We start from the raw sequence: 144,179 nt of genomic DNA on the forward strand, positions 1-144,179 counted from the left end.
GGCTCGCTGGGTTGAAAAGGCTGACCTAGCTTAGGTTATCTGACAATACTTCCCCAAGATAATTATCTGGACTTTAGTAATAGGGATCCCATCTATGGTATGTGGACATGAGCAGGGCTTTTTAAGGCCACATATCATTATGTGTGACTTCTGATAATTTATTTTTTAATTTAACTACCTCAAACCATCAAGGAGAAGCTGCTTGCCCTTTGCCGTAAGGGCAATTTAAACCACATCATCCATATAAAGTAAAACAGGAACTGGGCTGTTCCCAACTCTAGGGAAATCTTGCTTTTAATTACCAGCTCCAACTCACAGGCGTTTATATAAAAGAGAAATAAAAAAGGGGCTAAAATGCAACGTTGTCTCACGCTGTTACTTGAGTGAAAAGGCGGGATACAGCCGGCATTTATGTTAAAACAGACTTGGGCCTTTGCGTGTCTATGCAAGCATATTAAGAGGTCTATCAAGGTGGGGTGAATCCCTGCTTTGTCCATCATGGACCATAGCTTATCCCTGTCCACTAGGTCGAACGCGCTGGAGGGGGCCATAAAGGCCTTTATGGAGGGCTTCTCCTCTGGCTTGAACATATTTCCCTGATTTCAGAAGGACTTTAATACTTGCTCTACTGTGCCCACCTCTTGGCAAAAGCCATATTGTGCCTCAGAGAAAACCTTTTTTCATAAGCACAATCTTTCAGGGTTTGTAAAAGAACCCGCCTGAGGATCTTTACAGAGGGGCCCAAATGGGAAATACGTCGATAACAGGAGGGTAGACTTCTATTTCCTTTTTTGTATATGAAAACAATAATAGACTCCTTCCAAGAGTTGGGGATATCACCTGGAGAACCTGACCTTACGGGCCAGGCGGCGCAGGGCACGCCTAAGATCTCCGGGTTCACCTGCTTTGGTAGACAAAGACACGTGACACTCTGTTAGGCGTAGAAAAGCAGATTTATTAGCTGCAGCTAAGCACAGTGGTCCTGTAAGTACACCAACGGGTATGTTATTAGGAGACTGCCACTTCATTCCATGGCGCACAGACTATTATAGTACACAAGTTTACAATGCCAACTCCCAAAACATACAAAACTGACAAATAGGAATAGTTTGAAAACAAGCTGTCGAATGTCTAAAACACTCCCTCCTTTCAGACCATGTGTGCTCTCCTCCATTCAGGTTAATCAACACTAGTGCCCGTAATTCAATTTGCAGGTGGTAGAACATGTTGAATGCTTCAAAGGACAGTCTATGTAACAGGAGAACACACAAAGAGAATAGCGAAGGCCAGTTAAACAAGATAAAGTCAAGAAGAATGGTGGGACCCAAACAGTGGAGTAAGACATGGATTTAATCAGTCTAGACATGGATTTACGAAACTCAGGAGACCCTGACATCGGTTTCATGAACATAGGCAGAAGTTACTCTTTAACAGGCAGGAAGGACACGTAGCAGCTGAAAAAGCAAAAACATTGCGTTCACCACGTCCGCCGTGCTGCCTGAGTGAGGCAACACAAAATGGCGGTTAAATACAAAATGGCGGCTAGATACGAAGCGAAGTCGAAAACCACGTAACCTCACACTTCTTTCTAATGCTCGGAACACGGTTAGTAAGGGTGCGTCAAAACAAGACTCTGTCTGTAGATGTCAATGAGAATCCCATCTGACCTTTGCACCTTTCTAACTGCTGATTGTAAAATTACTCTGGAAACTAAGTTTACATCAACCGAATTTCTTAAAGCTAAGATATCTGTCTGAGAGGGAGTCGGTATCTCCACAGTGGTCTGTATGGAGAAATCATGGCGAAAAAGTTTTGAAGTTACAGACTCAGCAGGGATATGAAATCTTATTCAGGGTTGGTTGTCGTCTTTAAAATATGGACTATTTATTACTTCACAGAAGACCCTGGAGCCCCTGAGCGCGGAGGTGATTAACAAACCATCCCCAATCCGCTTTCTAACCTCCTGTTTTACAATAGGGATTTATATATTGATCTGTCTTTTCTTATCTCCTCAATGTTACGGGCTGTGTTTAGGGTCTCTTTTAGCTGTTTACGGGTGGCTGAACATTCCAAATTGAACCATTTGTAGGGACGGGGTTCCTTTTGTTTAGGCTTTACAACGAGCAAGCTAGAAGCACATTTGCAGAGGTCTTCAAAGTTTTCCAACACAGCCTCAACCATTGCCTCCTCAGGTAAACAAGTAATAACTTAATTTAGTTTTGAGGAAATTAGGTTTTCCCCAAAATGTTTGGTACATTTTTCTTTATTTAAGGCGAATACCATTGCTTTTGGAAAACTGGACATCAGGGAGGAAGCTGCATGTTTCTAGTTTATCTGGAGGGACGTTTTAGACTAACAACTATTGGGTTGAGGTAGCTCATATTAGAGGAAAGATTGTATGAGTCCTGTATATGTGGCACTATGTGGAGGGAAATCAGAATAAAATTGATGGAAAAGTCCTTTCCTCTAGGAAGAAAAGTTGGTGGAGTAAAATCAGCTCCCTTGAAAGAAATCTGAATTAAAAGATAGGTTATGTTACTCTGATTCAATACAACCCTCTAGGGAGTGTGAATAAAGTGCACTAGATTTTCCTCATGTCAGTCAGTGATCCCACAAGCTTATCACCTCAAAGCAGGCAGGTAGTAAAGTTAAAATCACATATCCATGCAAGGATCCCCTATCTGGGTATCTCATACAATAAATAGTCTGTTATAAACTAATCGAGGTCGTTGATGAGGTCAGTCGAATGATCAGTAAAATATTAAATATAATAATTAATTAATAAGACATCCAGAAGCCCTGGGAGTGTCAGGTGCAAAATTGGAGATCATGGGGTATATATGAGCTTTTCAACTTTCAGGTTACTATTACTTAAAGAAATATGTACACCTAAGCCCCCTTTGATATGCTTGAGGTAGATAGCGTCGGAGGTGCACAGAATGTTTGAAAACCATCTACATGGAAATCCTCTATTTCCCAGGTCTCTTGACCACAAACTACTTCACACTCTTGATTTAGTGTCAGCCAGTCACTATTAGCCAGCTTTTTGCTGATTCCTGCAATCTTTCATACAAAAATTGAAAACAATCTATTCCAGCAAAACTTCCTATGTTCAAGGGGTAAGTTGGAATACTAACCTTGTGGGACTCAGGACCCTCGGTAAGGGGAAGAATGACCGAAGGATCATGCAGTCATTTAACATCTGACATGTTCACTAGGGTTGCAAAACGGTTTTGTGGGCAAAGGGGAAGATAGGTTGGGCAACCAAATTGGGGCCTACTCCCAGGGAGTAGTGAGCCATTGATGCTGTTAGTATGGGGTGATAAAAAAAACAATGGCCGTCCAGCCTGTGTAATAGCTGGCTGACCAGATGAGGCTTTCTAAAGTTTATTACAACACAATCATCCCTTGAAGCTTTTGGTGTGTATCCCAGCCAACCCCCATTCCAGACCATAACAATTTAGTCGGCAAGATTTGTTGGCCATCCTGAGCTCACTTTACACCAATGAGCAACTTTGTTTTTAGACCATGCCAGTCCTCGTATACATCTATAGGTACAGAGTGAATGCACTCGAGGATAATCACATATGACATACATTTGGGCAGGAATTGTAAAAGATCCTCACAGTTCTTGCAACTGCATGGGTCTTTGAGCTTGGTTTGGGAGGGAGAGGTTCCTGCCTCTTCAAGAGGTTTGGGGGGATGCAAGTGACTGGCTGTAGTGTGCGAGCATTGACGCCCAATATCATTGCTACCTTTCTTGGCAAAAGGGTTGGAGGACCATGTGGCACAATGTCTCTTTTCCTTCCTTGAAGATCTAAATTCTCAGACTCTTGCCAAGCTGGCTTCCGGCTAGAACATTCTTCGGAATTAGTAATTCTTTCTGAGGTTGATCATATGCGTCAGAAATATATCAAAGACACTACACTCGCCTTAGTTCTCTTCAATCTCTCAGCGGTCTTCAACATGGTTGACCATACCTTTTTAATGGAACATGTTGAGGTCGCAGGTTTGCATGGGCTGGCTCTTGATAGGATCAAAAATATCCGAAAGGAATGTTCCCAATCAGTATTTCTTACTCCTTTTAGTGCATCAAATGCCAATCTGAATTGCAGAGTACAGCAGGGCTCCTCACTTTCACCACAACTCTTCAATATATACATATGTCCCCGTATCCTTGTGCTTAAAAATATGGAGTGCATAATCTAAGCTTGATGACTCCAATATGTTGAAGGAAAACTTTTGTTTAAATGATGCCTTTTATCCACAGTTGAATGAACAGCAGCCATCTCAAATGCCACGGGAACAAAACCGTGTTCGCCATCACGAAAAGCAAAATTAAATACTGAAATGCCTCCTTCTGGCCATCTGACATATGGTGGACCCTACTTTCCCTAGGAAATTCATGAAAAGTCTCAGAGTTTCCATCGATGGCGAGTTATCAATGAAACCCCAACTAGGTGCAGTGATCCCTTCCTGTTCCCTTCTGCTCCATACGATAAGAAAAATCTCTAAGTTTCTTACCTTTGATGCTCTTATCCAAGTTGTCATTGCCTTGGTCATATCTCCGCTAGACTATTCCGATTCCTTCTACACTGGACTTCTCAAGACCCTCCTTCATAGGCTCCAAGTAGTCCAAAATCAGGCAGCTCATCTGATATTTCGACAGCCTAAACATTGTCATATCACCCCTTTATTGAGGAATCACCACTGGCTCCCTATGGAGCAAAGAATTGTCTTTAAAATGGGGTGTATCATTTTTAAAACTCTTGAAGGTAAAAGTCCTGCCTTTATTACCTCTCGACTTTTGAAACTCATACCTAACAGGAAACTGCGTTCCTCCTTCAAGAATCTTTGTCAGTATCCACCGTATCTGGAATTCCATTACTCTGGCGCTATGGATAGACCCAAACTACAATAAGTCCAGACACTCGCTTAAGTCCTGGCTTTTTTTACAAGCATATAATTAGAGCATCTCCTTCTTTTTAAGTTCAGAAAAAAATGTATTGAGCAAGTAAAAGGTGTCAATACAATAAATAAAAAAATAACACAGAAGAGTAATAATAATAATCAGATAAAGCAGTGCATTAGTATTATTAAATCAAATAAACTTCAGAAAAACAAGTGGGTTTGGGCAATCTGTATGAAGCAATTATACACAATAATAGAACATAATGAGAGGCAAAGAAAAAAGTAACGCTAAGGTCAATTAAGGGGGTTTTGGAACTTCTTGTTGAGTTGGGTTTAATCTAAATGAACGTTTAGCACACACGTCAAGATATAACGTAATTGGAAGCCATAAATCCAAACGTTTCATTGCCAAATGAATAGGAAATACAAAAGCAGTGTCTAGTCTGTGATTATGACGAACATTGTACCACCATGCTCTAAAAGAAATATTTGAAAACATTTTCCAGTTAGCTGTGATCTGTTGGAATGCAACAGCTATCAATAAATCAACAATCTTAACATTCAGGTCAACATCATCCCAACACGAAGAGAGACTTCCCCGAAAAATATGAGTAAAGGAAAAGGGGATGTAAGTATGAAAAATTGCATTGATTTGGGACCAAACTTGTTTCCAAAAACCATGAACTACCATACAGGAAAATAACATATGAAATAAAGTGGCATGTGGTGAATAGCAAGACCAACAGAGATCTGGAACAGTAGAAAACTGTTTGCAAAAAGTGTGTGGAGTGAAGAGAAGTCTGTTATAAATAAAGAAAAGGGTTTGAGTTATATTAGCTGCTCTGGATTATTGGTCCATATTTTATCCCAGATAGATGTGGGCCAGGAAGTGACAAAATCAGATTCCCATTGTACTTCACCTTAGATTTAGGATGAGTGGAGTCTGTAGTGTGGAGATACTTATAAATAGAAGATGCTTTGGGTGTGGTGAGCAAAAAAGAGTGGCGCTGTGAAATGGGATTGGGAGAAGGAGGGTGGGCTATGGAGTGTGTAAGGATGGTATGCTGCAACAATACCGCCTCCCGGAGGAGAAGGTATTTGCAAGCAAAAGAGAGAGGTAGGTTGAAAGAATGACTCAGAGTTGAGAAGGGTCGAATAGTGGAATTAGAAAAAAGCTGAGAAATCCAAATTAAGCCCTTCTGCCTCAAAGATTTCCAATAAAAGGGTTTATTATTGATTGACAAAGATTTATTATGCCAAATGGTAGAGTTAAGAAAATCAGCGACAGTATTAGGGAGATTTGGAGAGGAAGATAGAAGCAACCTAGTAGTAAACTTGTGTATAGGAGTAGATAATGTGTGTGGTTTACGGGAAAAAGAAAGATATTCAGTGAAGGAGAAGGGGGAAAGGGAGAAACGTTCAAGCATCACCCAAATAGGACAGGTGTCGTCAGGGTCTTGTAACCATAAGGAACCCTGTCGCAGGAGGAATGCCTTGTGATATGTTGGAAAATCCGGAAAGTGGACACCTCCTTCTGATTTAGGACATATTAGACTGAGAAGGGACATGCGAGATTTCTTACCCCCCAGAGAAAGGTAGAAAGAAGTGAGTTAATATTCCTAAAAAAGTTCGTGGGAATAAGGACAGGGATATTAGAGATCGTGTAGAGAACTATAGGAGACAACATCATTTTAATCGTTTCCAGGCGACCCCACCAGGAAAGGTATAAAGGATGCCATCTAGTAGTCAAATCAGAAAGTTTCTGGATGCACTTATTGAGACAGAGCGAGACTGTATCCGTTACTGTGGGAGTAATATGCATCCCTAAGTATTTAATATGAGAAGGACTCCAAGTATAATTTGAAGCAGCGAAATCAGATTTAAAGGTAAATTTTGTTAAGGGAAGGATTTTGCATTTATCATTGTTCAATTTATAACCGGAAATCTGAGAATAGTCACGTACCTCTGCAAGGAAAGCAGGTATGGAATCCGTAGCATTGGACAAAAAAGTAAGATGCCATCTGCATACGCAGCAAGTTTAATATGGCAATGCGGTGTCTGAAAACCAGATATGGTAGGGTTTTGGCGCAGCTTGGAAAGGAAGAGTTCTAAAGATAAATTAAAAAGAAACGGGGAAAGAGGGCAACCCTGACAAACTCCTCTGCCCACATTAAACAAGCATTTACAATGCAATGGTCTCGGCAATATTATAGGTAGAGCTATTGGAATTGCTCATTTTTTAAATCTTTTTTGTATCCCTAAATAAATGGCATTGTCATTTGTATTGGCATTAGCTTTGTATTTTGCATATGTCATACCTATTGCATTAGCAGAGAGAGAGTGAGATAGAGAGAGCGAGTGAGGTATTGAAATAGAGAGAGAGTGAGGTAGTGAGAGAGAGTGAGGCAGATAGAGAGTGAGGTAGTAAAGAGTGAGGTAGTGAGGGAGAGGGATGTTGTGAGGTAGTGAGATATAAGCATAGAGTGATTTTGTGATGTAGTGAGATAGAGAAAGAGGTAGTGAAAGAGAGTGAAAGTGAGTTAGTGAGATAGAAAGAGTGAGGTAGTGAGATAGAGAGTGATTGAGGTAGTGAGATAGAGAAAGAGAGTGACGTTGTGAGGTTGTGAGCTAGAGAGTGAGGTAGTGAGAGAGTGAGGTAGTGAGGTAGTGAGAGAGTGAGGTAGTGAGAGAGTGAGGTAGTGATGTTTTGAGAGAGAGAAGTTGTGAGATAGTGAGATAGAGTGGAATAGTGAGGTAGAGAGTTATGTAGTAAGAGATAGGTAGATAGAGAGTGAGAGACAGAGAAAGTGAGGTAGTGAAAGAGTGAGGTAGAGGGATGTTCTGAGGTTGTGAGATAGAAACAGTGAGTGAGTTTGTGAAGTAGTGAGATAGAGAGAGAGAGAGAGTGAGGTAGTGAAAGAGAGTGAAAGTGACTTAGTGAGATAGAAAGAGAGGGAGTGAGGTAGTGAGAGAGCGTGAGGTAGATAGAGTGAGGTAGTGAGAGAGAGAGTGAGGTAGTGAAAGAGTGAGTTAGTGATGGAGTGATTTTTGGTGGTAGGGAGATAGAAACAATGAGTGATGTTGTGACGTAGTGAGATAGAGAAGGATTGAGGTAGTGTAAGAGAGTGAAAGTGACTTAGTGAGATAGAAAGAGAGAGTTAGTGAGATAGAGAGTGACGTAGTGAGTTGGAGAGAGAGAGTGAACTTGTGAGATAGAGTGAGTCAGCGAGAGAGTGTTGTAGTTATTTTTTGAGTGATGACTTGTGTTATAGTTAGGTAGTGAGAGTGATATCGAAATAGAGTGATGTTATGGAGAGAGTTAGTGAGAGAGAGAGTGAGATAGTTTTATAGATATAATTTGAGTAGTGATGTAGTTATTTTTGTTTTGTGGGAGAGTGAAGTAGATTTAGAGTGAGGTAGTGAGAGATAGAGAGAGTAAGGTAGTGAAAGAATGAGGTAGTGAGGGTGAGAGTTGTTGTGCTGTATTGAGATAGAAACAGAGCGATGTTGTGAAGTAGTGAGCTAGAGAGAGAGTGAGGTAGTGTATGAGAGAGTGAAAGTGAGTTAGTGTATTTGAGAGAGAGAGAGTGCGGTACTGAGATAGAGAGAGTGAAGTAGTGAGTTAGAGAGAGTGAAGTTGTGGGGTAGTGAGAGTGATGTAGTGAACTTTAGAGAGTGTGTCGTGATATAGTGAGTTTCAAGAAAAATACTACTTTTTCAAGAAATGAGTACTCAGGTGCCAGAGACGCCTTAAAGGATTAAAGGATTTCTGATCAATTATTCGAGAAAAAAACAAGTCTTAAATACACTTGACATCAGGCACAGACAGACAACTAACATCCTTCCAGAAAAGAGAGGTTATGTTTTGTTATACTGAAATACAACTAGTTTGATAGGGCAGATATAGTTAAGGTCCTTGAACTTGAAGGCTATATGAAAGAGAAAGCCATGTCTAAATGGAAGTTTGTCAAGGACACACACAGATTCAACTGGAAAATATAGCACTCTTTTGAATAGTATTACCCTGCTCGTTGTTTATCAGAAATAACATCTTCTTTGAAACAAATAAAGATATAACCAACTATTTTATTCCTTCACACTCTAAGCCAAAGAAACAGGTTACCCATGTAGGCAAAAAGTTAAACCTTTATGTTATTATTGCCACGTTCCTAATATTATCAGGCACATTTTCTTGAACATTACATTAGAAAAATCCCCAACCCTGAATTAGTTAGACTGCATTCAAGTACTGAAAATAAATCCTTTGATTGTGCTCCGGGCAAAAGAAAATAAGTTAGATTTAAAGCAAAAAGAATTGAACACTTAGCTCATCATGGAGCCTATGTGGTAAATTAAACAAAGAAAAGCAAAATTCTTAGCAACAGAGTCGGCCCTCAACCCTGTGAGCAGCGCCATGAAACCAATACCAAACCAACATGGGATTTCATTAACACCATACGGGGAGCAGATCAAATCAGAAAGTGATCCACATGACATGACAAAAGATGACACGGTATCTTCAATATTCCCATTGAATGGCAACAATGAGTCTAACAGCACAAACAGCCCTTCCTATTCAGAAAACATTTGGTTTTGCACCTCAGGTTAGAGAGTAGGAAAAAGTTCAACAAGACAGTTCAGTTGCCCCAATGATTGTCAATAGTACAGCATTATATCAATTTCAATGAAGCAGGGGTGGTTTGCTCTTGTAGAATCCAATTTTTATAATGTCGTGATTTCCATCAATCACTCAAAATAACCCGTTAAATACATCAACTGAAACTAGATTTTCCAGGTATAAGGGCACTTTAGAAAAATTCATGATGGAACATTGAGAAAAAAGGTTTTGGTTCTTCGCTATTTCAGAGAGTAAATGAACACCTGAATGCCTTTAATTGCAAACATGACCAATTTATTAATTTATCGCTCCACCATTCATTCCAACTTTCAACGGATTTAAAAAAATGGGCCCCCAACTAATTCCTGGAGTTGCAACAGAACAGTAAGTAGAATATTGAGTGGATGTTCAGAATGCTCTAGAATAATCAATGCCACAATGTTCTTGAGTTATTTTAAAGCGAACAGTCATTTGTTGGGAACAAACTAAAGACTTAAAAGAAGACTTTGATACTACCTGAGGATCAGGTAGATAATGGTTTTCTCATTCTGGAAACTATTATTATATTGCCTTAACTGCGAATATTAGCAGAATTCACCCAAGAAAAAAATCAGACATGAGCTGGCTAGAAATCAGAGCTACATTAGTTCACTATATAAAAATGGTTTTAAGAACACAGCTGTTGAATATATTAAACACAGCCATCTTTGCACTCACTATGCGACGCATGCAGTGGCAAATTTTAAATTGCAGGTAAAGAATTCCAAATCATTCCACTGCTACCACTAAATGGAATAAATGCGACTGCTTTCTGCATCTGTAATTTATATTGCATGTCAGTATAAATGGACAAACCAAGGCATCAAAGCCGTAGCATTAATGTGAGACAGGAAGATTTGGTAAATTTTAAACTCAGAGATTTTACCTGTAATAATGTTTTAGCATTTACTTAGTCAAATGCATTTAAACGATCATGCCACAGAGTTATGAAGGAAGAGTCTTTATTGCTGATGGCCAGATGCGCTTATGGTGGATTGGGTGGTTTAAAACATTTCTCGTGTTGAATGAAACGTCATTATTGAGAATATTTCAGTCTCTTTTTATTGGCTCAGTACTCTGGAAATGCCTGCATGCATAATCGTGCATGCATGATAAGGAATGCAATTACATGATCAGTGCAGAACAGATGTCAGAGGAATTGTAGGCAGCAAGACACATTCTGTAACACACAAACCTGCCAAATCACCTATATCACCAACAAGAAATGTACTTGCTAGTTGCGGAAAGAAGAAGTGAGCCTCTCTTATCTCTAAACAAGCCTCAAGGAGACCGTGGCTACATAGAAAATAACATATGTTTTCCAAATACATGCTTATGCTTATTTCTTTTCCAATAGACAAATCCTGAATTAATGGGAACATTGTAACCTTTTCCAAGCAAGACCCTGACTCTCGATCAATTCACTGCTCTCTAATGTTTTGTTGATTTACGCATTTAATAACTTCATAGTTTGAGACAAAAGTAGAAAAATATGAAAGAGACTCGTGAGCAGAGAACACTAAAATGATGACGTCTTAGACAAGCATTATCATAACTCCTACCATGATGCGGGTATCTGCTCTGAAATGCACACACGAGCGGGAGGGGGTCGGGAAACAGACAGGGGGCGGGAAAGACACACACGGACAGCGAAAATACACGGAGAGCGGGAGGGGGGCGGGAAACAGACAGGGGACGGGAAACACACACACGGACAGCGAAAATACACGGAGAGCGGGAGGGGGGCGGGAAACAGACGGGGAAGAAGTTTGAGACAAAAGTAGAAAAATATGAAAGAGACTCGTGAGCAGAGAACACTAAAATGATGACGTGTTAGACAAGCATTATCATAACTCCTACCATGATGCGGGTATCTGCTCTGAAATGCACACACGAGCGGGAGGGGGGCGGGAAACACACACACGGACAGCGAAAATACACGGAGAGCGGGAGGGGGGCGGGAAACAAACAGGGGCGGGAAACACACACACGGACAGCGAAAATACACGGAGAGCGGGAGGGGGGCGGGAAACAGACGGGGAAGAAGTTTGAGACAAAAGTAGAAAAATATGAAAGAGACTCGTGAGCAGAGAACACTAAAATGATGACGTGTTAGACAAGCATTATCATAACTCCTACCATGATGCGGGTATCTGCTCTGAAATGCACACACGAGCGGGAGGGGGGCGGGAAACACACACACGGACAGCGAAAATACACGGAGAGCGGGAGGGGGGCGGGAAACAAACAGGGGGCGGGAAACACACACACGGACAGCGAAAATACACGGAGAGCGGGTGGGAGGCGGGAAACAGACAGGGGGAAGAAGGCACGGAGGGAAACAAACACAGTCTTACCTTCACTGCGAAGGATAGAAAATGGCGGACACAAGCTTCCGGATTTTGAGGATTTGGGGGCGTGGTTTTGCTGTCCTGAGTGACGGACGACGTCACAGGGCTAAAGAATGCAAAAAATCACGCCCCCAAATCCGAAAAAGACGGGGCTTGTTTGAAGTGACGCATCTCTCCTCCAATGGCTGGCCTCCGTTTAGGAAGCCAGCCAATGAAGGAGAGAGAGGGCAGGGAGGCGGGACCTTCTGCGCTACTAAGAATCATTAAATCTCATGCCTAAGTCTGCGCAAGCGCAGCCTTTTAGGCCTTCGACCTAAAAAGGAGGAGATTAAACCATTAGCACAAACAGCCGCCCTCGGATTAATATAAAGGGAGGAAATTAAAGAGATGAATTTAGGGCCAAAACCAAACCATTTAAGGGTACCCTGTCAAAAGCTTTTTCAGCATCTAATGCAATTGCTGCTAGGGAATGTTGGAAATGTGGAGATTTAGATAGAACATTAAATAAAAGCCTAGTGTTGTCAGTGATAAAACGCCCTTTGACAAATCCAGATTGTTCCGGACCTAATAAGTCAGGTAAAAAGGGATCCAGTCTCGCCGCAATTGCCTTAGCAAATAATTTATAGTCTATGTTAACCAATGAGATGGGCCTATAATTTTTACAATATCTGGCATCCTTCCCCTCTTTGGGTATGAGACATATGTAGGCGTCAGAAAAATTACCTGACGATCTACCATAGTGACAAATGAATCTATAAGGGAGTGTAACTTAGGCAGGAGGAGGTTAGAGAATTGGAGATAAAATTCAACCGTGAAACCATCTGGTCCAGGGGCCTTGTCTTTTTTAAGACGTTGCAGTGCCGTGAATAGTTCTTGTTGGGAAATGTCAGATTCCAAAGAGGTGAGGTCGAGAGGAAAATTGTGAGGTGTTTGTATATCAGCAAAGAAAGTGGATAGGGACTGAGCAGTGGGATGAGTATCAGAGGAATAGAGAGTGGTGTAGAAACACGAAAATTCAGTTAAAATGTCATCATCCTTATGCCTGAGATCAGAATTATCATCAAAAACAGCTTCAATGTTTAACTTATTGTGTTTAACCTTCAGGTAGTTAGCCAGAATTTTCCCCGCTTTATTTTTACTCCCATAAAACTTGGCACTGGATTTTAACAAATATAAAGAAGCATCTTCCGTGCATTGTTTGTTAAATTGTAACTTAGCGTTGATGAGAGCTGTCAAACTGTCTTGTGAGTGACAAGTATAATAGGAGTGTTCCAGTCTCTAAATGTTTTGAAGGAGATCCCCAGTAAATTTCCAAGCATTTTTCCGCTTTTTGGCAACCAAACCAATCATAAAGTCCTTGCTGCCGATTTGAAAGCGTCCCAAATAGTGTGTTTAGGGATAGTAGGGGTATCGTTAATCTCAAAAAATGTATTAAAAAAAGGAGAGAATGATGCATTAAATTTGGGATCTAACAGAAGGGCGTTATTAAAGCGCCATCTTCGAAGTCCCACAATTTTTGGTAGAATTTCAATATTGATGGAGACGGGAGCGTGATCAGATAACAAAATAGGGCCAATGTCTACGCCATTGAGGTTTTGGGATATATGATGGGAAACAAAAATGTAATCGATCCGGGGCTGCGAGCGATGAGAAGGGGAATAAAAATTAAACTCTCTAGTCGCCGGATTACACAAGCGCCAAGCATCAATAGGCTTATGCTGTGAAATTGCCTGAGCAAAAAGCTTGTTAGGCTTGTTAGGGACAAAAGAGACTTTGGAATGTCTGTCTAGAAAGGGATCCAGAGGCTGGTTACAGTCGCCTGCCAATATGAAATTGTCATCCATAAGTCCAGTGATGCGGGAGGCCAACCTGTGCCAAAAAAGAGGGTCACCCCCTGTAGGGGCATAAACATTAAAGAGGGAGAGTGGAACGCCCCTTAAAGAGAGTTGACATATAACCATCTAGCTTCACCATCTGATTCAGTAGCAAATAAGGAATAAGAAAGAGATTTGCGACACAAAATTACAGCACCATTACGTTTGCCATCACCAGGAGCATAAAAAACCTCACCCACCCAGCCCCTTTTGAGTTTAGCAGACTCTATCCCAGATAAATGAGTTTCCTGTAAAAAAGCAAAATCGACCTTCAATTTGGCAAGGCGGGACAAAATCCTTTGTCTCTTGATAGGAGAATGAAGACCTTTAACGTTCCATGTAACTATTCGAACAGACATCAGACATGATAAGAAAAATGACAAGCACAAACCAGATCAAATGTGAGGACAAGAGAGAGCACAGAAACCAAAACTAAGAAAAATTAAGACTGAAAAAGTAATACAAGACGAAAAGATGAAAGGACGCACCACGAATTGAGAAAAAATATGTAGGAGAACAAGTAAGATAGAAAAAAAGTCAGAATTATGAAATTTAAAAGAAAACCCAAACAAAGACCATGACATCAATAAAAACATCAGATGACAAGTGAAAGATAGTAGTGAAGATAAGAAAAGGATGAAATACAAAGTGACACCTAGTAAGAAGAAGAAATGAAGTGAAAAAGAAGAGGAAGGGGTAACAACTAACGGAAGAAAGAAATAGATCATGGAAAGAAAAAACATACCTAAAAACGAGGGAAGGTGAGGAGGGGCAACCAGGAACAAAACCAGGAATGGAGGGAGGGAGGTGTGGAGCCACATCCAGCAGGCAAGACCTCCAAGGTCAGCGAAGCGCACAACTGAGGAAACGACAGGAGTTAGAAATCCAACATGGGAAAAGAGAGATAACAACAACTTAGTAAATAAATAAGTGAAGAAAAAACATGAAAAACCACAATGAAACAGTAGTAAATGCAACGATAGAAGATTAAAGGACAAGCAAGAGGAGAGAAGGGAAAAAGAAAGTCATGAGAATATTGAAGTAGGAGGAAACAGTTCAGGGAGGATTGGAGGAAGAAGATTCAGAAAGATCCATAGCCATAGATCTGCACCAGTTCAGGAAGCTGCGAAGACAAACTGGATCATCATAAGTTGTCGTTTTGTTGTTATACGTGACTTTAAAAAGACACGGGTGAAAGAGGCCGTATCTAGCCCCAATGGAACGAAGATCAGCTGGCATATCCAGTAATGCCTTGCTTCGGGTTGCTGTAGCCTTGGCATAGTCTGCGCAAAGGAGAGAGAAGAGGCAGACCAAGTAAGCCTAGGAGAAGCTCTAGCAGCAGAAAGGACTTTCAAAAGGTCCGTGTACTCTAGGAAATACATGATGACTCCTCTGGGTCTTGAAGTAGTTGATGATGAAGAAGGAGGTCTACCAAGTCTGTGGGCACGTTGAATATTGAGCAAAGTACCTTCTGGCAGATGAAGCAGCTTTGGAAGGAAAGACTTGAAGAAGGCAATTGGGTCAGTCCCCTCACAACCCTCCACCAGGCCGTAAATACGCAAATGATTACGGTTTTCAAGCTCCTCCACTTGCCGTTGAAGGGAGGAAACCTGCGAAGACAAGTGAGAGACTTTGGTGGAAGATTCTTGAAGAGAGGAAACACTTTGCTCCACGGAAGTAACCCTAGCCTCCATTTGCGACCAGTTATCGGTTAGCACTTGTAATTTAGCGTTGGTTTCCTCCATGAATGGGCGGAGAGCCCTGATTTCCTCCAATAAAAGGCCAAGTTTCAAGTTTCAAGTTTATTTATTTATTATATCGGAACTCAATTGAGGTCCACATAAAAATTCAAACAAGCAATAAACAAAAAAATATCATAGAAAAGTATAATATCAGTTTGTCAATATAACGGTAGGAAGCATTTAAAAAAATGAAACAATTTAAAACAAAACATTTCATTTGGAGGGTTAAACATTGCTTCAATAAAATCAGAGGCTGTAATGATACCCATTTGCAAACACATAGGTCTTAACCATTTGCGTCTAAATACCATAAGTGCCGGACATACAAAAATGACATGATACACATCCTGGGAATTGGTATTACAAAAGTCGCATATGACGGAACGGCCATACTATTTAGATAAAAGACAATTCAAAGGGAGTAAGTTTTGCCTTAACAGAAGGATGAAACGCCGAACTCCATGGGGGAGATTCCAAGATATGTATAGCTGAGGTTTTTTCATTAGAGAAAAACCACTGGAATGGAACATTCCTCTCTTCATTTTACTCTTCCCTCTGTCTATTCTATACCCTAGCTCCCAGGAAGCCAATTTTAATATTGATTGTAATTGGACCGTGGAAAATGAAAAAAGATCTGATTCCTCTAACTGTAATAATGCAACAGCTTGTCGAAAATTCCTTACAATTAGGGAATAAGCATTAAAAGTACCCAACAGTTCATTTTTTATGAGATGCCTCAACGTACCCGGCATTCCTTTAGCTAAGTTAAATACCCAACGCACCACACTCGCAACTGCTTGGGCCCAGGAACTACGCAATACGAATTCCAGTCTCAAAGAAGACGTGGAATTTGCGGTGCTTACTGAGGAGAGGATGCGTAATATTTTTCCTTCAATGGAATCCAGAAACTCCCATCTTGTCATATCCACTATTTCTAGTCCATACATAAGGGATGCGGGGATTTTTGCTCGGAATACCTCGAGCAATATGGAGAAGTGCCTTGTAGAGAGAAATACGGCTCTTCCCTTGAGTAAGAGCTTTCCTGCTATTATTCTCAATATGTGCTATGTCACTTAGATTACTCGTGACAACCTTTCCAAGGAAAGGATAGGATATGACTACTTCTAGTCTTTCACCCCCAACAGACCAGAGATAATTGTCATAATTGGATCTTTTCCTTCCCCGGAAACACATTATTTTACTTTTTGAAATATTTATTTTTAGAAAATGAGCCTCAGCATAGGTATTCAGGGCATGGAGTCGATCATTCAAACCTTTTGGGGTGAGGTCCAAAATTAAAATATCATCGGCGTACATAAGGCATACTATTGGGATTCCCCCTAAAACTGGGGAAATGCCATATTTATCTTACTCTATTATAGTTTCCAGTTCTAAGACCACCAATGAGGAACTAAGGGCTAGATGTATCAAGATACACTTTTGCGATTCTCAAATAGCGATTTTTAAGGAATCGCTATTTGAGCATTGCAAATTGGTATGTATGTAGGAATTCGCTATTTTTTAGCGATTTCTTAAAATTCCTTAATTGCAATTAGCAAATTGCTAATTCCAAATAAGGAATAATTTCCCAATCATTTCCATGGGCCAGGAGGCCCATAGGAATGAATGTGAAATTATTCTCAATTTGCGATTCGCAATTTGCTAATCGCAAATTGAGAATAATTTCAAGGGTGCAAGGGACAAAAGACACCCTGTTGCACCCCTGAAATAAGCATGGGTGCACATGTGGTGCACATACATGCCCTAAGGGCATGTATGAGCATCACATGGCACTTTGAAAAATGCAAAAATTGGCATTTTTCAAGAAATTCGCAAATTACCACCAACTTGAAGTTGGTGGTAATTTGCGATTCCTTAGGCACAATTAGCAATTTTTTTTGCATCATACATTGCATTTAAGGTATCGCAAATTTTTCGATTCCTTACATGCAATTCCAAAATAAGGAATGACAAATTTGCAATTCCTTATTTTGCACTAAAATTTGCTACATACATACCATTTTGCTCAAATGAGTTCGCAAACGCCGAAATTCTGTGAATTTTTTTGCCTTTTGTTCCCTGGAGCATTTATCTTTCTTATAATATTTGTCACATTATTCTGTATTGGTTTGCGCAGTATTTAACCGAGCCACACCTCGCAGTTTGTTCCATAACTGCATTAAGACAGTCATGGAACCGGGTCTTTGTGAGTCTTTATAGAAAGCTAGGGTTCAATATCTACTACTCTACTACAAAAGAAAAGTAATGTGCATAAGTGTTTCAGATGTTACATAGGCAGCTTCTGGTTTAGTCGAGACAAGAGGTGGATTTATCATCGACGTTTCGGTCTCCGTCGCAGTACATATACAATACCTTCCTCAAGACTATTATGCCTTTAGCAAAATGGCTGACTCAAATGCTGGTAAGAACACCAATGACTAATGTACATCTCTAACATGTTGGAAAGTATCAAAGTGCACTTATAGTAAAAGCAAAATTATATATGAAAAACCATGCAAATCCCTCCTAAGCCCTGTGATTATCATGCTAAAAGTGATAATAAATAGAGGTGCATGTAATAAAGCAGTTTGAATGTGTCAGACAAAGTGCAAAATCCAAAACTGTACACAGAACATAAAAATAATGCAGAATACTGAAAGCCATAAAGGCCATCAATGCAAACACTGCAAACAAATGAAAGTATCCTGATATTTATAGAATTAAATGTTACAATTTGACCACAAGCCCTCACTTTGAATGCTTTCCATACATGAGAAATCGTGCCGTACCAATGTTTTCTTTAGAATGCACTCTTATACTAGCATGCATGCTATTCACAAACACCTGAGAAAATAACATTCATTTGTCCACCTGCCAGTTCCGTGGTGACCATGCCAGCACTTGACCCAGTTTCATGTCTATCATGACTCAAGCATTTTCCAAAAAAACAAGCTGTAAAACAGGTTGCAGTTTAATTTGTAATCCAAATGACAACAAATAATAGTCTCACCTCAATTCATGGAAGTGCCATCTGGGGTAACACGAGGAGTGCTTATACAAGGATTGTCTTTAAGACATGTAACAACCAACACATTTTTAAAGAAAAATGCAGTGTTATAGCATTGTTCTGGAATTGATTAAAGTTGGACGCCACTAACCTATTGAGAGGAATATCTTAAAATCACCCCACATTATGAACTGACTATGGATTTCTGAAAGTTGTCAAGATGTATGTGCAGGAGGATTCTGAAGGCACCCCATGCTTTCAATTCTATCTGGACAAAATTGAACTGCAATTCGCTGATAAAGCTTAGATTGGGTTTCTTACAATGAGAAACTTGTACAAATACATTAACACTAAACCTGTTTTTGTCTAAAATGTTTTCTCATTGTGATCAAAGGAACAAACTATAAGTGCATTTTTTTATTCTTGTCTATCTTACCACATATATCGAAAGAGACCTTTTACAATTCTCTTGCAGCCTCCATACCTGACGCACAACATTATATTGACTCGTCTGAAAAGGAGCTATCTGCCTTGTTGCTCACAGCCAGAAATGTCTAGGCTCCTTATGCAAGTCAAAATTAACCAGATGTCATGACTCATTTAAATGGTTGTCAGATGATCTAAAGTCATCAAAATTAGAATCGCAACGCTTCAAACACAAATGGTGGAAAGACTACTCTCCTGGAAAGAAGTGTATAAAACCTATCATAGAGATTATAAGGCCCACCTCTTGCAAGCAAAGTTTCCTATGCACAAAATTCCCTTCTACATGGATAAATCTAAGAAGATTTTTAAAACTGTATCGGAACTATCCAACCCTGATAGAATCACACTAAATTGTTTCCATTCTCATAACTTCTGTGACTCACTCAACACCTTTTTATCAATAAGATTAGGAGTATCAAAGATAGTATACCAGTCAGCACGTATTTAAATTGCACTACACATGAAGATAGAAACTCTTCCACCTTAGCAAATTAACAGGGGGTTGATTCTGTTTAGGGAATCAGAGGCAGGAATCAAAATAGAAATAGTTAAATGCACAAAGCCTCTGACACCATAGATCACACAAAATATTTACTATTCACGTCCTATTTATTGACAGTGAATGCTCATATTTTTTCGCACATTATTTAGAAATTCAATTAAGTACACATTGGGTGTGAACAACTCGATTTTGATTATCTCCTTACATCAAAAAGAATACATTCGATAACGACAAGAAATAGCTTACTGGCTATTGGATTTGATCAACGTGAGACAAACATAATGGCAAAATAGGTGGAAACACTTAATAAATACAAATACAAATAATCCACACAAGAAAAATGAAAAAGTGAATTCATATATCAAGAGTATCTTATTTACAAATGGTATACTTAGGTCCTACTGTAAATCTCAAGGAGATAGTAATACTCTCCCGGGGGATGTTATTAATTTGTCCCTCAGGCGGGAAAGTTAATTGTCCTGTACTGTGCCAGGGAAAGTTATGTGTTCAAAGAATTTTTTAATGCCTAATGGTGAGATGCGTCTCTCACAATATGTCCCAATAACTTAGTTGGATCATATGGCATATATTCCTCATGGCACCAAAGATGAGCCTACGCGTTTCGACCTTATGGGAATTCTTGACAGGAAGGAAACTTTGTGAAGGTCTTCATCAGGGCTCTTAGTAGGTGATGAGGAGCATCATGTTGCACCTACAGAAAAAATTGTAGGGGCATGTTTTAGTTATGGAGTGTAGGGGGTATAGGACCATATACAGTGCTTATAAGTGATGGATAGCTCAAATTTTCCATGTATTACGTACCCAAGTTTGAGGATAGTCAATGCTGCATTGAATGGATACAGTTGGCTTGCAGGAGACGGGAAGTTGGTTCCTCACACAGCAATATGGTTAAGCTGATTGACTGCAGTCTTTTGTTTAATGCTGTGGGGAAAAGCAGGGAGAAAAGATTCAAATCTCCGTATGCGTGCACCAGGTTCGTTAAGTTGCACAAGAAAGGGGGTGTTGTGCCTGACTGGAGCTGCTATAGGGACAGGTGGTGTTAATTGGGCAGCTTGCAAGAGCTTTGTGCGCTCGTTATTGATGTTATACGGTGCAGTTTTTGCCTCGTTCACTTGATCGTGGCTGGCAGTGTCTCATACCTGCGTGTGTTTGAAGGATTATTCTTCAGCGCCACGGCGTCTTCATAACGGGAGACATTCTCCGAAGTCTGGAGGTGCAGGGGGACTGAAGCGATCCCGGCGTTATCTTCCTCTGACGTGTGGCTACTTGCTCGGCTCTTGCTCGAATGGTTTTGCAAGGGTTCGCCAAGCGGGAGTTTTTTTCTTTTCTCCGTGTCCTGGGCAGAGATCAAAGCGGAGCTGTCATTGGTGCGTTCCACGGCAGCGTTGTTTGGAGGCTTCCGATAGGGCTGGATGTCATTTCAACGGGAGCGTGATTCTGTTGCTAGGTGATGTGAACGCTATAGGCTGCAGTCACGGAGAGCGGACTTCATTATGGTTGTGAGTTGTGTTTAGCACGGAAAACTGGAGGTTTCAGCTAATTCGTTGTGTCCATGATTTACTGTGTCTAAATACACGGCAGCGTTGTTTTGAGGCTTCCGATAGGGCTGGATGTCATTTCAATGGGAGCGTGATTCTGTTGCTAGGTAATGTAGACGCTATAGGCTGCAGTCACGCAAACCGGACTTCATTATGGTTATGAGTTCTGTTTAGCACAGAAAACTGGAGATTTCAGTTAATTCGTTGAGTCCATGATTTACTGTGTCTAAATACATGATAGTCTTGGCTTCCTGCTTGGACAGATTGTTGTCTACATTTTGACCTTTTATTTGTCTAACCACAGTCCATTTCAGGTCGTCTGGTCCATGGTGTTTTTCAATGAAGTGGGACACCATGGGTGCATTTTCCTTTTTGCACCTAATTCTTGAGCGGTGCTGGGATATCCTTGTTTTAATTGGTTGACTTGTTTTGCCGACATATGCGAGTCCGCAAGGGCAGATGGCACAGTAAATCACGTTACTGGTGTTACAGTTGGTGAATGTATCGTGTTTGATTTGTTTTTGCCCATAGTGGAAAATGGTTCCTTCAATGGTACTGTTGCATGAAATGCAATTTCCGCATTTATGATGTCCCTTGACGGGCGGAAGGTTCAGGAGTGACTGAATTGAGCTGTCTTGTCTCGGTGATGTTGTATCGGCTCGAACCAGTTTGTTTCTTACACTCTCGTTCTTTTTAAGTGCGAAAATGGGTGGATTTTCAAGTGGTTTCAGGCTCCGTACGGTGTTCCAATTTTTAGTGACTATTTTCTTAATTTCTGTGGTGGCTCCAGAAAATGTTGTCACACATACAATTGGGGTCTCATCTTTAGTCTTGTCTTTTGGAGTCAGAAGGGTGTCTCTCGGTATATACCAAGCTCTCTTCATGCATCTCTTGAGCAGTTTCTTGGGGTACCCTCGGTCCAGCAGTTTGCACGTCAGCTCCTGCGCGTGAAGGAAATAGTCAGATTTCTTAGTGCAATTCCTGCGCAGTCTCAAAAATTGGCTGAGTGGTAGATTTTCTCGGAGGTTGCGTTGATGGAAACTCGAGAAGTGCAGAAAGGTGTTGCGGTCTGTTTCTTTGGTATATAGTGTAGTGTACATAGCGCCCTCTTCATGCTTGATCATGAGGTCCAAGAAGTTTATTTGTTTTTTACTGTATGACAGCGTGAATTGGATGTTAGGATTGCGATCATTGAGCCAGACGGTGAATTCTTTCAATGTGAGCTCGTCACCTCGCCACAGCATGAAGACGTCGTCTATGTAACGTCTCCAAACTTTTATATGTCCATCAAATGGGTTGTTATTGAAGATCCAAGTGGCTTCATATAGTGCCATATACATTATGGCCATTTCCGGCGCAAAGGGACATCCCATGGCCGTCCCCATGATTTGCAGGTATTGTGTGTTGTTGAATTTGAAAAAATTAAATTTCAAACAGGTCTCAGCTAGTTTAAGTAGGAAGTCAGTTGGGACGTTGTGTGGCCGTTCTCTCTTTTCGAGGAAGAATTCAAGTGCTTCCAGGCCATCTTCTTGCGGGATGTTAGAGTATAAACTCACGATGTCCATCGTGACCAGAAATTCCATTGCTTCATCAAAGGGTTGGCCATCTACAAAGTTTATCGCTTCCATGGTATCTTTTATGAAGCTAGCAGTCTGGCCGACAAGCGGTTTGAGAAACGTATCAACATATTTGGCCGGTCGTTCCAGTATTGAGTTGACCCCCGATATAATCGGGCGGCCAGGAGGGTTCCTTGGGTCCTTGTGGACTTTGGGTAGTATATACATTAGGGGTGTGCGAGGATTTTTATTTATTAGATATTCACTCTCTTTTTTAGATAGCCATCCTTCTTTTCTGCCCAGGTTGACCAGTGTTTCTAGACGATTTTTCAATTTGTCATTCCAGTTTTCATTCGTTTTCTTGTAGTATTTTTCGTCCGTGAGTTGACGTAACACCTCAGCTTCATACATTTCACGCGGGAGGATAACAATCCCCCCGCCTTTGTCCGCCGGCTTTATGATGAGGCTCTTGTTGTCTTGAAGTCCCTGTAGTGCTACTTTCTCTTCTAATGTTAGATTCCATTTGATGTATCTTTTCTTCTTTTTCTCTAACGTGTCTAGATCACGTAGCACGTTCTTCTCGAACGTAAGTAGTTCTACGGGCATCTGGCTGGAATACGGAAAAAAGGTGGAAGGGTTTTTCAGTCCAGAATAGTTTCTGGTGGGTACGTCTTGCTGGTTTTCAAAGAAAATTTTTAATCTCATTTTTCTAAAAAGTTGGATCATCTCCAATTTAGTTTGGCAAATATCTGGACGGACAGTTGGAATGAATGTGAGGCCTTTCTGAAGCACACTTTTTTCACTATCGGACAAGGTATGGTTGGACAAGTTGAAGACTGCGTTTTCATTCGGGTTCACCATCTGTAGACTCGTCTCCTCGTTGTGATCTCCCCTTGGTATTGTTTGTTGGGGCGATTGTACCACCTGTTGCCTCTCGGGCGGCCACGGGATCTGCCTCTGCCTCTGTCGGAAAAAGGTGCCTGGTAGAATTGGCGGGCTTGGTCGTCTCTATTACTGGTGGAGGCGTCAGCGTCACTTGAGTTGGTTGATGCGGAGGAGTCTTCTGAGAAAGTTAGAAATTGTCTTCTACTTCTGCCCCCGTATGTACGTAGGGCACTGGTGTTCTGTTGTTGTTTGTAGTAGTCCTTGTCCAGATAGGGGTAAGTTTTTTTCTCAGAGAAGTTGGTAATGTCTTTCAATAATTTCTGTTTTTTGAAATCTTCTGTTGTCTTCTGGAAGATTTGATTTTCTTTTTCTAGTTTCGTTAGTAGGGCCTGGGCGTTCTCAATTGCTTTGTTGTTCTTAAAGGCTTCTTCCAATTCTTTAATTAGCTCCTGTTCTTTTAGACCTATTCGTTCTGCAGTTTTAATTGAATGAAACATCCAATCTCGTGAGCATTTAGTGCCGATGTGACTGAATCCTTCCAGATATTCGGGATCGTCTGTAAAGATCACCGGCACATTTTTGACTTGTAGTCCTACCGGAGTAGTCCCTGCTCTTAGGTGTTCCAGTAGGACCTCCCCGTGAAGAGATGTTCTGATTTGTTTTTTCTTAAGGCGGGCAATTTTTTCTAGTTCAGTAGATTGCCCGACTTGAAGTGCGGTATTTCCTGGATTTAGTGTTGACGGTCTTTTCAGTAATGTTTCGATATCTTCCTCTCTGATACTCAGAGTCTTCGGTTCTGACATTTGGATATCGACAGAGTGAGATTGGATCGTAGTACTTGGGTACGTGAAAATTGTTTAAGTAGAGCACTGTATGTAAGGGATCAATGTTGTGTGTGTTGGGGTGTCCCACCCGTGTACTTAGGGGAAGTCGCAGCAGAAGTTTGACTTAAGGTTCTGCTAAATGGAGGGTGTCTCACCAGAAGGAAAAAATTAAATTACCAAATGGTCCCTCGTAGACAGCTGTCTACACTAAGATTAGCAAATTAACAGGGGGTTGATTCTGTTTAGGGAATCAGAGGCAGGAATCAAAATAGAAATAGTTAAATGCACAAAGCCTCTGACACCATAGATCACACAAAATATTTACTATTCACGTCCTATTTATTGACAGTGAATGCTCATATTTTTTCGCACATTATTTAGAAATTCAATTAAGTACACATTGGGTGTGAACAACTCGATTTTGATTATCTCCTTACATCAAAAAGAATACATTCGATAACGACAAGAAATAGCTTACTGGCTATTGGATTTGATCAACGTGAGACAAACATAATGGCAAAATAGGTGGAAACACTTAATAAATACAAATACAAATAATCCACACAAGAAAAATGAAAAAGTGAATTCATATATCAAGAGTATCTTATTTACAAATGGTATACTTAGGTCCTACTGTAAATCTCAAGGAGATAGTAATACTCTCCCGGGGGATGTTATTAATTTGTCCCCCAAGAAACTGCTCAAGAGATGCATGAAGAGAGCTTGGTATATACCGAGAGACACCCTTCTGACTCCAAAAGACAAGACTAAAGATGAGACCCCAATTGTATGTGTGACAACATTTTCTGGAGCCACCACAGAAATTAAGAAAATAGTCACTAAAAATTGGAACACCGTACGGAGCCTGAAACCACTTGAAAATCCACCCATTTTCGCACTTAAAAAGAACGAGAGTGTAAGAAACAAACTGGTTCGAGCCGATACAACATCACCGAGACAAGACAGCTCAATTCAGTCACTCCTGAACCTTCCGCCCGTCAAGGGACATCATAAATGCGGAAATTGCATTTCATGCAACAGTACCATTGAAGGAACCATTTTCCACTATGGGCAAAAACAAATCAAACACGATACATTCACCAACTGTAACACCAGTAACGTGATTTACTGTGCCATCTGCCCTTGCGGACTCGCATATGTCGGCAAAACAAGTCAACCAATTAAAACAAGGATATCCCAGCACCGCTCAAGAATTAGGTGCAAAAAGGAAAATGCACCCATGGTGTCCCACTTCATTGAAAAACACCATGGACCAGACGACCTGAAATGGACTGTGGTTAGACAAATAAAAGGTCAAAATGTAGACAACAATCTGTCCAAGCAGGAAGCCAAGACTATCATGTATTTAGACACAGTAAATCATGGACTCAACGAATTAACTGAAATCTCCAGTTTTCTGTGCTAAACAGAACTCATAACCATAATGAAGTCCGGTTTGCGTGACTGCAGCCTATAGCGTCTACATTACCTAGCAACAGAATCACGCTCCCATTGAAATGACATCCAGCCCTATCGGAAGCCTCAAAACAACGCTGCCGTGTATTTAGACACAGTAAATCATGGACACAACGAATTAGCTGAAACCTCCAGTTTTCCGTGCTAAACACAACTCACAACCATAATGAAGTCCGCTCTCCGTGACTGCAGCCTATAGCGTTCACATCACCTAGCAACAGAATCACGCTCCCGTTGAAATGACATCCAGCCCTATCGGAAGCCTCCAAACAACGCTGCCGTGGAACGCACCAATGACAGCTCCGCTTTGATCTCTGCCCAGGACACGGAGAAAAGAAAAAAACTCCCGCTTGGCGAACCCTTGCAAAACCATTCGAGCAAGAGCCGAGCAAGTAGCCACACGTCAGAGGAAGATAACGCCGGGATCGCTTCAGTCCCCCTGCACCTCCAGACTTCGGAGAATGTCTCCCGTTATGAAGACGCCGTGGCGCTGAAGAATAATCCTTCAAACACACGCAGGTATGAGACACTGCCAGCCACGATCAAGTGAACGAGGCAAAAACTGCACCGTATAACATCAATAACGAGCGCACAAAGCTCTTGCAAGCTGCCCAATTAACACCACCTGTCCCTATAGCAGCTCCAGTCAGGCACAACACCCCCTTTCTTGTGCAACTTAACGAACCTGGTGCACGCATACGGAGATTTGAATCTTTTCTCCCTGCTTTTCCCCACAGCATTAAACAAAAGACTGCAGTCAATCAGCTTAACCATATTGCTGTGTGAGGAACCAACTTCCCGTCTCCTGCAAGCCAACTGTATCCATTCAATGCAGCATTGACTATCCTCAAACTTGGGTACGTAATACATGGAAAATTTGAGCTATCCATCACTTATAAGCACTGTATATGGTCCTATACCCCCTACACTCCATAACTAAAACATGCCCCTACAATTTTTTCTGTAGGTGCAACATGATGCTCCTCATCACCTACTAAGAGCCCTGATGAAGACCTTCACAAAGTTTCCTTCCTGTCAAGAATTCCCATAAGGTCGAAACGCGTAGGCTCATCTTTGGTGCCATGAGGAATATATGCCATATGATCCAACTAAGTTATTGGGACATATTGTGAGAGACGCATCTCACCATTAGGCATTAAAAAATTCTTTGAACACATAACTTTCCCTGGCACAGTACAGGACAATTAACTTTCCCGCCTGAGGGACAAATTAATAACATCCCCCGGGAGAGTATTACTATCTCCTTGAGATTTACAGTAGGACCTAAGTATACCATTTGTAAATAAGATACTCTTGATATATGAATTCACTTTTTCATTTTTCTTGTGTGGATTATTTGTATTTGTATTTATTAAGTGTTTCCACCTATTTTGCCATTATGTTTGTCTCACGTTGATCAAATCCAATAGCCAGTAAGCTATTTCTTGTCGTTATCGAATGTATTCTTTTTGATGTAAGGAGATAATCAAAATCGAGTTGTTCACACCCAATGTGTACTTAATTGAATTTCTAAATAATGTGCGAAAAAATATGAGCATTCACTGTCAATAAATAGGACGTGAATAGTAAATATTTTGTGTGATCTATGGTGTCAGAGGCTTTGTGCATTTAACTATTTCTTCCACCTTAGCCATCTTCTCTACTAGTAGTAACAAACATCTTATGGAACTGTTGGCTAAAGTAAAATCGGCTCACCTAACGATCCTTGCCCCCCTAAAATCCCAAATCTTAAAATCAATACTCTCTACTTTCCCTGGTCCAGCTTTATCATTTCTTATGTCTTCCCTTTGTCAAGGCCAAATACCTAGGTCTTTTAAAGATGCTGTAGTGATTCCTCCCCAGAAGAAAGCCGACAAGGATCCTATTACATTGAAAAACTATTGGCCAACATCAGCTAGTCTGTAGATCAAAAGCTTTTATTCGGCTCATGAGACAGAAAAAGATAAAACATTTGTAAATCAGTAATACAGGCATACGGATATAAAACAAAGAAGGCACAACTGACAACAAAGTTCATATTGCAACCATGGAGTTCTGAGGGGACTAACCAGTTGATGGCCACAGTTTTGATCATGGCTTAAACATTTACAAACTAGGCAAATTACATGATTAAAATGTACTGAAAAAGTAACATAAATATAAAATTTGGCACAGAGCAATTCAAGTTCCATCTAAGATAATGTATTTTACTGCTTTTCTAATTCGGACGGCTTGGGAAAATTTACAGATAATGACTGAACAGCAATATTCAGAATACAGAAGCTGAAAATATTTCAAGCATACTTTGTGTGAGCTGGATCCATACTTTTGCAACAGTGGGCGTAAATACTGCATTCTCAGACGTACATAAAAACTGCATACAAAAACATAAAATGTGCAACGGTTTGCTTGGAGGATTTGTAACAGGTACAAGGTGGTAGGATTTGAAATCAAGTGCCATGTTGAGGATAGGGTACCATAAAGTGCAACATGTTAAGTCTAAAATTGGTTAAATAAAATCTGTTTGATATTCGAGACCCATGATAAATATGATTTAGGTCCTTCTATGAGCGTTACATCAGGAAACCGAGAGACTGAACTCATCGATTGGTTTTGAAGAAGTCTGGCTTGGTTTCTGTGCTGGGCAAAAACAGATTTCATGCCATTTTTCGAGTTATTGTCAGTCTCATTCGGGGAATTAAAAAAGTTTGACAGAGCAAGTTGGGAAAAAGCCCCTTTGACATAGGCAAGCCATGGAATAGAAGCCACAAGGTCTTGTCGCAGTCAGTCCTCGATGAGCACTTGTGAAAATGAAGTATACTCAATTCCAAATCTCGACCTAGATTATTAACGGGGCAATCTGGACAAATCCCTCCAAGAAAGGAATTCCAAGTTCTAGATGGCCAATGAAACCGTGGGACTGGTAGAAGCTTACAGAGGAATTTACTTTTACTTTTCTGGAAGCTTCCACCAACTCTATAACACCCCTAGAAAAGGCATTTACTTTGATACAGAGCAATAAGTTCCTTGATGGGCTTTTGTCCCAATTCTTTAGGGAAATGAAAGATTCCATCAACGGACCCCGCTAGTTTTCAGGCTCGCTGGGTTGAAAAGGCTGACCTAGCTTAGGTTATCCGACAATACTTCCCCAAGATAATTATCTGGACTTTAGTAATAGGGATCCCATCTACGGTATGTGGACATGAGCGGGGCTTTTTAAGGCCACATATCATTATGTGTGACTTCTGATAATTTATTTTTTAATTTAACTACCTCAAACCATCAAGGAGAAGCTGCTTGCCCTTTGCCGAAAGGGCAATTTAAACCACATCATCCATATAAAGTAAAACAGGAACTGGGCTGTTCCCAACTCTAGGGAAATCTTGCTTTTAATTACCAGCTCCAACTCACGGGCGTTTATATAAAAGAGAAATAAAAAAGGGGCTAAAATGCAACGTTGTCTCACGCTGTTACTTGAGTGAAAAGGCGGGATACAGCCGGCATTTATGTTAAAACAGACTTGGACCTTTGCGTGTCTATGAAAGCATATTAAGAGGTCTATCAAGGTGGGGTGAATCCCTGCTTTGTTCATCATGGACCATAGCTTATCCCTGTCCACTAGGTCGAACGCGCTGGAGGGGGCCATAAAGGCCTTTATGGAGGGCTTCTCCTCTGGCTTGAACATATTTCCCTGATTTCAGAAGGACTTTAATACTTGCTCTACTGTGCCCACCTCTTGGCAAAAGCCATATTGCGCCTCAGAGAAAACCTTTTTTCATAAGCACAATCTTTCAGGGTTTGTAAAAGAACCCGCCTGAGGATCTTTACAGAGGGGCCCAAATGGGAAATACGTCGATAACAGGAGGGTAGACTTCTATTTCCTTTTTTGTATATGAAAACAATAATAGACTCCTTCCAAGAGTTGGGGATATCACCTGGAGAACCTGAACTTACGGGCCAGGCGGCGCAGGGCACGCCTAAGATCTCCGGGTTCACCTGCTTTGGTAGACAAAGACACGTGACACTCTGTTAGGCGTAGAAAAGCAGATTTATTAGCTGAAGCTAAGCACAGTGGTCCTGTAAGTACACCAACGGGTATGTTATCAGGAGACTGCCACTTCATTCCATGGCGCACAGACTATTATAGTACACAAGTTTACAATGCCAACTCCCAAAACATACAAAACTGACAAATTGGAATAGTTTGAAAACAAGCTATCGAATGTCTAAAACACTCCCTCCTTTCAGACCATGTGTGCTCTCCTCCCTTCAGGTTAATCAACACTAGTGCCCGTAATTCAATTTGCAGGTGGTAGAACATGTTGAATGCTTCAAAGGACAGTCTATGTAACAGGAGAACACACAAAGAGAATAGCGAAGGCCAGTTAAACAAGATAAAGTCAAGAAGAATGGTGGGACCCAAACAGTGGAGTAAGACATGGATTAATCAGTCTAACATGGATTTACGAAACTCAGGAGACCCTGACATCGGTTTCATGAACATAGGCAGAAGTTACTCTTTAACAGGCAGGAAGGACACGTAGCAGCTGAAAAAGCAAAAACATTGCGTTCACCACGTCCGCCGTGCTGCCTGAGTGAGGCAACACAAAATGGCGGTTAAATACAAAATGGCGGCTAGATACGAAGCGAAGTCGAAAACCACGTAACCTCACACCTCTTTCTAATGCTCGGAACACGGTTAGTAAGGGTGCGTCAAAACAAGACTCTGTCTGTAGATGTCAATGAGAATCCCATCTGACCTTTGCACCTTTCTAACTGCTGATTGTAAAATTACTCTGGAAACTAAGTTTACATCAACGGAATTTCTTAAAGCTAAGATATCTGTCTGAGAGGGAGTCGGTATCTCCACAGTGGTCTGTATGGAGAAATCATGGCGAAAAAGTTTTGAAGTTACAGACTCAGCAGGGATATGAAATCTTATTCAGAGTTGGTTGTCGTCTTTAAAATATGGCCTATTTATTACTTCACAGAAGACCCTGGAGCCCCTGAGCGCGGAGGTGATTAACAAACCATCCCCAATCCGCTTTCTAACCTCCTGTTTTACAATAGGGATTTATATATTGATCTGTCTTTTCTTATCTCCTCAATGTTACGGGCTGTGTTTAGGGTCTCTTTTAGCTGTTTACGGGTGGCGGAACATTCCAAATTGAACCATTTGTAGGGACGGGGTTCCTTTTGTTTAGGCTTTACAACGAGCAAGCTAGAAGCACATTTGCAGAGGTCTTCAAAGTTTTCCAACACAGCCTCAACCTTTGCCTCCTCAGGTAAACAAGTAATAACTTAATTTAGTTTTGAGGAAATTAGGTTTTCCCCAAAATGTTTGGTACATTTTTCTTTATTTAAGGCGAATACCATTGCTTTTGGAAAACTGGACATCAGGGAGGAAGATGCATGTTTCTAGTTTATCTGGAGGGACTTTTTAGACTAACAACTATTGGGTTGAGGTAGCTCATATTAGAGGAAAGATTGTATGAGTCCTGTATATGTGGCTCTATGTGGAGGGAAATCAGAATAAAATTGATGGAAAAGTCCTTTCCTCTAGGAAGAAAAGTTGGTGGAGTAAAATCAGCTCCCTTGAAAGAAATCTGAATTAAAAGATAGGTTATGTTACTCTGATTCAATACAACCCTCTAGGGAGTGTGAATAAAGTGCACTAGATTTTCCTTCTGTCAGTCAGTGATCCCACAAGCTTATCACCTCAAAGCAGGCAGGTAGTAAAGTTAAAATCACATATCCATGCAAGGATCCCCTATCTGGGTATCTCATACAATAAATAGTCTGTTATAAACTAATCGAGGTCGTTGATGAGGTCAGTCGAATGATCAGTAAAATATTAAATATAATAATTAATTAATAAGACATCCAGAAGCCCTGGGAGTGTCAGGTGCAAAATTGGAGATCATGGGGTATATATGAGCTTTTCAACTTTCAGGTTACTATTACTTAAAGAAATATGTACACCTAAGCCCCCTTTGATATGCTTGAGGTAGATAGCGTCGGAGGTGCACAGAATGTTTGAAAACCATCTACATGGAAATCCTCTATTTCCCAGGTCTCTTGACCACAAACTACTTCACACTCTTGATTTAGTGTCAGCCAGTCACTATTAGCCAGCTTTTTGCTGATTCCTGCAATCTTTCATACAAAAATTGAAAACAATCTATTCCAGCAAAACTTCCTATGTTCAAGGGGTAAGTTGGAATACTAACCTTGTGGGACTCAGGACCCTCGGTAAGGGGAAGAATGACCGAAGGATCATGCAGTCATTTAACATCTGACATGTTCACTAGGGTTGCAAAACGGTTTTGTGGGCAAAGGGGAAGATAGGTTGGGCAACCAAATTGGAAACCTACTCCCAGGGAGGAGTGAGCCATTGATGCTGTTAGTATGGGGTGATAAAAAAAACAATGGCCGTCCAGCCTGTGTAATAGCTGGCTGACCAGATGAGGCTTTCTAAAGTTTATTACAACACAATCATCCCTTGAAGCTTTTGGTGTGTATCCCAGCCAACCCCCTGTCCAGACCATAACAATTTAGTCGGCAAGATTTGTTGGCCATCCTGAGCTCACTTTACACCAATGAGCAACTTTGTTTTTAGACCATGCCAGTCCTCGTATACATCTATAGGTACAGAGTGAATGCACTCGAGGATAATCACATATGACATACATTTGGGCAGGAATTGTAAAAGATCCTCACAGTTCTTGCAACTGCATGGGTCTTTGAGCTTGGTTTGTGAGGGAGAGGTTCCTGCCTCTTCAAGAGGTTTGGGGGGATGCAAGTGACTGGCTGTAGTGTGCGAGCATTGACGCCCAATATCATTGCTACCTTTCTTGGCAAAAGGGTTGGAGGACCATGTGGCACAATGTCTCTTTTCCTTCCTTAAAGATCTAAATTCTCAGACTCTTGCCAAGCTGGCTTCCGGCTAGAACATTCTTCGGAATTAGTAATTCTTTCTGAGGTTGATCATATGCGTCAGAAATATATCAAAGACACTACACTCGCCTTAGTTCTCTTCAATCTCTCAGCGGTCTTCAAGATGGTTGACAATACCTTTTTAATGGAACATGTTGAGGTCGCAGGTTTGCATGGGCTGGCTCTTGATAGGATCAAAAATATCAGAAAGGAATGTTCCCAATCAGTATTTCTTACTCCTTTTAGTGCATCAAATGCCAATCTGAATTGCAGAGTACAGCAGGGCTCCTCACTTTCACCACAACTCTTCAATATATACATATGTCCCCTTATCCATGTGCTTAAAAATATGGAGTGCATAATCTAGAATTATGCATATTATATGCCACTACTTTTTAAGCTGGATGACTCCAATATGTTGAAGGAAAACTTTTGTTTAAATGATGCCTTTTATCCACAGTTGAATGAACAGCAGCCATCTCAAACGCCACGGGAACAAAACCGTGTTCGCCATCACGAAAAGCAAAATTAAATACTGAAATGCCTCCTTCTGGCCATCTGACATATGGTGGACCCTACTTCCCTAGGAAATTCATGAAAAGTCTCAGAGTTTCCATCGATGGCGAGTTATCAATGAAACCCCAACTAGGTGCAGTGATCCCTTCCTGTTCCCTTCTGCTCCATACGATAAGAAAAATCTCTAAGTTTCTTAACTTTGATGCTCTTATCCAAGTTGTCATTGCCTTGGTCATATCTCCGCTAGACTATTCCGATTCCTTCTACACTGGACTTCTCAAGACCCTCCTTCATAGGCTCCAAGTAGTCCAAAATCAGGCAGCTCATCTGATATTTCGACAGCCTAAACATTGTCATATCACCCCTTTATTGAGGAATCACCACTGGCTCCCTATGGAGCAAAGAATTGTCTTTAAAATGGGGTGTATCATTTTTAAAACTCTTGAAGGTAAAAGTCCTGCCTTTATTACCTCTCGACTTTTGAAACACATACCTAACAGGAAACTGAGTTCCTCCTTCAAGAATCTTTGTCAGTATCCACCGTATCTGGAATTCCATTACTCTTGCTCTATGGATAGACCCAAACTACAATAAGTCCAGACACTCGCTTAAGTCCTGGCTTTTTTTACAAGCATATAATTAGAGCATCTCCTTCTTTTTAAGTTCAGAAAAAAATGTATTGATCAAGTAAAAGGTGTCAATACAATAAATAAAAAAATAACACAGAGGAGTAATAATAATAATCAGATAAAGCAGTGCATTAGTATTATTAAATCAAATAAACTTCAGAAAAACAAGTAGGTTTGGGCAATCTGTATGAAGCAATTATACACAATAATAGAACATAATGAGAGGCAAAGAAAAAAGTAACGCTAAGGTCAATTAAGGGGGTTTTGGAACTTCTTGTTGAGTTGGGTTTAATCTAAATGAACGTTTAGCACACACGTCAAGATATAACGTAATTGGCAGCCATAAATCAAAACGTTTCATTGCCAAATGAATAGGAAATACAAAAGCAGTGTCTAGTCTGTGATTATGACGAACATTGTACCACCATGCTCTAAAAGAAATATTTGAAAACATTTTCCAGTTAGCTGTGATCTGTTGGAATGCAACAGCTATCAATAAATCAACAATCTTAACATTCAGGTCAACATCATCCCAACACGAAGAGAGACTTCCCCGAAAAATATGAGTAAAGGAAAAGGGGAAGTAAGTATGAAAAATTGCATTGATTTGGGACCAAACTTGTTTCCAAAAATCATGAACTACCATACAGGAAAATAACATATGAAATAAAGTGGCATGTTGTGAAGAGCAAGACCAACAGAGATCTGGAACAGTAGAAAACTGTTTGCAAAAAGTGTGTGGAGTGAAGAGAAGTCTGTTATAAATAAAGAAAAGGGTTTGAGTTATATTAGCTGCTCTGGATTATTGGTCCATATTTTATCCCAGATAGATGTGGGCCAGGAAGTGACAAAATCAGATTCCCATTGTACTTCACCTTAGATTTAGGACGAGTGGAGTTGTGTAGTGTGGAGATACTTATAAATAGAAGATGCTTTGGGTGTGGTGAGCAAAAAAGAGTGGCGCTGTGAAATGGGATTGGGAGAAGGAGGGTGGGCTATGGAGTGTGTAAGGATGGTATGCTGCAACAATACCGCCTCCCGGAGGAGAAGGTATTTGCAAGCAAAAGAGAGAGGTAGGTTAAAAGAATGACTCAGAGTTGAGAAGGGTCGAATAGTGGAATTAGAAAAAAGCTGAGAAATCCAAATTAAGCCCTTCTTCCTCAAAGATTTCCAATAAAAGGGTTTATTATTGATTTACAAAGATTTATTATGCCAAATGGTAGAGTTAAGAAAATCAGCAACAGTATTAGGGAGATTTGGAGAGGAAGATAGAAGCAACCTAGTAGTAAACTTGTGTATAGGAGTAGATAATGTGTGTGGTTTACGGGAAAAAGAAAGATATTCAGTGAAGGAGAAGGGGGAAAGGGAGAAACGTTCAAGCATCACCCAAATAGGACAGGTGTCGTCAGGGTCTTGTAACCATAAGGAACCCTGTCGCAGGAGGAATGCCTTGTGATATGTTGGAAAATCCGGAAAGTGGACACCTCCTTCTGATTTAGGACATATTAGACTGAGAAGGGACATGCGAGATTTCTTACCCCCCAGAGAAAGGTAGAAAGAAGTGAGTTAATCTTCCTAAAAAAGTTCGTGGGAATAAGGACAGGGATATTAGAGATCGTGTAGAGAACTATAGGAGACAACATCATTTTAATCGTTTCCAGGCGACCCCACCAGGAAAGGTATAAAGGATGCCATCTAGTAGTCAAATCAGAAAGTTTCTGGATGCACTTATTGAGACAGAGTGAGACTGTATCCGTTACTGTGGGAGTGATATGCATCTCTAAGTATTTAATATGAGAAGGACTCCAAGTATAATTTGAAGCAGCGAAATCAGATTTAAAGGTAAATTTTGTTAAGGGAAGGATTTCGCATTTATCATTGTTCAATTTATAACCGGAAATCTGAGAATCGTCACGTACCTCTGCAAGGAAAGCAGGTATGGAATCCGTAGCATTGGACAAAAAAAAGTAAGATGCCATCTGCATACGCAGCAAGTTTGATATGGCAATGCGGTGTCTGAAAACCAGATATGGTAGGGTTTTGGCGGAGCTTGGAAAGGAAGAGTTCTAAAGATAAATTAAAAAGAAACGGGGAAAGAGGGCAACCCTGACAAACTCCTCTGCCCACATTAAAAAAGGAGGAGATTAAACCATTAGCACAAACAGCCGCCCTCGGATTAATATAATGGGATGAAATTAAAGAGATGAATTTAGGGCCAAAACCAAACCATTTAAGGGTACCCTGTCAAAAGCTTTTTCAGCATCTAATGCAATTGCTGCTAGGGAATGTTGGAAATGTGGAGATTTAGATAGAACATTAAATAAAAGCCTAGTGTTGTCAGTGATAAAACGCCCTTTGACAAATCCAGATTGTTCCGGACCTAATAAGTCAGGTAAAAAGGGATCCAGTCTCGCCGCAATTGCCTTAGCAAATAATTTATAGTCTATGTTAACCAATGAGATGGGCCTATAATTTTTACAATATCTGGCATCCTTCCCCTCTTTGGGTATGAGACATATGTAGGCGCCAGAAAAATTACCTGACGATCTACCATAGTGACGAATGAATCTATAAGGGAGTGTAACTTAGGCAGGAGGAGGTTAGAGAATTGGAGATAAAATTCAACCGTGAAACCATCCGGTCCAGGGGCCTTGTCTTTTTTAAGACGTTGCAGTGCCGTGAATAGTTCTTGTTGGGAAATGTCAGATTCCAAAGAGGTGAGGTCGAGAGGAAAATTGTGAGGTGTTTGTATATCAGCAAAGAAAGTGGATAGGGACTGAGCAGTGGGATGAGTATCAGAGGAATAGAGAGTGGTGTAGAAACACGAAAATTCAGTTAAAATGTCATCATCCTTATGCCTGAGATCAGAATTATCATCAAAAACAGCTTCAATGTTTAACTTATTGTGTTAAACCTTCAGGTAGTTAGCCAGAATTTTCCCCGCTTTATTTTTACTCCCATAAAACTTGGCACTGGATTTTAACAAATATAAAGAAGCATCTTCCGTGCATTGTTTGTTAAGTTGTAACTTAGCGTTGATGAGAGCTGTCAAACTGTCTTGTGAGTGACAAGTATAATAGGAGTGTTCCAGTCTCTAAATGTTTTGAAGGAGATCCCCAGTAAATTTCCAAGCATTTTTCCGCTTTTTGGCAACCAAACCAATCATAAAGTCCTTGCTGCCGATTTGAAAGCGTCCCAAATAGTGTGTTTAGGGATAGTAGGGGTATCGTTAATCTCAAAAAATGTATTAAAAAAAGGAGAGAATGATGCATTAAATTTGGGATCTAACAGAAGGGCGTTATTAAAGCGCCATCTTCGAAGTCCCACAATTTTTGGTAGAATTTCAATATTGATGGAGACGGGAGCGTGATCAGATAACAAAATAGGGCCAATGTCTACGCCATTGAGCTTTTGGGATATATGATGAGAAACAAAAATTTAATCGATCCGGGGCTGCGAGCGATGAGAAGGGGAATAAAAATTAAACTCTCTAGTCGCCGGATTACACAAGCGCCAAGCATCAATAGGCTTATGCTGTGAAATTGCCTGAGCAAAAAGCTTGTTAGGCTTGTTAGGGACAAAAGAGACTTTGGAATGTCTGTCTAGAAAGGGATCCAGAGGCTGGTTACAGTCGCCTGCCAATATGAAATTGTCATCCATAAGTCCAGTGATGCGGGAGGCCAACCTGTGCCAAAAAAGAGGGTCACCCCCTGTAGGGGCATAAACATTAAAGAGGGAGAGTGGAACGCCCCTTAAAGAGAGTTGACATATAACCATCTAGCTTCACCATCTGATTCAGTAGCAAATAAGGAATAAGAAAGAGATTTGCGACACAAAATTACAGCACCATTACGTTTGCCATTACCAGGAGCATAAAAAACGTCACCCACCCAGCCCCTTTTGAGTTTAGTAGACTCTATCCCAGATAAATGAGTTTCCTGTAAAAAAGCAAAATCGACCTTCAATTTGGCAAGGCGGGACAAAATCCTTTGTCTCTTGATAGGAGAATGAAGACCTTTAACGTTCCATGTAACTATTCGAACAGACATCAGACATGATAAGAAAAATGACAAGCACAAACCAGATCAAATGTGAGGACAAGAGAGAGCACAGAAACCAAAACCAAGAAAAATTAAGACTGAAAAAGTAATACAAGACGAAAAGATGAAAGGACGCACCACGAATTGAGAAAAAATATGTAGGAGAACAAGTAAGATAGAAAAAAAGTCAGAATTATGAAATTTAAAAGAAAACCCAAACAAAGACCATGACATCAATAAAAACATCAGATGACAAGTGAAAGATAGTAGTGAAGATAAGAAAAGGATGAAATACAAAGTGACACCTAGTAAGAAGAAGAAATGAAGTGAAAAAGAAGAGGAAGGGGTAACAACTAACGGAAGAAAGAAATAGATCATGGAAAGAAAAAACATACCTAAAAACGAGGGAAGGTGAGGAGGGGCAACCAGGAACAAAACCAGGAATGGAGGGAGGGAGGTGTGGAGCCACATCCAGCAGGCAAGACCTCCAAGGTCAGCGAAGCGCACAACTGAGGAAACAACAGGAGTTAGAAATCCAACATGGGAAAAGAGAGATAACAACAACTTAGTAAATAAATAAGTGAAGAAAAAACATGAAAAACCACAATGAAACAGTAGTAAATGCAACGATAGAAGATTAAAGGACAAGCAAGAGGAGAGATGGGAAGAAGAAAGTCATGAGAATATTGAAGTAGGAGGAAACAGTTCAGGGAGGATTGGAGGAAGAAGATTCAGAAAGATCCATAGCCATAGATCTGCACCAGTTCAGGAAGCTGCGAAGACAAACTGGATCATCATAAGTTGTCGTTTTGTTGTTATACGTGACTTTAAAAAGACACGGGTGAAAGAGGCCGTATCTAGCCCCAATGGAACGAAGATCAGCTGGCATATCCAGTAATGCCTTGCTTCGGGTTGCTGTAGCCTTGGCATAGTCTGCGCAAAGGAGAGAGAAGAGGCAGACCAAGTAAGCCTAGGAGAAGCTCTAGCAGCAGAAAGGACTTTCAAAAGGTCCGTGTACTCTAGGAAATACATGATGACTCCTCTGGGTCTTGAAGTAGTTGATGATGAAGAAGGAGGTCCACCAAGTCTGTGGGCACGTTGAATATTGAGCAAAGTACCTTCTGGCAGATGAAGCAGCTTTGGAAGGAAAGACTTGAAGAAGGCAATTGGGTCAGTCCCCTCACAACCCTCCACCAGGCCGTAAATACGCAAATGATTGCGTCTATTACGGTTTTCAAGCTCCTCCACTTGCCGTTGAAGGGAGGAAACCTGCGAAGACAAGTGAGAGACTTTGGTGGAAGATTCTTGAAGAGAGGAAACACTTTGCTCCACGGAAGTAACCCTAGCCTCCATTTGCGACCAGTTATCGGTTAGCACTTGTAATTTAGCGTTGGTTTCCTCCATGAATGGGCGGAGAGCCCTGATTTCCTCCAATAAAAGGTCAAGTTTCAAGTTTCAAGTTTATTTATTTATTATATCGGAACTCAATTGAGGTCCACATAAAAATTCAAACAAGCAATAAACAAAAAAATATCATAGAAAAGTATAATATCAGTTTGTCAATATAACGGTAGGAAGCATTTAAAAAAATGAAACAATTTAAAACAAAACATTTCATTTGGAGGGTTAAACATTGCTTCAATAAAATCAGAGGCTGTAATGATACCCATTTGCAAACACATAGGTCTTAACCATTTGCGTCTAAATACCATAAGTGCCGGACATACAAAAATGACATGATACACATCCTGGGAATTGGTATTACAAAAGTCGCATATGACGGAACGGCCATACTATTTAGATAAAAGACAATTCAAAGGGAGTAAGTTTTGCCTTAACAGAAGGATGAAACGCCGAACTCCATGGGGGAGATTCCAAGATATGTATAGCTGAGGTTTTTTCATTAGAGAAAAACCACTGGAATGGAACATTCCTCTCTTCATTTTACTCTTCCCTCTGTCTATTCTATACCCTAGCTCCCAGGAAGCCAATTTTAATATCGATTGTAATTGGACCGTGGAAAATGAAAAAAGATCTGATTCCTCTAACTGTAATAATGCAACAGCTTGTCGAAAATTCCTTACAATTAGGGAATAAGCATTAAAAGTACCCAACAGTTCATTTTTTATGAGATGCCTCAACGTACCCGGCATTCCTTTAGCTAAGTTAAATACCCAACGCACCACACTCGCAACTGCTTGGGCCCAGGAACTACGCAATACGAATTCCAGTCTCAGAGAAGACGTGGAATTTGCGGTGCTTACTGAGGAGAGGATGCGTAATATTTTTCCTTCAATGGAATCCAGAAACTCCCATCTTGTCATATCCACTATTTCTAGTCCATACATAAGGGATGCGGGGATTTTTGCTCGGAATACCTCGAGCAATATGGAGAAGTGCCTTCTACCTGTCGCCTTGTAGAGAGAAACACGGCTCTTCCCTTGAGTAAGAGCTTTCCTGCTATTATTCTCAATATGTGCTATGTCACTTAGATTACTCGTGACAACCTTTCCAAGGAAAGGATCGGATTTGACTACTTCTAGTCTTTCACCCCTAACAGACCAGAGATAATTGTCATAATTGGATTTTTTCCTTCCCCGGAAACACATTATTTTACTTTTTGAAATATTTATTTTTAGAAAATGAGCCTCAGCATAGGTATTCAGGGCATGGAGTCGATCATTCAAACCTTTTGGGGTGAGGTCCAAAATTAAAATATCATCGGCGTACATAAGGCATACTATTGGGATTCCCCCTAAAACTGGGGAAATGCCATTTTTAGATAATAATAAAGCCTGGGGGAGATCTGCTATGTGTAAAGAGAACAACGGAGCCAACAGGCATCCTTGTTTAAGTCCATTAATCGTGGGAATAACCCTGGATAATCCGCTCTCTCCTCCCATTAATACTCTGCAACAAGTATCTGTATGTAGGGCAATAACTAGTCTTAACAAACTAGAGGGCATCCCTAAATCAAATAACTTACTCCACAACAAAGATCTATCCACCTTGTCAAAGGCCGTGGAGAAGTCAATAAAAGCACCATATATATTTCCTCCATGGACTTTGACGTATTTTTCAGCCAGAATCTGGAGAGCCGTGAGATTATCCAGGGTACCATGTTGTTTCCTGAAGCCTGTCTGCTCAAGTGGTAATATTCCTTTAGAAGATACCCAATCATTTAGAGAATTAAGTAAACATTTTGCAAAAACCTTACCAGTGGCGTCTAGGAGGGCTATTTGTTGGTAGTTTTTAGGTAAATCTCTTGCCCCCTTTTTAAAGAGGGGAACCAATAAACTCCCTTTCCAGGAATATGGATTAATGCCACTGGTAAAGCAGAATCTAAAGACTGGGTATAAAATGTTTCCCCACAATGCACTTTGAGATTTTAAAACAGAAATGGGGACTTCGTCAGGGCCCATTGCACCTGATGTGCGCAGGCCCTTGATTGCGGAAACAATTTCCAATTCAGAGGGAGGACCATAAGGTAACAAATTCTCCTGTAGCTTCGCTGGGTCAAACGTCATATTATTGCCACTATACAGATGCTGAATAAAATCAACCCAAGATTGCTCACTAATAGATATCGGCAAGGGTCTAGATCTTTGCCCGCATCCTTCTCCGATTATAGACCAGAAAGTCTTGGCCTGCCCACTTCTAGCTGCCTCACGGAGTTTAACCCAGATAGTATCTTCTTTTTCTCGTTTTAATCTGGCCTTTATCCTATTTCTCCTTCTTCTTAAAAGAGTTATCCTTTTACTACGTTCAGGGATAAAGGAGAGGTATTGATCCCTAACCAATTTATTTATTTTTATATTTAAATAATAAAGGTCAGAGGGGATTTTAGTAGTTATTCTCCTAGGAGGAGGTTTTTTAGCTTTGGATTGTAGGGTACGTAAAAAGGAAGCAAAACACAGTAGTTCATTCCCTTTCCAAAGGTGTAAGTTCTCTGCTGTGTGTTCCAGTATATTAAAAGGTCCATAGATACAGAGGATAAGGGCTTAGGTGGAGAGGGAGGGTTTTTTTTTAACCTCTTAGAAGTCGCTTTCCCCGAAACTGGTAAAGTTGATTGCATTGTCAAATGCACGTCCTGAGCAGGAGATGAATGAGATGCCTCAAACTTAGCAAACCCGGAGAATAACTTTTTTCAATCAAACTGCATTTCGGAGCACTGGAAACCAAATGCAAACTGTTTCTGCCCATAAAAAATACCAGTCAGGAAGTGGCAAAATCACAGGGCTGCAGGAGAGAGCTGAATCAAGAGCAAACTGACAAGCGAAGAAAATAAGCAAAGTCTCGTGCTTTAAGACCACAGAGCTGCTGAAAAATAGTAACACCTTGCACAAGAGGCAGTTAAAACATCAGTATTGAAGGAAACGCCACTTCAGAAATGCTGCTCAAAAGTGAACCGATGAGGTAAAGTGAAGAAAACCATGAGGAATCACAAAATGGCCGCTCATCATTAAAAATCGAAAAAAGAACAAAGCTCCGGCATCAGACGGCATCATATGTGGAGCCAAGTTTGTGAAATGTAAGAAAATGCCGTTAAAATATTGCCCAGAAAAAGGAAAGTCATTATAGGGGCATTTTGCGCCAGTAAACGCTGAAATGAGGCATCAGGAGATGAGGAAGTGCGCAGTTTGGCAGGAAACAAAATGGCGGCCGTTGAAGAGCCGCAGCCGGACTTACTCCGCAAAAAGCAGGGTCAGGGAAGCCTCAGCGACGTCGAGGAAGAGCTCAACACATGCTCGCTACCTTCCGACGTCGAAATTCGGAGTCTGTTGTGCCGAGGCCGAGGCGCACCTTACACCGCGGGTCCCAGCAGCGTCGGCGGAGCGCTTAACTCGAAGCCTCCATGCTCCTCGGGCGCCAAGCCACGGCCTCCCAGCATCTCCTTCTTCAACAGTCTGTTTTGGTCAGTTTTCTTCTGCCCTAGTTCATGAAGCCATTTGGTGTATGTGCGCTTAACAAGTTACTGTTACAGATCAGATGAATTATGGCAGTCATTCGTAATTTTGGACTGCAGAAATATCTGTATGGCTTTCATATCTAAAACTCAGATGCAGCAGAACCTATAGCTATTTCCTTGTCCCAGTTTATATTCTTGGATGATATTTACTGCTTGCACCCTGACTTATTGCTCTATTTTGGCTCCAGTACCATGAGATATTATGGAATTGTGAAACTTATGTGTTTATTGACTGACCCACAGGATGTTTGCTCCTTACTAACTTTTAAATTGCTTTGTGTACGGTATGGACTGTCTATTTTTATATGTCAGAGAGCACAAACTTTGAACCTGAGATCCAATAAAAGCAATGCTCTCTCCATCTTACACTGCTCTTCCGCTAACAATGTACAAAAGAATATTAGGGTTGGTAGTAGGGCAATGAAAATGGGTTAGAAGATAAAATAGAGATACTTGACCCCGCCTCTGACTCATCACTTCTGCTGGACACTGAGGTCTGCAAGATGTTGTTGGAAAAGACAATAAGAGAGGCCATTAGCAAATAGATGTAACAGTTCTGCATTTAATTGTGAATGCTTATACCATAGTTATATATATATGGGTAACCACCACTCTGTGCTGCAGAACTTGTGATTTCAGAAACTAAACATACAATAGATGAGTATCCTAAACATATGTTCCTCCGAACATATCTCTTGGAATAGCATTGCTGCCCGAAGGTTCATCATTATAGGCTTTTGGTAAAAGAGGAATTATATTTTCTGTAGACATCACTTTAAAGTAGCTAGCATACATTAACATCCTAAGTCAACTATTATACACAATATTGAAACTCTGAATACCTTAGGCACTATCATAATTAAATAGCATGTACAACATTGCTTTGACATAAAACTCATTCCTATTCAATCACAGCATAACCTTATGTGTAGATGACAATAAGATAGTCCTAGAAAAATTCACATAACATTTTCAAAATAGTTCAATGGTTGTGTTTTTTACAACATGGCTCAGCCTTCAGAATACTTTCTGTATTCACAATTTCCATAAAAAAAAACCTCTAATGGGGAGCAGCAGTTCTTGCAAACGAAGTTCATGAACTGCTTGTTAATGTAGTTCCTCATCGGGGTACTGCTCCATGCACGCAGAGCCTCTCCCCAAACACCACTTACACACTGCAAGGACTGCCAGCCTTTACTTCATTGACATGTTTTAAGAATTGCTCCCCAATGCTCACCAAGTGGTAAATTATGTCTGCTGGCATTCTTCCTGACTTTATGTTGTATGTTTAGATTCATATACTTTTTTTGTATATTTTATTTATTATTCAAATTTATTTTTTGAAAGGTTTTTGGGCAACATTTCACCAAATAAACTATTTTCTATTGATTGTTTAATTGATTGAATATTGCCTTTTCAAATCGTCCCCTATTGGGCCATAGTAACTCGTTAGATTTAAAGGTGGCTGTTTGAACATAGAGGGAAATATTATCTACCCTCCCTGTGAGCATCTACTGTAGATTTAAGTCTTATCTAGAGGTTTTTATAAAGCCAAACAATCAACCTACTCTGTTTGGTCACACACAGCTTAGGGCCCAACTTAAATATTGGGGGGCAGAGTATCACCCATCGAGATGATGGAGTACTTTACGACCGCAATGCTGAGGGTACTCCACCCGCAGTATTTACATATGTGCATTGGGCCAGCGGACATACGTAGCATTTACAGGAACCACAGTAACAGCAGTTTAAAAAAATGCATTGAAAGTCTAACGGATGGCTCCGTCAAAATGGCCAAGCAGTAGGTCAAACGCTCAAGTTTTTTTTGATTTTTAAAAACAAAACTCCAAAGCAGGATTTTGTTTCTGAAAATTAAAAAGATGCACCTCTCACCATAGGAGTTCTCACTTGGTGAGGGGGGCATTTTGCGGTTTTCGCTGACCTTTACTACCAAGATTTTCTTGGAGATGACAGACAGTGAAAACTGACCTGCATGTCAAACATCCAAATTTGGTAGGAGGAGATACTGGTCACCTACAGGCGGCCTGAGGGGTGTAACCACGGTACTGATGGAGCAGTCTCTGAAGTCATCATTCTATTGTCACCAGCATTTAAATTATGCTGGCAGAAAGGGAACTCTGCCGCCATTACGAGGAAGTAACCTTTCTGACAACATTTAAGTTAGGTCCTAACGTGGGTTTCCTGACCCTTTTGCAGGAGGGTGGGGTGGGGGGGGGGGTAGCCTGGAGTTATACTACAGACAATCGTCGGTCTTGAAGTCAACTTATCACAGATTTATATTTCCAGTGATGATTCGAGACATTTACATTCGAGCTTATAATTTTAAATCTGCCCATTGTATACATAAAAGCTGTTTAAAAGGTTCCAGACCTGTTTACATCAATCACTTTCGTATTTATTTTCAACAGCAATATGCATATTTTTTGCTTAAGGTTCCTGATTTGCATCCTATTGTTAAAACTTGTCCTGCTTTTCAATTCTGAGACACCGATTTTTGGGAATGAAGGTTATTGATGTAGGGAGGAAATTCATGACACAGATACTTACATTCTGATACATTTCCTTGGGCAATTTAAGAATAACAGTTCAAGAATAATCACTTATGCACTCATGGCAAACCTGTAGGGAAAGATTCACATGAATAAAGTGTTTACTGTCTCCTATAAGCAGATAGAGATTTCGGAGGATTTTGGAGCTCACCTTCAAACGATTTGAGACTTTGAATAGCCATGGGTACATCAGATTTGTTTCCCAGGCATTAGGGAAAAAATAAAGAAGCATGTTGATATTTGAAAAATTACTCCATTATTTTTGTGACTATTTCTCTCTGATCCTCGTATTTTGAACCTGCCAATTTTGAAAAATCTGTATTGTCATTAAGTCTTCTTTTTAAAAATGTTTTCTGAATTCAAAGTGCAGGTATATATTTTCCACGCAGAATACCAACTCTGGCAGCAAATTTCGTCTCCCTATTCATACCTACAAATACAATTGTTTTATTGATGCTCAAGGCAAAGACATGGTCAACCTGAAATTGGAGGGGTAGCTGGCTTGTAAGATTGGAAGTAGACTATCGGTGTTCTTTAAAGTGGTGCATCTGCAGATACAAAAAAAAATGGAGCGGGGTTGAGGTAGTCCCAAGGCTTATGTGGATGTTGTTCCAGATCCTGGGAGCATATATGTAGAAGGCCTGGCTCCTTTTTTTGTCTTTCTTGCACTACTGCATCTCCAGGCAGATAGTGTCCATTTTTTGGGACAGGGAGGATGTGGCATAAGGGGATGAGCTGATGACTTCGGAGGCGGAGGGAACCAGGCTCGAGTCTCGTCATCAGCATCAACATCCGGTGATTCTAGGAAACCACCTAATCACTCCGTGCCATTAATTCAGTGCCTTGATGCCCTCCCGAGTGATTTAATATGCTTTACAATTCCTGATTTCTTTTTATTTATTGTGTGTGCCAACACCCAGTGGACAGGATCAGCTTGCCTATCAGATAGTCAGGAGTCGCAGTTATGTTTACACATGATGAAACTGGTTGTGAAGATGGTACTGATCAGCAGGGACAGACAGTGGAGTTCCATCATTGTGGAGGTTATGTGGTCATACTTCTTCAGGCCCTAATAGGTCGCATTGTAGTGTGTAATCTACAACAATCTACAAACGTGGGCATAACCCTGGGATTGCATATTTACAAATGTGAAACCTAATTAACCCATCTAAAATAATTTGTGTGTCTAACACACTGTAAAGTGGCGGTACAAGGGTATTGATACTTCAAAAATTCTAAAGTTACAACATCCACAAAAGCGGCATAGGTAGCCCAAGGCAGTAAATTCTCCAATGTTTACTTGGAACACAAATACATGCCACTTACAAATTGTTCTGAAGAGATCTAAAATAAACGTTCACCTTTAGTTGATGAGTTAGGCCTAAAAGGCTCAAGTCTAGCATATGATACATCGAGGAGATGCTGTAAAGTGAGTGCCACGAGATCTGCGGCCCATCCATTGGTGGGGAGAGACTATGCTCTCACTCACGCCTTTTTCAAGGATCCTGTCTCTCAACAGCTCCTTAGGCTCTCCTTCAGAGGGAAAGAAGAAATAAACATTGAGTTGTTGTCACAGATGCCAGATTATAGTCATATGAACCCAGGATAAATCAGAATTATAAATAAATCCTACTGAGCATGTACAGCCATATTTTCAGCAACAAAGGACATTTGTCAATGAAGACAACATTTATTTATTGGAGACAGTATTTTAATGATGACTTTTGAAATGCCAGACACATAAAAGTAGTAAAATGCATTAGTCAACAAGAAAGGTAGAGATTATTTTCGGCAGGGTTTATGTCATCATTACTTTTTGATTGTCACAAAGAATATCGAATCCTGAATATTTATGGGACAGAACTTTGGGCCTGATTACGATGACGGTGGGACCGCCACTGACAGCCCGTTGGTGGTGGTCCCACCACCATTGTGATACTGTTTACCACCTGCCATATTAGAATGGCAGGGGGATGCCTGGAGGCCAGAGACACCGACCCCCATGCGTCAGTGCGATGAAGGGAGTTGTATCCCTACAACAGTGGTAGTGCCTGCCATGAAAAGGCTGACTGAAAGGGACTTTGGGGGCACGTAGCGGGCCTTCCTTCCCCCCTGGACCTCCAATATGGGCCCTCTACATATCCCTGCAACATCTGGCAGACACCATGAGGTGCCTGCCATATACTGCAGGGATTTGTTCGATGAGTATTCTTTGTATTGCGGCGTGTGCTGCAGGCCACAGCAACCGCTGCAATATCAAGGATACACATTGCGACCACCTTGAAGGTGGTTGCATCATGATTCCAGGTGCGGAACTGCCGACAGCTAGTTGGGCAGTCTCGTTTCCAAACGAATGGCGGTCGGACATAAGTCCCGTCCGTTTGACCGCCCGTCCGGCCGCCATCCTATTCAGGCCCTTTGTTACAAAAATAAGGACAGTGCAGAATAGTGCTGCAAAAATATTGAGGGATATACTGAAAGCGAAGTGCAAAGAGGAGGTAAGGATTTACTATTCTTAACTCAACATCTACATGCCTTGAAGATATAGATAACCAGGGTACGTATATGAAGAATTATGTATAGAAACGAACGGCTCGATATTTTGTGCCTTAATATTGTTTTAATGATATGCTGGCCCATTGATATTCGTGATTCGATATTCCCAGCCTACACCTTCTTGACAAGGATACATTAATAGTTGCCCTTATGTTCTGAACTGAAAAAACTAAAAATTGTGAATTATTAAAGAGTAACTTAATGCCAATAACTCTTTTAGCTCCAGACATGAATTCAGGGTTGGGGGTGTATGTGTGAGATGCAGTAACAGCTGCTGCCAATATGCAGTGGCAAGGGGGCAAGATAGCAGCTGCAGCGGCAGCGAAGGAGGAATTTAAGACGCTGCTCTCATAGTATGAGAGCAGCTCCGGGATTGGTCCGAGTGGACTGGTTTGACGCTCTGCTCAGGCACAGGGAGTCTGTACCATTTCTCCACCCAGCTGTAGAATACAGCTGAGTTAGACAAACCTAGGTGCCCATGTTTGTTTGGCAGGCCTAAGACCGCCGGCCACACAGACATGCGCACTTAGAAATGCACATAGCACTTCATTCCTCATCCCTCCCATGGCCCAGCCGGGCCCCTATCTACACATGTAGGTTCAGCCAGCAGCTGAACAATAAAACGATATTAAAATATTGTTTTATTTTTCAGCTGCTGGCTCTGAGCCAGTGGGGGTAGGCTCCTCCACCATACAGGAGAGGCTGCCAATTGTGAGATGGCGAAGGAAGCTGCAGTTTTGAAGGAAATCATGAAACAAAATAAAGAGCTGAAGCGTGGAATGGGAAAATAAAAACAATTTTATAGAGTTTCCATATCCAAGCCAGAGGAAATTCTGAAATAGCGTTCTGCCAGTCTGATATATGATCCTGCTGAAAGGGGGAAAATAAGTGTACTAAAATTTCACTTGTGTTGGTGGCCTGTAATGAGTAAAGCAAATGGGAAATGCATAAAATCAAGTGAGGTTGGTGCTCAAGTAAAATCTACTAAAAGGTTATTGGTGGCACACTCTAATCCCCAAAAAACACGACACACGTTTCGGCTTAACTTCACCAGTGAAAGACACACAATTGATGGGCGGAATGCAGAACCAATCAATACATTCACCCCAGTCAAGGCTCGGTCTGGACTGTTCCCATGAGGCACAGGGTCAAGACTGATTTGAATATGGGTGGGTCCAAACTGGGGTGGCATAGTGGGCAAAAGAAAGATGGATTTAACCCAGATCTTTTGACTGGGGTAGAATGTTTGCATTGTCAGCATTCCGTCCATCATTTGTTTGCAGTAACACTTTTCGCCCTACGTGGGATGGGTATTCGCAGACGTGGGTCCCTTGCTCACTATGCCACTGGAATCAAGCTAGCCTGGTTGCAGAAGGGTGATATACCCTGAAACCGGTCCTAGGATGCTTGTTTCCGGTCCAGGGAGGACCTGGCCTGGCAGTTCGGTCTGGACTGTTCCCATGAGGCACAGGGTCAAGACTGATTTGCATATGGCTGGGTCCAAACTGGGGTGGCACAGTGGGCAAAAGAAAGATGGATTTAACCCAGATCTTTTGACTGGGAGAGAATGTTTGCATTTTCAGTATTCCGTCCATCATTTGTTTGCTGTAACTTCACCAGTGAACTGACCAAAGAAATGCTCCTATTATTCAAATATTTTTACTAAAATATCAATTTTAGCAACGTATAAATTTTAACATGTCTTAAATGCATATCATGACAAAAAGCTAACAGTTATCTTATGAGATTTACTCAGGTGTGTTTTTATTCAGAACATCTCTACTTATGATTCAAATCCACCTGTGAATTCCCAGCACATACACTTGGTGCTGTGAATCGAGGTGGCATTAGGATGTTTTCCTGAATTGTTGGAAGGAGACTGAAGCCAAAGAACCAGAGGCAGTAATATTAGCCTGCAGTCTATTTGGCAGAGGGCTCTGTTTAGGTATAGTGGCTGTACCACCAGCTTCTGTTTGCCTCTAGCCATGAACAGTTTTCATGGCAAGACTTTCACTGTTGGGTTTTGGAACTGCTGCTATACTGATACCACAGTGGATGGGATGAATGTGTGATGGGCCTCAAGGCCATGCAGTACAAGAAGACATCAGCAAGCACAAAAACAAAAGTAAACAGAAGCAAAAGAAAGCAAACACTGTCATCACAGCATATCTCTGCTAAGACCATATCAGGTAGGAAAGTTTACTAAAGAGGAAGATTGTACATACATAGGACAGTCAGCAAGTTTGTAGTGCACGGAGAGTACAAATTACATTTCACAGCAACCTGTGTCTTTGCAATGCATCTTCTTGCAGAGGACAATGTATTTAGGGGCACACTGTCAGCAGATAATTACTAGGTAACAAGTGTCCAACTTAGGGAGCAGAGCATCCATCCATGCCGGGAGAGACACCTCAAATTAATGTCATATGAAGACCAATGGCAGAGCCTTCCTTAGAGCAAGAGGAAGGGTCAATGCTTTATAGACCAACTTGAAAACTGCTCGGATCATATCCTGATAAGTGTGGACCAGTTGGTGGTATTCTGTAGTTTGCTCAGATGTTAGGTTTGTGGTTTGGGAAGCACCTTAAATTGCTTCCAAGTGGATTTTTGAGAGAGCAAAGACCTGTAGAGAACAAAACTTATATCGCAGGAAACTTAATCATAAAACCTTAGAGCTACAAGTTGCAAAACTGACCTAGGGTCCAGAGGCGTGCATTTTTGGGATTCCAGGTATATGGTTGCTAACAAAAAGGCTTTCTAAAAGATCAATAGATTAATCATGAACTTTGGAAGGTGGAACATAACTCATGCTAGAGCTTTATGATTTTGATAATGAATTTGTTGAATGTAATCGTCGTTCATGCATGAATTGTTAAGTCGTCATCTTTGATTATTATATGAGGGCTCACTACATGTTATCCTTCCCTGAGTGCTTCCTACCCACACCCATTCACATAGTCTGGCTTTCATATTCCTGGCCATGTGTAGTACATGAAGCATGAGAACGGACAGCTGTGGACCATGCATCTGAACAAGGTAACAGGGACATCTGATCTTGTTATGGGTTGGTGACAGAGCAATCATAAGTTAGCAATTAATCACTAGTATATTCCCTCTGAACCCTTCTCATAACTCCTCAGTATCAGGTATTGTCAGTCTTGTGTTGCAAAACCCCTCAGAGTTGTTGGCGAGCTTCAGTATGAGGAGGACTCTACTGTCGGTCTTACAGGCAGGCAACTCCTAGGTCATTGACAAAGCATAAAACATGATAACAGCTCAGGGACCTCACCAATAGATGCAAAATACCCTAAACAGCCGCAACAAGAGCAGCAGCAGCATAGTCAGGAGTGAGCTGTGCGATGTTGTCTGGTTCACTGCTGGAGGCTTATCATTCCATATAATGCTACTGCAACTAACTCTTACTACCAGTGTTACCAGGACTTCTTTCTTTAACCTGGGATTGAGCCAGGTGGGAGCATGATCTCGGTAGTGGCAGGAGCATGGATTGTATCCATGGATACTCTTATTCTTCAGCATATCAATAAAATAATGGCAAATTTGTGGGATGGTTTTGTTTGTGATGATAAAAACAGCAGGGAAAACATGCCCACTATGGGCTTGGCCTTGCCCCCCACCGCAACTAAATGGGCTATCAGTCTTTCTGCCCAACCTGGAAGGGGGATAATTACCCCACATGCCATGGGGAGTGGGGGGTTTCAAAAAAGCCCACTAGATGCCAGGGAAAGTTTTTTCTTTTAAACAATAGGGGTGGGGGCAGCCCACCAAGGGTATGGCCATGCCCCCATCCCAACTAAATAGGGCAGCTGTTTTTCTTCTCCCACTGGGGGCAGATTGGGTAATTATCCTGATCTGCCCCTCCCAGGGCTGCAGAAACACCACTAGATACCAGAAAAAGCTTTTTTATAAAAAAATTGGGGTGGATCAAATGAAGGCCAATGGGAGTCCCCTCGCAAGGGCTCATATTGACCTTGGTTGTATTCATTCCTGAAACAGGCACTGGGCTCAGCCGCACAAGGGGTTCAGTGTTCTTTATTGGTACAAGTGGGGTAACGCTGGGCGGTAGGAATTTTGTGGATTCCTGTGCATTCCATAAGCTTCCTTTGCAAAAAATGTAAGGAAAATGCAGAATTTCAGGAAACGTTTGCAGGGCATTGTGGATTCATGGGATCAACAGAAGTCACCCCACCCTGGATACCCTAGGTGTCTATTTTTAAAAAAAATTCCCATGTGGTAATAAACACTTAGACATTGATTTAAGAGAAACAAAAAGGAAACCGGAACTACGGCGAAAGATACTAGATCAGGCTCTTTCCAGGGATAAGGTATATGGACTGGTATGGAGAAAAAGCGCAGTATTAGTGTTGATTAGTAGTAATCACCCACTCAGTGTTCGTGATGAATTGATGGAAAAATGCACTAAACATATCTATGGCGTGAAATTATCACTAAGGAAATAAAAAGATTAGGGAATTACTTGATAGGAGACGAGCAGTAAGCGGCAAAAAGTACAGTGGAACAAAGTCCACCTATGGAATTCGTCAACGTCTTAGCACTGAAGACCAAGGTATTTCGTCATTTGGTCATTCAGACCATTGTTGTGGGTTACCAGTCTGTAGACCCAACGTTGTTCTTTCTCGAAAAGAATGTTCGCAGTATTTCTTTCCGTGATGATCTGTTCAATTATTGTCCAGCGGAGATCATTTGGTGTGTGGTTTTTTTTAAGGAAATGTTCACTCATCTTAGTTGTTGACTTGCGGCACCTGATGTTACTACGGTGCTCGCAGATCCGTTGTTTCACCTTACGTGTTGTCATTCCTATATATCTCTTCAGACAGGGGCATGTTATCAAGTAGACAACATTAGTTGAGTTACAGTTGGTGTGTGTCCTCTGTATCCATATTTTTCCTGGTTCCAGTAAAAGTTGTTTGGTGTGTGTTGTTAAATGACACACACTGCAATTTGCACAGGGAAAATGGGGGGTAGGCCCCATGCATTGGTGACGGACCTTACATTGACGGAGTTGGACATATCCGTTTTTGGGCGTGTGTGTATGCAGGCACAAGGCGGGCGGCCCCTGGCACCTGCCTTGTGCCTGCACAAGGCAGACCCTGGCGGGCGGGCGGCGAGCATACCATTATGGTGGCCAGCGGACTTTGTCCGCCCACCATCGTAATGGTGCCCTAAGGTTTTAAAATATATAGATATTCTTTAGGTCTGCTAAGAAATGTGTATATTACTTATAGTTAATATTTTATTCCATGCTTAAAATGTCTTAGGTCAGTGCATAGTTTTCTTATAGGTTCTTTATTTAGATTCTTATGGCTCCCTGTTAGATATGGGGGTCACTAGTTGGCTGAGGTAGGTACCTTAGGCCAAATAGGGACTCTTGCTTCCACATAAAGGAAAGGAAGGACACCTTCTCAGATAGTCCCCACACACCCCCTCGGTAACTAGGCATGAGCAGCCAGGCTTATCTTCAAGGCAAGTGGGTAAAGTATTTGCAACCATGCTCTCAGTAACCCAATGGTGACACCACAAAAGTACTCCACACAAGTTTCATAAAAACAAGTATAAATTTATATAAAAAGATATACCATGAGACCACACAATATAAATCGAACATATGCATATTCGTAATATTCCTCCTGGTCGGTTATTAGGCCAGCCAGCCCTTGTAAGTTCTGTTGATATTAATGAGCAATTCTAAATGATCCACTGCAGTCCTAATGCAATTCTCTGCAGTTTGGAATGCAAGAATCAGGCACTTTGCAATATAAAAATAATGCAGTTTGTTATGCACCAATCAAGCAGTTCATAATGCCAAAAGAATGCAATGTGTAACGCAACAATCAGCAGTTCGTTATGCAAACTAATGCAATCCGTAATGCAAGAATCAAGTAGTTTGTTATGCAAAAATAATGCAATGCTTAATGCAACAATCAGGCGGTTTGTAATGCAGAAATGATGCAATGCGTAATGCAACAATCAGGTAGTTCGTAATGCAGAAATAATGCAATGCATAATACACTAATCAGGTAGTTCATAATGCAGAACTAATGCAATGCGTAATATACTCCAGCACCGATCTCGGTGCCTTAGGCGGGGGGAACAACCTTTACAACGCAACTTTTACAATGCACTACCATTACAATGAAACTTTTACAACGTAACATCCATTACAACGCATGCCATTACAACACATACCACTACAACGCATGTCATTACAACGCATACCATTACAACGCATACCATTACAACGCATAGTACCCTTACACTATCCAACACTTACCCTACTGTTGCAACCCCTGGAGTTAGAATATTAATTTTTACCCCTACACTATCCAACACTTACCCTACTGTTGCACCCCACAGAGTTAGAATAGTAATTTTTACCCCTACACTATCCAACACTTACCCTACTGTTGCACCCCCTGGAGTTAGAATAGTAATGTTTACCCCTACACTATCCAACACTTACCCTACTGTTGCACCCCCTGGAGTTAGAATAGTAATTTTTACCCCTACACTATCCAACACTTACCCTACTGTTGCACCCCCCTGGAGTTAGAATAGTATTTTTTACCCCTACACTATCCAACACTTACCCTACTGTTGCACTCCCTGGAGTTAGAATAGTAATTTTCACCCCTACACTATCCAACACTTACCTTACTGTTGCACCCCCTTGGAGTTAGGATAGTAATTTTCACCCCTACACTATCCAACACTTACCCTACTCTTGCACCTCCCTGGAGTTAGAATAATAATTTTTACCCCTACACTATCCAATACTTACCTTTGATGCGGCGTCTTCTCATGCCTCGACCGAGCCTTCTCCGCTAGGACATTCTCCTTACCATGAATCTGGCCCGAGGCGTCCCTAGATTCAGACATGACAACCTGCACCCCACCCCTCTGTCCTTTCTTACAGGATCCAATCATGAACATCCTCTCGCAGGAAACACACCAAAGTGACCCCGGAAGTCCATCCTCCACTCCAGCCCCGGATACTGGAAAAAGCGGAAGCAGGGACAGAAACAGCGTCGGAGCAGCGATCTCGTGGCAGGAGACTCGGACCGGAGTGGAAGCGGAACAGGAGACCGAAGAAGCCGAAGACGTGTGGAGTGAGGACTGGGGGAGTCCACAGGAGGAAGCTGGAGAGCTGCCGCAACTCACCGGAGAGTTGTGGCGGAGTGTGTGAGTATCCCAGAACAACCTCCATAGCACACTAGGTGCTCTGTATATATATAACTCTTTAGTATCACCTGGCCTGGCCCAACACTGTATTCATTCTGTATAGCACTTCTCCACTTGTATAGCACCTTAGCGATAGCCCATTTCCTCACGGATCCCTCACGAGACACCCTTTCTCTCTCTATACCCTGTCCCTTCCTTCCCTACCCCCTACCCTACCTTCCCCTCCCTCACGGTCACTTTTAATCCTCTCACCTGACCCGGGTATTGGTTGCAGTTCGCGTGTATTATAGTCCGGTCAGACTAACGGCTCCCTTGTTTTCTCTCTCCCCCATACCTCCGAGGACGGCCCCAGCTCTGGACCACCTCGACGACCCAGCAACCCCAGAGCTACCCAGGAAGAAGCCAAGCCGCCACCCTCTGGAGCCTTGTTATTTTGGTGTTTCCCCACTGTCACTTGATTTGGCAACTACTAGTATTGAAATAAAGAATCGGTCATTCCCCACTATATTCGGGTTCCTTGCCTGATATTCCGGCCCGCTATCACTCCATGGGGACATTACCATACAAGCAATGTAATGCTATGCGTTGTAATCGTATGCGTTGTAAAGGTAGTATGCGTTGTAATGGAATGCATTGTAAAGGTAGTTTTTAAAAATTTGTTGTAATGGCATGCGTTGTTATGGAATGCGTTGTAATGGATGTTGCGTTGTAAAAAATGCGTTGTAATGGTATGCATTGTTAAAGTATGCGTTGTAACGTCATACATCCCTTAGGCGGTCTCTCTGCCCCTCTACTGACTTGCGGTCAGCTTCCGCAAACAGATACCCACATCACGGGTATGAGGTCAACCAAAGTGCAGCTCCGCACTCCGGGCCCCGGTACTGACACTCCTTGGCAAGTACCGGCCGCGATACGAGCTGAAGCAGAGGCTTGCACTGCAGGAATGGGAGAGGCTGAGAGCGTCTCTCTCCGAGCCAGCACCCCGTCCCAGCAGCTACACCCGTTACCTGGGGGGTGACCTCTCTCTCCTCTCCTCTTCCCGCGAATATGGCCTCCGATGCAACTTTGTGGATTCGGGCAGTGGGACTCGGGCCCTCCCCCGACGGGGTTGGTTCGAGGTCCCGCTCTGGTAACGGTGGGCTCGGGTCCGGGCCGCAGGCGATATGAAGATCCCAGGCTGCAACAGGGCACTTGCACATAGCGTCGCTGAGATTCACTTGGGCTTCGGGTGTGCACAATCACAGGGCACTTCTCCCGAAGGTCTCAGGCTACACAAAGCACATGCATACAGCATGGCTGAGATTCACCTGAGTTCCGGGTGCACGATAACAGGGCAATCCGCACGAAGGTCTCAGGCTGCAAGAAGCACACAGCATCGCCGAGACTCACTTGGACTCCAGGTGCACGACAACAGGACAATCCTCACGAAGATTTTAGGCTGCACAAAGCAGACGCACACAGCGTCGCTGAGACTAACTTGGACTCCAGGTGCACATGATCACAGGACAATCCTCATGAAGGGCTCAGGCTGCAAAAAGCACACGCACACAATGCCACTGAGACTCGCTTGAACTCAGGTGCCTATGATCCCAGGGCAATTCTTATGAGGGTTTCAGGCTGCACAAAGCACACACACAGCATTGCTGAGACTCTCCTGGGACCTTTTGTGTTTCTGGGTTTCTGCAACAGGGAGCTAGCTCTCCTCCGGCCCTTGGGGATAAGTTATTTTATTTTTATTTATTTATTTTATTTATTTATTCAGCTTGTAAAGCGCACTATCACCTTGCAGGCATCCTGGCGCTAAGGGGCTCAGAGACAGGGAGGGTGTATCAAATACATGGTCAGGCAACTAAAACTTGGGGAACAGCCAGGTTTTTACACTTTTTCTAAAAGGAAGGAGCTCCCTGATTTGTCTGATTTCCCAGGGAGCTTGTTCCACAGTTTGGCCGCTGCCACCCCGAAAGATCTATCCCCTGACCTAACTTTCCTAAACCTTGGTACCTTCACCAGTCTTGCAGATGAAGAGTGGAGCCTTCTTGTAGGGGTGTACCAATCACATTTTTTCCGCAAGAGCACAGGACTCATCCCATGAAGGGCTTTAAAGACAAGGCAGAGAGATTTAAATTGAACTCTCTGTCTCAGAGGAAGCCAGTGCAGTTCTGCCAAGGCCGCAGACCTTCTAGGCACCCCTAGAACTAACTTGGCTGCTGCTGACTGGATCCTCTGTAGTCTGTCCAGAAGGAATTTCAGGGAATCAAGCATAAGGGCGTTACAGTAGTCTAACCTACTGAGAATCGTACACCTTGCTACTAGCGCACGTGCCTGAGGAGGTAACAAAGGGAAGATTTTTCGCAGGGACCTAATGATCGCAAAACAATGAATTGTCGTTTTTGTAAGCTGAGTAAGTATGGGCGAAATTTGCGAATTTGCAGTACGCGAATTCGTGCGAAAGCGGATTCACGGTTCGCAAAATCCGCGAATTTGTGGATTTTTTATTTTTGCGTGTTCGCGGGGAGCTTTGCGTGTTCGCTGGTTTTTTTCAGCGTGCCGGCCACGAAGTTACCCATGCGGTCGTAAATGGGCGCGGCCATCTTGTTTTCAGTGTCCGCGTTGCGTATTCCGGTTTCCGGGTGCCAGTTGCATGCTTGCGTTGTGAATTTCCTACGTGCGGGCCGCAATTACGTGTTTGTGTCCCTTTTTGCGTGCTCGCGGGGGAAATATCGCGCAAACTTACTCACGCAGTCCCAATGGGCGTGGCCATCTTGTTTTTCATTCAGTGTTATGGTTCTGGGCATGCTTTTTCTATCCTCCCTTAATCTTTGCAATCCTTTGTTTCTTTGAACTTTGTTTTAATTTTTTTTACTCATTATCTATCTCTTGAATTTTTCTACATCTACATGTTGTTTTTTTTCTACTTTTGAATACTTTAAAACTACTTTTTTTAACTCTTTCCTTTTATTTACTTTTTCCCTATTCTTTCTTTCCTATTTTTATTTTCCTGTCCAGGACCATGGCAAAGGGAGCCGGGAAGAATATGAAGGGGAAGGGTCCGGCACCCCGTACCCGGCTCCCTTGCGGGCGCTTAAGGGGGGAGGAAGTCTTGGCCAGGGAGATCTTCAGAGTGGTGGAGGTGGCCGCACTTATCTTTTATGTATAGCGCCACCTCCCGAAGAGGGTTGCAGCAGGCCCGGTGCAGGGTATGGCCTCCGGGAGTGCCACAAACTCTGGGATAAGGTGTGCTGGGCCATGTTTAGGGAGTCGGGGTCCGGCACACCTACAAGCAGGTGACACACTGGTGGTCGGACCTCCTTGACCGGGAGCAGGACCTGCTCGACCTTCTAGGCGTTGAGATCCCTGGCCTTGGTGAGTAGCTATTTAATAACTACTTTGTTTTTTTCTGCTCTGTGTTATATTGCTGATATATGTTTTTCCTGAAGAGCAAGAATGCTGCCATTACATTGCAGGTAAATTAATGTTTTAAATAGCTTCTGTGATTGCAGGTGCTCACCTGCTCAGTGGCGTTGCTACTTTGCTTACTTGTTTGCAACTTTGTGCTCATTTGGCCTCATTATGTATGAGTGTAGTACTTTACAGAACTGCGTAATGCTAGAGAGACTAGAGACTCAAGTCTTTCTAGTCGTTCCTTTGTACTCCTGCTGTCACTAAGAAGAGCTAGTGATGGATTGGTAGGTTGAGTATATTATGACTTGTTATTTAGTAGTAGGACATTTTTTAGTGGTCTGCAATCATGATGACAGACTGTGTCTGTTAGGTCGCGTGCTGCTGAGTGCTGGCAGTCGTAGTAGAAACTTTTTGTTGTTGGTTTAGTTAGTGATTTACATAACTTTCCAAGTAGACGGTCTGCGAATCCAGCAATACTGTACTATCCTCCTAGTTGACCAGATCAGATAGGTCAACACATGTAGTGCAATTGTTGGTAATTTGTTTCCCCGAGATAATTTTAGATTGTGGTCAAAGACATTTACTCCTTGCTGGAAGCTTCTAACTCCATGGCGGGGTCACCTGCTCATACTACCTCCTATTCAAGTGAGGCTTTGCTTTTGGAAGATACTCCTAGGCTTCTCACTTTTCCCAGTATGCTGCCTGAAGCGACTGACCACCTTCTAGAACTAGTTAAATCGAGCTCTCCGTTGGACCCTTGCCCCCTCAAGGTGCTAAAATTCGCCAGTGAGGTTATTGTCCCTCACCTTACGGCGGTCCTCAATGTTGCCATCTTAGAAGGACAGTATCCCACCTTGTGGAAGACGGCAGTGGTGAAGCCACTTTTAAAGAAGCCCTCTCTGGATTCAAGAGAATTGAAGAACTATTGACTGATCTCCTTACTGCCGATTCCAGCGAAGATTTTTGGAGACCTACCTAAAGTCCCATCTCAGTACTTACCTAAAGGATCGCCTATTACTTGATGCCTCACAACATGGATTTAGAAGTCACCATAGTACGGAAACAGCATTAACCACTGTTTTTAACAATATCCGTACTCAAGTGGATGCTGGGCATACCACCCTGCTTGTTCTACTTGACCTTACCGCTGCCTTTGATGCCGTGAGGATGGTTGAATGCCTCAGGGAGATAGGGATTGGGGGTTCAGCTTTGAGGCTTCTTACCTCCTTTCTCGGTGATAGGGCACAGACTGTGAAATTTGGCCAATACTATTCAGCCTCTAAATCTTTGTCATGTGGTGTTCCTCAGGGTTCCTCTCTGAGTCCAACACTTTTTAACATCTATGTTAAAAAACCTGGCTCTTTTCACAGATTTTAGTATGAGTTTGCTGTTTGGCCCGCATCCCCCTCAGTCTGCAAAAGCGCCTTGACATCCTTGGGCTAAGTTTGCGCCCTACGAATCCAATACTTACTTACTTACCTATACCTTTTTTTTAATGATTTTTCCTTTTGGTGGCTCTGCTCATGTTTCTTATGTTTTATAATATCATGTTTCATATTTTGATGTTTGTTTGCAATATTTAGGTATTTTAGATATGTTTTACATACACTTTTTTATGCCAAAATCTCTATATTTGTGTTTTATGTTTAGGATGGTGATATCCTCAATATTCTTTTTACAGTATTATTTTTATTTGTTGATAATATTTATATTGATATTATGTCAAAAAATAAATTATTGATCTACTATATTAGAACATAATTTGCATATTTTACACAAATGTTGATTCTAGCTAAAATATATTTTCCTTTATTGCTTCATAATTTAAATAATCTTGTCACATATTTAGGAAACTTTGAACATATATTCCAAGGGACCCTGGTAGAGGTAAAGCTCTGCAGAGGAATGTATGACGGTATTCCCCATGCGTTCGGCTCGCATGCATTCCAAACGCCATAATTAGAATGAATGCGTCTTTAGCGCATATTCGTGCAGCATGCAAGTCGTTTTAATGACTTGCATGCTGCTGGATTTTGGAATAGTTTCATTTACTATTCCAACTCCAGTCTGCACAACAGTAGGGAAGTTGTTGAACTGTAAATTCAACACCATCCCACCAACGCACCCCTCCTAAAGTAATTTGTTGTAATGACTTGCATGCTGAACGAGTGCATGCTAAAGATGCGTTTGTTCTATTGCCGGCGCAGTGAAGACACAGCATCATTCCGGCTCCATCCTAAAGAACGTTTCCCCTGCAGTGTGGGTGGGGGCTTTCATTTCAATGATTAGACCCATATTTCATTGTAAAATTGGCTAGTGCCCAAATGGCATATTTATCTTTCCTGTAAGGCCATAGTATAAGGCGTAGTAAAATGCACCAATGGCATGGAAAGTTAAATCTCACATGTGGATAGCAGCACCTATTGTGCCATCCTCTAGGCTGTTCATGAAAAATAATGCTTAAAACATACTTGTGTACCTTGACAGCTGCAGCTCTTAAAACTTTAGGCAAAACTGTCAAAAGAACCTTTTTTGACAGGAAAGGACCCTAGTTTTAAATATTAAATAAGTCACTGCAAGACAGGCTTGTTGTCACTAGGCCGCATGCCTAGTATTTAACAGCCAAACTTCTAAGAATGTTGTGTTGGTGTGTCCCACAGTGACTAGCCCCCAAAAGCTATTTTCCCTGGCAACAGCAGCAGCTGTTGCGAAAGAGAAAATATAAAATTCAAATAGAAAACTACATTTGTTAAAGGATAATCAACAGAAATTATTTTCCCCCTGTTTTCAATATTTAAAGTCAACTTGGATCTTTGGTAACTATGCAGGAAAAGTAGCTTTAAAACAATTTAGGGCTTTTGGCAGGAATAACTGTGTGTGAGGTATGTGACTCTTCAGCTCAGTCAGATCAGTTGGGGAGGGTCCTGGCAGGAACCTCATTAATTTGTAATAGTCTCTAATGAAGCCTGCCCATTTGTAGTTAAGTATGAAGGGAAACCTGAGAGAGAGAAGACTTTTGTTCCCAGGGACAACTGCAGCCCGCTTTGCACCAAACCAGTGGGAGGGAACATTTCACAGAACCAATCTGGTCTGTTTGAGGACAAAGGGACTGCTCATTTCCCTCAAAATACCCCTGGCTGCGCCTTCAAGGGCTGAAGAGTTCTACTATGTAGGGATAAACAAACTATTGCATGAGCCTGTCTTTACGTATAAGTGAAACTACATTTGTATCATCACCTAAGTCGCCAATTTGAGAAGCCTTCAATGGGACAACCCACTTGGTGTCCACCTACGTATTGGTAAACCATGAATAGTGATACTGATTGATGATATGTCATAACTACCTAGGTGTGAGCCCAGGTTTATTATTGAACTTGTGTCTTGAACCTGACATTATTTTGGACTTCCAATTTCTTGGGAAGGACACACATCCTTCACCACTATTAATCAATTTTCATATATATATATATATTAAAAATCCTTAGAAATTCACTGAAAAAAACGTAGGTTTGAGGGACGGTACAGTTAGTTGGACATTTCACTCGTACAAAACCATAGAAATTCCACTGTTAAAGTTAGTTGAACTAACTATAACTCGTGCCCCCGCCATGCACTTCTGATGACATCACATATTACATCATTAATGGCATGGTCAGTAACATCACTGATGACATCACTGATGACTTCTCAAACGGCATCACTGATGACATTATCCAGTGAATGTGTGTTTGTATTAAGTTTAAATATGTATTATATATATGCCAAGGTGTATTGAAGAAGGAGTGGGTGTATAAGTGTCTGGGTGGAGGATTTAGTAGGTATGTGACTGACAGTTTAAGGAGTGTTTACATGTATCTTACTGAATGCACAGGTTAGCGATTGATACAGACATTCACACAGTTTAGTTTGACAGTTGGTTCGTAAGCGGTTTCATGGGTTGGTGAGTAGCTAAATGAGGATATATATGGGTGATTGATTGGTTGTCTGAGTATCTGTATGGGTGCCTGTGTGTGTGTGTGAGTGTGTGGGAGGTGTGTGAGTTTGTGCATAGATGTTTGAGTGGCTGATTCACTGTGTGTATGGGTTCAAGAGTGCATGTGGAAACAGCTGTATGAGTGTAAGTGTGTGTAAGGTGTGTTGGTGAGAGAATGGATATCTGAATGTTACATGTCCAAGTAACTACATATATAAAAGGCTGTGTGAAGTATACAAATGTCTATACATGAGAGTCAATAATTGTGAGAGTCGCCTGCATGGATGAGTGTGTACTTGTATCAGAGATTGTAGAAAAGAGTAAGTATGGGTTTGTTTCTGTTTGAATATCTGATGTGTGTGTATAACTGTATAGGTCATTAAATGGAATTGTGATTGATTCTTTGCATGACTGAGTAGGTGTGTGAGTAAGACTGGCTGAGTGGTGGTGTGTGAGTCTCTGTATACATGTATGTAAATGTAAATGTAATGCGATTCTATGGGGGAATGAGTGGATGTGTATGTAGACTTAGGAATCAGTGAGTGTGTATGTAGTAACTGGTACAGTGGCTGTATGAAAGATTATATTACAGTGTGAGGAGGTGGATCAGATTTTCAAGTGGTTGATGTCATCAGTGATGTCATCTGTGATGTCATTTGAGATATCATCAGTGATATCATCAGTAATGTCACTGACCATGTCATGAATGATGTAATATCTGACGTCATCAGCAGTGCATGGCGGGGGCGCGAGTTGTAGTTAGTTGAACTAACTATAACGGGGGAATTTCTATGGTTTTGTACGAGTGAAATGTCCAACTAACTATAACGTCCCTGAAAGCTATGGTTTTCTCAGTGAATTTCTAAGGTTTTTTAATTGCTAATTTCTAACTATTACGGGCCTGAAACGTATGTTTTATTCAGTGAATTTCAAAGGTTTTTAAAATGCTAATTTCTAACTATAACTTGCCTGAAACCTATGGATTTTTCAGTGAATTTCTGAGGTTTTTAAATGCTAATTTCTAACTATAACTTACATGAAACATATGTTTTATTCAGTGAATTTCAAAGGTTTTTTCAAATGCTAATTTCTAACCATGCCTACAGAGGTAGGACATGTGAAGAAAGAAGAACAAACGCACAGAAAGAAGCAAAGGAAATGCAGAACGAGGCAACTGAAGTCCAGAAAGACAAAGAAAAGTGCAGGAAGAAGTGATGTGCAGAAAGAACCGACAGAGGAGCAGAAAGAGGCCTTGTTGCACAATAATCCTGTGCCCCCAACTTTTTCAGATGGGTACTGGTGGTAACTGACTCTGACTAACCAGGTCTAGAGCCAGTGCAATGCTAAAAGACACTTATAATACAGTGAAAACTCCTACATACACTAGGGAACACTATGCGTTGGGGTACCCCTGTGATTAGCATGACCTCCTCCGTAAGGCCCTAGTACATAATAGGGCAGGGCGATTAAAACTATCTCTAGGTCAGAGGTGCAGAAATATGCTACTTTAACAAGTAGTCACATTTTCAGAGTGGTGGAGAAAGGGTGCTGGGCGTCCAACCAACGCACAGGAATTCTACTGCATCTGACTTACGGGAGGTACCAGCAGGGATTCCTGGCCCCCAAACTCCCTCAGGTCTAAATTGGACTTCATCCCCCATCCCGTAGTCTGCCATGAAGCATGTTTGCAGAGTGGTAGAGAAAGGGAGCCATGGCCTCCGAAGTCGTCTTAGCAATCCCATTGTGAAATGTCCAACTAACTATAATGTCCCTGAAAGCTATGGTTTTCTCAGTGAATTTCTAAGGTTTTTTAATTGCTAATTTCTAACTATTACGGGCCTGAAACGTATGTTTTATTCAGTGAATTTCAAAGGTTTTTAAAATGCTAATTTCTAACTATAACTTGCCTGAAACCTATGGATTTTTCAGTGAATTTCTGAGGTTTTTAAATGCTAATTTCTAACTATAACTTACATGAAACATATGTTTTATTCAGTGAATTTCAAAGGTTTTTTCAAATGCTAATTTCTAACCATGCCTACAGAGGTAGGACATGTGAAGAAAGAAGAACAAACGCACAGAAAGAAGCAAAGGAAATGCAGAACGAGGCAACTGAAGTCCAGAAAGACAAAGAAAAGTGCAGGAAGAAGTGATGTGCAGAAAGAACCGACAGAGGAGCAGAAAGAGGCCTTGTTGCACAATAATCCTGTGCCCCCAACTTTTTCAGATGGGTACTGGTGGTAACTGACTCTGACTAACCAGGTCTAGAGCCAGTGCAATGCTAAAAGACACTTATAATACAGTGAAAACTCCTACATACACTAGGGAACACTATGCGTTGGGGTACCCCTGTGATTAGCATGACCTCCTCCGTAAGGCCCTAGTACATAATAGGGCAGGGCGATTAAAACTATCTCTAGGTCAGAGGTGCAGAAATATGCTACTTTAACAAGTAGTCACATTTTCAGAGTGGTGGAGAAAGGGTGCTGGGCGTCCAACCAACGCACAAGAATTCTACTGCATCTGACTTACGGGAGGTACCAGCAGGGATTCCTGGCCCCCAAACTCCCTCAGGTCTAAATTGGACTTCATCCCCCATCCCGTAGTCTGCCATGAAGCACGTTTGCAGAGTGGTAGAGAAAGGGAGCCATGGCCTCCGAAGTCGTCTTAGCAATCCCATTGTGTGGGACTTACTGGAGGTAACAAGAGGGGCTAGTTGGCCCCCATGGACTTCCTTGGGGGCAAACTTTTCAAACTATTACCTTCAGTCAGTCCCACACAACAGCATTGGTAAGTACTTGTACCAGGCCACGCCCACTTTGCCCACTACTCAACAAAATGCTCCCTGGCACGGTCTTGGATGGGGAATGACTTCCCCTTACCTGCTGGGAGTCCTTTAGGGGCCAACTAGCCTACATTTTAACTCCAGTAAGCCCATCGCAGTGGGATTGGTGAGAGGTAGACAAAGGCCATGCCCCCTTTCTCCACCACTCTGCAAACACACACCCTGGAGCTTTATAAATTGGGGGATTAAGTCACCTTGAATCCTGAGGGTCCCTGGGGTCCAACTAGCCCCCTATGTATACCTCCAGTAACTGCCACAGAGCTGCATTGCACAGAGGTGTAAAAAGGGGCATGGCTGGACCACCTCTCTGCAACGTAGCCCTGTGGCGCTTACTGGAGGTCCCTGGTGGGCTAGTTGGCCCCAGGGGCCCTCAGGATTGAAGGGGAATGAATTCCTTAACTTAAAACGCACCACAGGGCGTGTTTGCAGATATGTCACCTCAGGCCCCACCCCCTCTCTTCACCACTGTGCAACACAGCAGCATTGGTAAGTACTCGTACCAGACCATGCCCACTTTGCCCACCACTCTACAAATGTGCTCCCTGGCACACTTTTGGATGGGGAATGAAGTCCCCTTCACTCCTGGGAGTCCTTTAGGGGCCAACTAGCCTACCTATTACCTCCAGTAAGCCCCACGCAGTGGGATTGGTGAGAGGTAGACATAGGCCATGCCCCCTTTCTCCACCACTCTACAAACACGCCCCCTGGTGCATTGTAAGTTGGGGGATAAAGACCCCTTGAATCCTAAGGGTCCCTGTGGTCCAACTAGCCCCCCAGATACCTCCAGTAAGTGCCACAGAGCTGAGTTGCAGAGAGGTGTAAAAAGGGGTGTGGCCTCTGAACACCTCTCTGCAACGCAGCTCCCTGGCGTATACTGGAGGTACCTGGTGGGCTAATTTGCCTCCAGGGACCCTCAGGATTGAAGAAAACGTAATCCCCCAATTTACAATGCGCCAGGGGGTAAGTTTGCATGCCTGCTATGCTTGGCCCCGCCCCCTCCCTGCACCACTGTGCAAACGCTCCCCCTGGTGCGTTGTAAATTGGGAGATTAATTCCCCTTGAGCTCCCACAGCTCATAGCACCACCCTGTCATAGCAAACAGAAGTGTCCCGGGATGGGTACCCTGGGACACTGCAGGAGCTAGCCCTTGGGGTGGCAGTCCCCAGGACCATGAAGGGCTCCAGGACAGGGGCTGCGCGGCCCCCCCACCATCACATGCACAGCCCCAGGGAGGTGGTGGTCCCCGGGGCTCGGAGGTCTATAACAGACCCCACACATTTAAATATTAGTGCCCTGGGGAGGTGTTGGTTCCTGGGGCTTGTGGCGGGTCTCGAGCCCCCCTCATAGGTGTATTCTTTTTTTTTAAAAGCCCCGGGGTTGGCGGTCCCTGTGGCAGCGGGGGACCGTGTGCCCCCTCTAATTAATTATTAAAGGCCTCCAAGGCCCCCCACAGATTAAAAAAGAAGCCCCAGGGGTTGTGGCGGTCTCCGGGGCTGTAGGGGGGCTGGGTGCCCCCGCAACTCAATTATCTTGTCCCAGGGATGTGGCGGTCCCCGAGGCAGTGTGGAGGGGTTAGGACCCCCTACACTTTTTTTCACTGCCCCCGGGAGCCGGCCCACCTGGGGTCTTCAATACAACGAAGCGCGGGAGCCATCGCTTTGTTTTATTTGATTTTCTCTGCACAAATTCAGCTGATTTTTTTTAAAAAAATGCTTTTTTGCCACTGGGGTCCCTGTGGGACCCCCTGAGCAGGCCTAGGGGTCAGGGTGTTTCTACCCTGCCTCCTTTTTTGTGTTTGTTTTTGTGTTTTCTTGTGCCTCGGAAACCAAGGCACAAGATGGCTGACAACACTTCCTGGTTTGGAGTGTTGACAGCCATTTAGAATAGAGCTTGTGGTCGGAGGGTCCGCTGATCCTCCGTGCCTCTAAATATCGAAACTTTTATTTATTTTTATTTTTTTTGGGGTAAACCTTTATTATTTCAATAGGCAAGTACAGGTATGGGCCTACAACCATCACAGCTGTCCGCTAATACGAATAGATCAAAGCAAGACAAGCAAATCGTAGAAAACAGTAGTCCGCCACCCGCCAGTACAATTCTGAAACTAAATAACATCATCCCACCGACTGCCGCATATAGAACAGGATTAGGAAAGGTTTCTTTTTAAATGTTAAAGAAGCAGGATCCGGAACCGTATATTCAGTCAAATCAATAACCAATTACAGGATTGCAATATTACAGGATATTCCTAGACAGGATGACTGTAGTTGAAATAGTAGCGCCAGTACGTTTTAAACAGGATAAGCAGTAAAATCTAAACACATTGCATCGTCATAGCAAACCGGCCATCGTGCCTCGGGAAGTCCCAGGAACATCTCCCCTAATAGAACAGATTATAAGGTATAGGAATACACTACCCAGATCCCAGAAAAGAAAGAAAGGGAAGAAAAAGGGCCATAGAAACAATAAAAGGTCCAGAATAAGAAGACCCATCCCCCCAACCCCCCACCCTGCGACCTGTAGATGGCTACGGCCTACCCCCCCTAGCAGTGTGCCTGTCGCCCTAAGGAACTGAAACCCCCAAAAAGAAACCAGTCCATAGAAAAAGAGGAAAAGAAAAAAGTTATGAGTAAAGTGGAGGAGGATCTCCAGGCCAGCACCCGGCCCCACCCCACCTCGCGCCAACCCTCTGCACAGTAAACAATGCTGAAGCAGATGCAGTCAAACCACACAAGGGTAAAAGATACATTGTTAGCCTGCAAAGTTACATAGTCACAACAGTCCCAGGTCTCGAATACATCCATCAGCCCGTTAGCAATCCCTGCGTGGTGAAATCATCTCTAACCCTGGCCCACCCTATCAAGCTCATCCACGTGCAGCAACCAGTCAGTGTCCGAAGAAAGAGTGCCAAGAGACTCAGGGACCCCGAGTGGGGAGAACAGGCGGACATGCAGAGGAGAGTCAACACGGGAATAAAGCCACACCAACATGTTCACCAGACGTCGCAGCCGGGTTGTACACGGGGTCCTTTGCAATTGAGGAAAAACAGTAGTTCCATTCCCCTGTCGGGAGCTCGTCGGAGCATTCAAAGGCGCTGCATGGTCAACCGACTTGTTCAGCGTCCCAGGTCCAGTGGTTCCCGATGCAGGAGAGGCTCAAGGTGGCCAGCTAGGACTTATATGGGTCTGGTCCCCCAAAGTATTTCCAATCGGTAGGGTATCAAAAGCGCAGCCCACTGGTGTGGAAACAGACAAAGTTGCAGTCGCCCAGGATACTGCTGGCGTCTCCGTACTCAGGGTGGCAGTAATGGCGTCCAGTTTCTCCCCCAGGGTTTGTGCGTCCCGTTGTAGAGCTTTGCGGAGGGCGCCAAGGGCCAGAATTAGGTCTCCGACCATCGACCTTTCATAATGCACCCCGATGTCGGCACACCTCCCGGCCCCGAGCATTCCATCACCGTGGGGCAGCCGAAGCCGGGTATAGCCTTTACGAGCCGCCCCTCGATCGGCAGCCATCACTGTGGAGGACCGGGAGTGAGCCCCAGACAAAGGAGAGGGGGAGGGCATGGCGCCACAAACAGGCCAGGAAGACCGGGTGCAACAATCAGGGCCACCAACACCTCCCTATGGGCCCGGCCAGAAATAAAGATACTCTCCTGCTCAATTCGGGGGATTCCCAATAATATCAGGAAATACCGGATTCCACGTCTGATGTCCGCTGCAGTGCCCGTTCTGGGGGCTGCAGCCCTTATGGTGGTGGGTCGGGACCTCTCCGTAGCACCGCAGGGTAAGCTGAAGCACAGCCAAAGGATCGGAGCAAGGTTTACTCCCGTTCGGGCGAGCAGTAAGGCTTACGACTGGTGGCCGCCATTTTCGCACCGGCGGTCAGCGTTGCAGCCCACTCCAGGCCCCGGCTCCGACGTCCCCACAGGCCGCAATAGAAGACAGGACGTATCTCCGGCATTAAGGCAGGTAGGGAGCCGGAAGACACATGATCGTCGGCCACATTCTTTCCCCCGCACGAAACCGTGATGCTGGCACAGGATAACGGCCAGGATAGGATCGCGAGGATGGAAGGTTTACGGAGCCGGGCGCCTAAGCGGCCATCTCGGTCGCCGGCCTGGCTTCTCCCCCGAAACTTTTATTTTTTGATTTTCTCAGCAACTACTGAACGGATTTATGCCATTTAAAAAAAAGGGCTTTTACTGAACCAAGCACTACCTTTTTGCCAAATTTGGTGTAATTCCGTTCAGCAGTTCCAGCTGTAGCCGTCTCTAAAGTTCCTATGGAAAATAACATGGAGAAAACACGTGTTGGGAACCCCCTTTTTTCTCAGCCCCCGCTTTGCGAATCACCCCAAAACTTTTAGAATAGGAGTTGACCGGAGCGGGCCACAAGTTTTGAAAATTTAGCAAAGATTCTTCAACTGGCACCAAAGTTATTAGGAAAACAAAAAACGATTTTCCTATGGAAACTAGGTCCTAACTATAACTATATATATATATATATATATATTACATCTTAATGACTCTGGATGTCACTGCCTTATATACCTCCATTAGACATCGGGATGGAATTAAGGCAGCTGAATATTACCTGTCTAAACGATCGGATCTATGTTCTAATCATAATCGTATGCTTTTGGACATGCTAAAACTTTGTCTAGAACAGAACTATTTCCTTTTCAATGGGCAGGCATACCAACAGCTGCGAGGTGTCGCTATGGGGGCCTGCTTCTCCCCAAGTTTTGCGTGCCTTCATATGGGGCTTTGGGAGGAGGGGGTCCTCATGGGCACATATGGTGACATCATGAACTCACATGTGGCACTGTATTTAAGATACATCGATGACCTCTTTTTTGTTTGGAAAGGTGTGAAATCAGATGCTGAGTAATTTGTGGAACAATTGAATGTCAACTCACATAATCTGCAATTTACTTCTCACGTAGATGAAATCACTGTAAATTTTCTAGATGTCCAAGTCTATATTGAAAATCACCAACTACAAACCAGGTTACACAGAAAAGACACAGCTGGCAATACAGTGCTCCACACCACCAGTTAGCATCCCCGTCACCTAATCAATAGCATCCCCTATGGGGAGATGCTAAGAATGAGAAGGATTTGTAGCACGGAGGCTGACTTTAAAGCATCACAACAAGAGTGTAGGAAACGGTTTCTGGAAAGGGGCTACAACGATAGCATTCTTGAGGTAGCCATAAGAAAAACCAATTCCATCACTAGAGAGGCGGCATTAACACCTAAGAGCATAGATCCTACAGATAATCCGAATAACCTGCAAGTAAATTCTAGAGTTATAGTTCCCTTTTGCCAACAGCATTCCGAAATTAAGAAGATTTTCCTAAAAAATTGGAATCTGATAAGGGGAGATCCCATAATTGGTAGCGATGTCTCACCTAGACCTGAGATCACTTTTCGCAAATCCCCTTCAATGGAGAATGCATTAATTAGTAATACTCTAGAAGTCACAATATCAGGGACATGGGAAGCCTTGAGCACAGGTTTCAGGAAATGTGCTTTCTGTAAAGCTTGCAAATTTGGAGTAAACAAAACCCACTATATCAGTCCCTTTAGAGAACATCCGATTCCAATTACGAAGAGACTGACGTGCAAGATGGAGTTCGTGGTTTATGTGCTACAATGCCCATGTGGTTTGAGCTATGTGGGCAGTACTCGACCGGTAGCACATAAACGCATTCTCCAGCACATTAGAGCCATAGTCAGCAAGGATCAAGCATACCCTGGCACGCCACTTTGAGGCAATGCATAACAGTGACACCAGTGATCTGCAATACTATCTAGTGGACATGGTCATGCCACTCAAATGGGGGGGAGATAGAGAGGGCAAACTGCGTCTCCTTGAGACAAGATACATTCTTGAAATGAACAGTAAAAGTCCAACTGGACTGAACGATCGAGAGGACCTCTACACCTGTCTCAAGGATCTATAATGCCCATTTTCCATCCTCAAGATTCCATCTCCCTATGCATACACCAGTAAAGCTAGGTGTACCCCTGACTTGATCCGGTACTTTCTAGACAATAGGACCGCCCCAGTCATTCCCAGTGGTAGGAAGTTTTTCTCCATTTATTCTTATGTAACTGTATGATTGTTATCTCAGTACATCTACTTACCATTCACATTTAAGTGGAATTTTCCCTTTGGGTACCCTATCACTTCCTCCGCTTTTTTCTGTGAAACAATTATTTTCTTTTTACAATTTGTTTAATTATTAGGTAGCACGAGCACTTTATATAGGTTTTTAAATATTTTTGAATTCACAGCTGTCTGCAAGGGTCTTACACACCACTCAAATGTGCAGTGCTTTATTTTTCAGCATGTAACGGCATAAGGTTTTTTTTTCCATGTAGTCACTCTTATCCAACATTAATTGCAACATCTTATTGACTCATAAGTCCAGATTAACACATGAATGCACATGCACTTAGAGGTTCTAAATGAAATGTGGAATCAGACTCATGTGTAAATATGTAAATATTGATTTAGTGTATATAGATGGATTGGAAAAAATATATATATATTTTTTTTAACACATCGTCTTGTATATAACATTGTATATATGCAGTATAACATTTTTATATGTATATATATATTTTTTTGATAAACTTGGTTAAGTTGTTTCAATGAACTTTCTTTGGATATGAAGTGTTTCTATTGATGAATCAAGTGTTACTACAATACTTTGAAGTGTAGCTTATGCCGTTAAATACTAATGAGTTTGAATTGAACATGTCGGGCACTGGCCCTCAATTTTGTATTCTCAATCTTTTACTATTGCCGTTTTCTGTACTAGTCTGGCGGCATTTGAGAAATAAGTTAATGCACATATCACTTTAAGCGCAATGCCGCTCCCATTTGTCTGTGTATTTAAGACCCTTGTTTGTTTCAACCAACGTCATGTGATCAAGCCTCGTTTGGGAAGTGAAACGCGTTATGGCGGATGGCTGGTGTGATTAATAAATAAATCACCGAGAAATTGGCACGAAATCTGGGCTCACTCTCGTTATTCTTGGACAACCTGTGGAAAGAATGGCGTTTTCTTCATATATATATATATATATATATATATATATATATATATATATCCAAAACGGGTCCTCACCAAGGCACTCAGAGCTTCATTTAGCCGCGCTACCTCGAGGAAAAACAGCAGGACCAGGTATTCCGTGAGTTGGTATTTTTTATTTGGCAACAAACGGCAGCATAACGTTTCGGCCTCTCACAGGCCTTGATCACATGGTGCTATGCAGTCGAAAGGCAGAATTTAAAGTGCTAGTATATATATATAATGGTACTCTTAGTTTGTGGGTTTTCTGAAGTACAGTCTTATCACCGGTGATACACGGTAGAGGCATACCATGAAAGCCTCATTAAAATATATAACATTCCTCTCTCCCTTTAGAGAAAGATGGCACTCAAATCACTGGGATAATTCATTTATTCAGAGACAGCACTCATAAAAACTTAACACAGACTTTCTCTAAAGAAAGAGAGGAATGTTTTACATTTTAATGAGGCGTTTGTGATATGCCTCTACTGTGCACCACTGGTGATAAGGATGCAATCCAGCAAACCCAGAAACTAAGAGTGCAGTAAATGACGTTGGAGAACCCCCAAGCACTACTTCTGAATATCAGATGATGATTAGGACAATTGAAACAGTCTGAGTTCAGCGCTGGGAGTCGGCGGGGACTTGTGTCTTGCAGTAAGCCATTTCACTGTTTTATGGAAGTGTTTAGAGCTGGGCTCTGCTAAAGGCACATGCCGAGCTATGGATCTCTGGAGCCTCAGTATTGCTTGCCAGCACAGGTATTAAAATTGAGAGTTCTAGCAGCTTTAACTATGAAAATAAGGTGAGCGTTGCAACATAACATTGTAATCTGTGGAAACGAAAAAAGCTTTTTTGGTTGCTTCAGTAGGGTGTCAAAAGTGTGTGTCAGCATGGAGTTGTAAATGACATTGATTGTGTATGTACCAGCAAGTTTAGAAGCATACACTGCAAGAAGCTACCTACACAGAGGAGACAACATTGATGCTTTTTTCCATGGATGAAATGCAGCCAACATAGGGACATAAAAGGAATCTGTGGAAATGGCTATTGTAAATACTGAATAATTTATAGTGCTAGAACAGTGCAGAAAAAGTGATACATTTTATTGTGCTCTCGAACAAGTGAGTGCCAAAACGGAATCAAATGACTCTTAAAAACGAAAAAAATTGAGAGCAAAAGTAACTTTTTCATGTTTATACTAGTGGCAACATGTGCGAAAGTATTAAAAATTAGGGGAAACCTTGGATGCGCTACATGGTTGACAAAGGCTGCATTAAGAGCCGAAAGGTGTCCCAGTTTTTATGAGTGCTGTCTCTGAATACATTAATTTTCCCACTAACATCTAACTATAACCCACGCCCCCGCAATGCACTGCTTATGACCTCACAAATTACATCACTCATGACATGGTGAGTAACATCACTGATGACATTTCAATTGACATCACTGATGACCTCACTGAAGACATCATCCAGTGACTGTAAAAGTGTCTAAAAAAATTTAATGTTTGTTTATTGATGAATCAGTGAGTGTATGAGTGCCTGTATCGATGATTCAGTAGGTACGTGATTGACTGTATAAGTTAGTGAATAGGTGTCTCACTGAATGCATTGGTCACTGAAAAAATTGTCTGAATGTCTGAATCAGTCTGCCAGTTGGTGTTGAAGTGGTGATATGGGTTGGTAAGTGGTTGTAGGGATGATTGGTTGGTTGTCTGAGTACCTATACGGATGTATGAGTGTCTGTGTGGCTGGGTGAGAGGGTGTGTGACTGCCTGCATGGATGAGTCAGTGGGTGTATGGGTTAGTGAGTGTGTGTGTAAGAGAAGGGCTTTATAAGTGACTGAGTGCACCTAAGGCTATGTGGCTGAGTGAATGGATGTATCAGTGGTATATGGGTGAGTAAGTAGATATGTGAAAGGCAGCATAGGTGAGTGTTGGAGTGAGTGGGGGATTGTGATAGTGGCTGTATGGGTTAGTGAGTGTGTGTGTGAGGGGGCTGTATGGGTGAGTGAATATATGTTAGGATCTCTATGAATAAGTGAGTTGGTGTGTGTATAACTGTTTAGGCGAGTAAGTGGCTGTGTTATTGACTCTATGATTGAGTAGGTGTGGGAGTAGCTCTATTGGTGACTGAGAGTGTGGCTTTATGATTAGATATATCAGTGGCTTTATTAGTGAGTGAGTTGGTGTACAAGTGGCTGTATGGGTGACTGAGTGGATGTGTGTGTAGACCTATGAATCAGTGAGTGGGTATGTAAGTACTGGTATGGGTGGATAATTGGTTTTGAAAATGGTAGTGTGGAAGTTGGAGTGGGTGTATGAAATGTTACATGGGGTATCAGTGGGTGAATCAGAGAGTCTGTGGATAATGTCATCAGTGATGTCATCAGGGATGTCATTTGAGATGTCATCAGTGATGTCACTGACCATGTCATGAGTGATATAATATGTGAGGTCATAAGCAGTGCATTGTGGGGGCACAAGTTATAGTTAGCTCAGCTAACTATAACTGCTAAATGTCTCTGGTTTTGTGTGTGTGACATCTGAGCCTAACTATAATGTTCCTGTAACCTTTGTTTTTTTTGTGAATATCCAAGGATTTTTTTCATCCTATTTCCTAACTATAACAGCCCTGTAACCTTTGTTTTTTTTCAGTGAATTTCTAAGGTTTTTTAAATGTTAATTCCTAACTATGACTTACGTGTAACCTTTGTTTTTTTTCAGTGAATTTCCATCATTTTTTAAGTAGCAATGGTGTTTGCAGAATGGTATGGAAAGAGGGCTGGCCTCTAACCTGCTCTCATGAATGCCGCTGAGTAGGATTTGCAGAAAGTACCGTCCACAAGGTCCATTAGCATCCAGAAGAACTTTATTCCCCAACACTTTATTCCCCAACCAGTAGTGTGCCAGGAGACGTGTTTGCAGAGTGGTGCTGAAAGGCAGTGTGGCCTCCAAAGACCTCTTAGCAAACTAACTGTGTGGAACTTGCTCAAGGTAAATAAACCTGGTTGGAGCTGGTGTGGTTGCTCTAAGCAGAGCTCCACGAGGTTGGCCAAAAACTCCCCTCTGGTCTTCACCTCCACCCCTCACTAAATATTTTTAATTTAAAAATAAAAATGAAGGTAAAAATTAAACACACTTACCTTTATCTCGGTGCCCTCCTTCTCCTCGCCGCTGTCTCTTCGGCAACCTGAAACCCGTACATCTGACGTACGTCGTGGGTAGGACTGTGTGCACATGTGCAGTCCTACCATGATGTACATCTGACGTAGGGGATTCTACAGGTAAGTGTGTTTTTTACCTTAATTTTTATTTTTGTTTGCAAAATATTTATTGAAGGAGGGCGGAGGCGGGGAGGGTCCGGAGCTGAACTCCGCTCCGCTGTGGAGTCGGAGTTTTGCATAAACTTTGCATTCTCAGCAGAACCTGGAGTATGCAAAAATCAGCAAAAATATGCAAGCTCCATAACATGAGGGATAGTTGGCCCCCAAATACCCTCAATAGCCATAGGGACTTAATCCCCCAACTATTACTATGCCAGGAGGTGCATTTGCAGAGTGGGGGAGAAAGGACATCGTTGATGATTGCACAGGTAGTGCCTGTATGATTCTATGAGTGCCATTGCCAAGGACACACTGTGGATACCTGGTGTTTAAAAAGAAGTGTAAAACAAGTATATAGTCATATTTTACATAAGGTTTCAGTGTAGCTATTTATTAAGATACTAATTTAACTTTCCCCTTTGTATTCATTTTTCGAAATAACTAAATCAAAAATGCTATTTCCTCTTCACTACAACACCGGTGGTTGCAATGACATCAGTAGTCATGAATACAAATGACAAGGTCTAAAACAGATATATAGACATATTTTACAGAAAGTTTGAGTCTAGCTGTTCAGTAACATATTGGTTTAACTTAATTTTAACAGCACATTTATAAAAAAAGAACAGTTTCAAAGAGTAAATTTCAACATCAAAACTAACAAATAGAACATAACTACCAAACACTCATCAAACAGCTGATTGTCATCCAAACAGATTTTTAAGATTTTGCTGGTATTTAACTTTTTAAAACTATTTCCTGAAATGTAAAGTGGAATGAGAAGAACTAGAGGGCTGATGTTCATTTTAGATCATCCTAAAACTTATCATAGTAAACTTCTCCTACTACCTATCAAGCAGAACAAAACATCTACATAAGTGGCAGCAGCAACAATTGCCGGCCAGAAAGTCCCTTCAGAGGTACAGACTATTACAACAGATATGGCTCCAGAGTTTTCAAGAATGTCCGTATTTTGCATGGACTGTAGTGTTATTATAAGAGCTGGTAAGCAGTGTGTTATAGCTATTCGCAATGCTGCCAAAAATCATACATGCTATTTTTTACCATCTTTTATTTTATTTGTTTTGCACATTTCATAAGAGGAGTTCATAGTGAGCAGCAAGAAGGCAACGCAAAGCTGAAAGACCCACAACTTCAATAGCAGCCACAACAACACCAAAGCAGAGATTCCATTCAAAAGCCTAATCTCAACTTCAAGATTTGGCTCCACAGTTTTCCCTGATGGCATCATACTGCATGGATTGTAGAGTTGTAGTAAGTGCTGGAGAGCAGTTCATAATGGCCCTTCACAATGCTGCAAAAAAAATGTTTTTATTGTTTTATTTTTTGCCCTTCATAGTTTTTCTAGATTAGCAGGCATTTTATTATCTTACAAAAAGGGCATTTAATATCTATGTCTTGTTCATTTTATTATCTTGTAATTTATTATAACACTACTTACATATAACTTGCCATGTAGACAAGCCAAACTGTCCCTCTACCAATAAATACACAGGCAACTTTTGCCAGTTATCTTTATTTAATTTTCAAATTTATAAATATAAGTCAACAGTCTGTGTTTAAATCTTCTAGTAAGTGCATTGACAACATATACAAACATACTTTGGTTTTTAGACCAAACTGTGTTACATTTTGCAATCTCTTCTTTAAAACTATCAACTGTAATATATGTGTCTTGTTCTGCAAGTATTCCTCTTAACAACTCCCTAGAATCCTGTTCAGGACCAAAGAAACACAACTGCACATCCCTACAAACCTTTTCTACGTCTATCACACTACCATGCAAAAGTGCTCTATTCTCCTAAACATAAAGCTAGAGTTTTCACATAGTACAGCCTCCTAACTAGAGTTTGCATTGTTGAGTGGCATTACTTATTTTGTTTATTAAACTTCGCCTTTGAAAGATGAGTGGGAATTTCCCTTAATATGTCCATGGATTGCTGTCTAATACTACAAACACAACTACAATTCCATTTGTATACAGGACCCTGACTACGCCTTCCTTGTAACTCTTCAGTAATAACTTCTTCTACACTTCTAGGTACCATCACTCCTTTTGCTTTAGGACTACCATTCTTCATTTCATAACATTGTCCTTTTTAATCAATAGCATGAACTAAAGTGTCATCCTGGATATAGCTTTCTTCAGTAAAGAAAGGCTCTGCACCAGAAGAATATATCCATTCTTCACTAAAAACTGTACAAAAGTTACTTCTATTGACTAATATTTTCTTCTGGTTTTGTATCCTCGTTCACAACACTAGTTTGTCAAGAGGATTCATTCTATTTAGAAGGAAAATGAAAAGCTTCCTCTTTAAAGCAAAGGCCTTATCAACTACTCTCTAAACTCGTTCTTTCTGTTTTACTGCATCTCTGCTTATTTTACACTTATTTACATTTATCACTAAATTTACAACTACTCTACCACGAAACATCCTCCCTCTGATTTCCTTAAACTGCTTCTGTCTCCTGGTTATGTTGTGTCCATGTTTGTTACAATCTTTGTATCTTCTTCCAATGTACACTTTGACCATTCTTGTTTTTCTCTCACAGTCATAATTGTATTTTCTTTATTTTGAAATCTTTGCAAATGTCCACATATATTTTTAAGAAATGACTTTGTCCTCTTTCCAGTAGCTCCTTTTTTTCTTTCAGCACTTTTTTTGCATTATTTGTAACTCCTTTCCACAGTGACACTTTAGTTGCTTCTGTTGCTTTTTCGTCTGAGCTTTTTTAGGTAGTCTAAATGTTGGTACTTATGTATATCTTGTTCTGTTAAAAAAAACAAGTAGATTTAAATTTTACACTAGCCAACATATAAACTACTTTAGTACTGACTTACACATAATACAAAAATAGTTTTTATGGTATTTTGCAGTTTTAAATCTACAGATGAACCTAGCTATAATACTACATGCACTTACTTCAATATAGCCAACCCAAAGCAAAACACAAAACTTTAATTATTAGTTACCTTTTAACATTTTAGCACCCTGTCCTACAACACAGCTGCACCATATCTCACTTCTAACTTATACATGGTGAAAGACAAGTTTTGTACATTTTAAAATGAACATCAAGGTAAGGGAGTTTATTTACAAGCCCCATGTGCCACTTTTTTAGACAGACCATTGGCATAGTGTGAGGCTCCATATTTACAAGGCCACGTAAAGCCGCTCTGTGTGACTTTTTGTGGCCTTGTAAATACAGGCCCTTTTCAAGCAGTACTTTGTGTGAAAGGAGCATGCCATGGGTGTTGCTGTGGGTGTTCCCACGCAACACCTATGCATTTTGCCACATTCCCAGATTTACAATGATTCATATACCTGGGAATACATCAGAATTCTATTCCTCATGAGGAAAGGTGTAGGGGGGCATAACAAGAAGAAGAAATACTTTTATTTCTCCTTGTATTGTCCTCTTTCTATGCATGCTGCATTCTTTAGCACACACAGAAAGAGAAAAACACCTCTTGTGATTGTTTTTGTGCAGGAAGATTACCTTCCTGCATAAAAACAATCCTCCCCGCAACACAGGCACCTTTGCACGATGCTGCAAGGGTGCCTACATTGGAACATGACACCCATGTGTGCATCACTGCAGATGAGAGCACAGGGATCCATCATATTGTTGACAATATGACGCATCCCTGTGCTTTGAAAGTAATGCATCACAGTGCAGCCAAATGGCTTGCGGCTCTGCGCTGCATTGCCCAAGTGTAGAAGTACATAAAATGTCTCAATACTGTAAATCCAAAAACACACCATAGGAGCTATTTGCATTCCTCTCTACCACTGTGTCACTGTTGTAATTAGTACCTCAGTATTTTTCTACTTGAATGTATCAGATTTACATTTTGAGAAATGCTGCATATAAAAATCTGCACATTAATCTAAATCCAACTATATATCTTACTAATTCTTCTGAGTACTTGCAAAGACTGTGTGACAGGTTTCAAATATAATTCCCCACATGCTGCTAAAAGACTACACATTCCTGAGTAAATCTTGTAAATACATGGGTTTGAGGTTGAATACACCAATACTCCCTGGATGATTGAAGGAGTGCATAGGAAGTGCCTAGGTGATTCCCTGAGGATACAAATAGTGGGTAGAGGATTCCCTGACTATATCACAACTCCATGGGTCATTCCATATCTGCATACTTACTGCCTGCATGTTTGTATGAGTATACCACTAGTATCTTGGTATTTGGATGAGTGCATGAGTAGAGCCTGAGTGATTAGACAAGTGCATGACTAATGCTTCAATAATTCAATACATGCATAGATACTGGTGGGGTGATTAAATAAGTGTAATTCTAGTGCCTGGATGTTTGCAAGAGTTCATATATAGTATATAGGTGATTTATAGAGTGCATGGATAGTATATACATGATTGCTTAATCCCATGCATAGCACCTAGCTTAGTGGATGAGTGGATCAATAGGGTTTCAGCGATTGGATGCTGCTCATTCGTTTTTGGTTGAGTGAAAAGGTCGCGCCTGGATGTTTAGATAACTACATGGATAGTGCGTGGAGAATTGAATCAGTGCATCAGTGGTGCCTGGCTAATTAGATGAGTGCATGACTAGTGTCTGAGTGACTGCATGATTCCATTGTTAAAGCTTGGGAATGGATGAAAGTAAGTGTACTGCTGGGGCGATTGTATTAGTGCAAGACTATTGACTCAGTAATGAAATGACTGTATAGATACTGGATGGGTGATAGGTTTACTACAACAATTGTACTCTCTACATAATTAGATGAGTGCATGAGTAGTGCCTGAGTGTTTAATCAGTGCCCGCCTTTGCCTCAGTATTCCAATTACTGCATAGGTTGGCAAGTGGTTGTTTAGATGGCTGCATAGGTTCTGCACAAATGTTATAATGGTTGTCTAGTTATTGCCTTTTTAGATAAGTCAATAGTTAGTACATAGGTGGTTAGGTGAATATATGGGTGGTACCTGAATGGTTCAATGACTACAACATTTCTGCTTGCTTGATTGCAAGAGTATGTGTAGTGTCTAGGTAATTGAATAACTCCATAGATAGTGAAAAACTGATTTGATGACTGCCTGAGTAGTGGCTGGGTAAATGCATGAGTGCCTAAACACTGCCTGACTGACTGTGAAAGTACCCTCATTGCTGCCAGATACATAAGAGTTGTCACTATATCTCTGACTCATTGCTTATTTCCTTCAGCCAGTATCAAACTACGTGTTTTACTGTATATATGTTTTTCTTCGAGCTATGTGTGAGTGAAATCTAAGTATTACACTTGATATATAATTGCATACATGGCTTTCTAGAAACATACATTATATTGTTACTGAGTGTGCACATGCATCATTAGGTTTCTAAAACAGAAAACAGTATTTTGAATTTTTTTAAAGCACAACGCCTTTTGTGAATTGCTTTCCTAGATCATTTTTCAAGTAAATCTTCTGCTTCTAAAACATATATTGAGCATATCTCAAACGAAAGTTACACTCAAAATTAAGCTACCACACGAACTCTCAAGGCATTCTGCACTCTAAATCCTCCTCAATTTTACACAAACCATGTTTAAAGAAAAACACTGCCCTCACCTTATGTTTGACATTTTCAACAGCCTCACTGAACATAGATCACCATGTAAACATATATGCAAGTTTTTAATTGATGTATACCTTAAAGCCATCTTATAAAAATATATATACCTCTCTAAATCTTTAGGTAAACTCAAATGTCACTCTGCATATATAGCTATGTGCAACCACAAAAAACATATCTCACCATCTAAGCATATGCAAAGAGGTCATATAAGATAAAGAGCCACATAGACAAACACTTCACAATACATACCTAACAAGTATTAACTCTTTCTAATTCGTAAACAGGCAGACAACTTGTTCTCATCTTGTATTTATCTCTACACTATTGCTGTTTAGTAATGTTATTAATAGCCCTACAACTCCCAGAATGCAAATAACATATATATCTAATATGCACATCATGTTGAGACATTTAAAATATTCATAGTATCTCATTGCAACTTTCCACAAGACTATACTTTTATTTTTCAATACAATATACAATGTAATAAAGAGGCGCTAATTCATTTTTCTCTTACTTCCCAAAACATTCACCACTAACCTCCTAAACACATACCCTCTAATAGAAACAGTTCATCTCATATATTTTTTCACATCACTGTGATACTCCTTTTAATCAAACACCCATATACATCTTCATTTCTAATGTCCATTTGTAAAATAATTACCCAATTATATACATACCTGTGAACTGAGTTTGTAGATTATATTGTTGTTTTAGCTCTTTCGGGATAGTTTTGACACTGTTAAGATTTGTAATAACTAAGCACAAGAATGGTACAATACTCTCACACAAAGCAACTCTGAAATGGCAACCTCTTCAACTTTCCACCCTATCATCATGAGAAAACCAGCAAATGAAATCATGTCTTTCATTTTAGACTACTGCATCTCCACTTGTGAATGGTTAGTCTCTGTTAACCCTTTCCCTCTCTTTCAAACGAGGTTCAAATCTATATCTAACTTCAATTTTCAGAAATTTGAATATTACACAACAGTTTATTACATAGTCCAGAGTTGGAAATTAACACTTGCCATCACTTAAATTGTGTCATCACTCCTCAACTTTAAAAAAAGTTTTGTCTTTTTAACGCCATTCCCCCCAATACACTCTTAGCTCAGTGTACCTAGCAACCCAGTGGAGCCAGTAGATCACAAGTTCACAGCACATTCTAGAAAGAACATGCTGCTTCCAAAACAGATTCAGCAGGTGTACCTTACTCCACAGATTCAAAAGCATATCCATGTGTGTATTACATTTATCTTCTTAGACAACAGCCTAACTGTATTCAATATCATGCTGACAGCTTCCAATGAAATATATCTTTTTTTTAAAACTCAATTTTAACTGTTTTTTCTTAGGAAAACTACCTCATTCAGCTCCAGCCTTCTCCTGACTACTATTGCTGCTTCACTTCAAAATGCTTAGAGTATGGATTGTGGCCATCAACCTTATCTGTTGGGCTAAAGAGATTACAGAAAATAGAGGTATTGACGGGGACTTGGGTTTGGCAAATGTGCAGATTACTTGGTTTGGTCAGAGAGGGTTAAAGTTGGTGAGGAAGCTGTGCATGGCGGGCATGAATTATAGCTACCTTAGGGCACAAGTTATAGTTACTTGAGAAAACTCTAACTCTAGGTACAGAATTTCTATGGTTTTGTGTGTGTTTGTAAAATCTAAACCTTTGTTTTTAATGAATTTCTAAGGTTTTTTTCATTTTGTTCACTAACTATAATGTCCCTATAATCTTTGTTTTTTTAGTGAAATTCGATGTTTTTAAAAATTCAATTTCCTGACTATATTTAATGCTCTTTCCTAATTATCACGTCCCTGTAGCCTTTGTTTTTTTCCAGTGACTTTTCAGTGATAGAGTCACTGAAAAAAACAAAGGTTAAAAGTGACATTTAGTCAAAATGTAACATTATTAAATAAAGAAAACACTGAAATTCAACAGTTACACTTTACTGAACTAACTATAATGTGGCCCTACTATGCTTACCATTCTCATCAATTATGTCATTTGAGATGTTATAGATGATGTCAGAAATTGTGCAATTGACATGACATGAGTGATGCAATTTGTGAGGTCATAAGCAGAGCATATCACAAGTTCTAGTCAGTTCAGTAAACTATAACTAGTTAATATTGGGTTTTAACTGACATTTCACCTAACTATATGTCACTTTACCTTTGTAGTTTTTTTTCAGTGAATTGCTAAAGTTTTTGTTTCTTTGATAGAAGTGTAAAGTCAAATACTATTACAATATCTAACTAAAATGTCAATTTAACCTTTGTTTTTTTCAGTGAAATTTCTAGTTGAAAAAAAAGTAAAGCAAGATCAAAACCATAACCAACCCCAATGGGTGGCCAACACCTGCAAAACTTGGCCTGTGGTCATTCAGGGCATGGAGAGGGGTAAAGTTTCTGCCCATCCCCCTCCCACGCACATCCGTTGGCTGTGCATGGTGTGGGGTTCAGCGCAGGGTCTACCCTGTGGAAAAGTTTTGCACCCCAATCTCCCACAGGCGATCAACCACCTGCATTGCACAACCTATGGCAGTGAGCAGTCGGAATTGGGCCGGCATGCAGGAGATGAATCAACTCAGAAAACCTGCCACAAAATGCTGCCCAGAGATGCAACCATATCCCAAGTACCAGGCGCACCTGGGCATCAGCAGCCACTCAAGGAAGAGGGGAGCTATTGCTGAGCCTACGCCTGGTGGAGCCCTACAAAGTAAGGGAGAACTCATACAATCTGCCACAATGGCTTCTGCTGCAGTTCTACAGAACCTGGCACCCTCAGGGGCGATTCACAGAACTAACCTAAGACAAAATCCCAAACTTACTACTTTTGGTATTCACAGAAGGCATTCAGTAGGATTTTGTCTTAAGTTTGACTTAAAACAAACTTAAGACAGACTTAAGACTTAAGACAGACTTAAGACAAAATTAAGACAGACTTAAGACAGACTTAAGACAAACTTAAGACAAAATCCTAACTTAAGTCTGTCTTAAGTTTGTCTTAAGTCAAACTTAAGACAAAATCCTAACTTTACTACTACTAAATGCCTTCTCTAAATACCAAAAGTAGTAAGTTTAGGATTTTGTCTTAAGTTAGTTCCGTGAATCGGGCCCACTGTGTCTTATCATTGACAAGTGACCCAAAATGCAGTGGGGACGCATGACAAAGTTGAGTAGCACCCCCACATGCAGAGGAAGTGCAAGAGAGTAGATATGATTTCCTTTAGCACCACAAACCTGTATAAACCTCAAGCAGCATCAGAGACAGGACCTGGTTCAGTGATGTCATGATTTGCAACAACATTGACAGCTCCAGTGGAAATCTGACAACAGCAGCACCATGAGCAGTATCATCAGCACAAGTCCAGCTTCAGTTAAAGTCACCATCCAGTTCAGTTACCATCCAAAACAATCATGAGAATGTGAATGTGCTGGACATGGAAATACCATCATGTGCTGATGAAGTGATGCTAAGGACTTCACCAGTATGAATATACAAGCTTAATGACTATCAAGCTAGTGAATGACATCTACACATCAAGTCTTACATGGCACAACTGTTGTAGCTGTCTACAGCAGCAACATTTCAAAAACTAAACAAGTAATATCAAGAAAATCACTCCTTTTTCCACCAACAAGTCTAACATTACCAACACTATAACTGCAGCAATAAGGGATTGTCAGGCAGCAGTGCTAACAGAAGTAGCATCATTATCCATGCACCTTTAGCAAGTGTCCTGGGTAGGTCCACAGCTGATGATGGCAAGTAGCTCAGCTACATGAGCTCATCTGTTCATTGGGCTTGTGCTTCTAGGCACCTACGCCATGTGAGACTTTCCTGACCCTTGGAGTCATGTCTTATTGCATTATGGGGCTAATATTAGTATGAGGCAAGAGAATGCCCTCAACATTGGCAAAGAAGTTGATCACACATGCAAGACATCAACATTCAGTCATGTTCCTGTCTCTCCGTGAGGCAGCCTGTTCAAGGAAACAGTCATTAGCAATGTGGTGGCAAAGGAGGCTGCACTCAGGCCATAGGATGAGGATGAAGGCGATGAGAGTGATAGTGGTACTGGCAACTAGGATGCAGATGGAATAAATGTTTAGTGAGGTTTGCATGGAGAGTCAATGTTACAGCATATATAAAAAATTGTAATCTTTTTCTTTAGTATACACAGAGGTGTGCCGTTTCTTTTGCAAGAGAAATAAAAATAAAGAAAAAGAGGACACAAGGTTGGGGTACCTGATGGATTAAGTCAGGGGATCTGATCCACCAGGAGCAAGAGCCCTCACACACTCCAAAGGGTGTCATGCTTCATCATAGGGCAGCTTCTCGTTAGGTAGGCGCTGCAATGCCCAATAGGCCCAGCAGGTGGGGCTCTTTTTAAGCTGCCTTCGTGAAGTGTGAGGTGCTCTGTAGAAGTGTTGTGAGTGAATAGAGTGGTGTATTGTGAATCGAAAAATAACTTGAGGTAATTACAAAATAATGATTTAATGTGCAGATCCCTCAGTTATGCTAAAAGCAGGTATATGCCGAACGGTGGAAGCCAATCGGAAAAAAAAGATTTTGCGTCACTTTTGCGATGCAAACACAGCGTAAAAGCTTAGTAAACCTTCCTCTTTGACTTTGTCTTGGTCAAGTGTGACGAGATGTCCAGAAGTGGCGCTATTGGTTTCTAAGCACTAGAAATTCTTTAAAAATGCATACCCCTACATTGGGTTTTGGTAGTTTCGGTGTCATTTTAAAGATGAAAACATTTCCTATTGTTCTAAATTGGTTTGAGATTTTCTTATCGTATGTTGTGGCTAACTTATTTCCTGTAATGGTGTTTTTAAATGCTTTACAGGCCTGTCTCCTAAGTTAAGCCTTATTTCTCTGTGTCATCTACCAAGGGATGAGCAAGGGGCGAATTTATAAAGACCCTTTTTAGGACTCATGTTGGTTGGCTTATTGCCAGTGGTAGGTGTACATTTACCACTACTACTAACTCATTTTCGAACAGTTTCCCAGTCCTGCATGAGCAATTTGGATTCCTCACACACTACCCTGACTGTAACTGCTTCCACAGGAGTGATGCAGTTGCAAAGACATGCAGTTAGGGGAAAGGGGAATGAGATGAGGAAGAAAAGAGTTCAGGTCAACATCTTCATGTACTTCTTCCAGCAATTCTTTAGTCACTCACTAGGGACTATATGGTATTGGTGTTCTATTATGGAGAAAACAATAACTCACATAAATTATGATACATAGACCTTAGCTCACATCAAATAGCACATACAAACACAAACAGGAGCATACATTATATAGTCAATACAGTTGTAACTACTTGGTGCACTGTTGGCTGTTGCTCAGAGGGATAATATTCTAGCTTATTCCACATCATTACAATCCTATAACGAAACTCTCAGGAATATCATTCCCCTGGTGTCCCTGTCTTTGTACGTCCCACAATTATTCCACAAGAATATACAGGCTTTGCATGATATGTATTTAGCAGCGCAGCACAAAGGAGCCGTTCCTCTGGATCATTAGTAGCAATGTTACATTATGTTATATATAGATTTTCGGAGTTTATATTTTGTGCATTACTAATGATGATTAATGCGCCTTTTCATAATCAATTCTATATATTTATATATATGTATATATATATATGTAGACTGAATGAATATGGTTGCATTTGATACAAATTTCATATAATGCATAAATGTGTGTATATTAATGTGTTTTATTTATGCCATCACCATCATTCACTCCTGCTTCCTCCTTGCAGCCATCATCTCTCCACAGGCTCCTCAGAGCATGGTCAAATTTATCTGTAATTATTTATTTACACTTTTATGATTACATTGCTTTCAATGAACTTTCTCTTGTTCACTATGACTTGAAATACTTTCAAAGCCTCTTCTACTATCTCCCATTGTGCATGCTAGTTCATTAATTGCCTGAAAGTTCCATTGTTTAAATGATTCATATTTGTTAAAAAATCTCCGAATTATGGGGGCGATTATGATCGCGGTTTTTCCGCATCCTCCGGGCCGGCGGAAGCCACCGCCGGCCAGGAGGATGCGGAAAAACTGCTGCGGAGCCTCCAAAGACCCACCGCCATATTAGGATGGCTGGTGGGTCTTGAATTCCGTCCGCCACTTTTCCGCCGCGGACACTTTACGACCGCGGCGGAAAAGCCCTAATATGGTGGCGGTGTCTAACAGACACCGCCAGCCATGTTAGGATGGTGTGAAAGACATTCTTTTCCACAGCGGCTTTTCCGCCGTGGAAAAGCATACGTACTTTCACTTCGGGGGCCCGTTGCGGGCCCCATGGGTGAAGGGGGGGGTGGGGGTGCACATGGCGGGTACCTATGGTACCCCCCTGCATTTGCGTGCACCAAGCAGCAGGCACTGCGCAGTGCCTGCCGCTTTGTACATGAAAATGCGATGCATGCATTTTTAACCTTGCAGCGGGTGCAGCTTGAAGCTGCACCCGCCGCAATGTTAAAGATAGAGGATGTGACCGCCACCCTGGCGGTCACATCCTAATCTGCTAGGAGGGAACGCCGCAGCCCCTGCGGACGTTCCATCCTCCTCCGGGGTCGTGGACGGACTCAAGTCGGTCCGCGATTATAATCGGCCCCTATATTAGCAGAGAGGATCGTGAGTACATTTTTTTCAATGGGATGGTGCTTACCTTTTCAGGTAATGATGCATAATTTTCCTCATGTTCTGATTTACTAAATAAACAATACGTGTGGTAAGACCATGAGGACTTCTTAGTTTTCCTCATTTGTTATGTGAGAATTGTGTACAAGAACCTCTTGATTGTGGGGGTGAGCAAAAATACTTTCCTGTTCTTCTAGGGATGCTGATGGACTTATTTTTGATTTTGCTGCTCATCCGGGGCCTCGAATAGTTCTTGTTTTCCATACTCTTCATAACTTTGCATTTGAAAGCCTTAATCACATTTACTCTGTACCACTTGTTTTTATTGGGTTTTGTGATAAAACCCTATAACTTTGTACTGATCAGTACTTATTTCAACTGTTTTACTCTACTTAGTTAATGTGTAAGGGATTTCCTAATGCACACGTCAACTTGTGAGGGAACTGAATGAGGTAAACATTTTGTAGCGTCTGATTTTGGGATGCCCAGATTTTGGGGCACGACTTTGCTCCCACAATTACACCATGCATATTAGTTCCCACCAGCTTATTAGAATGCGTATTGTGTCACACAAAATTGAAGGTTTCACCAGTTATTGTATCTACAGCTTCTTCAGGGTTCCTGCAGAGTTGTGTGTTGCTGGGCTTTCTGTGATGTCCAGACAAAAGGCCAAGGAAACCTCCGAGATGGGAGGAGTGGTCTTTGAGGGTGGTGTAGAAGAGAATCCAAACAGATGCTCTCAACTTGGCATCCATAAAGACAAGCACCAAGTGGTGGACTAAACAAAGCTTAAATTCAGAACCACACCCAGGCACATGCAAGGTGGCTTCTGATCCCCCAATACAGGCTCATCCCATGACATTTGCAGACAGTGAATCTTGCCCTTTGAGATCCTTGGGATACGGCATGCACAGAAATCATTGAGCCCACAGCAGTTTGTATTCAGCAGTTGGCGATAAGGCCAAGCCTTGTGTTGCAAGGCAAGAGCAGGGGAGTCTGGGGGTCCAATCCTGGTGGCCACAGTCAAAACCCTAAACTAATCGAGAATAGTCTGGGTGCAAGCAAAGAACTGTGGCTTTTGGTGGCCTTAGGGATAGCAATACATTGTCCTGGGATTGTGAGCATGGATTCAACGTAAGACCCATATGGTGTATGGGGGAGGAGCACATGACACCAATGACTTGTACTGGGCGGGGACCCTTGGTGTGGAACCCTAGTGCACTCTTTCTCTGGTCCCTTTTTTCTTGATTCCTATAGTTTATGACTTGAAAAGACTATTTTATTTCAAAGTACACAATATACACCATGTTTAAAGTACTAACTGATTCCTAAAGTGTTCCATTTGCGCCCTTTACCCTTTAAGAAGAGGGTCGGCGGTTTCAGATGAAGTAGACAGTAGTCTATTGGACTACTGCCGATTCTCACTGAAGATTTTTTAAATTGAAAAGTATATTTTTTGTAAATGCACCCCTGTAGGAAAATCGGGCTGCTTAAAAAAAAAACAGTTTTGAAATACTTTCACAGTGACTGTGGACTGCTGTGCATTGCAGGTAACCACCCCTGTGAAAGTAGCGAATCGGAGGGAATCACACTTTACGACCTGCCCATTGAATGTAAATTAGTCATTCTGCTATCCACTCTGAACCATTATTTTGCAAACGGACTTATTTATGCACGTTAGTTTGAAAAATAACATACTGGTCACAAACAGTAGAGTCACGATTTGCGACAGCTTTTTGTGACCAGTATCTTAGTTTAACTGCGTCAACATTTGCTAATATTCAGTAATATCCAGTCATATATTTGGGCAATAAAAAATAAATCAATTATTTTTTCTTAGTTTGAGCAACTTGTATTTACCAGTTGAAATTTGCAAATACCCTCGTGTTCATTCACAAATAATTTTAATTTTTTTCCAATTTATATCACAAAAGTAGAACTTTATTTTACAGCTACCCGCTCCGACAATTAGAAAAAAATAAAGTATCAATAGAGATTATTTTGCCCATATTTCCATTATTTTCTGCACATTAAATACTGCTGACACAAAATCACCGTTTATTCCTTCAGTTACATTTTCATTTTTACTAAGAATAGTAACCAAAGTACAGACCACAATCATCTGTAATATACACTAAGAACAGATGTTTTAAAACATTCCAAAATCATAAAGTTTGAATCTACTGCACTGTGCTGCGTGAAGGTGAAAACACAGAAGAGAGTCATACCAACTAAGATTGGCAGCTGCTGCTGGCATCCCCTGTTTTGTTGCACAAGCAGGTTTCCTGGCGCAAGGCACAGCCAGGGGCGGCTCTAGGCTCATGGTGGCCCTGGGCAGGGAGGGTAGGTAGGGGGCTCCGGAAGACGGGTCCAGGCAGGGCGGAGCCCCCCCCATATGGAGCTCAGGGAGGTGTTTGAAAGTGGAACAGAGCCGGAGGCCACTAAATCCCTGCCAGGGGCCGCCACACAAATATGTATCCATCCTCAGAGGATTATTATATTAAGGATATATATTGGCGTGGTGGCCCCTGGGGTTTGGTGGCCCTGTGCAGGTGCACATCTTGCACATGCTTAAGGCCACCCCTGGCACAGCCTCACACCATGACGTAGGGGTGAATGTGCACTGTCTAAGCTAGGACCTGTACAGAGAGCATTCCCTTCCAGGATAATTTCTTATGCATAGACAAGAGCAGAAGGATCACAAGAATTCGATGTGAGCCGTGTACTGCAGTGCTTCTTCTAGGTAAAAGTTTCTGCTGAAGAGTATAGTCCGGCTACTTTAGTAGATTGGGCTTTGCATCAAAACCTATGGAAAGTTGTGGTCATCAGTCCACCCAAAATCTCCTGTAATGCAAAGCTGCGTAAAGGTGATTTGGCTTTGCTTTCCAGAGCAAACTGCCATTTGCACTGGGAAGTAAACCGCTGTTGCCAAAGTGTGTCACTTTGTACTTCTTGGGTGGGCACAAAGCATTAGGAAATCTGGCCCTAGATCTTGTCCATCAATTTTTGGCAGTTTCCTAATTATCACTAATTATGTATGCAGCTGATTTTGTGTATCAGGATTTAACTCCAATTGTCCAATGGAAACAATCGCATTATTGCATTGCGCTGATATAAATAATTGGTGGGTTAACCCGCAGAAATCAAAATTCTGACAACTGGTGGACTTGCCGATTCCCTCAGCATCGAAGCAGCATTTTTAAAAATATCTAAAATTAGAATCTGCAATGGACTATACTTATTTGACCTAAAGCTTACTCTATTCTGCAATTCTTTAAATCAGAGAGTCAAAGAGACATGCCATCTTGCTTACTGGCCAATTTTGGCAGCTATAAATTCCAGCTCTGGCCCTTCATGGTATCACAAGTATGAATCCTAGGGTGCTTGTCTTTATTGCCAAAGTAGACCAAAGTTAATGAGCTTGCATCTGGCTATATGCACAGTATAACTGTCTAGGAAATCTGTCAAGTTTTTGTATCAGTATGATTAAAATGGTGGGGACCGTGCTTGAGTAGCTTGGTAATGGCTTGATCTTTATCACATGAATATCAGAGGTTGCAACATGAGTCTTCACCCTGCATGCCTATACCCCACATTGTATTGGCTGGTTGTCTGATTACCTGTTTGATTGTCTATGTTGATGGGTAGGGGAGTGTGACTGCCTGAATGGATGAATGAGTTGGTGAGTAAGTGGATGTGTCAGTGGTATATGGGTGAGTAGCTGGGTATGTGAAAGGCAGTATAGGAGAGTGATTGGGTTTATGAGTAACAGTATGGGTGAGTGAGTGAATGTGAGAGTGGCTGTATGTGTGAGTGTGTTGTTTTGTCAGTGACTTTATAGGTGAGTTAGTATGTGTTAGTATCTGTATGAGTCAGAGGGAGTCTATGTGTAACTGTATGGGAGAGTAAATGGCTTTGTGGTTGACTGTATGGTTGAGTGGGTAGTTGTGTAAGTAGCTCTATGGATGACTGACTCAGTGTGTGAGTGGCTGTACGAGTGTATGAGTGGATATGTCAGTGGCTGTATAAGTGAGCAAGTGGATGCATGAGTGGCTGTATGGGTGAGTGAGTGGATGTGTGTGTAGATATATGAATCAGTGAGTGAGTGTGTAAGTACTGGTATTGGTCTGTGATTGGGTTTGTGAATGGTTGTGTGGGAGTGGGAGTGGTTGTATGGAAGGTTCAATGGGGGTGTGAGTAAGTGTGTTAGTGATTTTGTGGATGATGTAATTTGAGATATCATCAGTGATGTCATCAGTGATGTCACTTACTATGTCATGATTGTTGTAATATGTGAGATCATAAGCAGTGCATTGCCGGTGCACGAGTTATAATTAGCTCAGCTATCTATAATCCTGAATTTCACTGATTTTGTACGAGTGAAACATGAGCCTAACAATAACATCCCAGTAACCTTTGTTTTTTCAGTGAATTTCTGTGGTTTGTTTTTTACATTTCCTAATTATAACATCACTGTAACCTTTGTTTTTTTCAGTGAATTTCTAAGGTTTTTTAAATGCTAATTCCTAAATATAATGTCCCTGTAACCTTTGTATTTTTTCAGTGAATTTCTATGTTTTTTAAAAGTAGTAATCAAGTTTACAGAGTGGTGGAGAAAGGGGGCAAGCCTCCAACCAGCTCTCAGGAATCCCACTGTTTAGGATTTACAGGAGGTACCAAGGGATTTTTGGCCCCGCAGGTCCCTCAGCATCCAAGTAAGTCTCACACAGCGGGATTGCTGTGTGTTCTTTGGAAGCCATGCCCCCTTTCTCCACTACTCTGCAAACACATCTCCTGGTGCACTACTGGTTGGGTAATGAAGTCCCCTTGGCTGTTGAGGGTCTTTGGAGGCCAGGAAGCCCTCCTATTACTTCCAGTAAGTCCCACAAAGCGGAACTGCCTAGAGGTCTTCAGAGCCAATACCCTTTTTTTCCACCACTCTGCAAACATGGCTCCTGGTGGACTACTGGTTGGGGGATAAAGTTTACTGGGATGAAGTTTACTTTAGCCCCGAGACCCTTGGGAGCAAAGTGGAATTCATTCCCCAACTAGTAGTGCACCAGGAGGTGCATTTCAAGAGTAGTGCAGAAAGGAGCGGGTCCTCCAGTGACTTGTTGGTGTGTTTTTAGCCCTAGAGTCCCCCGTGCCCCAGCCTTTTATTTTTCAATTTTAATTATTTTAAAAAGGGAGAGAAGCCGAGCAGCTCCCCTCCCAGACCAATGTTGGCCTCGGGGACCCCATTGTTTTTTAACTAAAGGGAACAGACCGAGTGGCACCCTTCCCTGTACCAATTTTGGCCCTGGGGACCCCATCGGTATACAACCTTTACAACAAATCTTTTACCACGCACTACCATTACAACACAGTCATTACAACGCAAACCATTACAACGCATTGCGCTGGGGGGCGCTCTAGGATAGGGAATAAGTTTAATTTACTATCCAACACCTTCCCTAGTGTCCACAGGGACTGGAGGTGGAATAGTAAATTAAACTATTCACTATCCAGCACCCCAAAGCGCTATGCGTTGTAATGGTATACGTTGTAAATACTGCGTTGTAATGGTATGCGTGGTAAAAGTATGTGTTGTAACGTCATACATCCGACCCCATCCCATGGGGTTCGGACTTTTTAGATTTATTTTTGAGGGAGAGGCAGCGTTGCTCCCTCCTCAGGCTGATTTCGAGCCTAGGCAACCCAACCCCTGGGGCCCAGCCATTTGAAGATGGGGGCAGTGCTGCCTCATCTCTACGGCCAAGGTAAGTCCCGTGGACCCCATCCCTCAGGCTTGGTCATGTAAAGTGGGTGCCTCCAGGGCACCCACTATCCACTGACACCGGGGAGGTGCTTCTAGGCCCCCGAGATCCCTGCCGGCTCCCCATGTGCTGCAGGAGCTGGCATTGCTTCTGGACAGAGGGAGCAGCTGAGCATGAAGCTCCCTTTGTCCAAAAGCAATTCTGCTTCACTTCCAGTGAGTAAGAGCTTTTTTATGCTCTCTTGACAGAAGTGGAGCAGAGTTTGCTATGGCTTGGTGGGAACGGCCAAGCTCACACCAAGCCATAGCAATTTGCAATGTCCCGGGGGTGGGCACCTCGGGACATTGAAGGAGCCGGCCCTCGGGGGTGGCGGTCCCCTGGGCCATTATTGGGTCCAGGGAGGGAGCCCGCAGTCTCCTTTTGTGTCATTTTTCTCAGGAGGTAGTGAACCCCGGTCAGCGGGCGGGCCACACAGCCCCCCCCCCACATTCAAATTTGCAAAATGTCCCTGGGCTGCAGGGGGTGGGGTCTGTGGGGCTGTTTATCAAAAATGAAGCCCCGGAAGGCAGCGGCCCCTATGGCTGCCGGAGGGTCCGCATCGCCCGACAGCATTACTTTAAGAAAAGCCCTGGGGAGGTGGCAGTCCCCAGGCTGGGGGGTCTGAGAGGGTCCCCCAATTAAAATATAAGAAGCCCAGGGAAAGTGGTGGTCACCGGGGCAGAAGGGAAGGCCGTAAAGGCCACCCCTGCTTTTTTATAATAAACAAGCCAAATACAAACCAGATTACTTATGCACTCCTGTCCAACAAAATGGAACGGTCACCAAGCAGTTAGCTACACTAACTACTTTGTGGAAGACATGATAACTGGCCACTAGGAAAGAAAAATATTCTCCATTTCTCAATTTATATAACAACGATCTTCAGCTTTCATTCTCTTTGGTACTTAACGTTTCAGAATTACTACATTAACTCCTAAAAGACACATTTATGATCACAAAAATGCATAATAAATACAATACATAAAAAGTAACATTAAATCTGAGTGGCTGATCTCAGTAGCTAGGCTACAAACATACCCCATGCTGTGCCTGCCACATGGTACAGCGATATGCAAACACCCAAAATCAAGGGTCAGTGCAAGGGGGGGCTGGCTTCGGGCCTCCAATGTTGCTTTCGGCCAGCATTTTCATGGTGGGTGAACCACTATGAACAGGCGGGCCAAAAGAGACAACGTTATCCCTACAGCGCTACCTGGTAGGCACCACTACCATTGTAGGGAATGCGAGGCCCCTCCACCTTACCAGCAGGCTCAAAGAGCCAGTCGGATGTGTGGTGGTTGGGCTTTTCTCACGCCATCATTCCACCCACCATTATGCTGTGGCGGGCAGAAAACATGCAAACGATGGCAGTGAGACCGCCACCGACATAACAATTTTTTAATGTATCTAATACCTTCCGAGCTACTGCAAACTATCGATCTGAAAAGATTTTAATACAAACCGCACATCATTTTCAAATGATTGTCAGGATGCAACCAAATCATGAAAATTCCAACCACATGAATTAGTTCATGCTCTGAAAGGAAAAATAGTTTTCCTTCCTTTAGATAAAACAAAACACTCTTAGAAAGCAACACACAGCCTCGGTCCCCACGCCAATATCAGTCTGAGGGCTGAACTTTTTTGCAATGGGGAATGGGCCATGCAGACACCCCTCCCCTGGGTCTATTTCAGCCCCGGGGTCCCTATCCCCTGGGGCCCGGCCCTTTTTTAAATTGGAATTGGAATGGGGACTGGGACCACATGGCCCCCTCTTTGGGCCGATTTCAGCCCCGGGGACCCCATTCTCCGTGGCCCAGCCTTTTAAAAAATTATATTTGTAACAAGGGAGCGGGCCATTTGGCCCTCCTCCCCAGGCCAATTTGGGCCCAGGTTCCCAACCCCTGGGGCCTGCCCAATTGTCCTGAGTAACACCAGGGCACCCAGTCTGCTTTGGAACAGCAGGGGTAGCCTGAAGGCCCCCCGGTCCCTGCCTCCTGAGGGAGCTGGCATTGCTTTCAAACACAGAGAGCTTCTAAACATGCAGCCCCCTGTGTCTGAAACCAATTTGTCTGTTTTCATGCTCACTTGACAGCGGGCAGAGAAACAGACAAATGCTCTGCTTTCAGCAATTGAGAGCATTTTCAGTGCTCTTGCTTGCTGAAATCAGCCTGTTTTCTGTGGCTTGGCATGAGCGGTAAAGTTCCCACCAAGCCATAGCAAACAGCTATGTCGCGGGGTGGGAAACCGGGGACATAGCAGGAGCCGGCCTTGAGGGGCGGCAATTCCCAGCACCATCTATGGCTTGGACCCCCTCCTTTCACCCAGTAGGGCCCGCCCTGGGGAGGTGGCCATCTCAGGGGCCGTAAATGGTCTGGGAGGGGGGTTGCGCAGCCCCCCTTCTACTATTAATGTTACTTTGTTCCAGTCGAGGTGATGGTTCCCAGGGCTGGGGAGTCCGCATGGCCCCATTACATTTAATTTAGCCCCAGGAGGTGGAGATCCCTGTGGCCGGGGGGTCCATGCAGCTCCCCCTTGTGGCCCTGGGTCGATGGTGGTTCCCGGGGCTGGGAGGGTCCAACCAGCCCCCATTTTAGCAAAGAAGCGTGGAAGTCACACTTCTTTAAAAAAAAAAATTGGTAGGAGCCGCAGCTCCAGCGCTGCTCTTGCTGAAATCTAAAAAAAAAACATTTACTGCCCTGGCAGTGTCCCTCTGGGCAAATACAAGAAGATAATGGACGGAGCACTGAAACTTTTCAGACACTCACCCCCAGTCACAGATCTGGGTTGAATCCATCATCATTCTGTAGCTCACTTCGCCACCTCAGTTCAGACCCAGCTATATGCAAATTAGTCTTGTTCGCCCTAAGTTGGCGCGCTATGCTCAGACCTGGGTCCCTGCTCACTTTGCCACAAGATTGAAGCCAGCCTGGCTGATGAGAGCTGTTAACCCGAAACCGGTCCCAGGATGCTTGTTTCCGGTCCAGGGAAGACATGGCTTGGCAGGTCAGACTTGACTGTTCCCATGAGGCACAAGGTCAAGACTGATCTGCATATAGCTGTGTCTGAACTTGGGTGGCAAAGTGAGCTAAAAAACGATCATGGAATCAACCTAGATCTGTGACTGGGAGTGAGTGTCTGAAAAGTTTCCATCATCTCCTTGTGTTTGCCGTGTCCCTCCGGGTCCACCCTCCTAAGAGGCCTAGGGGGTCAGGGTATTACTACCCTGCCCACCTCACTTTTTCTTTTTCTCAGCACGAGATCAGGAGGGTTTGCTGAGCTTTCGCATTCCCTATATAAAAATTTGAATTTTGGTTAATATCTCTAAAACTAATGAATGGCTTTACACAAAATCACAAAAAGGCACTTCCCTGGACTGATATCTAACTTTCTGCCAAATGTGGTGTAATCCTGTTCAGCAGTTCGGGCTGTAGCTGTGTCTAAAGTTTCTATGGTAATTAACATTGGAAAAACGCGTTTGACCCCCCCCCCCCCTTTTCTCAACCCATGCTTAGCCAAATATCCTCTCTTCCTATGGAAACTAGATCCTAAATATAACTACCTACTGGCAACCACCAGTCGGTAATATATAGATATGTACATATATTTATACATCCTGAATCCTATCAAACTCTTTCAATCTTTACCTCTATGCGCTAATTAGCCTTGAAAGTATCATTACCTCCTTTTACCTTTACCCACTTTTAAACCCTAAGTTCACCCTTGCCCCCTTTACCTCTTTCCATCTCTTAACCCAAAAGTTATCCCTAACCCTGCTACCTATCCCACCCTTAAACCCTAAAATCTCTACTTCCTCCCTGTACCCATCCCATAGCCCAAAAGTCACCCTCACCCTTTTACCTCTACCCAACCCATAACCCTAAAAGCACCCTTACGTCACTTTAACTTCACCACCCCTTAAACCTAAAATCACCTTTACTCCCCTTTACAGTTTGATGACATGATCATTAAAGGCGCTAAAGATGAGGATTCTTTTTTAATTTTTTTAAACTGCAAAGTTCATTTGAACTCCTTGCTGAAAACCATTGTTAAAACCTGAAGCTTTGATTCTGATCTAGCAATTTTTTCAAAAGTCAAACCAATAGCAATAGCACCCACATATTGCGCAACAGGGATAGGCGAAATGCAGTCTTATCTTAGAGCCAAAATAACTCTAGAAGTAGGCATGCTCGCTGTCCATTTTATGATGTGGGTTACAAACGTTTATTAAGTGGTGCCCTCCACAGGATCTGGTACATGTTGTTTTTTTTTTTAGTCCTAGCGTTCAAAATAATTGGAAGTCATTACTGAAAACCATGGGGTCTATTCACAATGTGGATTTTGTAGCATGGGATAGGTAAGTTAAAATCATCACAACCTCTCTTTCATCAGTTAATGTAAAGGCTACACACAGGGAACATAATTGACAGAATCAAAGAGAAACGTGTTTTTAATAACACCTTAAAAATTGTTTTTCAATTGCGCCTAAGATAATTAGAGTTGTTAAAAAGGATGAAATTAGAGTTGTTAAAAAGGATGAATCCTCTCATTACTTCCATCCCATGGTGTCATTTAGCTGAGTTGGACTCTTCTCTTCAATCAATTCTTTGATTGCCTTTTTAAATAATTTCCAAAAACGTGCGGTTCATTGGCAAGAGTCCCTATTTAGACAAAACGTATTGGGCTCATTGTAAGATCTTGCAATTAACCACATGCGTGTGGTGGTTATTTTTGCGCTGTGCGGCTTTTTTCTAAAAGCCGCGTTACATGACGAGCTCAGCTCGTCATCCGCACACGACCACCGTGGCTGATGACGAGCTGAGCTCGTCATCAGCAGCGAAGGGGTTAAAATACGAAGGGTAAGACGCGCCAGTATTTCCTGATTGGGAGTATATTTTTTGCTAGTCAAGTGACATGGCTTAAAATTTACACTGCTGTATGGTGTTGCTACCCAATCTCCCATACCAGTGCCCTTTGTGAGGTAGGATTCCTAGCTGCAGCCGGATCAGGTGTATTTTCGATTCCAGTGGTAGCGGTCGTTTTAAGTGCATTGGTCAATTTGGTGGGTATAGCCCTGAAACAAAAAAAATTGCACTCGCTTTCTTGCTCAGCTCTTTTTGGTCCATTGCTGTGAATAGGAGTTTGGCTTGCTTTGCCAACATTTTTGCCAGGCATTTGCTTGGAAACTTTGCTTCCCATAGTTATTTTGCTTTGAGCATTTGAAGCGACAGATTAAGATATTTGTTCCACAAAGATGACTCATTTGTAATTACCTGCCACAAAAGGGACTTCAGCGAGTGCATGCCAGCTTCCTTTAAATTCGCATAACAAGAGATAACCCTGGTGCACCCTATCAGCTCTTGCCTCGTTCATTTATATTTGAGGCGGATTTGGGCTAATGCCATAGGAGCAGGAAGGTGGAAAAGACAGCAGCTACACTGCGCTCTCTCCAGCCAGCTACTAAACTGGCTCCTGAATGCAATCATTCTGTAGGCCAGAGTTTACGTTAATTTTCTCTCTATGATCTTACAAAGTATTGCTGCGTCCGGGTCTTTCATATTGAGAAGCAGTTTTGGGGATTCAGGCCTTTGTTTATTGGATTTTGGCATAGGGCAGCGGGGCACCTTGCTGAACTGCCCTACGCCAAAGTGAAATACGTTTCAAGGTTGTTAAAGTAGCCAAAGTTTCCCTGTTCGCCCTGTACCAAGGCAAAAAGGAGAGGCCAAGATCTTAAGGTTTTAAATATTTATGCAATACGGTGTATTCCTGTCCTTTCTCCCTGAGCTGGCACCATTGTGGCAGCATATTGTGCCAACGTAGGCACCATTGCACTACGGCGCTAGGCTGCCTCAGTTGTATACAAGATTGTTTACATGCAAGAAGGGACACCTTCCTGCACAAAACCAATCCTGAGAGGTGTTTCCCTTTTTTTGTGTGCTGCAGAATGCAAAGTGCAGCACACATGTAAAGAGGAAAAAACTAGGAGAAATTAGCATATTTCTCCTCGTTATGGGTACAGATGTTATTGTTCCCCAGATTTACATCATTCTGTAAATCTGGGACAGCATCAAATTCCATAGGTGTTGCATAGAAAAACTTCCTACAATGCCCATTGAATGCCTTACTCATGATTTATGACGCCACGCAAAGCCATGCAGGTTGGCCTTTTTTGGCTTCATACATCTCTATTAGAACCCTGCGTCACGCATGCACCTCTTAACATGGTGCAAAAGTGACGCAGGGCTCTCATAAATAAGCCCCCAGTCTCCAATAACTGTGGTTGCAGCATCTCACCAGTTCCAATAAGCAGGATTTTGAGGTATCTGGTACTTTGTTGAATCGGTCATCAAAATTCTGCATGCATAGTCTGTCTTGCAGGCATGATCCAATGATAAGGGAGCATGCGTCTTCTATATCACAAGAAACTTAAGGGAGTATTTACTACATTTTCATGCAATGTTTGCATCACAAAAGTGATGCAAAATCTTTTTTTACCTATTTACTTTGCAGCACTAAACATGTTTAGCACTGGAAAATCACTTGAAAGTGACGCAGAGCAATGCTATGAACTGCTTTGCATTACTTTGCGCCAAGGGGTGATGCATGGGTGTTCCCATGCAACCACCCATGGATTTTGACGTAAAACCCTTTTCACTTTAGACAAGGCTTTGCGGTAAAAAACTGTGCCCATTTCAAATAGGTGCTATGAAGAAGAAATGCTTGCATTTCTTCTTTCTTTTTCAACTTTGATTGTGAGCTGCACTAAGCATAGCATTTTGTACTGGAAGCGTATCTTTCCAGTACAAAAAATATGCTAGACTAACAGAAACACCCTTTCACTATGGTGCAAAAGCGTGTCCATGGCAGACAGCAGCACATTTCTGTAACGGCACTAGGGCGAGGAGATGAGAGTGCCATATTTCTTTAAATATGGTGCTCTCCTCTCTCCTTCTCACGCAGCACAGCGTTTACAGCTGCTGCCCTGCCCTCCGTGATCATATAGTAAATCTGGGCCCTAGTGGCAGATTTGTTAATATTTCATGCAACGCAGCAATGCATGGCAACTTGCTGCTCTGCATTGCATGAAGGGGTGACATCAGACATGCACAATTGCAACAGTCCTGTGCACACATAAAGTCAAAACTAAACAGTGTATGTTTGTATTCAACACATAAAGACAATATTCGCTGTTGTTTTTCTTGCTTCTTTTAATGCTTGTTGGCACAAAGAACAGCCAGCCGACACGTGTTTCGTCAGAGAAACAGTGATCTCCGACTCTTCAGGGCCAAGTCGTGATAGACGGTATGTACAATCCCTGCACCCGTGATAATTCCAACCCGGTCGGGTTCAAAGCATACTGAGGTAGTGGTCAAGAATAAAAGCACAAGCAAAGTGTCCTCAACTGAGTGTGGATGCATATTGTGGACTCAGGATAGCAGGAAAAAGTGTAATCAGCATCCACATTGATAAAGTATCAGGGAAAAGATAATATTCTCTTCAATATGTACTGTGTAGCTCATGCGCCAATAAGGGGTCAATCAGGAATGGATAATTCCATCCGAAGGGCAATGTGTGAGGCCAAAGAATCCAATAACGGTCCTCTGTGACACGGGTAAGTGTCAACGAGTTATAATTCAGACGTGGACCCTATGTCTTGGCAGTTGCAGGATCATTCTAGAAGTGCATTGTACTGGCTCGGTCGTAAATCGCATCCATTGCACGGCACAGTTTGCTTACGGATAAGACGTACGGAGCACTTCGGACCCGGAAACAATTCGGTCTGTAAATTTCACGGTGCTCGCATCGTACTTTCTTGCTCGTACAGCTGTACGAGTCGGGCGGAAAACACGCGCACGGCTCGTACATTTTCTGACCGGATCGCATTCAGTGCCCTTCCGAGCGAGATCAAAATCAGGCCCGGTGTTTAGCATAATTGGTGTAGATCTGAAACACCTCCTTGAGATTAGTGACTTTGGCACTGCAACATGTTCCATGTTAGAGTGCTTGCCACTTAGTAAGCAAAGAAATGTTGAGGAGCAATTCAGGAAATTTTATTTTACAATGTAAGACAAATGGCTTGCAATGATGCAAAGAAATGTCTCTTCACCAGCCATGGCATTTGAAGTGAATGAAGCCTCACTGGGGTACTCTGCACAAGTTTTAAACCCCTTCCATAAAGGGAAATTTTCTCCAGACTTTCAAAAGTGCTACTTCATTTTTGACTGCTTCAATAACTCAGAGGGTATATGCACCCAGTTCAATACATCTGTTGCAGAACCTGTCCCAGAGAAACGCATTCTTCAGGCTTACCAGAATTGGCATGGAAAGCTATGCCAGTGGCCAAATTGAGCAAATTGTGTATTGATAATTTTGACGTTTCCCATCTCAAGTGTCAATGTTGAGAGGGCCTTTTCACAGATAAAAGTTTACATGGGAAGGAAAGAGTGAGGGCACATCACCAAAGACTCACTGAAGAGGTATTGTATGGTGTACTACAATAAGTTTGATTTGTAAAAATGTATTTTGACCTCATACACACTGTCCATACCCTGTCTACATACTATGCACTATCAGTGCAGAAAGCAAGCAAAAACAAAAGCAAAACATTCTATAAACATGGGAAAAACACTGTTTGTGTAGTTTTTAGAGGTGCGAAAATTTGTAGCCACTGATAACCACTGTTTTTAAGGTACTGAATTCATTTGAAAACACGGAAAAAACCCTACCAGAATTGACCAAAAACAGAAACAAGAAACAGGAAAGCCTACTAATGCTAAACTATCTATCCCTTAGCTACAATCTACCGTAAACTATGCTAAAATACGAAGCTTTAAAAACAAGGTATAAAAACTGGGGAAGGGCAAAAAGTCCAAGAGTGGCCTATGATTGTTCAGAAAGATGTTCTACGGACTTCTGCAATTGGTGCACTATCCTCATGAGAGTGACGACTTTTAGTTCTCTTACAATCGAATGTAGCTTCATGTCTGCATGGTCTTTGAGGGCCTGATGTTTAAACTCTGTTGGTTGGCGGAGGTTGGGGCCACAGGCTGTGGTGCTCCTGCCGGCTGTGCAGTAGAGGGGCCTGGTATCTCATCAGATCTGCCACCCTGGCGGGCATCAACAGCATGGCTGGTGGTTGGCTTGTCCGGCCCTTGTTGGCCCTTAGGTGCAGTCTTCCATGTGCCTTCTGCCTTTCCTGCAATGTACTTGCACCCCATGTGCTGGAAGTCCTGGACAATGTGCCTGTTGTGGCGGTAGCGCTCCAACCTTATCACTTGTGCTTTTTCCTGGTCAGGAGTCATGTTGTCTGTTGGAGAGGAATGGCATATGTATCAGCCAAAGCTGAACTTGTACATGTTGCCATGAATAATAGGTATACGTTATTAAACATAAAATGTGACACGTCCAGCCAATTAAACATGATTTTGTTCAAAAACTTGGCAAACCTTCATAAGAAACATAGACTTCTCCTAATGTAACAATGCAAAAGTACCCAGGCATCGTCATTGTAAGCATATGAAATGGCAGTGTCTGCTCAATTAAACTTATTACCATATTAATACTAAGACTTATTAGGAACAATGATCTTGTGTACACATAGAATGGTACACATGGTCCACCTAGGTACTCCCCGGGGTTTGTCATGCAGCATGCAACAGGGCATATTCTAGGGGCAAAAACCTATGTGAAATTAATATTATGTAGCAAGAATATACATGGCGCCTCAGCATTTCATAACTGATATGGCAAATACACAAGGCCACACACATTGAAGCATATATTGACTCTGTGCCAGGTAGATGAATCATAGATGGAGGGTGGCTAGCTACCACCGATTAAACAGACCTGTTGGACACTTCTCCAATATTGACTCATGGGAATACCTGGAACGCTATTGCAAAGATCATGTTATGAAATTCAAGCAATACAATGTGGCCCTTTCCATATGCTAGTGTTATATCCCGAGTTAGGCCCATGTAGTGAAGCAGCTCCTTTTCTTACATTGTCCTCACAAATAACATTTCCAGCTGTGAACTTTGTCGCACATTTGCACGCCAGACAATGTTGCATTTGTTTCTCTGAAACTAAACTTGTTTTACATCTAGGTTCACACAACATTATCACAACACCCTAACATCTACGTACAAATGTCATCACTATCTTGATCCACAGTGTGACAGGGCTATCTATATATCCATAAAACCACTAATCTATGCGTACATCGCAAGACTGATTTTTAATATAAAAGATTAGCATCCCAATAGATTAGTAGAGGAGGTACTTCCACTGACACCGAGGGTCCTTGCTGCTGAGAAATCACCATGCAGCGTTCTGACATCTCGTGAGGGGTGTGCAGTTTGTGACCAAGATGGGGTCCTTCACTCTATCCCATCAGGTAATAGGGTTGGATTGTCCCTTGCGGGGCTTCTTGTCTCTACACCTACACACACTCTAGCTACACTTAGAGAAGGGGCCGCATAGTAGGAGTTCATTGAATTACTTGCTTGTTTATATGCCTTCATATATACAATTGTTTAGCACCATGGTAGAACTATATCTACTATTTATGCTTTTGGTGCTTGTAATCACGGTTATTTGCTTTTGTCTACTAATCATTGCAGCACACGTATTTTATGCAAGAATAACATTGGTTCAATAAATAATATTGAAAATGTCCCACTGTGTATTCTATGTATATTTATATATCAGAAATTAAGTGAGCACAAGGTTCTTTACTGCGAAAGGTTCTTTACTGTTTCCACGGTCCCTGAGGAATCAGGGTTGCCATGTTCAATGGTTGCCAGATGCCATTTGCTCCCGTGTAGGTTAGGGGGACTTACGGTGGTACTGTGAACTAGCTGGTCTACAGGCCAACATATTCTGCGGGGTGTCAGGAATCAGTTTTGACACCAAGCCCACAACACTCCTTTCTCTCTCTGGTAGGGTAACCCTTATTCACCCTACCCCCCCCCCCCGTCGCCATCATATTAGGCAGATAAGGGAACAACAGTCACAGCAGGCCCCCCAACTCATCCTCCTACAGATTTCTCACTCTGCCCCTTCCCGACACATGCCTACCAAAACAAATCACCTTTACCAACACTTAAACTAAAACTAAACCTTCCCCCTACCCCATAAATTACAAATCCATAAATTGACATACACCCAACAATACAGTGGACAAGACAATGCAAAAATACAAATACAATACACAAATAACAATTTTGGGACACAAGAGGGACGCACTGACATCAAAATACACCAGCAGTCCACACTGCACACACCAAACACCTCCCCCAGCCAGCACAGCCAGCACAGACATAAAGACTGTTTGTGAAAGTGAAAGTTACTTCACACTTTGTGGTTTGCAGCATCATAGAGTTGATGCATTAGTTCCTGGGTGCATGCATCATGTTTTCTTCTTATGCCTCATTTTTTCAGACACATTGGTAGAGAAATAGGCAATGCGTCATTTACGCACAAACCATGCCAATGCACAATGCATTGTTTTTGATGCTTTGTCATTGATGCTTAGCTACAGACTGATGTTCTGGTTGCAATACGTGACACAATAGGCTAATGCATGTTTTTGAAAGTTGGAACTAGGCAATTAATGTACTGCAATGTAGGCAATTAATGTACTGAATTATGCAATGCAGTTAAACACTCCCAGGGATCACCTTTCTTGCTGAAATTACCTTTGCTGCCATGCTTCAAGACTTGGGATGTTGGGCCAGGTGGGGACAATCCACCCGACATCCTCTCCTCAATGCCCCCCGCCATATTAGTATGGCATGCATAGGTAGGCTGTACCACTACTAACCTGTTTCACACTCATGCAAACATGTGTCCCTCTGGAACAACTGATGTTGTTACTGCACTCCCTGCCAATGACGAAGTTTATGATTTGTTAACTTGCTTAAAAAAGTTAATTCTGGGGAGTTCCCTGGCTAGTAGTCAATTTATTTGCAGCCTTCAGCTGCAGCTTTTCATAAGTCGATATGTCAAGGTGTGCTGGGATTGACACATTGGTATACAATGTGGGGCATCTCTAGGTAGGGCACACTGATGTTATGACTGATCTCTGTCTACCACACACCTGTACACAATAAATTGGTCTTCAAACGTATGTGTTGTACTGTACATTTATGGGGAGAACATGCCTATTTGTAATTGTTTAGTCCCATATGTGGCTATGTTGTTTTAGTGTTTGTTGCAAAAACAACAAGTGATGGACCGAATGTGGATCAATGTCACACATTCCCCCAGTCAAAAGATCTGGGCCCAAATCCATCGTTTTTTTGCACTCCACACCACCCTGGGTTAGACAATGGCGATATGCAAATCAGCTCTGACCCTGTTGCCCCATGGGAACAGTCCAGTCCGAACTACAAAAGCCATGTCCTTCCCAGAACGGAATCAAGCATCCGAGGACCACACCTCTCATCAGCCCGGCTAGCTTGACTCCAAGTGGTGTGGAGTGCCTGGGACCCACGTCTGGGCATCCCCAGCGCACTTAGGGCGGCAATTGCAAAAACAACAAGTGATGGACCGAATGTGGATCAATGTCATACATTCCCCCAGTCAAAAGATCTGGGCCCAAATACATCGTTTTTTTGCACTCCACACCACCCTGGGTTAGACAATGGTGATATGCAAATCAGCTCTGACCCTGTTGCCCCAGTGTTTGTGACATGCTTATTGTGAGAATTCATATGGTTTCCCTTTGGTAAGTTTGCCACCAGATCAGATGTACCAACAACATCTTTGAATCCGTCATGGTGGCTGTGTACCTGAGTGAATACCTGTACCTGTACTGTCAGTATCGATGAGAGATATGTTGTTTTTGTATTGTTGATGTCACTTTCGGAATCTGTATATACATGTCCGCGGCCTACACTGACATTGGATGGCACACATGGCCTTTCAAAAAGATTTTTACTGACACTTCAATACACATGCTTGTATACTGGCATGTATATTGGCTTGTATATTGGCACCTGGGCAAACCCTGCCAACTTAGGGCCAGCGAAAGCAAGCACAATATGATGATGGACGGAGTGCTGAAAATGTTCACACATTCACCCCCAGTCACTATTAGATCTGGGTTAAATCCATCATCGTTCTTTTGCTTACTTCATCACCCCAGTTCAGACCCAGCCATATGCAAATCAGTCTAGACCCTGCTCCTCATGGGAACAGTCCATACCAAACTGCCAAGCCTGGTCCCCCTGGATCAGACACAAGCATCCTGGGACCAGTTTTGGGCTAACACCCCTCATAAGCCAGGTTAGCTTGAATCCAGTGGCAAAGTGAGCCAGGGACCCACATCTGGACATACCCTGCTAACTTAGGGCAAACAAAGCAAACACAATAAGATGCTGGACAATGCCTTTTCCTATTTCTATGTGTGCTGCAGAATGCAGCACACATAGACAGAGGAAAAACGAGGAGAAAAAAACATATTTTGCCTTGTTACGCCTTATCTCAGATCTCAGAAGGCGTATGGATTTGACACTTCCCAAGTATAAATCACTTTGTAAATCCGGGGCAGCGTTAAATTATATGGGTGTTCCTTTGGAAAACCCATCACAACTCCTATGGAACGCCTCCCAGGTGTAGAGTAAGGTGACGCAGTAAATTGCGCAGTGTCGCCTTACTCATGCTTTATGAGGCCACTCAAAGCCACGCAGGTTTGCTTGTGTGGCTTCATATATAGTCACGAGAGCCCTGTATCATGTATGCACCACTTTATGTAGTGCAAAAGTGACACAGGGCTCTCAGAAATAAACCTGTAACTGAGCCATGATCGCATTTTCACCAATTCCTTAACCCCATCCATGGTCGTTGAGTCACCAAAATGCCTGGGAAAGCGGAAGTGACATTGTATATCCTTTTACCTTAATGATGACAGAGGAAGTGACATCATATGATCTTTGACTCTGCATCATCCCAAGAAGTGATGTCACATAACCTAATCCTGATAACATCACAAAAATTAACATTGCTGAAGTTACATATTTGCATAATTATTTTTATATATTTTTCTAGAGGACAACAAATGGTGGCGGGTTCTCTTCCCTGAGAACATTTAGAAAACAATGGACTTTACTAGTGCACTTTAATGTACAATTTCCACGTAAATTTGAGTAAAGGCTCTACAAACACTCTCACTAAATATTCAATTCCTTACATGGTGTGCCACGCTACTGAAATCTGACAGTCCCCTTGAGCTCACACAATTATGTTCTTAAAATGGCCTATGTAAAAAATTACCTCCATTGCTTGGACCAGCATTTTGCCATGGTGGCCCACTGTGTCCAAACTTTACATATAATATGCCAGTGCCAGAATGTTCCTAATACTGCTTCTCTTGCACTATTGAGCTTCCTTATGTCAAAGGTTATGTCAAAGGCCACATTTTGTCATGGATTGCCCCAAAACCTTGCCACAGTTGTCTTCCCATAAGCCAAGAATTTTCTCCAGCGTGCTATCACAAGCAATTTGCCACTGGTGGCAACTATGCCAGGAAATTCCCGAAAGGAGGCCTCTGCTGGCATTTTTTCATGGGAGTAGCATTTTGAGGAGGGTATCCCATATTGCCTCCAGTATTCTAGTGCCAACATTTTGTCAAGTGAGCTTCTATAAGTCAAGAAGCATGCCAGGTCCAATACTGGATCTGCAAGCATAACAAAACATGATCACTCACATTCACTTGTTCACACTCATTCTATCATTAGCACTCACTTGCACCCATACATTTTCACCTATGCCCTTGGTCTTACTCTCACCCTGAATCACTCATTCACCCTCTTTCACTCACTCTTACTCTGACTCATACTTACTCACTCATTTTGACACACATGCACATCCACGTTTCCATATACAAATATACATTCTCACACATATGCACGCTTTCTCACCCAAACTTACTCTAACCCACATGCACACACAACATACATTGAAACCATTTTATTTTTCTTATCTATGATGCCATCGAAGTTCTAGATCTTGCTGCACCACTTCTTACTACACTAGTGGTGAATAAACTATTATTCACTATTAATGTAATAAAAATAAGCAGAAAATGAGGTCGGAGCCTGACTCTGATAATGCGAGAAACCCCTGTGTTCTTGGCACTGATTTTGCCACCTCAGAAGGCAGGGGTCACAAAGGCAGTGCCGGGGGTCGGACAGGCAGGGCCTGGGGTAACAAGGGCAAGCTAGGTGTTGCAACTACAACCCCTGGCGACCCTTACATGTTGTCCAAGACCCAAACTTCTTAAACGCTTGGGGAGCTTGTCATCACTCAGAAAACTAAGAAAAATCAGGTCGTTTCTAGATTGCCCACCTATGTTCTTCTTAACACTGTTAACAGTGAGCACTTGCTTTTCAGATTGCACCATGAGAAGCCATTCAGAAGTAATTGTACAACCGAGAAGGCTACAATCTCAAGCAATTGCAAAAGGCTAATCGTTCTCTTGAAAGTTATTATTACAACAATCATCTGGCTAAATTTAGCATCCCTTCCCTTGTCCGCAGGTTCCTCTGATGTGGTCTCTCTTCAGTCTTCAACCATGGGTACCAAACTACCGCGGGTTTAATGCTAATCTCTTCGAGCCCATATTGATACGTTTCGCTGGACTTCAACTAAATTACACGATGTGTGTCATGTGACTTTACATGCAAAAAGCTGCAACCTGTGATCCGCGCTTATTTATGGCGCCAAGGAGTGGAGCAGACTATGCAGTTCCCTAATTTAGGGTAGCATTTTTGTTTATGAATAATTTCACATATTTCATTAAATTGATTAGCCACCGGTAAGTGATTGTTTTCTATAGCGTATACTGCGAACTCAGGGGCATATTATCAAGGACCGGTGTTGAAATTATCGCTGTTTTATCGGCAGGAAACTGCCGATAAAACTGCGATAATGGGCTTGATAATACGTCCTTGTTAATTTACATAGAAGCCCATGTTTTGGTGTTAACATGGGCTTCTATGGGAATTAACAAGGGCGTATTATCAAGCCCATTATCGCCGTTTATCGGCAGTTTCCTGCCGATAAAACAGCGATACTTTTAACACTGGTCCTTGATAATATGCCCCTCAATTGCTTCTAAGTGACATTTTAGTTGAGTATTTAGTGCTTTTAGTGATGAAAGTACTCAGCACTGCTGTGAACCTTTCCACACTGCAAATAATATGGGATGCACTCGAGTTCAGGTTAGTTTTCATAATCAATAAACCAGTCATTCACTCAGCTCATCAATACATTATGAGGCAGGCATGTGATTATTATGGCAGTGACATTAGTGCTACTGATGCTGAATAAATTGGCTGGTAGATTTCACAATAGTAAGATTTATTTAAATGCCATTTCCTTTATCTTGGACTTTATTTATAAGAAGCAAATGTATTTTGATACGATTTATTGCAATTTGAAAAATATCTCATGTGCTTGGCTCCTGAGAATTCTTAATGTACTTTTCCTTATGCTTTCTATGGCTCCCTTCAGCCATCTTCGGTCAAATCTTAGATTCTCTTGGAGTTTAATAAAGCAGGACTTTGTAAGGTGAAGGTAAAGGTGTGTCCAAGAATATGTGGTCTGATGCATAAAACAGCTGGCCACAGAGTGATTTAATGGTTTCCATGGTGCTGTACTCAGCCACTCCATTTTCTGTGCATGACTACGTCAATGACCGCACGCCACCGAGATTCATTTATCAATAAATTGTGATTCACTGCATGAATTCGAATGAGGCTGTGATCGAAATGCAATTCCTTGTAAAAAGTGGCCAATGCTAGGATTAATACATCAGAAACTTTCCAAACGTATGCATTACAATTTAATTTATCAAATACTCTTCACCCCAAAAAATCTTAAAATATTATCTAATTTGGTTAATCTCATCTCAATACGTTTTTGGTTTCTCCGGATTCTTCATCAGAACACGTTAGTAAATGCACAAGTGTCATCATCGTGTGCACGCGCACACACACACACACACGCGCGCGCACACACCCACACACACACACACACACACACACACATAGACCAGCTGCAATACATGCAGCATAAAAACAATACTCCCAGTGAGTGGGAAATAAGGATCTAATACTGCTATCCATGGGTCACCTTTGTTAACTGTTCCTTATGCTTTTGCCAATGCTTTTCTAATTTGGAATTCAGGTAATTTTTTACGTGATATAGTTTACTCATGTGCAGCATATCTTTCAGTTATTGGCTAAACAGATCAAATGTATTGTGCTCATTGAGGGTTGCCTAGGACCATCCACTCACACAGAAGACATTATTTTATCTTGATCCTTGTCTTCGCTACTATGATGTACATGTTTACTCTTCCCCTGCCTTTAGCGGCCTTTGGAGAGACTTGGCACATCCATTCGCATTCAAAAAGGGTTTCAAATGATAGTTTTTTAAATTAATTATATTATCAAACAGCACATAAAATAACACGTCATGTTCCTAAGCACCTGCGCCATCCCATTAAGAAGAAAAGCCGCTAGCCCATTCAATGCATGCTACGGTAAACAGTACTATTATGCAAATGATAGCTTATGCAAATAGTAGAATATGCAAATGTGGATGAATACAGTCTACTTTTATAACATCTCAGCGATGTGGTTATAATTTAAATAGAGAATTAATTCCCCCTGGCTTGTGAAAATTCCTGTGGTCTGAGGAAGCTGTGGAGATTTAACGGGTATTGCTGAAGACAATCAAATGTCACGCCTTTAGCTCGCATTTCTCCTCAGATAAGGGGTCCAAATGAACAATTACCACAAAGTATGGTTCTCAAAAAGGGGTGATGATGGTGTCTGACCTACATTCGATGAGAAGATTGCTGGCAGGATGAAGCTATAGTTGAAGGTTCTGGTTCGCTAATTTGAGCTCTTTCCCATTCATGAAAGTATACCATCGAAAATGATAAATATTAACAGCAGCCCAGAAACAAAGGTGAACACTGCTCTTAGAAATCAGAGTAATCAGGTGCAACAGCTGCCCAAAAGAAAACAACACTTTACTGCAAAAAAGGCGTTTTCACAAATATTACCTCCAGCCGCCATGAAACAATCAAATCAATATGGCTGCATACATGAACTCCAAAGCAACACAGTTCACTGCCACTTTGCTCTAAAAAGCTACTGGGGTATAATCTACTTCAGGGGTGCCACAAAGTTTCACAGCTTTGTTTCCTTGCAGACACACAACTAACATCACTCCACCAGTCAGCCTGCTTTTGTCCTTCCCTCCCTCCCCAAAAGTCACAGTGTGCAGCCTATTTGAGGGTGGGGGGCAATATCCCAGAAGCGCCTTGCCGCCTAGCTTCATTACCATTTCTCTTCTTACCCCAATAGGCTGAACTTATTTCTCACTTCTGAAGTTCAAACTGACTGCAGCCACAGGCACGGTTGAGACCACCATAGACTCCAAAGAATCCAGAACGCCTCCCCAGGCATCCCATGCCGAGACCACATCACCCCTCACCTGAGAGACCTGCACTGGCTTCCCGTTGACAAAAGAATCACTTTCAAACTCATGGTCCACGCACACAAGGCACTCTACAAGACCGGCCCAGCCTATCTCAACAATAGACTCTCCTTCTACGTACCCAATAGAAAACTCCGCTCCACCGACCTGTCCCTGGCCGCCGTCCTGAGCATCCACAGAACCACTTCCGGGGGCAGATCCTTCTCCTAACGCGCCGCCAAGACCTGGAACTCCCTCCCTCTCCACCTTCGACAGACCGCAGACCTCCCAGCCTTTAGGAGACTGCTCAAGACCTGGCTCTTTGACCACTAGCAGCAGCACCCCCACCCCCAGCGCCTTGAGACCCTTGTGGGTAAGTAGTGCGCTTTACAAATCCACTGATTGATTGATTGATTGATTGATATGTACCAGAGGTTAGGTAGTATAGATGACACCACAATGGCAGACAGGTAAACACAATATCCATTGGTTGGGGTTATTCCATCCTGCCACTCCCACCCATTGACTGGCTTGGTGGATGAGACAGTCACTCATTGGATGAGAGGGCATATCAGACAATTCTGGCAGGTGTGTAAAAATTGCAGTCTGAGAAGACCCACAGAGAGCGAAAACCTGGTGTTGTGCTTTTCTCCTCTGACCCAGTCCCTCTCAGTCTGCTGCTAAATCGCTAGCGTGTAATACGAGCATCACAGATGGACTGTACGCTGCCGAACAAAAGTGGCCCACATTCACAGTGCACGCCCTTTCATGAAACGGCATTTGGTTACTCTTAGAGGTCTCATTTGTAAAGAAATGTTTGGTAAATTAAGCCTTTTAAAGCTTATAGAGCCAGTACTATTGGTGAAGACTAGGAGCACTGCAGTTCTGTGTAACAATCCCTCACAATTCTTCGCATGACTCTCCATGTGTAAGATACATGCTATGACACCAATTTTGAAGCACGTTCTGGCAGCCACATGCATGATAACAAAACACAATCAACCAGAAAAAGTTTTGCAATACCAAATGTTCCTCCTCTCGCAGGCAGAATACAGCCATATGTTTAGGCATAAGAGGGCCTAAGCCCTTAAATAGACCCGAGGCAATTATGTTTCAGAAAATCTCCTGTATGGATGGCAACAACCATGAAAATGACGGAAAATCAGCAAAACGAAAATATATAACCTCAACATGCTAGAAAAGGGAATCCTTCTGCACAGGGAAAGAAGTGTCAAGCTTGCAAATTTTTCTTAGGCCTCGAGCAGGGCCTAGCTTAGAATGAGGCTCAAAGAGTTCTCTTTTGAGAAAGCACATTGCACAAAGTCTTAGACATATCCTGAAATAAACACACACACATGTTGCCACATTCTGGCCTAGGACCTAAAACAGAGTCCAGTCGGAATGACCTACAAACTACAGCCAAAAACTAAACAAAACTTACTAATTAATATTCCTGGCATATAGATAAATATGTCCCTTGTCTGCACTTTGGATGAGGCCTTTAAAATAGAGCTAAAATGTTAACTTGCACACAAATGAATAGTTAATTATGCAAAAAAATGGTAAAATGATCTCTGAAAATGGTTTCTACCTGTTCCTTCTTGCTTCAGAGGAAGGGATTGGCTAGCAACACATTGCATTTCTGGGTGCTGAATGTGCTAAGTCAGTAAAGCTTTTCTTTCCTCACCATTGCATTGGTGTCTAGGTGTTAGGCTTCAGACATCCAAGCCAGTATTATTCTCAAACAAAAGAAGTGTGATTTTCCTTTAACATCTGCTTTTGTTCTGGGCCCAGCTAGAATTTAAAATAAGAATGTCGCTTTACTGCTTGAATGTTGCTGCTTCGAACAGTGTGAGGGTACTGCTGAATTGTGTCCTGGAGCAAATTACACCAGGACAAATCCAATAAATTTCACTGTGGCCAGACAAATTCCTGAAACGGCTCAGAAATAGCTGCTGGATCTGGCTGGATCCCCCTTCATTCCAGCAGTGGTTAGTAGGGAAACTGAGACTTCTGCCATCCTGTAAATATTATACATGACTACTACCACCTACTGTAAGGTAATCCTTGATGAGGTATTGCATTTGTGATTGAGAATGAGTGAAACCTCAGATGGGAAATATAATTTGTATTGATAAGCATGAGAAGTTTGAGTTGTATAGGAATAAAATTGGAGCTACAAATGTTTGCTGCTGGTGTAAGACAGTAAGTTAGTGTTTCTATTGTGTGACACTCTGTTGTGGTGGTCATGAAGAATACGAAAGTGTTGGCATTAGTACTCTCAGTTCAGGAACAAAATGAGACTCAAGAAACAACAGCACCATTGCCTATGAGAAACTGATCATCTTAAATGAAAGCCAGAGTGGGAAGGGTTTGGTCAAGGATAAGCTAAAAGACAAAGAATAGACAATGAATGCAAACAAATCTTAATATTATGATGAAAGTTTTTTTTAAAGACCCTTATTAGTTAGCAATAAGAGAAGTAACCTCAGCAAATGCATGAGCTTGGTGATTAGGGTAAGTCTTTTATCAGGAAATGTATGAGAGTTCTTATCCGGAAAAGCAGAATCAAATTGTAGATATATCTACTTATCATTAATTTTATAAGGAAGATAGATAGTAAACAATATCAGAGCCTATCAGCACCCAAGAAAGACGAAACACAAGTATATGAGTTGTGCTTGAGAATAGGAAAGTCTGAAGAATGGTCCAATAGCACATATCCTTATTGTGATGTCTTGTTTAAAGATCTGCCTCGTGTGGAGTCAAACAGTCAAAGAAGCTGAGGAGGTGGGTGGTTGCAAACCACAAAAAAGTATATTGGTGCATATTCTAATTGATCATACTTCAGGTGTCAAACTAAGAACTTGATTATTTCACATAAGGGTGAATGAGGAAGGATTTTCTTGTTTTTGTTTTCTGGAACCCGAGTAGACTATAGAAAGAAAGCTCTCAGTCAAGGGCTATAACATTCAATGGCTAATGAGCATAGATGCCACACAGACATGTAATCTTGGAAGAAAAATGTGTGGTTATCAGAGACATTCAGAGAGTGAGTAATAAATGAAGAGCAGCTCTCCACATAACACTGGGAACTACCTACAGAGCATAGTTTGTATTTTGCTTATTGTGGCGTGTGGGGGAATATGATCTTAGTAGGAGAAAATGGTAAGCCTGTAGGTGTTTTCCATACTCTGTGGATCAATATGTTCATCCCACAATTTGCACTATTCTGAGACCTGGCAATCTTGGTGTGGTTTCCCCTGACTTTTTGCCTTCTGAATATAAGACCCCTCATATGCAGACCGACCATTGTACCACTCTTCCATCTCTGTGGGATCCTCCCTGAAACCATACAATCATTGAACAACCTTGATAATATGTTAGACAACCATAAGATATTACTCTTCAAAACCAGCGTGCTTATGTCATCAGGTTCAGGAGCAGGGGAGCACTTTGAATCTTTATGAGTTTTATAGATATGATTTAATTTTAAAGACTGTTTGCTGATAGATAGGACAACTTAAATCTTGTCCTTGATCACAGCCTAACCAATTAAGGCCTGATGTTATTCCTATCATTTTGCAAAGACATAATGGCTGGTAATATAATCTGCCATCAAATGTAGGCCAATGTTTCCATGGTCAGTTTGTGTGGCAGAACTAACATGTGTTACACCAACTGGTCTTGTAACTATTGTATACAAAACACTTGTTTGCATTTCCCAGACTGGACAATGAAAACGCTCTATAGTCCGGCATAAACAAGTTCCTACTCCAAAAACTCCAGGTGATACAGAATACTGCCACCTGATTCATCCTCAGCATCCCCAGCACAAACACATCAGCCAACACCTTCAAACGCTCCACTGGCTTCCCTTGGAGAAAAGAATCACCGACAAAATCCTCACCCACGCCTACAAATGCCTACACAACACCGGACCCAAATACCTCAACAACAGAATGAACTTCCACATACCCAATAGAAACCTCAGATCTTCCAACCTCGCACTGGCTGAAACCCAGAGCATGTGGAAGATCCTTCTCTCACATTGCAGCCAAAACCTGGAACGAGCTCCCGGCAGTCATCAGACCCGCCCCCTCCCTGAACACCTTCAGGAAAGTCCTCCAGTCCGGGCTCTTCGGCTACCGGATCTACGACTCCGCCCCTCACCACCTTGAGACCCTCACGGGTGAGTAGCACGCCTAATAAACCCCTGATTGATTGATTGATTGATTGATTGATTGATTGATTGCTGTAATGCAACATCTACAGTTATCCAATATTTTTTCAAGATTCGCATCTTCTTACAGCAGAGCAAGGATCAATACGCTGATTTCATACTTCTACAAGTAATCAAATATACCCTGTTGTGTCCCCAATGAGGTATCTTTGCAGCTCCTGTACCCAACTTAGTTTTGCATCTAAACAGTATTGATCAAACCAATTACCCAAAAAGCCCACTGGCAGCAAAGGCAAACTGTTTCAGTTGATGGAGTTTGTAGACAAGTCATCAGTGTGCCACTCCAGTAAATATTGTTGGTTAAAGAAAGGAGCAGGTCATGCGATTTAGATCCAGAAGCTGAGAAGGACACACATTATGGTGCAGCAACCATAGTTTATAGATAATCAAAAATTACTTCAAGAGCCTTTCCTGGGACTTGCCGTCAGGAGATAGTTATTGCCTAAGCTAATAACTTAAAGGAAATTCTCACTTTAGGTCCTTTTCATGACTATAAACTCTCTTTAATTTCCCATAAAGTAACTGAAACAATAGTGTAATCAAAGTTGGTCAAAGAGCCAAATTCTAAATGAGATGGCTGTGCTGTACTTCAGTGCACACACTTCCTTTATCAAGCTGTAGCCTGGGTTTATTATGCACATGTTCTATCCATATATTTGAGGTCAATCATGTACACCCTGATAAGAGTTATCTAAGTGCTCTGTCATACCAACCAATTATTGTCACCACACAACATTATTTGGGTGTTTAGATAGTATCTAGACAATGCATTAATACAGTAAGCTCAAATTAATATGTATTACCATTAGGATATCAGTACAAATGCAGGAAAATACACAACATCTTTTGGAGCATTTTGCTTCTCAGATTTACTGCCAAGGTTAAGTTACAGTTTAAAACGAGAGGGAGTGTGGCAATTCTTGCCACCGTGAGCATTTGAAGGATCTTATAAAAGAGTGATGATCATCCTGAAGCTTGTCCACTAAATCTGTGATGTTCCAAGAGAGCAGCAAAGGATCCATGCTGTGCTGGACAGCATCATAGCAGCTGTTATCCAAATTTAATGTGGATCAGGGCCAGACTGGGAACACAAACTAGCCTTGGCAATTCAGCTGGACCGTTCCGGGGGACGGGGTTTAGCTAGTGAGAAGCAGCTTAATTTGCACTTCTGTCGCTATTGTTACAGGGGGCCGATATTGCAGCACTACTGCAAAACCAGCCCCCAGTAACCAAACTGGCCCCCACCGCTCAAAAAACTCCGCCACCCTTCCAGCCCTCTGGAAAAATGCCCGGTGCCTGTTACAGCCAGTCTGGTCCTGATGTCGATGTCGACAATTGTCTAGTTCATTGACAGATGGTGTATTAGTGTTGACCTTTTCACTGTCTTAAATGCAGTACTTTGCTGAGGTTTACACACCATTGTTGAGTCAGGCAAATGGAGACCCAGATTATGACTATTCAAGGTCCAAATTGCTGTTTTGCTGCTAGATTTAAAGCTATGAGACTGATGAGTATATCCTTCGCAAACTTTCAGGCCTAATCCTAGTATGTTCTCCTTGCATGTCTGGATGCCGCCATGATAGAAGAGTGACCTTAATTACACATTTGTGAATTCTTCAGATATATTCACTACATCTTCCTCAAATGTTGCTATTCAAGTACATTGACCTTAGATCCTTCAACCCAGGTATCTGTCTCAGCATACACAGAAGGCTTGACCCATTAAGATAACGAATCTGCTTCCCCTCAATTATAGTAGCTTCTATTTTTCAAGGTTAAGGTCTTGCTGGACTCCTCTGATTTCACAATAGGTGAGCGGAAACTTTTCACTGCTTCACTTACAGCCCTTCTACCTATTTAACATTCTTATGGACAGAAGGGTTATTATCAGAGAACATCTGATTACATCTTAACGTTGTTTTCATTTGGGGAAAGTAGAACTGAACACCTTGTGCCAACCTCACATTCAATACATTATATTATGCAATAGTCCTCTGATCATGTTTCTGAGTTTTAGAACTAGACGACCCTTCTCAGTCTGAGATAGAAATGCTCTTTGCTGTCTCTGTTTTGATATTAGTTTTATCCTGTCCTTTCATCTGTTCTTTCTGAAAATTCACCTAAGATTACCTCAGACTTTAAGAAGATTTGATCTAGCACAAAACGTTTTCTTACTATCGCTAAAGCATGAAGCACAATGAACCAGAGAAGGAGGCAACACCTTCCTGAATTCAGGCCTAAAACGACCTTCCATTATAGCCCAGGAAACAATGTAAATGTATTTGTTTGAGACATATAGTAAAATATGAATCTCTCTGGATAGCTTCATTTTAGTCATTCATTTTAAGTAAGTGCTCGGATACTCCTGTATAATCTGAAGCCCCATACAAAAGAGCCTGAAGATGATGACAGTGATGCATGTTTGCATATCTGGTCCACAAGTGTGGTCTCAAACTCATCCTTTTAAGGACAAAATCACAAATGCATCCCAAGTCCTAAATATTATCTATGAGTTGGGAAAAGTCATAATGTAGGAAGGAATACAGTGCAGCACTCAAAAAAGTGCAATCCATGAATGAGTCATGTGGTCCCTATAGATATGTTGGGAGCTAAAATGACCCCCAGTAATGTTTTCAGTCTATGTACTGAGAAATCATGCAAATTCTTGTTACTTCTTACCAGAAGTAGACCCTGGATTGCAGTTCTTGGATGCGAGAAACCAAGCCCTTCGAGCAATGCTTAATTTGTAAATAAATAAGTGCCACTGCTCTCGACAGGAGACCACTGCAGCTTGCGCCACACATTGCTCCTGCCATGCTTTCAGAGATAGAAACCACACAACTACTAACCTTCACACTCCTTCAAGTGTGACAATACAGACTATTCCATGTCTCAAAGCTATAAGAACGGCTTGGGCGACAGGTAATAGTCATTTTTAATGTACATTAGATTAATAATTGTCTGTTGTGTTCATCTGAGACAGTGATAACAATTAAGTGCCGGTGCAGCACACCGGAACCCACCAGCTCAAATTAAGCACTGCCTTTGAGGTTTTAGTCTTCATTCTTATATGTATCATGGATACCATGGCAGTGGCCTCTGAGGCTGCAATATGCTGGTAGTGTTGCTTCAGCACCTCCAAGCATATTACGAGTTTCCTCACTGCCCTCCTTTTTATGGTGGTGAGCCTGCCATGAAAAGGGTGGCAGTGAGGAAACTCAGAGGGCCATAATAGGGCCCTGTGTCACTTCTGTGAATGAGGGTGCATGCAGGAGGGCATATATTGTGCCCCCCTGTATTCTTTCACCCTCTGTTCCTGCATGGAAAGAAATGCATAACATTGTACATTTCTTTCTGTGCAGGAACAGGCTGCGGCGGTCTCACGGCTGTGCATGTGTAATACACACCCATGTGCCTTAGCTAAACTCTGCTGTGGGACTGCCACAGCAGAACTGTTTGCACAGGATTACCCCATAATCTGACAGGTGGTCTGACTACGGGTTTGGCAGTCTTGCAGCGGGTCACTTGCGTGGTGGCCCGCAGCAAGACAACCACCCTGAGACCGCTGTGGCCCATTCCTGCATGGAAAGAAATGCACAATGTTGTACCTTTATGTCCATGCAGGAACAAGGGGAGCAAAAATAGAGGGGGGAACAACATATGTAAAAGACCGATGGTTTGGGATGCTACCCCAAGTGATCGCCAGTGGTCAGACAAATTGCAAGCATTCCTCCCATCACCTTTTGTGGGTTTCATGTACCGTCCTAAGTGGCATGGGTATGTCCAGACGTGGGTCCCATGCTTGCTACGCCACTGGTTTCAAGCTAGCCTGACTGATGAGGGTGATGCCCAGAAACTGGTCCCATGATGCTTGTTTTATGGCCGAGGGAGGCCATGGCCTGGCAGTTTGGGCTTGACTATTCCCATAGGGAACATGGTCAAGGATGATTTGCATATGGCTGGGTCTAAAGTGGAATGGTGTGGCGAGCAAAATAACAATGGATTGAACCCAGATCAATGACTTTGGTGAATGTTTGACAATGTTCAACATCCCGTCCATAATCTTTTAGGGTTGCAGCAGCATGCAAGAGGACTCATTATTCCAGGATGTAAGGTATTTCCAAAATATGTTAAGGGCAGTCAACATTCTGCAGACATAGCCATGATTTTTCCAGAAATGCCCAACATTGATCAAAGTTGTACATCGGTATAACAAAGCCCTCTTTATGAGACAGATGACTGCAATGATGTCAAAAGTGCCCCCAAGACTTCCGTGATGGGCAAGGGCCAACAGTACACCAGGGATATCCTCAAATTCTACTCCCATGCAGATGAGAATTATGTCCAAGTGCCTGGCCACCCAAACAAATCTGAAATTATAAAAAAGCTACCTCGTCAGTTTTCATATATGAATGGAACATACCAGCTATACATTGAATGCCTCCAAAGCTAAAAAACAGGCACTGGGAATAGCACAACTCCTCAAAAGCATTGCCACCCTGTGCCCGCCTTCTACCTTCTTTACAGAATAAACATCAATAAAAAACATACCGTTTCGGAGTCATTTTGGGTGATCACATCACTCTGAATTGGCAAATGGGACCAGTTGTTAAAACATCATTTATCAAATCAAACTCGTATGAAATACTCCCCCATTTGTAAACAGTAATCACCAGCCCACGGTAGTTCTGGCTATGGAACACTCAAGATTTTAAAACCATAAAGCATTGTGCCAAGGCTTTCCATCATATCATCCTAGAAGGTTTCAAAAAGTTCAAAACCATGGCATGGAGGCTGATCGTAAGACTAAAATACACAAACCTGTAACAGCACACATCAGAAGCCTACATTGGCTCCAAGTTAAAGAACAAATAGGATTCAAAATGATCTGTCTTATAAATGCATCATGGGTGTAGCCACCAAATACCATTTGACAAAATTGTGCATTTCTGCCTGGTATGCAACCTTGCTCAGCAGAAGAACAGCACCAAATTACACTTAAAGACTCTGGTGCCATGGACACCATGACCAATCTTTGGTGCAGTTCATGTCAAGACTCAAGACCCTCACCCACCAACCTAGTTGGTGGCATGCTTCATCATCGGGCCCACCCAGTGACACCTAGCGTGTCCCGGGTGTGCTTCGACGCCTGATTACAGCGGAGCAGGTATATCGCTGAGTGTGCGGTGAAGGGTGCTTTGAATGTGAATTTAAAACGGCTTGGCGGTGGTCCCAGTACCCGAAGGTGGATTAAACTTTAATACCTGGGCCACCGTCAGCGGTTAAAAATAAGGCAGAGGGACGTTAGAGGCGAGTTACGACCTCCCACTAAAGTGTTTATCTATGTGTGAGAGGGGGATTCCCTTCTCAAAAACACGCTAGTTTAAAGGAGTTTTGGCTTCAAGGTTTTGAAGTGGCAAGGGGTTGGCCAGCATTTCTGGCCAGAGCCTGCTTTGGACCTGTAGTGCCTCCTTCGCAGAACACTTTAGGGCGTGTAGACACATAGTCTTAATCACACACCCACTAGTTTTAATTGCACACACTTTTTATCTGTCCTGAAGAAAGCCAGCATATTCATAAGGCACTGGCTGAAACATGTTGACCCATCAAAGGACGTGGGAGGTCGTAACTCGCCTCTAACGTCCCTCTGCCTTATTTTTAACCGCTGACAGTGGCCCAGGTATTAAAGTTTAATCCACCTTCGGGTACTGGGACCACCGCCAAGCCGTTTTAAATTCACATTCAAAGCACCCTTCACCGCACCCTCAGCGATATACCTGTTCCGCTGTAATCAGGCGTCGAAGCACACCCGGGACAGGCTAGGTGTCACTGGGTGGGCCCGATGATGAAGCATGCCACCAACTAGGTTGGTGGGTGAGGGCTTCATGAGCACACCTACCAGGTGTCACCACCCCTTGACAAAACAAGAGTGAGTCACTTAGATTTCAATACTGAATCTTGTTAATCTTCCCCACCCCCCCTTAACTTTAGATAGTCTCTTTTTGAGTAAACTCTATATAAATTGGGGATACGGACTAGCTATCTGGTCCTCTCTCTCCCTCTTGATACACGAAGACTCAAGACCCACCTGTTTTAACCTAGGTGCATCTTCTCACATCTTGTCCAATCCCTCCCTTGATGTACATATTACCATGCTTTGCTCTTTCTGTCCATATGATTGTCTTCCTATGACTCCCTGTGTTTGCATAATATCCCAATTGTAACAAAGCCATTAAAAGTTTGTAAAAAGGAACATATTTTTTAAATGGTCAATCCACGTATTTGGATTTATTTTGGTGGCAATATGACTTTGCAATATGCCACTGCCTCTCATTGCCACAGCATGTGATGGTTTTCTACAATATAAAGCAACAACAATGGCTGCAACCAATTAACTATATAACTTTTCAGTAAGGTCACAGTAGGGTGACACAGAAAATGCACTGGTGGCATGGAAGCTGGATGTTATCTGTGGACTGCAGTGTGTATTTCCACCACCCACAGGTATGACTATAGTGTATGGCCTGAGGGCACACAACTTTGTCATGGCTAGTTGCAGTTTCAAACCCTTCAGTATCACATGTCAGAAAACAGTGCTTTGTCATGTCAGCTTTTATGCATACTCTATATGTCACCACAGTGACCACAATGTTTGTCATTGTGCGGGCAAAGTTTTATTTTCCTCTGGGAAGTTCTAATTGTGAATAAATACAGGAAATAGAAGAATCTGCTTCAACATCGTTTTTTAAAAACTGCAGTTCTGTGGAGATAATTAATATTAGATCTGAAAGTGAAACAGAATTCAATTAGTTCTGCTGCCCTGTCTTTCCCATAGTGGCTTTAATTTGCATTCAAATTAGGCGTGAAACAAGGCTTCCATTTCTGTAATCAGACGACCTGCTTTATTGTAAACATTGATCATTTAGCTGGAATGGGTAATTAGGGAGGGGACAGGAATAGATGGCATCACAAATGTCCAGAGTAGCAGCCTTCCTGCACTCATGAAAATACCATAGGGGGGCCCAAGTGACAGACGTCTTTCTTCCAGAGGGGTCTCTCACACATTCATCTCTGCCAGCAGCAGGAGAGGAAGCCATTCCCAGACAAGGAAGAGAGGGTGGTCCTTCATAACTATTGGCTGTAGCTAGAAGGAAACTAACAGCAACTCACATGGGAACCTTACTTGTGTCATTTTGAATTAAAGCCCCAAGGAAGTTTTGCAGTTAGGTAAAATTAGAAGTGCTAAAAAGAGGGTTATGTTTTTGTGGGACTGTTTCCAGGAATGGGCCTGCAGAAATCTCCAACCACTATCCAATATGCTGGATAAAAATGGCACCACCCCTCCAAATCTTCAAAACATTCCTGGTCCTAGATGAAAACTCTTGAAGGAAGAAGACGCGGAGTCACCAGCAGAAGGACTCCAGCTCTCCACTTACACACTGAGACTTGAAATGCTTTTTGAGGGGCATTTGGCTGGTCTCCTGTTCACTGATTCAGGGACACCAAAGACTGTAGAAGGGATCTCTTTTGTAGTTAAGAAACAACTGCGCATGTCACAGTTGACTGTATTGGACCACGTGGAATCCCACAAAGTGCCGGGAAGATTAAACATAATGGAGAGTATCTATGTGGACTATTACCCTCTCTGCCCGCACCAGTGGTGCTAGACCACTATTTAAAGTTGGGGTGGTGATGAACATTGATGTCCTTTCATTAAAGTAAAGGGGAATTTGAACACATGCAGTGTTATTGAGCAAGCAAGTGTTAACACTCTTTCTGGATAAGAGTATACACCTCTCTTATCTGTCTTCTAAAGATAGTCTAAAAGTATCTTATCTACTGTTTAGGTGCCCAGTTGAAAGGGTGCATGCACCAATAGATACTGCTTACACTACCAGCTTAAATATGCCCTCTATTCCTGAAAACAGACTGGACCCCTTCAAGGGTATGACCTTGATATTCAACACTCTCACTCTAAATTCTCTCTTAATAAAAAAACAATGTTAATGATAACATCTACATTTCATCCAACAATGCTTTTGTTATTTATAACACATAAACTCATTACACAGTACAGAAGATGCACAAAATGTTGAAGTGAAACACTGAGCACAGCAGTTATAAAAATAACACTCTCATATACTGTGCATTTCGGTCTATTCCGGTAGTTACTTTTTAAAATATATATATATATCTTTATTAACATTTGCAACATTTGCACAAACAAAAACATATGTTACTCTGGTAGTTACTTGGATCGTAATCCAGTTCATTATTTTTCGCACTGTATGTCGTTCCACGTATATACTAACCTTATCAGGCACTTTTGAATATTCCTCAAAGCTCTTGCCAAAAAAAACCTTACAGACCTGCAGCAGTGGTACTTATAGTACCTGACTGTGCCAGTTAAAGTCCATATGCCAGTACCAGATACAGTTCTCTAGGAAGAAGAGCTAAACAGTCCCTATATTTTATTAAGTAAACAAAACCTATTATTTCCCCATGTCTGCTTATAAGTACAATACTAAGGAATACATAACAAATTGTTATATACCTCCACTCTGATGTTGCTGTTAGGGCTAGTGTACATAATATGTGTTAGTTTTACCCAATGTAATGGTGCTCAATGTGTTGACACCAGAAGGATGAAAGGCTTTGCTGGCCTTGCTGGGATTCAGATTTGTCATCTGCAGAGTACAGAAATGTTAGTGATGAGCACTTAGCTTGCAAAGCCATGTTGCCATCTAGATGTTGTCAATGTATGCAAATTGACCTTTTCCTTCTAAACTGTGCCAGTAGAGCGCTTGGCTGGGTTGCTACACAGGACTGAAAATCACCAGACTTATTGACAGACTCGAACAGCTCAATGAGTAAGTCCACACTCCTGAGAGGAGAATTGGTGGTTTCCAATTGGCCTCTCTATCAATGATATAGCAGACAATGAAATTTGGACCCTTCATATACCTTAGCAATTTTGCCATTATGAAACAAATTATGCAAGTGAACCACACACATAAAAAACTGGCGAGCAATTGACTCATGTTTCAATTGTTTATCCACTGCTACCTGTAGCAACAGTGTATTTATAGAATTATTGTTTGCAGTTTTGTTCTAAAAGTGTCTGTGCACTAACTTATACAACCAAACATCACAGATGGGCTATTGTAACACTGACTAATAATGTTGTGAGGATCCAAACCAACAGCACCGATTTTTTCTAAAAACATTGTCTGTATTGGAGAAAGCATCACACTTTTTCAATACGTCTAAACCAATAAATCATTTTTCTGCTTGGCAATGAAAAATGTACCCTACAATAATGGAAATGTTCTCAATGCTCACTGAGTCGTGACTCTCATTGCATTTCAGCATAGATCCAGGAAGGAATGTAATTCCCTAATAATTGTGTAAATTACAAAAGACATGATTTCAGTTTGCATATCATGTGAAGTCTATTTCGAATTGGCAGGGATAACAGAAGCTAGTGAATTCAACTCTGGGCCTTTTACAACGGTGTATTGAAATACATTCAGGAACACATCTGCACTCACCTTGCCTAATGTTTCATTTGTTATAGAACAAGCTTGTTAACTGTCAAAAATGGTATGACTTGAACAATGGACTTGAGATATTAGTACTTTTTTTTCTCACTCTATGGTACATAATACATTTGAGCTCAAACGTCTTGCGATTGACATGGTGCATTTCAAAAATATAATATTGCTTTGAGAATGTACATCAAGGGTATGGCCACTTTCAAAGGCAGTTTCCAAATCCTGTTAGCGTTGAAGTTAAATCCCTATCCTTTCTGTGGAAAAGCTGTGGTTGCATTACAAAATACAGCTTCTCTTCAAAGTGTATGTTTAAAGCTTTTATGTCATCCAAAATGTCTTTTGGGTTAGCTTAGTATTCAAATACTTGTAGGTGCATCATGTTAATGTCAAGAGGAGTGGCATTACAATGGTGGCAAGAACATTCAGGTAAAGGTCCTAGTACATCTCTAATAGCCAATTTATCAGGTGAAATGTTACTAGAACCAGCATGTTTTGAAGGAACAGACTGTAAGGGGGCAGCAGCAGTATCAGAAATTCCACATTCTTGAGGTACAGCTGTACTAGAAGGCATATATTATATCAAGGCAGAAGGTGGCTCAGTAATGCTTTGAACAAAGAATCAGTATTTTCTTTAAGCTCACCACAAGAACATGTTTGCTCAGGATTTACATAATTTCCCCCTTTTGGCTTATGATTTCTTGTACCAAATGTATTCATTATTATACCATCGTAAATAAGACTTCACAGACCATTAGCTTGCTTCCTATTTGATATAACCTAAAATTTAAATACAATAGTGGTCTTGCTTCTTCAGCTGTTTTGTGATTTTCTATCGTCCAAATGCTAATGACTCTGTGCCAATGTGACTAGGTCACAACAAAATGTAATTTATAGCAAAATACTTTAATCACTTTCTCCGTCCACGTATTATTACTTCCCTTTGACAGAATATGTAATGATGCATCCTAAATCTTCATCACAGGTGCCCTTCCTCCCCGTGCTTTACCAGGCCCGGGGGCCACAGTCTTTTTTAAGGGGAGGGGGATCATCCCATCCCTCCCTGCAGTGCTAAATATGCAATAAAATAACTGCCAGGGCCCTAGTCAGGAGTTTACTGCAGCTTGCTCCACCCATGGCCCCTGCTAGCGCGGCAAATAAGGGTACCAACACAACTACTGTTTTGAAATTGGAGAAGCACTCCTTTGTTTGCTACTGAATTGAATTGAATTGAATAGAGATTTGTAAAGCGCTACTTTGCCCGAAGGCGTCAAGGCACAAATGATGGAATAAAGCCAGGTACAGATATAAAGATACAGGGTATGGAGGCCTAGGAGTAGGCTTCAGTAAAGAGCAGAGTTTTAAGGCCCTTTCGGAAGAGCAGAAGAGATTCCTGACCCCTGAGTTCCAAAGGGAGCTCGTTCCAGAGTCTAGGGGCTAGAGAAGAGAAGGCCTTACCTCCCCATCTCGCCTTAGCGACTCGGGGGACGGTCAACAAATTCTGACCGGCATAGCGCAAGGCTCTGCCGGGGACATAGGTCGACACTAGGGTCCTGATGCCCTCAGCACCAGCACCATGAAGAGCCTTGTGAGTGATGGTCAAAATTTTGAATTTTATCCTGGCATGTACCAGGAGCCAGTGGAGATTTCTCCTGATCCTGATACCTGAAGAGCGTCTGGGGGCATTGACGACAAATCTCGCTGCCGCGTTCTGGACGACCTGCAAACGATGGAGTAGTTTATTACTCATGCCAAGATATAGGGCATTGCAGTAGTCCAGTCACGAGGATAGGAGGGCAACTGCAACCAGTTTCCGGGCATCAGGAGAGAGGTAGTGGGTAAGTTTTCTTAATACCCTTCAAACCCCGCAGCAGGTTGAGACCGTTCTGTTTACTTGCCTGTCAAAAGCAAGTGAGGTGTCAAATATGACTCCAAGGTTACGGGCGATGGAAGAAGAATGGGGACAAGTTCCCAGTGTCTGGGGCCACCAATCATCTGACCAGATCTCCTTATTTCCACCAAAGGCCAGGATCTCCGTTTTTTCCCCGTTTAATTTAAGGAAGTTCGAGGCCATCCAGCCTGCCACTGCTTCCATACAATTTCGAAAGTTTAGGGCCGTGGTCTCGACGGATTGGGACAGGGGGACCATGATCTGGGTGTCATCGGCGTACGAGAGCACTTCAAGTCCAAAAGTTCTAACAAGCCTAGCAAGAGGGGCCAGATAAACGTTGAAGAGTGTAGGACTCAAAGCGGAGCCCTGCAGGACCCCACACTGCAGAAGCATGGCATTGGAAAGAAAGTCACCCAGTTTGACCCTTTGCTCCCGATGGTTAAGGAAGGAGGTGTGGAGGCTCAGAGCCAGACCCTTCACCCCCGTCTCACTGAGGCGGGAGGCCAGAATGGTAGGGGACAGGGTGTCGAATGCTGCTGTAAGGTCGAGTAGGATCAGAAGAGTTGTTTGCCACTATCGACCTTAGCGCAGATGTTGTTGACCACCACTGTGAGGGCTGACTCAGTGCTATGCGCCTTTCGGAAGCCATGCTGAGATGGATCAAGCAGGCAGGTCTTATCCAGAAAGGCGCTAAGATGGAAATTCAGGTGAGCCTCCAACATCTTAGCTGGAGCAGGAAGAAGGGAGATGGGACGAAAGTTCTTCAGAATCCCAGGATCCAAGGAGGCCTTTTTTGGGAGGGGCTTAACGATGGCAGTCTTCCAGGAAGCTGGAAACTCACCACTGGAGATGGCTCTATTCATAACTTCCAGCAAAGGGGGAAGTAAAGTGTCCCTGCAGTTTTTTCGAATTTTGAGGGGACAGGGATCAAGGGGAGATCCTGACTTAGTCGAATCTAGGAGTTTATCCAGGGTCTCAGTCGTGAGGAGGCGAAAATTGGAATAGATGTCATTGGGAGCTGAGGAGTAGTCTAAGCTGGAAGGGGGAACATGAGTGAGGTTATGGATCTGCAGAGCTGTGTAAATATCCAGGATTTTAGTGTGGAAGAAGGTGGAGATCTGATCACAGAGTTCTTGAGAGTGAACTATGGGGATGGGATGTTGGACAAGAGATAAGGTATCTACCACCTTAAAGAGATAACCCGGGGAGGTGAGAGATTAAGTTAGCTTGGAAAAGTAGGTTTCCTTTTTGGCTAACACCGCCGCTTTGTAGCTCTTAAGGAGATTTTTATGCTTGATCCGTAGGTCGGCATCAGGCTGAGCTCTCCACAGCCTTTCTTGCCTCCTACATTCCTGTCTCTGAAGCCTAAGAGCTTCTGAGTACCAGGGCGCTGACGGGCGTTTCCTAGCACAATAGTGAGATTTAAGTGGGGCTATGGTGTCAATAGCCCTAGAGATGGTACTTGCGAGCTCACGGGCAGTAGTATCAATATCCTGAGAGGGGAGGCTTAAAGCTGGCAATAAGAGGGCCAAGTGATTAATTGGACAGGCCCCTATAGTTCCTCTTTAGAACCCATCAGTTCATGTCCGTGGGAGGGGCAGGAAGGGAACCTGAGACAAATTCCAGGGGGACTGCTTTGTGATCCGACCAGGAGAGGGGCAAAGGGGAACCAATCTCTAGCCTGGGATCGTAAGTAAACACCCCATCTAAGATGTGGCCAGCAGAATGGGTAGGGGATAGCACTTTTTGGGAGAGGCTGAGAGAGGCAAGCGTACTGTGGAAACTTTAGACTTTATATTTGTGTTTTACTCGTTTTTAATCATAAGTGTGCTGCGGAGGTAGCACGTTTGTCCCAACCGTGCCACTACTAGAACATCTTATCTTGAGTGAACGAAACACTCAACCTCCGTGCACTGTTGCTGGTGTGGTTCTATCGCTAGAACAACACAATTTCTTTTAAACAATTTCACAAAATAATACACTAATCACATAATTACTGCTTATGTTTTGCTTATATTTTCCAATTTTCACAATGAAATATGTTTCAAAAACATTCCTATATGTAAGCCAGATTAACCGAAATTACACATATGTACAATTATGAAGAACAAATAATCTTGTTGGCGACCGAGAAGATGCTTCTTTTTGCCTGATGCATTTCGAGCTCTGAGAGCTCTTCCTCATGGGCCTGAAATCCGAAACATGTATATTAGTTACTTTGACTCCTTTGAATTAATGTTCAGGACATTTTTAAAAATTCACTCTGTGCAAGACTTTTTTAGAATGGTCTTATGTCGTGACAAAGGATAAAAGAAAGAAAATATACCCATCTACACACCACTGTGTCTGTGTTTGAAATGAGGAACTCACTATACTCACTTGCCGTCTACAATGATCTTTAAGACACCTGAATACAAAAAACGGGTTCAGTTAACTGTTCCAGTGAACTTTACTTCAAAATTACTGCGGAGACCTGCCTCCATAACTGTCTTAGCTCCTTGCGAATGGAACTACGGCTCTCTGTTCAAAGCTTCGATAAACGACCTTGTAATTGTTATGCCACCTGGAAGGCAGTAAAAATAATGATGTATATTCTGTGCTAGGTACCGCTAAACGTAAAAGCTGCTCTGCTATACTACTCCCATGGAGAGCTCACTATGCTCTTATATCACCAAGTTAACCCGCTCCTCTTACCTCAGCCTCTAGTCTTCTCTTTGAGCGATTTGGCAATCTCCAAACTTCCACCTCAACCAGTCCTCAATGACTAAACTGCAGCCATTGCCGTTAACAGCTGCTCGTACCCCTCGCGTTCTTTAAAAAACTAACAATGGACTTCTGCTCAACTGTAACGAGCGCCATCTTCATAATTGTACATATGTGTAATTTCGATTAATCTGGCTTACAATTAGAAATGTTTTTGAAACATATTTCATTGTGAAAATTGGAAAATATAAGCAAAACATATGCAGTAATTATGTGATTAGTGTATTATTTTGTGAAATTGTTTAAAAAAAATTGTGTTGTTCTAGAGATAGAACCACCCCAGCAACAGTGCACGGAGGTTGAGTGTTTCGTTCACTCAAGATAGGACCAACACAACTACTACCCATCACATCCCTACAAGTTTGACAATCAGACTGTTTCATGCCTCTAAAGCTATAAGATGGTATTTATAATTATCCAATGTATACTGAATTAATAAAGAACTGTTTTTGTGCTCATCTGTAATTTAGACAAACATTGCCACCATGTGGCAAACTGTCATACGCGTTGGTGTTGACCATTAAGTCCCAATGCCGATGACCAGAAACTACTTCCTCAAATTAGGCACTGCATCCTTGAGCCAATGCTGGCCCCAGGGACTCCATACCCAGGGTTTTAGGTACATGCCCCAGTGCTCACCAGAAGCACCCGGGGAGGGGTCCACATGCGCCCCTTCCCTTTTTAAGGAACTTTGGTGACTGGGGCCCTTGGGCTATTGGAGGCTCAGGAAGTGGGCTGACAGCCTCTCTCTCCTTTAATTTAGTATCGACCCAAGGGAGGCTCAGGGGGACGGGCCATGCACCCACCTGCTCTATATTTTAGAATGGGCCCTGGGGGGTGAAGGCCCTAAGACCTCACAAAGTCTCAGTGTGGGGGGCTCTTATCCCATTCCCCTATACATTCCTTTGTGCCACCCACTTTGGACACTGCCCCATTCCGGGGGGGCTATATTTTTAAAGTTTGCCTCTGTGCTTGAGCTTTTAAGAGGCCTAGGGAACACATCCCCCAGGGCTGATAAACATTAATGGAGGAGGGGGCATGTAACCATCCCCTCCATGAGCATTTGCTGGGCCTGAGGGACCCTATCCCCAGAGGCCAATGCAAATGTAAAGGGAAGAGAGCACACACCCCATCCCTAAGCCTTCCAGAGGCCCCGATCACCTCTTTTGTCTTTGTAAAAAAACACCAATAATTTGAATACATTTCATTAATTGACATATTGCAATTTTTAATAAAAGTGATTGTCATAAAAATGTATTAAAAAGCAGCAACAAGTCTTTGAGTCTTTCTTTTAACATTTTTCAGCCCAAAAAATACAGCCATAAAACAACCACAACCAGCCTACACTCCAGTTAAAGCTCATAAAGCTCCAGCTAGGAGTGCTTTAACCCCTTAAGTGCTGCTGACGGCCAATGGTCGTCAGCAGCGCTACCTCCCCAGTGCTGCGCACGACCATTGGACGTCCATTCAGCACTGGTTCCAATGGACAGCGCAGCACTGGGGAGGGATGTTTACACGCAGCTAAGGTGTTAAAAAATATAGGAAGCTCTCATGGAGTCATGAATGTAATGATCCAGGAGACTTTTTTATGTTGCTAGAGGGCTACTTCTTTATCTGCAGTAGCCCCATAACATTAAAACTGTGATTGGTAGTGTCACTGCCTCTTCTAGAGGATCCACAAGCATACAAATATTGTAGCAGGCACCGCAAAATGAGATACCATGGGCTCTGGATAACCCCATCCCTCAGGGCTACAGGAAGGTGCCCTGTTGGGGACTGCAGGGAAAACTCGAGGGCCACTGCAGCCCTGCCAGCTCCCTACATGCACCCATCCTGGGTGCAATGGGAACCGGATCCGCTCCCACTTATATGGTATTTTTCACTGCTCCCACTTGGTGAAATCAATTTGAGTTTTCCTGGAAGCAGGGACACAAAAGTCTGATCCCGGCAAGTGGGAGCATTTTGAAAGCTCCCGCCAGGTGGGAGCAGACATGCCTTTCTCTGCCCCCGTTCTTGCATGAAGGGAAACTACTGTGTCCCCAAGGTTGGGCTTCCAAGGACACAGTAAGTGAACTGGATCCTGTGGACAAGGTCCCCAGGGGATTTTACAGGCTTGAGGAGGGGTGAGGAGTTCCCCTTGCCAGGGAATGGGGTCCCGGGAACCTTTGCAGGGTCTGGGAGGATGGCCATGTGCTTCTCTCTCCTTTGATAACAATGGTGGGACCCGGGAGATAAGATCTCAGTGGCTGACCCCCACACGTCCCTCCTTAAATAATGCACTATATTGAGCCTTGGGAGCTTGCCCACCATGGGGGTCATTTAAAAGAAAACACATGGTGAGCACTATTATTTTTTTATACAACAATCCCGAAGGTGTACTGCAGGATCATGGCAAAGACCCACTTTTGAGAATATTTGGGCTCAAGTGGGGGTCCTTCTTGGACCACCCCTTACAAAGGCTAGGGGGGCTGAGTATCCTTACCCTGTTTCCTTATATAGTTTTTTATACAGTTTCAGGTCAGGGGATTAAGTCCCCAACATCCTGTAATGGCTGATGCAACATTTTCTTTCATGTTCTGGTGAGGCAATCACAGCTCTTGCTACCACAGTAGTCTTGCTCCTACGGGAGCAAGCAGACCCGAGGAAAAAAATTTCCTTCGGCCAATAAGAAGGCTCTATTTTTTGTAAGTTGAGCATGTGGTACTCTTGTGGGAGTTATCAAAGAACAAAACAAGGGAGGTACCCTATGAACCAGTACGGGACAGGGTGAACAAGTATTAAAAAGAAGAATAGTCCCAAGCTTGAGGATATCCCTTATGTCGTGGTGTCCCTGGCCGTAGGTAATATAGACACCACTTGACCTAAAGAACAGCTCTATAGCCAAATTACAACAGTACAACTCAGCTTCAACCTAGGCTGAGCGTCAGTTTCATTGGGTACTCAGTCTAGCATAAAAGTCCTATAGCATTCCAAGCAAACTTATAAACGAAAATAGATAAAAACAGTAATTTATTTTAAAAGAATTTTTTCTTTACAGTACATAGTATCAGTATTACATAGTTATACAACAAACAATTACAGTAAAAACCAAAAGTCGACGCGGCGTTTCGGTGTCTTTCGTGTATGGGTAGACCTTCTTCAGGACGGTTTTATTAAAAACACTCCAAATTTTGAGCGTGTCTAGTTGTACAGAAATACACTTTAAAACAGCTTCATGTTCCTTTAGTTGCACATTTTCTGATTAGTGGATTTGATTTATAAATTATCCACCTGCAAGGTAGATAATGTGATATTTTAATAACTGTTCAATGACAGGGAAATATACATTATAATACAATAATGGTACCGCCTCATACCTGAATCCAGATGTTTAAATGTACTGGATGTGTTTGCTGCACCTGGGGTGACCACCGTATGGTTAATATGTTCATATACAATTTGCTAGGAATATACAGAAATACATGGGCTATTCAGTTATTGTTCAATTAATAGACCGGTACATGTCTCTGTTAAAGTCCAAAAAAGAGAAATTTTCCCATACTACCTTTGAGCAAGTTGATTAAAACCCCCTCGTGGAGTCTAGAGAAGACATGTATTCGTTCCCCTCTTGTTCTCAGGAAGCTTCTTAATATGCGATTCCCTTTTTTCACCGTAATCCGGTTAATATCTATGACATTAGAGGGAATTATACATTAACTATATTTTTTTCTCAAATGCCTATGTTTGATATTGATTTTTTCTCAAATGCCTATGTTTGATGTCATTATTTTTATTTTCGCGGCAACCCCAAGTATGAGAGTTCCCGGCTAATCCCTTTTACCCAATACAAATCATTTATGGCAGCGCACGTGTTCTACTTGCTCTAACTAATTCAGCAACAACAAGGGACCCCAATATTAGTCAGCAAAGACCTCGGGAGCATACTTTTATCAAACAATATTGGTCCCCAACATTGAGAAATTTCAGCACAAAATGAAATATAGACAGAGTCAATCTATATTTTTAGAAAGGCATGTCCAGCCGGACAGTGGTCTTTCAGAGATTTTACTCAGAATTCATGTATTCAAATCACACGAAGTACCTTCCAACAATCAGCCAGTGTGGACCAGAAGCCTGTGTCCAGTACTAACAGAGCAGGTACATAGGGTTGATATAAACAGCAAAGAAGGGCTTTATAAGGCAAAACAAGTTACTCTATCAACAATACAATTGTACAGAGTATCACAACTGCGCACTTGACATCCAATAGTAATCACAGTTCGGTTTCAGTGCTTTTAAAGTCGTCGGCGTTTCGGACCCTTAGTAAATCACAGGGTCCATCATCAGGACAGATACAATGAAAAGCCTTAAAGTAATTAAGCCTCTAAATGCCGGAAAGCCTCAAGGTTTAGAGGCTTATTCCTCGGGTAGTGGAAGTACACGCGTCTACCCACAATCGAGTGGCGGGAGCCGCGGAATTCAGTGGTGTCCGTCGGCTGCCAGGAGACCGGGTTAGTCGGTGAAGAGTCTCACTTCCTGGCGTGCATTCATTACTGATGTATTTAGGCGTCTTTATTTTTCGTATTATTCGTATTCGGGTTATTTGACAGCCAGTGTCCTTTTCCTTTAATTCTGTATTAAATAAAATAATTGGATCTCGGAATTGTGACTATTGACATTGAATTTTATATATACTATGGCATTTTGGTATTCCCCGTGTGTGTTTACCGGTCGTACTCTCCGTGGCCGCCATTTTAGATCGGGGAGCTGTTCGGATGTAAGGATATTGACATTATGTTAGTCCTAGTTTTTTCTACTGATATATTAAAACTATTTAATTTCCTTCAAGTATAATTCTCCTTCGTTTTTTTTATATATTAAAAAAAGACTAATACTTATTAGTACCCCTTGTCTTTAGCCACATTGCTATACCCACTACCGAGATATCGGCTTCGTCCGCCATCTGCGAACGGGAAAGATATACTGAACATAATTCTGTTTAACTTTCTTTATAGAGTTATAATAATAATTTTCATTGGTAGGTCCCTGAAGTATTATCGCTAATACTGTAGCGGTATTTGTAAAAGTGATGTGAACAGACAAGCTATAACACCCGCTTGTTAGTATGCGCTTGTTATTATGATTCTGGGGGGCATTTAAAAATACGCGCTCTCCACTGGTTTTCATACTATGGCAGTTATATTTCCTGTTATCTAAGTACATAAAGTTAGGGATCGGTATATATGTGTTATGATTAAATATCATCCCACTGCTATCAACCGATAGTGATCATCATTGTATTCTTGACATTATTTAGTATTTTATAGCACAGAAGTGGGCAAAGTAAGTCATAATTATATTATCCTTTCCCAATCCTCCTTGCTATTCAGGCCATTGCGTACGGAATTAAATTTAGACATATAGAACTGAACTCTTTTTTTGCGTTTTGTTGTGATGTCTCCTCCCCTCATATTCATTTTGATAGACTCCAACACACACCATTTAAGCTCTTGATTGGTGTGTTTCGCGGTAATCCAATGTTCTACCAAAGGTGATGTATTTTTATGGGTTCTGATTGCAGACCTATGTTCATTTAGTCTTACCCTGATTTCTCTTGCTGTTTCCCCTATATATATTAAGTCACAGGGGCATTTTATTAAGTAAATTAAGTTTTTAGATCTACAGTTAAAGAAGTCATGGACTTTGTGTGTTCTCTTGTTTATGATGATTTCCGAACCTTTAATAATATCTTTGCAATTACTGCAGCCACTACAAGGAAAAGTCCCTGTGGGAAGAGGGTTCCTATCAATCGTGGGCTGACATCCGAAGTTCACATCTCTATATGTTTTTACCAGGCTGTTTCTAATGGTTTTGTTTTGTCTATAAGAGAACATCGGTTTGGGTAAAGTAGAGCCATTTTGATTTGCACCAAGAACCTACCAATAAGGATAAAGATTTAGGCAGTAACATCAGAGAAAGTTTACCTTTTTTAGATCAACATCAAAAATCCTTTGGTCCCCAGAGAGGGAGAGGGAGAGGGAGAGGGAGGGGCGGTTGCAAGCCCAAGACCCAATACCAACCACGTCATTACAATACGAGGAGCCAAAACAACTGGGACTAAACAATAACAATAAAAAAGCCCCTATTATTAACCTGTCCTCTAGATCGATCTCAGACATTGATAAAAAAGTTTTAGAAAAGGGCTTAGGGTATGCAATAGTAAGTCCCATAGACAGATATAGCCTGGAACGGGACCTTCAAAGTTTTTTAGAAAAATAAGGCTAAATGCCTACTTTGAAGGGAAACCAAGAATACATAGTGAAAACAAATCAGGGCTCAAACCTGGATCTAATTGGAACCCACAAACAAATATGGTTAAAAACAGATATTGAGACTTTCGAACGTTGTGTAGAAAAGAGCATTGAAGACCTCTTGGATAAAAAAATTTGGGTAGACAACATTTTTACTAACGCAGAAAAACAAGCACTTAAAGCATTAGAAGAGGATATCTCCATTACAATAAAGCCAGCTGACAAGGGGGGCAGCATTGTGATAATGGATACATCAGACTACAATGCTCGCATGTATTCCCTCTTGCATAACATTGAACACTACTGCCTCTCCAGTAGAGAGGAACTTGAATTGATATCTAACAAAGTGCTAAGATTATTACGATTAGCAAAGGATGAGGGCATCATCTGTCAGGATGAATATTCCTTTTTAAATAATGAGAACCCAACTATACCAGCGTTGTACGGACTCCCAAAAGTCCATAAAAATATTTCTGACCCCCCCATGAGACCTATTGTGTCGAGCCTAAATTCTTTAACCGAACCTTTAAGCAAATATACTGACATCTTCCTTCAACCGCTGGTTAAAGAACAAAAAGCCTATGTCAAGGACACAACATACATGATTGAGAAAATAGAAAACCTAAAATTCGATCCGGAAAATCAATTTCTCGTTTCCTTAGACATAGAGGCTTTATATTCCAACATTCCGCAAGACGATACCATAGAAATGATAGCAGACTTTTTAAAAATTGACAATCTTGATCTTAGTCCTCATGCAGTCTTTATTGTGGAGTGTGTGACCCTGATTTTAAAAAATAATATTTTTTTATTTGAGAAAACTTTATTCAAACAAATCAAGGGCACCAGCATGGGGACCACCTGTGCCCCCAGTCTGGCGTGCCTATATGTATCTAGATTTGAAGATAAACATATTTTCAATTCTTCCGCACCATTTTTTGAAAATATCTCCCAATGGTCGCGGTATATAGACGACGTCTTTTTTATATGGACAGGCCCTAGGGAAAACTTGATTTAGTTCATTATTTGGCTCAATCTAGGAGATACCAATTTAAGGTTTACTCATTGTATTAGCAACCACAGATGTGAGTTCCTGGACATAGTTATCAAGCACGAGGAAGGAAAGTTGGTGGTAGAACTGTTCACAAAGCCCACCGACAGAAATACAATGTTACACTTTGAAAGTTACCACCCGCCATGCCAAAAGAATATTATACCCTATGGCCAGTTTTTAAGGCTAAGAAGAAACTGTACAAAAAATTCTGATTATGATAAACATGCTCAAATTCTCACAGAGAAATTTTTGGAAAGGGGATATCCCAAAAAACTAATAAGACACTCCTACAAGAGGGCAAAATACTTTAACCGAGATAGCTTCTTTGAAGTTAAAAACAAAGAAGATAGAACTACCCCTTTGATTTTTGTAACTAACCACAGTAGCCTCAATAATAAGATCAAAAATATAATAAATCGCAACTGGCACCTGGTGGAAAATCAAAATGGCTCTACTTTACCCAAACCGATGTTCTCTTATAGACAAAACAAAACCATTAGAAACAGCCTGGTAAAAACATATAGAGATGTGAACTTCGGATGTCAGCCCACGATTGATAGGAACCCTCTCCCCACAGGGACTTTTCCTTGTAGTGGCTGCAGTAATTGCAAAGATATTAATAAAGGTTCGGAAATCATCATAAACAAGAGAACACACAAAGTCCATGACTTCTTTAACTGTAGATCTAAAAACTTAATTTACTTAATAAAATGCCCCTGTGACTTAATATATATAGGGGAAACAGCAAGAGAAATCAGGGTAAGACTAAATGAACATAGGTCTGCGATCAGAACCCATAAAAATACAGCACCTTTGGTAGAACATTGGATTACCGCGAAGCACACCAATCAAGAGCATAAATGGTGTGTGTTGGAGTCTATCAAAATGAATATGAGAGGAGGAGACATCTTAACAAAACGCAAAAAAAGAGAACAGTTCTATATGTCTAAATTTAATTCCGTACGCAATGGCCTGAATAGCAAGGAGGATTGGGAAAGCATAATATAATTATCACTTACTTTGCCCACTTCTGTGCTATAAAATACTCAATAATGTCAAGAATACAGTGATGATCACTATCGGTTGATAGCAGTGGGATGATATTTAATCATAACACATATATACCGATCCCTAACTTTATGTACTTAGATAACAGGAAATATAACTGCCATAGCATGAAAACCAGTGGAGAGCGCGTATTTTTAAATGCCCCCCAGAATCATAATAACAAGCGCATAATAACAAGCGGGTGTTATAGCCTGTCTGTTCACATCACTTTTACAAATGCCGCTATAGTATTAGCGATAATACTTCAGGGACCTACCAATGAAAATTATTAATATAACTCTATAAAGAAAGTTAAACAGAATTATGTTCAGTATATCTTGAATAAATTTATTTGGGTTAAAGGGAAAACAAGGAGAGCATATAGGCACCTAACTGTAGGAAGGGAAAAAGGAGGTTGGGGAGCACCGGATTTCAGGCTTTATTATTGGGCAGCAGTACTACAATATAGTAGGGTGTTATTAGGTGGGGGAGGGTCAGAACATTTAATGGGAATCAATGTAGGATTAGCCAATGTCTATATGATACTTTTGGGTGAGGAGGCTGAGAATGGGCTCTTAAATACCATTGACTTCGCGTATTTTAAACATACGAGATTCAAGACCTTGGAAGCAGTATATAGGGTGTGGAAAGGAGTGGCCAAAAAATTTGGCTTAGGCAGATACAATAATTATACAAGATTATATACAAACTGTTCTCTACCGAGCGAGATCTTTAAGGATGCCACCATGTATGATTGGTATAACAAAGGCATAGTGAAGATAGGGAACCTACTGGATAGTCAGGGTAATATGATACAGTTTGGGTTGCTTAAAAGGAAATTTGGTTTAGAGCAAAATAGCTTTTTTAAATATCTTCAAACCAGGAGCTTCTTAACACAAAAGCAAGGTGGCACGGCAGGGATGGGACAATGCAAGTTCATGGAATATATAGAAACAACTAATAAATGCACGATAAGACAACTATATGCTGAATTGAAAGGAAACAAATCAGATGAAAGGGCGAAATATTCGCAGAAATGGATGGAAAAACTGGGGGTAGGCTCAGAAACTTTTCAGGAGTCACTGGATCTGGGTAGAACAGTGTTATGCTCGGCAACCCTCCAATCACAGCATTTCAAAACAGTGTTCTCACTCTATCATACCCCGGCTAGGATCGCCCAGTGGGGTGGGACAACGGGAACAACATGTCCTCGGTGTAACGCGAATGGGGCAGACATTATACACATGTTCTCGCAATGTCCACAACTATTTACTCTGAAAACGGCCATCGAAGAATTTTTTGATAAAACACTGAGGATTAAAATTAAACTCGAAGATAAATTAGTTATTTTAGGGGTGGCCGATACGGTGGAAGATATGCCAGTAGAGTTTATCTTTGTTTCAATTGCAGTTTTTCGTATTTGCATAGCAAGGAATTGGCTGAATAAGACTCCACCACTATTTTCGGATTGGATAGCCAGTCTTCTCACTATATACAACTTAGAAAAAGCAATATATGCCAGAAAAGGCAGAAGGGCTAAAGCATTAGGCGATATAATATGGCAACCTATTACGAGGTGGAAAAGTAGTAGGACAAACCTTGTATAGCATAAGAAAGGGTGATATATAATTAATTTCTGCATGTGTATGTTTTCTTTCCCTTTCTTTGATGTTCTGAATATGGTTTAGAGCTGGGTAGTATGTAGTTTACAAGCTGTGTATACTTACTCTATTTTTTTTCTATGTTCTTCTTTATGTTTTAATGTATTGGAATGTATAGATATATGCATATAGAACCACCAGAGGAAATGGAATGTGCTGTAAACATATGTTGGATTACTTGGAAAAAATTTTGAAAAATGTAATAAATATTATTAAAAAAAAATAACAAAAAATACATCAGTAATGAATGCAAATACTGGTATAATGGCAAACATACAATTCTACTTTAAAACTCATCCTCAAATTCGAGTCTCAGGATATGGGCATTAATTGAACTTTTCCCGGTCTAAGATGGCGGGTCCGTACCACATGATCGTGACCCAAAAAGCGGGATGAAGCGGTTTAACTTTGACCCCGAAGGCACAATATAAAGAGGGCTGTGCGATTTCCCTTTGATATCGGAAACGCTGTACCGGGACGAAGTGATAGGGAGGTCGCTGGTTCATAACAAGGTAGCTCTGAGCGTACCACGACCGCTGCCGCAAATTTTTAATTTTTAAACTGCGTGATAGGAGGACTACGGAATGAGATCACGAAAACGTTTAGTAGAGATATTTGACCGCCTTCAGAATGATATTCTACTCGTAAAAGACAGGGACCGCCCCTAGAAATATCATTAATTACAAAAGACGGTGAAAATTTAATATAGGCAGTTAGAGCAAGTAGAACACGAGCGCTGCCATAAATGATTTGTATTGGGTAAAAGGGATTAGCCGGGAACTCTCATACTTGGGGTTGCCGCGAAAATAAAAATAATGATATCAAACATAGGCATTTGAGAAAAAATCAATATCAAACATAGGCATTTGAGAAAAAAATATAGTTAATGTATAATTCCCTCTAATGTCATAGATATTAACCGGATTACGGTGAACAAAGGGAATCGCATATTAAGAAGCTTCCTGAAAACAAGAGGGGAACGAATACACGTCTTCTCTAGACCCCACGAGGAGGTTTTAATCAACTTGCTCAAAGGTAGTATGGGAAAATTTCTCTTTTTTGGACTTTAACAGAGACATGTACCGGTCTATTACTTGAACAATAACTGAATAGCCCATGTATTTCTGTCTATTCCTAGCAAATTGTATATGAACACATTAACCATATGGTGGTCACCCCAGGTACAGCAAACACATCCAGTACATTTAAACATCTGGATTCAGGTATGAGGCGGTACCATTATTGTATTATAATGTATATTTCCCTGTCATTGAACAGTTATTAAAATATCACATTATCTACCTTGCAGGTGGATAATTTATAAATAAAATCCACTAATCAGAAAATGTGCAACTACAGGAACATGAAGTTGTTTTAAAGTGTATTTCTGTACAACTAGACACGCTCAAAATTTGGAGTGTTTTTAATAAAACCTTCCTGAAGAAGGTGTACCCATACACGAAAGACACCGAAACGCCGCATCGACTTTTGGTTTTTACTGTAATTGTTTGTTGTATAACTATGTAATACTGATACTATGTACTGTAAAGAAAAAATATTTTAAAATAAATTACTGTTTTTATCTATTGTTGTTTATAAGTTTGTTTGGAATGCTATAGGACTTTTATGCTAGACTGAGTACCCAATGAAACTGACGCTCAGCTTAGGTTGAAGATGAGTTGTACTGTTGTAATTTGGCTATAGGGCTGTTCTTTAAGTCAAGTGGTGTCTATATTACGTAAGGCCAGGGACACCACGACATAAGGGATATCCTCAAGCTTGGGACTAGTCTTCTTTTTAATAACTCTTGTGAGAGTGCCTTGAACCCAACCATCAACTATACATATATTTTTGATCCTTAATTTCTCAAAAACTTCTAAATCAAATCACCTGATACACACTTTCTGGTCCAGGATCTAGCTTCCTTCCAAATTTGGCGAAATTCAGTTCAGCAATTTTTGCAATTCCACTCCCCAAAAAAAAGTAAATGGAAAATGGATGGATATTTTGGTTTTGGGACATCACCCTTTTCCCAGCTCCTACTTGACAGATCACCCTGAAACTGTCCATGAGGAAACTTGGCAAAAAGGGAATTCTATCTCTTTTTGGAAAGTTTCATGAAGATTTGTCAAATGGCGCCAACGTTATTAGACAACCCTAAAGTTACCAATTATTATCTTTAAATATTAATCAAGTCCTCTGCATTACCTTTGCAAGTACAATGCAATAATAAAGAGAAATATATTTCAACCGCAATAATAGAGAGAAATACATTTCAAATTACCATGTCATCTACACAGATGCTCAGAATGAAATCCCTAAGAAACCTGGCCAAGAACCTAACCATCTTTGGCAAACAGTATTACAGTAGGACACTAGACATTATCAGATGGTTATCAAAGAGGTAAGATAGGAATCTCATGTATATGCATGCATGATGTGCAAGAATATCTCCATCAGCAGCCAGGCTTTTTAGATTTTCCTGCAATTCATGAAGAAATTGAAGACCTATCTTTTCTCAGAACATTATCATGTGTTCCACTGGGTACCCCTATTTCTCTGCTTTAGTAGGCCATTCTAAATTTGAACCTAGAGCTTTCACCTTTCTGTACAGTTTCACCTGTTTTCTCAGCTCTGTTTGTGAGATGTAAATACTTTCACACACATTCATACATTATAAACAGGCGATCATTCCAAAAAGGGCAATCATTAAAAGGATCAATGCATCTTCTACGTTAAATTTGATTTCAGCAACAAGGAGTCTAAAGGTTAATTGAACAGAAACCTTATTCATATATGTCTTTATTTCACTGTCTTTTTGTTCTCTTGACCCTTGATGTGTGCCTCCTTGTTCGCTGTCTCATTGAAACTATTTCGTTTGGGACAATAAGTGTGCCTTTATTTTTCTTTCTTATGTCTCAGCTTGTGCATTCAATTTAGTGGTCTTGGTACATAGTTCTCCCTAGCATCACTTTTACAGTCTACCCTTTCTAAACATATCTCAGGGCCTCTGTCCTTCACAATGTTGGTTCCCTTCACCTTGATTTATGCCTCCTGCTCTCTTTGTTCACATTTTCCTTCCCCTTCAGCCTCACTCTTCTGCTCCCTCTGATAAGCAAACACTTAAAATTGGTTCCAACTGCTGCTATGTTTTTGCAGAAGGCTATGCTATTTATATGGCACATCCATTC

Source organism: Lissotriton vulgaris, chromosome 10 (assembly GCF_964263255.1).
Source record: "Lissotriton vulgaris chromosome 10, aLisVul1.2, whole genome shotgun sequence".
Classification (NCBI taxonomy): Eukaryota; Metazoa; Chordata; class Amphibia; order Caudata; family Salamandridae; genus Lissotriton; species Lissotriton vulgaris.